Raw genomic sequence first — 144,179 nt, 5'->3', positions numbered from 1 at the left:
ATTTATGATGTAATTTATGCTCTTAACAGCTTTGTGGCAGCTAAAGTAATTTTTAATAAATCATTTATTGAAAAAAGCAAAATTGTTCAAAAAATTACACCTACTCAATAACTACAAAGTGAACAAATCACTATATTGATTTTTATTAGTTGCTTAGATCATAAATGACATTATAAATGAAAGAATACCAAATACATTTCTTACCCATTGAAGTGATTAGCAAATTGCCTTCGTAACTTGACATTCAAACTCTCATCACCTAAACCAACTTTTGTCCACCCTTCTGTTAACAATAACAGTCTCATTTTTTGTTTTTGTTACTTCCACTCAGGTCATTTTTGATGAATTAATAATTAATCAACGTTTATATTTTGTCATAATTTTTATGTTCAATTTAAAGTATCCTATACAATCTGTTTGCTATTTAGAATTCAATTAAAATGTGATTTTTACAGCTGGAAAGATAAATAATATACTGTATATATATACAGTAGAGCGTTGTTTATCCGAAAGTCGGTTATCCGAAACATCGGTTGTCCGAAAGAATTCCAGTTGGCAAATTTAAATTTTCGCTAGTGCTGTGGTGCTGCAATCTGTGGCTGTATCTTGGGCTACTCCAATATTTTTTTGTTGATGTGTGTGTTTTAGCTGGCAGCACTGGCACTTTTGTGTGGTGTTTTTCTGAGGACTGTGTGTCATGCTGAATCGAATGTTTTTGATACTAGATCAACTTCTAAAGTATAATTTTTTTTTGTTTTTATATTCTTCAATATATTTATTTTGTTTGTAAAAAATAAAGAAATAATTTTTAACGATACAATAGTCACGATTATTATTTTAAAAAGTTTACATTAGGTTAACATCAACAAAAATTCAACGCGAAGCGACACGCAACGGAGAAAAATTTCGACATGGGATAGGTTAATATGTTTTTTTGTACATAATCGGTTATCCGAACAACCCCAGTCCTCAATTGATTTGGATAAACGATGCTCTACTGTATATATATATATTTTAATTATATATGCTACATATACTTTTTGGTATACTTGGATGTTGGTATACCAATAAAAATTTGATTTTTTCATAATCCTTTGTATTCTTCACTTTATTGACCAACTTAAAATACTTAAAATTTAATGACCAACTTAAAATACAACATTGCCATTGGCATATACCTCCAAATAGCAGACACCTCTAAATAGTGGACAAACTTCTCAGTCCTGACAATGTTTGCTATTTGGAGGTTATACTTTAATAAATAAAAAAAAATGACAAGTATATATAAACTTTAACTTGAATAAAAACTTTTATCCAAGAAAATTTTAAATACTATTGAGATTTCAAAAAATAATCAAAATTTTATGAGTTTTATATTTTTGACATGGTTCATAAATATTTGATAATTATTATATTTTAATAATACCTCATATCCTGTATAAGACTGAGTTGAATATTCAAAATCAGAATCAGGTCCTCCTGGACAATATCTAATAAATATACATTTAAAAATAAAATCATTACTTTTAATACGTAACTTATTATTATAAATAGTAATGTAATATAAACATTCTAAATGAGTGAGTATAAATTGTTTTATTTAAAAAATTTTTAAATAATATCCATTATCACAATGATGAGTATTTATTTTTCATTTCCTTTTTAAAAAGTAGTACTTGATTTGCACAACAATATTATTATAATTATAAAAGTTAACAGGATGTTACAGGATGTATCAAAAAGAACATTAAAGTTTTAAATTTTTATAATTTCTTATTTGCTGCATAAAATAATAATCATAACTGATATGAAAGAGGAATGTACAAAGTTTTTTAACACACATCACAAGTGTTAAAAAATTAATTCTATTAGTACATCCTAAAAATTTAAAATTAAGTAAATGATGTGCGTAAAACTGAGCTACAAAAGTTAAATTACTATCACTTTTATAATTATTTTAGATTTTTTAAATGTTTTGAATAAATAACATCGATTGAAACTGAATGTTCTTTACAAATATTCTGTTAAAAAAAGCATATTGAAAGAAACCATTTAAATCAGTCAAGTGCAACCTGTAAGGTCCCAATATATGGTGGCTCTTGGACTTTGATAACAATTTCATTTTCATGTTTTCTGCTTCTGCTATTATGCAATCCTAATTAAGCTGATATTTGTGATAAAGAGCATTCACACTAAACTTGATCAGTGAAAAGATGAGAATAAACTATATATTACTAGTATGCATAACATTAGCACATGTTACTTTAGTATCTAGTGTACTAGTGGTTATAGAGTTATCAGCAGATGTAATGCCTGCAACTCTAAGAAAATACATATTGCTCACCAGAAGCCTATGAAGTTCCCTTGTGGCTCATATCCGGAAAGGGTTGCACATCACTGACTTAAATGCAAATAGTAATAGTATTTTTTTTTAAATTTTAAATAAGCTTTATTGTAACATAAATATTGATATCTATGATTAAATGTTTATTAAAATCTTATATAATTTTTATATTCAGAAATTCTTCACTCAATTTCATCTAAAATTTTTCATCAATTTAAGATGTTCATACTTCTCAAGAAAGGAAAAGATAATTGAATGTGCTGTTTTTTTTCTGTTGTTCTCTTCTCACTAACATTCATACTTAAAAAAAGCAAGTAAATTTGCTTGCAGTAATTGATTTAAAATATAGTGGTTTCAATGTACTGTACTTTAAAATGCTCATCAAAGTTATATTTTTATTCTTAAAAAAATAATGAAGAAGAAAAATACATGCGCTTAATGAATTTAAGATTATACAGAATGAAGAATATTACAAATCAATAAAAAAATTAGGAAGAGTTCCAAATATTTTTTAATATCTGATGCAAAAATATATAATAATCAATAAGCATTTCATTTTCTGCCTTCTCAATTAATACGAAGAATTGTGAGATATGAAGAAAAACTTTCTTGCACTTTTCCAACAAACCAAATGAGAATGAAGTATGTCAAAAGTAACATTTGGAAAAAGAAAAACTAAATCAGTTTAATGTCTTTTCCTTCTCTTTTCCCCTTACAAAAACTATAAACTGGTCTTTGCAAAATTTAAATATATAAATAAAATAATTACAATTCTAAATTATGTAAAATTGTTTGAAAAATTTGTGAAAAAATTTTATTATGTATATTTTAATGTTTTTGTTACATCCAATTATAAACAAACAGAAATAACTATTTAAAATATCAATCAAATATAAGAGCAAAAAATAAAATAAAATGAACTTACACACAGACATTACCAGTCATATTAATATGAGGACAGCGATGAGGTTTGCACATAACAGCAATTACAGCAATCTAAAAATCATTAATAAATTATCTTAAAGTCAAATTTTATATGCAATGTTATGTAAACAATATAATAAATTTTAATAAGCATCATAAACTTGCTTTGGGCATTATGCATTAAAATAAAAAAGTTTTTGAACAACTTGGTTTGAATTAAAATCAATTGCTTTCAAATTTTTAAATGTTATCTCAATGTGTAACATCTGAAGATGGTTCAAGTTAATGTTATATACATTTAAATTATTTAAACATATCTATACATTTATAATAATTTATAAAATTGTAATAAGAATGTTTTTTCTTTTATAAATTTAACTATTCAAATCTCACTACATTGTAATATCCAGCTATCCAATATAATGTTTTCTAATGTCTTTGTAAACAACAGGTGCATTTCCTAGTAAAGCTGCTAAAGAATGCTTTAAGCAATTTCTACTTTTGTAGGAAACACTTCTACACCTCAGCTACTCAGCATTATTGTTTGGCTCTTTGTTTACATTGTTTTGTATGAATAAGGATGTTTAGTCAGAAACAATGAATTGTCGCCGAGACTATAAAGTATAGGAGGCAGCCAATCATGAAAATTCAATCTATACTAATATTATAAAGAGGTAATGTTTGTAAGTATATAAGTAAGTAAGTTTGTATGCAGCAGGTAATCTCTGAAACTACTCATCCTATTTCAAAAATTCTTTCACCAATATTTAGAATGGAACTTCAGAGTGGACATAAGCTGTATATTATTCCGTTAAACATTCATATAAATTAAATAATATCATTTATGGTTAAGGCTTTTATGTCCAACAGATGGCACTACGAGTATGACGCCCTAAGTTTGCTTTTCTGTAAGGCATTATGCTTTTCTGTGAAAATGAACTAAAGCAGATCATCTATCTATTTATATAAATAAAAATGTAATGTTCGTTTGTTCCTACTGATTCCTTTGAAATTTTGACACAACGCTGCATTCAAATATGCACGTGTTTTTATATAATATACATGTCGAAATTCAACCCCACTGAAGGGAGATGGTTAGGATTAAGGCTTACAGTAAAGAACTCTGCTTCTATTTATACTATTTTAGATGTGGGTTTTTGCGTTTTTCATTATGTTTTAATAGGGTACATCAAGAGAATGCACACTAAGAAGAAATTTTTCGAAAAATTCGAAACGTATCTCTATCTTATAGGGGGGTCGACTGTATTAGAATTGTGTTTTAAAGGTAATAAATGTAGGTAATAAATGTAAAAACAAACTTATTTTATTTATCACTAGCTGTCTATCCACGGCTTTGCCCGCATTATATCGAATTTTCTCGTGGGAGTAAGATATTTTCTCGCAGTAAAATGTAGCCTATGTCCATCTCCAACGTGTAAGCTATCTCCGTGCCATATTTTATTAAAACCTGTTCGGCGGTTTAGACGTGAAAAGATGACAGACAGACAGAATTACCTTCAAATTTATAATATTAGTATGGATTAATATGAATTTCTGCTATAAGGGGTACGCGAGTTTGAGCTCTTTCTTGAAGTGGTACACAGGAAAAAGTAATTGGGAACCACTGATATACAAGAAGCATTTTAAAATGAATAGAGTGTTAATTTTCAATCTAACTATATAAAATTAGTTGTCCTGATTGAGTGATTGATTCATCATTGCCCAGAGCAAACTGCTGAATCCAAAGAGGTGAAATTTGGTACACAGTTAGGATACATCACAAAAACACACACTAAGAAGGAATTTTTCGAAATTACCCCCGTGGGAGAAGAGGAAAAGCATTCAGGCTTAAACTGAAGAACGGCTTCTACTGTACTATTTTAGATGTAATTTTTTATTTTCAACTACGTTTAGTCTTCGTTGAGTACTTAGATGTATTAAATTGATAACATTTCAGACGTTGTTATAAATATTTTTATATATTTCGATTTTTTAACCAAATATTTGAACCATTTTAAATTTGAATTTGTTATTGCATATTGGTTCGATTATAGAATGATTGTAAACATTCCAGAAAAGTGATCAAATTGAAAACAGTTCTTTTGAATCTCAGCAATTCTTTTATTCTCAGCAGTAGGTGTTATATAACAATTACTATAGTTGTTGAAATACCGAATATAAATGGTGTTTGCTTGAAAAATCCGCACAGGCAAAGTTGTGGGTAACAGCTAGTAGGGGACATATAGACCAAAAAAATTTGATGGTTTCAAACAATGTATGCAGTAGAATAGCATTGAAGCTACTTTTGCTTTATTATTTTTATTTTAACAATTTTAAAGCATATATTGTGAGGGAAGAGTGTGCTTAAATTTCAAATTATAGTAATTTTTCAAAGATGACATAAAATTAATTTCTGAAGGAAAACATTAATTTGTAAATGACTAAATATTAAGCATTCATCAAATCTAAAACTTATCTTAACATTAGTCAACCTCACACTTTCCTTAGCTGTGATATTGATTAATATTTAATAATTAATGTTTAATGTTGATTAATGATTAATAAACACCTTTGTCTTCAGCCTTAGGATTAATGATTAATAAACAACCTTTGTCTTCCATCAATACTTTATTAGCAACAAAATTTTTGTTGCTAATAAAGTATTGATGGAAGATGTAAGGAAGGTGTGGTTTTGATTAATGACTGAGCATTAACTTTTTCTTATTTAGAAATATAAATAAAATAGAGGAAGTATGAGAAATAAACCTACAGTGTGCTAGTAATAATAAATAATAAGTAATATAATTTAGAAAGATTTTATAAAGAAATTTTAAATTATAATAAATAATACTGGTGTAAGGATCAAGCATTTATTTATTCCACTCTCAGTATTTTAACATAATTAAATAAATTAGTTCAAAATTGAAGAATAAGTTTTGTTGCACTGATACTATTGAATGCAGAAAAATATTTTTTCTCATTTTTTTAATCTGTAAAACATGATTTTTTGTAGATGAAATTATGACTATAAAAATTCATTTAATTTCTTTATAGAATATTAATGCTTTTTATTATAGCAAAAATGCAACAACATTGATAATGCTAAATTTCCTGTTTTATGAATTAATTTTAATGTAATAATTTATAATATACAGTAAGACCCCACTTAATGCGGGGATATGTTCCTAGATGACAAAGAACTAAATGAAACAGTGTTAAACAAGGTTATTTTAACACAGAGTAAATAGGAATATGAATAACACAGAAATAGGAAATGGGAAACATGACCAAAAATAAACAGATTTTACTTTAATTTTAAAATTATTTTTATATTAATTTGCATAATGATATATGTTAACACATAAACCTATGCACACAGAAATGCAAAGTTCATTTTTTGTGATGGATGTTCTGGCTCTTCTGAAATTCTTGTTTTTTTGTGATAAAGTTGTGTAGTTTCATTTGTCGCTTTCTTTTTCTTACTTAAGCAAATGTCAGTAGCAGGAGATTGCATCCAAAACATCTCGTCTTGCTTTCGCACTCCTTTCAAAATCTGGATCATTTGCTACAATTTAATCAACAATTTTGGTTATCATTACCAAACTTTTACTAAGGAAATCTGTAGACAAATTCTTTGGATTCTTTGTTTTCACAATCACTATTTTCCAGTTTTACATGAATTCCTTGTTCTGCCAGTTCTTAAAGGTCATCATTGGTAATGCTCTCTCCAGAAACCTGTTATAACTCCTCAATATTCTGCTGGTCTATATCTCCTAGTCCTGCTATATCGATTTAAGTTGGTAATTTGGTCAACCTAATGATACAGTGATAGGCTTTTTTCATTGAGAATTCTTGGACACCTCCAGCCATAATTTCTTCTACTCTCCATTCATGCATTTATCAGTTAATTCTTGGCAAGTGAAGTTGATATTGCCTATGGCATCCTTAATGTTATATTTTTTTCGAAACTACACCAAACAAACATAGATTTAAAGGGACATACAGTGCTACAATGAATTGCCATCTTTTGCTGATTGGTTCATGTTTGGGAATAATTGTATTACAGTATTGTGCGAATTAATGTGAACACAAGTGAAAATTTGAAAAAAAAAACGTTTATTGGTTAAAGATGAATAGAATCGAAAAATGAATACAATTTAAATTGTTTTAATATGAAATATGTCCTCCCTTGGCTTTAATAACTTCTTGGACATGTTTTGGCATGGAATCAATAAGTTTTTTACAGTTTTCTGTTATTTGCTGGTCTCAAAACCATATCTGGATTACAGCCTCTATCAGTTTTGTTTTTGTTGTGCAATCTATTTTATGAAGTCTAGCTTTTACTATTAAGATCTGGTGAATTTCCTGGCCATTTAAGGCATGATATCTTTTTGTCTTTGAAATATTTAATCATGATCTTGGAAACGTGACAAGGAGCTGAGTCTTGTTGAAATACTGCTTGATTGTTGGCATCAACTTTTCTAGTTCAACTTCCAATCTTTGTTTTAACAAGTCTCTGTATTTTTGCGAGTTCATCATGCCTTCGACCAGTACAAGGGATCCGGTACCTTTATAAGAAAAGCAGCCCCAGAACATCTTTAATGGATGTTTAACTGTTTGATCAATATGAGCTGCCGTAAGTTTTTCATTGTCACTTTTTCTAACGTAACAAGATCACTGTCCTTGTACCAAAAAATGTCTGTCATCTGAAAACAACACTTTCCTCCAATCTTTGACAGTCCAGCACACACATTTTTTTGTCCAATCATATCATTTTTTCATCATAGCAGCAGTCAATAACTGTTTCTTTTGAGGTCTAACCATTTTTCTTCCACTTTCTATAAGTCGTTTTTGTACAATGGAGTCATGAACAATAACTCTAGCATGTGCTAAGTCTTGTTGAAGTTCTTGACTGGTTTTCCTAGAGTTTAATTTACTTTCTCTTATTAAAAATGCTTCATCCCTTGCTGTTGTCTTTCTTTTCCTTCCACATTTCCCTTTTCTGTTCACCTCAATCGTCCCAGTGTCCCTTTTTTGCTTCAAAATCTTGTTTACAGCTCCTAAACTCACATCACACTCCTTGGCAGTACAGTAGAGCGTCGATTTTCCGAAAGTCAATCATCCGAAAGAATTCCAGTCGGCAAATTTAAATTTTCGCCAGTGCTGTGGCGCTTCAATCTTTGGCTATGTCTTGGGATACTCAAATATTTTACGTTTTTGATACTAAATTAACATCTGAAGTATAATTTTTTATTATTTTTATATTTTTCAATATATTTATTTTGTTTGTACAAAATAAAAAAATAATTTTTAATGATACAATAGTCTTTGTTAGGCTTAACATCGACGAAAATTCAACGCAAAGCGACACGCAACGGAGAAAAATTTAGACATCGGATATGTTAAACTATTTTATCGTACGTAAATCAGTTATCCGGACAACCCCAGTTCCCAATTGATTTGGAAAATCGATGCTCTACTTTATTTCTTTGACTCATTGATGTGTGTTCACTCAAAGTAACAATCTTAGTGTGGTTTTTGGGAGTAATATCCATCTTCAAAAAAAAAAAAAAGCTAATAAAACCTCAGTTCAGCTTAACTTTACCAAAAACGCAATAATTAAAAAAAAAAAAATAACAAAATGTAACACATCTTTAGCTTGGTATGTCTTATTACTCACTGACTGTCAAATCAGTAAAACAAAATGACACAAACATGTCAACTGTGAAAAAACAGCAAAATTGTGTTAATTATGATGTGTTCACATTAATTAGCACAGTACTGTATACATGAATCAATGAAATGCTGTGATAATTTGAATCAACATAAATTTTAAGATTTTTTTAGGCTTCGAGCAGACTGTATTATATCGAATCAGCATTAATCAAGGCAGCGTTAAGTGGGGTTTTACTGTACTTAGGTTTTCTTTCTTGTTTTTCAGATTTAAATGTCATTGCTTTATTTTCATTTTATTGAAATAATGTCAATTCATTTTCTCTCTTATACTGTAATTAATAAAGTGACAACTACAAATTTTGTTAAATGAAGTAGGTTGTTTATTCTATTATTAAAAATTTCAGAGATTAGATATTCATTATATGTTTTAGAACTTTTTTAAAAATACAATTTTAAATCTATATCACAGTTTTTATCCATTGAAAATAAATAAAACCATATTACCATGGTTATACATATTGCTGTCCATTAAAATTGCTACATCAGGAAGGAAAGCAAACAGCAAAATGTTTGTTGTACACATACAGTATAATGGGAGGAAGACATGATTAAATTGACAGGTATACTTGAGGTACAAGAGTATGCAGCATGTTCTACCTTTCATGTAAATTTCATGTTTGTTGTGTGCTGCCTTCATGATATAGCAGCAATTTTAATGGCCAGCACAGCAGTGTTGGCCATTAAAATTATAAATTGTGTGTGTATATGTGTCATACAATTTTATTCAAATAAAATAATATTTATTGTTTTTTTGTTTATTTATTTATTTATATTTATTGTTTAACAATATTTAATTATTGTTTTATTTAATATTTAATTAATTAATATAATTAATAATTAATTATAAATAAATAATTAATTAATACTTAATTATTGTAACAATAGTTAATATTGTTTAATTTAATAAAATTATTGTATTATTGTATTAGAGTATGAGATTACTATTGATGAGCTGCATTGTTTGGAATAACTAGCTCTCTATCAGGCATCTTATGTCACACTAAAAAGATCTATTATAACCTTTAACAATTGAAATTTAAATCTGTATTTGCTTTATATTATTGTTATAAAGATAAATTACATTTTAGGAAATTTTATGACNAGCCTAACTGCCTACTACACTCAAATTGCTTTATATCTAATCACTAAATGAGCCTTGTTACAGCCCGAAGAATTTTGCATTACTAAAATCAGGCAGTTCATTTCGCATTAGTAAAACCAAATGTATAATATTCAATTTGATGTAGCATATGATGTACTATAGTGGAACCTGGCTTAATGAGCATAATTCGATCCAGAATCTTACTTATAATACAAAACACTTGTTAAGTGAAACAATTTTTCCCATATAAATTAATGTAAAATACAATAATGCATTCTATGCCAAAAAAAAATACTCAAATATTTTATGTATAATGTTTATTCAAAGAAAATTATACAATATACATTGTTAAGGAGTGTGAATCATCATAATCTTTTCTTCTAGCATGAATTAACCAACCTGGAATATCTCTAAATTCATACTTTTTAAATTTGAAAAAGTACAAACATAAAGATGTTCTCTCTTTCAAATGTATTCATTCTAATGCACTTGATAATTTTCTTAGCCAATAATGTTCTTATAAAAGAATGAAACATTTATGAGTAAAATTTAATTTGTGCCCAGAATTAAGCATTTTTTTCTCATCCTTCTTCAAAATAGACTCATAGCTTATTGAAGTTAATTTTCTTGAACATAATATTAAAAAACAATTTTTTTTTTGCTTCAGTTACATTATATACTTTACCTATAGTAAATATGGTATTTGAAAAATTTCTCTAACATTATTGCTTTTGGTAATCTGAGGGAAAAACTATATTTGACAATGATCTACACAATGATAATCTTTATTATTACTGTTATTAAAAATAAATTTGAATATAAACAGGCAAAAGCATCATGACTAGATAAAATTTATATTTCAATTTCAAATGTGCATAAAATACTTTATTCAAAATATATATATATATGCAGTACATGTGAAATTGCATGCAAATTCTTCTTTAAAGTTAATTTTCAATGACCTTGTAAATTAATTAAAACTAGATAGATTACATTAGACTTCAAATATCATATATGTCTAATACACTTGTTAAATATTTACTCAATGTTCAATCAGATTTAATTCTAAATTAAATTTAAAAAATATTTACTTTTTTATAATTATTGGGAACAGCTGCAATTATATCAACAAGACGAGGCTGAGATTCCAATCCATATTTGGAAGCAATTGAAGTTTTCAAGCTGAAATATATATTTAAATCTGATAAATAAAAATTTTAACTTATTTATCACTTACTTAAATTTTCATATTTATAAAATAATAATTGTAAATAAGTTTTATAAGTAACAGTTATAATTTAAATTCTAAATTAATTAAAAATTAATTTAGAATTTAAATTATAACTGTTACTTAACTTAATAATTTACATATTATAAATAAATTGTAATGTAAATTCCAATATCAATATTTTGATAAATCACAATATAAAAAATTTTTAGTAGACATGAATAGTTTCATTTTAAAATAAAAAAAGATGACTTGTTTGATTTATAATGCATATACTACCCATAAAGTTGTTCCAAATTTAGTAGTAAAGATGTGAACATAACCAAAAATCCAAACAAAACATTTGTTTACAGCAAAAACAGTTTAATTACAAACATTTTTGGACTTTTTAAAGATCATCTCTCTATCTATACTATGGAATCCGATATTGATGTACTATGGGATAATGCCAAAATCATAAGACTAACAAGGAACATTTACAGCTTAAAACACTTAGCATTCCATAAAATTTACAAGGTCAACTTAGAGCAACGATGAATTAATTTTTGGGACACCAACACATTATCCATGGCCTGGAAATCACTACATGAACTGTAACATGATGATTAACATTCTATTTGCTTTTTAAATTTTATATCAAATAAAATGTATATACAGTAGTTTCATTATTTTATTTTATTCTATTTCATTGTAATCCCAATGTGAATTTTATGTTAAATTTGGCTTCACTTTACACTTTAAACAGTATGTGTTTTCTTTAGTCAAATCTTAAATTTTGTAATTGCATTATAATACTCATTTTATTTTTGTAGCATCTGATGAAGATCTTTCAATCTAGATCAAAAACATTTTTGTAATTAATTTATTTTATTGGAATTAAGAAAGAGAATTTCTTTTTGTCACCTGTTTCTCTAGTTTTTTGGATTTTGTGTTATAAACACATATGTTAACCTGATTTGAATTGCTAGATTATTCAGATGGGATATGGATAAGCTAACTGATAAAGCACTGCATGGCAAGTAGGGTTTCAGATTTGAGTCTTGCTTTTGACTGATCTTTTCTTCCAAGATATTTTAAATTTAAATTTATTTCTAATTATTAAATATGTCATAAGATGGCAGCCTAACTGCCTACTACACTCAAATTGCTTTATATCTAATCACTAAATGAGCCTTGTTACAGCCCGAAGAATTTTGCATTACTAAAATCAGGCAGTTCATTTCGCATTAGTAAAACCAAATGTATAATATTCAATTTGATGTAGCATATGATGTACTATAGTGGAACCTGGCTTAATGAGCATAATTCGATCCAGAATCTTACTTATAATACAAAACACTTGTTAAGTGAAACAATTTTTCCCATATAAATTAATGTAAAATACAATAATGCATTCTATGCCAAAAAAAAATACTCAAATATTTTATGTATAATGTTTATTCAAAGAAAATTATACAATATACATTGTTAAGGAGCGTGAATCATCATAATCTTTTCTTCTAGCATGAATTAACCAACCTGGAATGCGAATTCAATTTGCAGGGAAAAAAAAAATTGAAATTTAATTTGGAATTGGTCATTAAATTTAATATGAGATAACAGCACAACTGCCTACCTCTAGTCAAATTATTTAATTTCTAATATTTAATTATAGCCTTTACATATCCCAAGAATTTGGTATATCGTTTGGTGTGTTTATTATATAATGGGCTATGATTGTCGATGTTTATATGTAATATGTCTGAACACAAGTTTGGAAAAATGTGTGACCACAAGCGACACTAAGATGCTAGCAGAACGAGTGCTAAACACAGACTGATGTAACATGCACTCAATCTGGGACTTCCCCTCTTCTCGTCACTTGTTAAGTGANATTTATTATTATTATAAATTATAACATCCTTTTTATTTTAAAATTTTTTGCAGTTCTAGAAATTAAACTTTCAAGTTTTCAAATTCCTTTTATTGTTTAACAAACAATAAAAGACATTTTTGAAAAAAACAAACATTTTTTGTTTGTTTTTTTCAAAATTTACATTTACTATTTACACAAATTTTTATTTACATATAACATATTGTTGAAATTATGTTCTTTAAGAATATATTTAAAATAATTTATGATGATTCAATGTTAAAAGAAGAAAAAAAAAAGTACTTATATATAGCTTACCTATTTAAATTAATATCTCTCTTTTCTCTGTGTGCTTTAATTAATTCATGTATAATATCTGCCACAGTCATTACCATTAATTCTTCTTTTGTATGATTTTTGTATCCTAAATATAATATAATAAATACACATTACATATTTGATATATTTTATATTAGAAAATAAAAGAAATTTATAAATAAAACTTAGTAAAACCATTTATTTGCATATTCATTTAGATATAAATCTAAATAAGTAAAAACCTAAATAAATACACATTCTATATAGGTAAGGAGTAACTTCTCTAGATGTGGACTGCAATAAACTTTGCATGTTTCCAGTAGACTGCATGCATTTTTTCTTATGCAGATGCAAAATTTAAACCTGATAAGTATCAACATACTCCATAACCACCAGTTCACTAGGTTCTAAAATAATATTACTAATGATATGCAAATTAGTAATATGTAGTCATGATGGCCGAATTTCAGCTCATGAGCAGCATACATTTCTTCTAAACCCTTACTGCAGCTCCCATCTACTTAAACAATTTTTTTTTATATATACTCAGTATGTAGTATGTACTATATATATATCTATTATATGTAATATTTGTTTGGAAAAATGTGTGATCACAAGCGACACTAAGATGCTAGCAGAACGAGTGCTAAACACAGACTGATGTAACATGCACTCAATCTGGGACTTCCCCTCTTCTCGTCACTTGTTAAGTGAGTCATTTTTTTAAAACAATTTCTTTGCTTGTTAGGCAAATTATTCATTATGAGAGGCACTCATTAAGCAAGGTTCCACTGTATATATAAAATAAAATTGTGAGGTTTCACTACATCTAATGTTTTCAAGACAAAACAGAGCTTTCAACTATTTTTTTTTTGTGATACACCTTTATAAAGAGCAACTTGTGAATACAGAAGAAAGAAAGTGACAATGCTCATATACTTATACAAATTATTAGTTTATTTTAATTGAAAAACATTACTACAGATATTATAGATGATAGAGAAAGCTTAATTCCTTTCTATCATTTTGTAAAATCATATAGTATGACAATCCATGCATATCTATCATTGTGTATGGATATATCAACTTCTTGTTTCTTATCTAATTCCTTTTTCTCAATACTAGAGAAATAGAACTATCCATAATGTTTCTGTTTGTCTGTCTGTCTTATTTAGACACAAATAGTCCATTTTCATACTAACCACCAAAATGTTTTATCCAACTTCAATAATTTTACTTAAACTTTTTTTTGTATTCCTTGAACCACCAGAAATTTTTTGACTCCTTTCCCCTTTTTATAATTAGTGTCATAGTCAATAACAGAAAGTTCTGATTTGTCTTTATACCAATTAGATTTTTGTTTTTCTTTACTTTTGAGAGAAAGAAAAAAGCAGTATGAATGCTGTTATTTCTTAGAAATATCTTTCTTTTGGAGACAGATGTTCCCGATCAACTGAATGATAAAAATTATACAGTACTTTATTCTTCAGTACAGTTCAATAATTAATAATTTATGTTCAGAATGTCTAACATACACTTTTTTCCATATTGTTATGCATTTATTTTATCTATAGTTGCTCTAAATGTAATCATCATTTTATCAGCTTCACATAAAATTTTCAGATTTTTAGATAAAATAAAATTGCATTGTTAATTTTTAATATCATCTCAATCTGTTAAGCAATAAATAGATAAATAAATGATTTCCAAAAGAAATTTTATGAATTCCAATGAGAAACATTTAAAAAGTAATTCAAAATAATAACAATAATTTATCATTGAGTATAAATATTCAGTATGTCAAACTAAATGTGGCATCGAAAATAAAAGTTTATTATTTTCCTGTTTTAAATTTTTTGGCATAGTGATATAATCATTTTATAGTTATTTCTTGTTTTAACGAAGTTGTAAATTGGATTAATCTATACAGTAACATAATACAGGTATCTCTTGCTTGATGTGGGATTTGATTAATGCATGAAATTAATTACGACAATTCCTTTATACAGATAGAAGAAATTTTAATTAACGTGGCTTTAACAGGCACCTTTACTTAACATAAATATGTTTTTATTAACAAATAAGGTGTTGGTGAATTTGTTATTTTCTTGCTGAGGGTGATTCTGATATAGATCTGTAGTGTAAATTTTTATTTACATATAATTATTATAGCTGTAAAATATATGTTACTGCTAATATGATATTGTATTCTTTGTATAGAAGCTTATTTTAAAACTTTACTTCACATTTTGTTTGCATAAAATCAAATCGAAATGTCTGTAGATAAAATGCATATCAGGCATATTGTGTACTTTTAAGTTTCATAAAGGATGTAACATTATACAAACAATAAAAGGTACTCATAGTGTGTATGGAGAAGATGATCCTAAATGTTGGGCATGTCAAATCTGGTTTTGAAAGTTTTGTTCAGAAAATTTTAAACTGAATTACTAAGGATAGAAAACATAAGGCCACCCAAAAGCTGTTAATGAAAAGAAATTTCAGGAAAAAATTGATAAAAATTGATGAATAACTCGTGAACTTGCAACAAATCTTAGTAGATCATCAGCATGACAATTGTGTTCTGCATGCATTAAGTGAATAAAAGAAAACTGGATTGAGTATAATTTTGTTTGACAAAGATAGGTAGCTCTAAAGTTTCATTTTATTTTTAAATTAGATTACTCATTTTATCATAGAATATTTTATTTATGGATGGCAAATAAACTATATTTTGTTACTCATGTAAAAGAATTGACCATGTAAAAAGAGGGATAGGTGTATATAATTCTATGCATAAAGTAACATTTATTTGAATATGAAAATGTCACTTTATATTATCTTTGAATCAGAGTTACCAGTAATACTGTATTATCAAAAATTCCTTCTAGAGTAATTTGAGACTCATTGTTACTTTTATACCAGTAGCAACTGTTCCATATTAAAAAATATTAAAGGGTAGTTTCTACCAGTGTAAAAGCAAAAACCATTCAATATATCATATTTTTACAAAATGTCAAGCAGTAACATCTATTTATATTTCAAATGGTCTTCAAAATATCCTTAAATTAACTTCAAAAAGTAATTTTCAGAACAAATTTGAACATTATATACAAGAATTTTTCTGTTTGGTTATGAACTGGTAATGGTTTATTTGGTGAGTGGTATATAATTAAGTACCCAGTTTTTTGAAATATATCAAATTTGAACAAATTACAACAATTAAAATTATAAGTTTTATACAGATATCTAAGTTAATCACACATTAAATTGTGTCATAAGATAAAATAATGATCATGTAAATATATGATATAATTATTTTATAAAACCATTAATTTTCTGTACTATTCGATAGCATCTTTTGCAACAGGATCCACTCCTTTATACATAATAAAGATTGATTAATTTTTGAATTAGTCTCAGTTTTTTAGATAAAGGCTATTAATTAAATTTATAGCATAGATTAAATTGATAACTAAAACATTTTTTCATTTCAACAATTAGAATTCTCTATAAGAATCTCAAACCACAATGTTTTTGATAATAAGCCAAATAATTGCTGTAATGAATCTAGCTACTTTACTGCTGCTATTAATAATTAAAGTTGGTGCCTTAAGTAACCATGGATGTTTATATCTAAAATTAAGTATTTTTAGAGTGAAGGATTAGACAGAGGTCTGGGTAGCATTGCTGGCAACACATCTGCACGGTAAACAGGAGTTGCAGCTTTGAGTCCTGATTTGGGCTGATTCTTTTCTTCTGGTATACTCTAAATTATTTGTTAAATATTAATTAAATTATAATTATTAAATTTAATAAAAGATGGCACCTAATGTGTACATATAGTACCAAATTACAAATTTAGTTATTAATATCTTAGTAACAGTAAAGTACCCCAATTCCTTACTGCAATCATTTGGCTGATAAGAATTCTCTTTAATTAATTTGAATTCAAAAGTAATAAAGCAAACTATTGCAAAAACCAAAAGTATATTTCAAAAAATGCATCTTTAATGATAAAAATAATATAGATACAAGTTCATACAGAAATTTTACATTTATCAGCATTTAAGATTTTTAAACAAAAAATATTTATATATTAAATCAAAACTAAACAAATCCAAATATTTCATTTTTTGAATAACTAAAAATATACACAAATCTCAGATATTACAAATACTAGGTATGTTATAAGAACTGAGTCACTTAATTAAAACAATCTACTATAAAAATAACTTGTGTTTCACAACAGAAACTAATTTTGAACCTTCTTATTTACATTAGTTTTTCTGTAGCATTAATTTTTCAGTTTGGAAACTTTTTTACTCATTTAGACTAAAATATTTATATTCTAAATAATGACAACAAACTTACCTTTCATTTCCTATATAATTTTATACTAAGCTTAATAAATATATTAAATATAATCCATATCTTAAATCAATTTTCTTATGACATTATAATTAATATAAAAGAAAGTTAAAGTATACCTAGGTAACCCCAATGGTGGCACTTTGGTTAGGTTCGGTTAGATTAACTATACTTTTAGTAGACGTTTCCTTTTTTTTATTATTATTTTGTTCAAGAACTACCATGAATCAATAACTAGTGACGTTAGGCAGTCAGCAGCCTGCCGGTGGCTCCCCTTCGGGTGGAGTCTGTCGGGAGCACGAACAGTCAGAAGCGCCACCATTGGGGTTACCTAGGTACACTTTGACCTAAAAGCAATAAAATAAAAGAGAAACAGATGTAAACAGACAGTTATAAAACTTTTTGCAACTGGTTTAGATTAACCTAATTAAGTTCTAAAAAACATTATTATTTTAAAGAAATTAAAATTATAGTAAACCCCACTAATTCAGTGATGGCTAGCCAAGTTAACAGGTTGTTTCTCCAATGATATGGAAAATGAGATGATGAATATACAGTAGAATAATTTATTATGATCAGCTCTATACAGAAGTTTTACTGAGCTGAAATTATACTGCTGAATTTATTATTACAGGAAATGAGCTAAAAAATTTCATGACAGTAAAATATACAGCAATGTACAGTACAGTCTTTAATAACTTACTGACTACAGTAATATAATGTAAAGTGTTGTAAAGACTTCCGATCAAAACACTCATTATAATTTCCTACTGTCAACAAATTGTAAATTACTGTAAGAACTTAAGAAATTTTAAATTACTGCTTTGTGAAAACTGTCTGATCTATTGAGGTATGATTATATTGCTATTTTTCCAACACATTTAAAACAGTGTGGAAAAATTTCAATTTGTTGAAGAAATTGACATTTTAAATTTATTTAAAAGATAAGGGGCTTTAATTTCCAAAATTTACTTATCCGCATTGATTGGTTTATAATTTATACCGCCATTTTTAGTAAAGTTATTAAAGTAGAGATATAAAAGTATATCAAAGTCTACATATACTGTATGAGGTGATGTAACAGATATGATAAAAAATATATATTTCTTTGTATCACCTTTAGAGAAAGTCAGAATTAATATTTTTTTCAAAATAAAATAAATGACACAGATTAGTTTAATAAAGTTTGACACATTTTCATTAGTGAAATGTGAATTTGTATTCGAATTTTTCCTTATGGAAATCGCAATCGAATAAAAAAATATATATTTCTTTGGCATAAATTTCTAAAATTTAACGGATAAATGATATTCACTTTTACATATTAAAAGATGGATATATGATAATTTTTCAAAATATTGTATATACATTTCTCAGACAACGCAGAATAACTGAGCTAGATTGTTAATGCAACAATGTGTCGAAAATAATGACTATAGTACATTTAAATCTGAATAATACGAAATAAAGGTTATGATAAATTTTGATAATTACATCTACTTGTATTTTATAACAAATATATTCATATTTATATTATTGAAATCAAATATATAAGTTTTAAAGTAAATTGTAGTTATTTAGCGAATTATATTTTTAGTGTTCATTCTGATCTTAATTTCTTAAAATTAAAAAAAGTTATTTTATTTATTGGTATTTTAATAATTTTAGCTATGAATATTAATTTCACGGTAAATTAGACGGCGTTAAATTAGTTGAAAATGTATTTAGAAAGTAGTATTTCATTACATAAAATTGCATTTTTATAACTATTTTTGGGAACTTATGAGACAAAATATATAAAATTGATAACATTTTGCTGGAAAAATATACATAAATTTATCGTTGATAGACATAAAGTTATAACTATGTTTAAAGAGTTATGTTGTGTATCCTGTAATCTACAGATCAGAACAAATTTTTTTTTTCAGATTTATTAAATTTTTAATACTTTAGTTGAAAAATATATATATTATTGTGCTACGAATAATAAATGATTCTTCATTCAATAGCATTCATAAGTTTGGCTTAGTATTAAATTGAATGATTTCCTGAAATTTTAAATTTATTTGTAAATTATTAATTATAAAATAGCTTTTAAGATTTCAAGATTCTATTTCCTTAATTAAATATGTTGTCGTTTATAAACCAGATTCTATTTGATCCTCACGTTAAAATACTGTTCAATTACATATAAAAATATATGTATATTCAACATTCAAACAATCCGTTATGTCATGTATGTGATGTGTATGAAATCGCAAATATTAATAAATTATCAGCAAAAAATAATTTAGGAAAAAAATTGAAAAATTAAATCAGATTACTATTTTATTGTATTTCACCATTTAAAATAATCTAAAACATTATTTCATTTCGACTGGTTCGATATTTAAAAAACAAAAATTCTTTTATTTCAATCAACAATACACGACTTAACCAGTTTACTTTTTATATTGATAATTTCAATCTGATTGTTCTATCGTTTCTTAAAACAAACAGCATAATTTTATTGTAAAAAAGGGCTGGCAGAAATTACAATTTAATAAAATAAAATTTCATTACAAATACTAGTCGTATCTTGCTTGCTTGCCATGTCCAATCACCTGGAACAACCATTCTTCACTGCAGAGATGACCTTTCTTTGTAGGCTACAGCTCTATGTAAAATAGTCTAAAATGTCCACAGGTGACAATTCCAACACAATTAAAAATATAACATTTTCTTGTAAAAAAGGGCTGGCAGAAATTACAATTTAATAAAATAAAATTTCATTACAAATACTAGTCGTATCTTGCTTGCTTGCCATGTCCAATCACCTGGAACAACCATTCTTCACTGCAGAGATGACCTTTCTTTGTAGGCTACAGCTCTATGTAAAATAGTCTAAAATGTCCACAGGTGACAATTCCAACACAATTAAAAATATAACATTTTCTTGTAAAAAAGGGCTGGCAGAAATTACAATTTAATAAAATAAAATTTCATTACAAATACTAGTCGTATCTTGCTTGCTTGCCATGTCCAATCACCTGGAACAACCATTCTTCACTGCAGAGATGACCTTTCTTTGTAGGCTACAGCTCTATGTAAAATAGTCTAAAATGTCCACAGGTGACAATTCCAACACAATTAAAAATATAACATTTTCTTGTAAAAAAGGGCTGGCAGAAATTACAATTTAATAAAATAAAATTTCATTACAAATACTAGTCGTATCTTGCTTGCTTGCCATGTCCAATCACCTGGAACAACCATTCTTCACTGCAGAGATGACCTTTCTTTGTAGGCTACAGCTCTATGTAAAATAGTCTAAAATGTCCACAGGTGACAATTCCAACACAATTAAAAATATAACATTTTCTTGTAAAAAAGGGCTGGCAGAAATTACAATTTAATAAAATAAAATTTCATTACAAATACTAGTCGTATCTTGCTTGCTTGCCATGTCCAATCACCTGGAACAACCATTCTTCACTGCAGAGATGACCTTTCTTTGTAGGCTACAGCTCTATGTAAAATAGTCTAAAATGTCCACAGGTGACAATTCCAACACAATTAAAAATATAACATTTTCTTGTAAAAAAGGGCTGGCAGAAATTACAATTTAATAAAATAAAATTTCATTACAAATACTAGTCGTATCTTGCTTGCTTGCCATGTCCAATCACCTGGAACAACCATTCTTCACTGCAGAGATGACCTTTCTTTGTAGGCTACAGCTCTATGTAAAATAGTCTAAAATGTCCACAGGTGACAATTCCAACACAATTAAAAATATAACATTTTCTTGTAAAAAAGGGCTGGCAGAAATTACAATTTAATAAAATAAAATTTCATTACAAATACTAGTCGTATCTTGCTTGCTTGCCATGTCCAATCACCTGGAACAACCATTCTTCACTGCAGAGATGACCTTTCTTTGTAGGCTACAGCTCTATGTAAAATAGTCTAAAATGTCCACAGGTGACAATTCCAACACAATTAAAAATATAACATTTTCTTGTAAAAAAGGGCTGGCAGAAATTACAATTTAATAAAATAAAATTTCATTACAAATACTAGTCGTATCTTGCTTGCTTGCCATGTCCAATCACCTGGAACAACCATTCTTCACTGCAGAGATGACCTTTCTTTGTAGGCTACAGCTCTATGTAAAATAGTCTAAAATGTCCACAGGTGACAATTCCAACACAATTAAAAATATAACATTTTCTTGTAAAAAAGGGCTGGCAGAAATTACAATTTAATAAAATAAAATTTCATTACAAATACTAGTCGTATCTTGCTTGCTTGCCATGTCCAATCACCTGGAACAACCATTCTTCACTGCAGAGATGACCTTTNAATATTAATATATATTAATATAATTTGTCCATTATATGAAAATTATTGTCATTACTTACAATTATAATTTAATGAAATTAAATAAAATTAGTAATACTTAAATGGACTAAAAGCAATGCTAAATATAAATACTTTTTGTATACTTAATTTAAAAATGGCAGATAGTATATTTACAATATATATAAAATACAGAAGATACAAAAACATCTTTTTCGGAAAGGGCAGAAATGAAGAATTTTTGTATCTTCTGTATTTTATATATATATTGTAATATACTGTCTGCCATTTTTAGATTAAGTATACAATTTTTACAAGTTTTTTGTGGCTTATCATCAGTAAACATTTTAAACTGTTTTGCATATTGTAGCAGTCATAGCCTACAATGAAACGTCTTTGCTAAGGAAGACTGTATGTTAGGTATTGAAAAGAGCAAAAATGAAGACATTTTCTATCTTCTATATTTTATATATCTTATAAATATTTTTTATTAATGAAATGTTTTCAACTTGCTAAGAATTATTAGCATTTCAAACATTGGAAAAAAAATACAAGAATATTTTTTAGAACATTTTTGAACCATTGATACATATTAAGCATATATGCACAACACACATGGATGACATAACAAAGAGTGAAAATACAAATAAAATAAAAATAAATTTAGTATAAAACTTTTATCAGATTATTAACAATTTTAATGGCATTTATTATATGAAGCATGAGAATCCAAGCAGAGTTTAGTGAAACTGCTTTGCTTCTATTAACACACAGGTATTTAGAGATAATTAAAATGTAAATTTACTGTAATTTTCTAATTTTAGAACTATTGTTACATTCTTTTATGAGTGATGAAGTATCCCAGAATATCTCTACTTCTTTATCACACACAGCCAATTTGTAATTGAAGTTGCTTATGCAGCATTTGTATGTTGTTTATTCTAGTATAAGATGCTCATGAATGTAGTATATCCAGATACGTCACCACTGCCCTGCTTTATTCGCAAAGAAAAAGAGTTTTAAAGTTCCAAACATGATGAAGCATACTTGATATTTGCATTTAGACCAAGGATGGCAACCTTTTTGAATCCATGTGCCATTTAGTGAGCATAATTATCTTTAAAAATATTTGTGTGCGCAAAAGTTTTAGACTTCGAATAACAATATTTAAAGAAATGAAATGGAAATGCTTTAATTAGAATAAATGTAGATGATGATTGAAAAAAGGATGATCAGATGATAAACCAAATGGATGATTGAAAACTTGGGTGATAAACTGAAATCATATAACAAGTTACATGCCAGAAGATTTCTCCCACATGCCATAGGTTAGCCACCCCTGCTTTAGACTGCAGTCGACCACCCTATAACACAGTAGATACATTCCTGTTTTTATGAATCCAGCTTCTAGGAGTCCAGCCAATCACAGCCCAGCACATATGCAGTTTACGGACTACGGCTGTTTGAAAGGTTTCTTCCATAAAATTAATCCGATTCTAGACTAATTCGACTCAACATTTCCAAAATATGTATAATTTTTTGGGAATAATCCATATAAACTATGCTATAAACAAAAAATTGTAGGATTACTTACCAAGTGTGCACTGTTCAACTATGCCATTGCTTAAGCTTGTTTTCGTCGTGGAAATTGTCATCGAATGGTGCTTGCATGCTTCCCAATAAATTATTTTTTTTTGTGAAAAATTTGCTGAACTTTAGAGACATCATTAATATAAATATAATTTTTATGGGCGTTAAATAATAAATGGTTTTTGGTAGGTCCGTGCTCGTTTAAACTCAACAGTTTGTGCAATCCTATCACAACACGAGTTGGTGATGATGTTTTACTGAATTATAGGAGTTTTTTTAGCATGTTTGTATGAATACTGTCGCAATTTTTTCACCGTGATATAGGAATCTGAACTATAGGAACCCGTGTTATAGGGGGAGTCAACTGTATATTTTTCAATTTCTTGAATGATGTGAGGATTTTTAATCTCATTACTCTTTTGTTATGATTATTTATCCTTCCTTATACAAAAAATATTGCTTTATCATTAAATCTTCATTTCCAAAGATAACTTTCATCAACTCCAAACTTTCAACAAAGTGTCTTGGGCAACAGTGAGGTTTATTGTCCAGCTATAAATCAAATACTATAAATCTGCAGTTTATAGGAATGCAAACAATGATGATTACGAACCACCCTCTAACAGTTATTTGTGGCATACCTAACTGCAAAGACGCTTGTCCAGTTGATTTTTAAGAGCTAAGAAAATGCTTCCTGGATTCAATCATCTTGAATTAATCAGTCTTACTACTACTTTTTCTTTTTTTTTTTTGTTATTAAAAACATTACTGGTTGCTTTAATCAATGTCAGATAACATTATCTGAAGGTAAATCCCAATTCTACTTAATTACAAGTTAGTAAACAGGCTCATCTGCTGTAAGTATTAAGAAGGAAATATTTTGGGGAATCAGTTACATTATAACCAAATAATAAGTTCAATCATAAGTTTTAATTATTTTAATTGACATTTCTTTTTACTTTGTGAAGGGGCTTGCTCCCCAGAGGACAAAGCAGAGAGCTAACAAACATGCTTTTTTATGGAAATATGCTTTTTTTTTACTCATTCCATTCTGTGGATACTGAGAGGGCCGGTGTGAAAATAAGGTGAGTTATAATGGTTCATTGAAATTTGAAATATTGAAGAGGAACATTGTGCTTGAAAATACACAGGGTGTATCACTTTTTCTGATTCACATTTTATTCAGTATTATGTTTTTTTATTATGTTATTATTATGTTTATTATGTTTATTAAATAGTTTTAAAAACAAGATGTTAGTTGCTGCTATTTTTCCAAGCCTAAGTGAAGTATCCACACCATGCTGTTGGAGATATTTGGTCAATGAAGATGAAGTAAAATTAATTGTTTCTTCTATTTATTATATTTTAAGATTATCTCCCAGAATTTTCTACTCATACAGTGCTTACCAACCCTTTAGAAACGGGTAACCCTTATATCTATATAACTGCAATATAAGTAATTAAGATAAGAAATTTAATTTAAATTTTAAATATGAATCAAAATTTAATATTTACCCTTAGTTTAAAACACTATATAAAAATTGTCGTTTTATCAATATCTTTATAATATTGTAATAGAAACTTACCTTTATTATTTTTCCTTTTGTTTTTCCCCATGTTTTTCTATTTTAAATGAAATAAATAAGATTTATAAATGTAATATACATAAATTATATAAAACTGTCTTTAACACGTGTTTCCACACCATATCATAAGTCACTTGTTTCTAGTGTTACTTTCGCATTTCAAATTCGACAACAACGAAATTCAATTTATATAACTTTTAACTATTTTTTTAATTTAATGCAATAAAAACTATTTTAAAACATTTAAAAACTGTGATAAATTATTTAAATTAAATTTTTTTTATTTAATTCGAAACTACGGTAAGGAATAACATATATACGACATTATGTGACGTCAATAGAAGATGGTTTTGTGAAAGGGACTGGGTGATAGAGTTGTACGAATGATGTATTGTCTTCAGTGGTTAATTCCGTTGTTATTGATTCCAAAACCGATAAATCCAGCTCTTCTTCAAAATCATGTTATGTTTATGGTACTGTATTTAACCGGTTTCTTTTTGGAACGAAAGCCTTGTACGATCTGTAGCTTTGTGTTTCTGGCAGCTCTCTTCCTCATTTGCTATAACAACTATGGCAATTGCATCTTTTCCTTCTTCACCGACTGCGATTCCGTCAGGTGTGGACAAAAATGATTTCTTCGATTAATAATACGGATTCTGTGATAATAATAAACTGGCTTCCAACTATGGATATGTTTTATTCCGTAAGAATTTAAGAAGATGGAGTCAAATCTTTGAACAAAAAATTAAAAAAAAAAAAAAGTTTTCATTGCTAAGAATATCCAACATCCCTGTTTAAGTATGGTACATTTTAAAATTCATTTATTTTTGTTTTTTTAATGTGCAATATGAATCTTTGATGATATTGTATAATATATTAAGAATAAATAGATGATGATAATCCATTTCATGCAATGTTTTGAAAAATTGCTTTTTAACTTTACTATTTAATTCAATTTATTATATTAATTAGAATGAAATGATTGATATTTTAAAATAAAAATAATCAGTTTTCTAAAATCAATATATTTTTAGCATATTGCTTTGTATATTATATATACAGTATAATATTGTGATTGTTCTGTTTGAACTTTTGTAAGTACACTACATATGTTCCTAAGTATTGTAATTATTACAGATAAAATAATTTCAGATATTTTACTATCTGAAATTAATGTACAAAGATTTAAGTGAATTTAAATAATATTTGATGAGATAGGATTGTTTATGTATTACTCTATTTGAATAATTCATATTTTGTGTTAATTCCTTTAAATTATTTGAATATTGGTAATTTCATTAATCAAAAAGCTTAGTTTCAATAAGTATAATTTAAGTATTTCTTAAAATTAAATGTAAAAAAATGTTTATAAGTATGTAATTTATACATATCAAAAGGATTTATATCGAATTGTAAAATATGAAAATGGAAAATTCAATTAAAGTAAGAATATAACAGAATATTTCAGAAATATATTATTATAAAAACGTTGTAAACAACAAAACATGTAAAAAAAAAATGGTTGCCAATTTTACATAATTTTTTTATGACAAATAATATTATTGTAAATAACTTGTCATTAATGAAACAGTTTGATCATTTGAAAGACAATTCTAAAGGGTATGTAACACTGAAGACAAAATTTTGTATGATTCAATAACAAAAACGATTATCAATGTTAATTTAATGGTTATGTTAAATTCAAAATATTTATCAAAGTTGAATGAATATAAATTTATCTGAATTTGAATTTTATATATTCTATGGTTTTGGGAAAATATTGAAATTAAAAATATTTGTTTTAACAAATATGTTTGGCCATTTTCAATTTAATTCTATTAAAATATGTTTATATATTTTAATTTTAAAATTGACTTATTCTAATAGTGTCTATTATAAGATTTTTGATACAGCTGAAGAAATTTGAATTTTTATTGTACAAATATTCCATTCAAAGTACATTTTTATTGCATTAATTTTTGAATTATTAAAAATATATATATTTAAATAAAATATTAAATAAGCTATTCCATAGTTTATTAGTAAGCAAGTTAAAGCAAATACAGGTGTGTTAATATTGTTTCAAGCACAAATGTTTCCTTACAAAAGAGTTTTATTTTTAAAAGGCTTTGATGTAAGTCAATAAAATTTTTAAATATGAAGTACACATGGCTGAGTTATAAGTCTGTCAACATTTCTAAGCATGGTATTTGAAATTCATTCAGATTATAGTAAAATCTCTTAAAACAGCAATATAAAGTAATATAAAATGAAAACTACTGTACAGAATACCAGGTGACTAATTAAAATATTCCAATTCATGCCTGTATAGAAGATATTTAGAAATTCAAATGCAACTAAATCTGGTATGATTTCTAGGGAGAATTCTTTTCTTTCTAAGGGGAGCTGCTGGTTGAGACTTGGCAACGATGTTTTTATGAGGTGCAATCAAAAAGTTCCAAGATAACCTGCATGCAGCGAGAGAGTCACGTGTTCTTGATTCAGTATACAAAGTGGAAATATGCTATGTTGGTTGGAGATTGTGTTACTATAGATTTCCATCGACTTTCTAGTACACCTTTGAGATCTCATCGTGGATCTAAAACTGGAGCAGAGAGCTAACATCAAATTTTGTATGAAATTGGAGAAATAAGTAATATAGACTCTTGAAATGCTTCGGGAAGTCTACGGCAATGAATAACGTGTTTCTAGTGGCACGTGCGCTTCAAAAGGGGCGAACGTCACTAGAGGACGAGGAAAAGTCAGGCCAACCCTCCACAATCCCGGAACTGTTGAGAACATTCGATGTCGTGCAGGAGGATAGTCAGATAACCATTAAGAACATTGTTGCTAAGGTCAATGTGTTGCGTGGAACAGTTCAGGCAAACTTGACGCTGAATTTAACATGCGTCACATTGCAGCAAAGTTTGTGCCCACGCTTGGTTCTTAATCCCCAAGAAAAAGGCGCAGTGTGTTCAAGTCTGTGGGGATTCAGCAAACGTCGGCAAACTTGTGATGATCCCTGTGACTTTTTCCAAAAGAGGAAATTCAAGTTGAAGGGTCACTGTGTCAAAATGGTGTCGTTTCAACTTAAATTTCAGAAAAGACATCCAGCGCGTATCGCAGTTGGTGCCTGGCACCCTTCAAGATTGGTGCTTCCAGAGAGGAAATCCCGTTTGAGCATTTCTTTTTTAGCAGAAACGCTAGAATCGGTGCAACGATGAGACTATTTTGAAGGTGATGACTGTCAAAGTTAAATAAAGTATGTTGTTTTCTTTTTACACTTCCAGTCTCGAAACTTTTTTATCGCACCTCATACTTCACATTTTGTTTGAATAAAATCAACTTGAAATGTCTTTAGATAAAAAGCATATCAGGCATATTATGCTTTATGAGTTTCGGAAAGGATTCAACACCATACAAATATATATATATATATATATGTGTATATATATAATGTACGGGAAAAATGCTCCTAAACTTTTAACCTGCCAAATGTGGTTTAAAAAATTTACTTAAATGGCACTTTAGCACTTTATTTCAAAAAAACATGCAATTTTTGTGATTTTTTAAGATTTTTCAATTTTTGGTCGTTTCTCTATTTTTTGTCCAGTATTATTTCTCTACTACTGATGTGTTTAATAATTGTAAACATAAAAATACAAATACGGTTTAAATATATACAATATAAGTATAAATAATAATAAATACTCGCATGTAATTAAAGCTATGAACTTCTAATCGGCAATATTTTTATCGCAAGGATATAGCAAAACGTTTTGACTTGAAATTAACCTAAAATTGAGTAGTCTAGAGTAGGGGTGGCAAACAAGTCGATCGCGAAGCCAATTTTGGTCGATCGCTCACGATGTCTTGACTTAATGTGTTACACTTGTAACCGAACGCAACGCGTGATAACGCGCAAACGCAACTGTAGTGATATCGGACCTCCGCGTCCTCCCTCAGATGCGGTATTGTTGGTCCATGTGCAATCGGGGAATAAGAAATGTAGACAAAGGGTCGTAAAACCGAAAAGCACAAAGGCAGGAAGAGGGACAGAGAGAGGAGGGGTGAAGTGGTGGTCCCGAAAGTGACAACATTGAGTTTCAATTTTTCTTCTGTTTAAAATATAAGTACCTTTTCTTCATGTTTTAAATTAAATTGTGGCTTTTCTTACCTATCTAAACATAGTATGTATTTCACACCTCCCCCGCCACTTAAACTTTTTTTTTAAACTCTTTCCGCCCTGTGGGCACTAAGAGGGCCTCTTTTTGCAAGTCCATTATGAGTTCGGCCAGGCCCACAATGGGGCTGCCGGGTGGTGAGGGACGGGGCCCGACATATCCGAACAGACCACCCCGAAAAATTCCTGGGGATTTTTCGACCCGTTCGGATTCGAACCCGGGTCCCCCAGAGCGGTAGGCTGCCACCTTGACCGCTCGGCCGTCCGGCCGCTCGCCACTTAGACTGTGCCTACAACAAATCGATCGCGACACATTTTTAAGATAAAAAGTAGATGTTATACACACAAAAGTTGGCCACCCCTGGTCCAGAGCAATTATCTAAAATATAAAAAAACTGGATCTTAACAGTCAACCTGATCAATCCCAAAAAAGCCGACATTCAGATCTCGAAATACTCTCACCGAAGTACTGTAGACTGCCAGAACCAGTCATTGATCATAATGGCCAAAAAGATTTAAAAAAGAATTTCCAGTGCTCGGTTTTTTTGAGCCCAAACTTTTTAACGATCTGAGAAAGATCACATTTTTGCCCCAGGATCACTATCAAAAATTTTACAGGCTTGGGCAAGGAGTCAATTCCAACGACACAGAGGAACTTTCTGCCTGCAAGCAAAGGCCCCAAGTTTCAACATGCTTCTTAAGCTGTTATTCTTATCGACGAGAAGCAGACTAATCTTACAGACTCCCAAAGAAAATTACATAGACCAAACCGAGAAAGGTCGATTTCCTCCACAGAAAATATCAAATTTGATCTGATAAATTAGAAGAGATACAGGCGTTCGTATCAGAAATGATGGCCACTTTAGTTTTGCATCAACTACGTCCTCAGCTCTCTTACAACTCTAGGACGCTTAGGTTTAATACCAATGGAAAAGAGCGTGCTCAAAGCCGAGGCAAAATTGTGCCTACAAATGATGCCTCCTACTTTGGAATTCGCGTGTATGTTTCTGTTAGTTTGAACACACCGCAGCACTAACATGAGAAAACCCCACCGAGACACTGCAGCAAAGATCACTAAGTTCTGCAAACACATTGGAGGAGAAAATATAACCCCGCTTTGTTCACATTCTTGTCATTCCAGTACCTACTCGTGATTGGTCATTCGACCGAGTAATTGGTTTCTTAGCGGTTTGCATTTGCGTATTAAAGAATACCGGTTCAATGTTCAAATGCAAACTTCTATTCGAATGTCACTACCACCAGAATGACATGAAAGTTCCTGGAGGCACCACGAGGAGGTAAGGCCCGAAGGAATTTAGTTTCTGTCCCATTTAGTTCAAAAAAACGTAACGAACATCAACGGCAGCCAACGAACAATTACATGAACCTATCGATACCCGAATATTGTATTTTTATATTGTTCATTGTTATGATTTCATTCACTATTTTATTTTTAATATAACGGTGTCGGTGATTGATGTTTCATTAATGCTTCATCGATAATTTTAATACTATAGTCCCTAATTATTTTGAGCAGTGTATTTTTTATTCATTCATGTTTATTCTTTTTAATTAAATTTTATGTTGTACAGTCGTTTGTAACGGCTCGGATATGAGACGTTTAACCTGGAAACGAATCCGGATAGATTTAAAAACTTCAGGAATTTTTTCAGTATGTCTGTATCGGATATGTCGGGCCTAGACCTTCACTATCCGTCAGCCCTATTGTGGGCCTGGCTATTCAGCCAGGCCCACAACAGGACTGCCGGAATTTACGAAGAGCTTGATAAAAGGCCCTTTTATCAAGCCCTTCAGCTCCCAGAGGGTGGAACGGACAAACGAATAAAAAATAAATAATAAAAGCAATAGTGTTTCTATTAATTTCTCAGGCGTATATAGTCTTCCTGACGTATAATTTTGTAATATTTTCGTCGTAAAGAACACAGAAAATACTCTCTGGAGAATTAATAGTGTCATTTTAATCAAGTCCAATAAGCTGCAGATTTATGTAAATATCTTGTAAATGACGCAAAACTGGATTTCTGATTCTCTTAAATTTCTTTATTGAATAACGGCGATGAAAATAGTTATGAATTGATTGATGCTTTTATATATACATCATTAATAATAGCAAATTTTACACGAAAATAATAAATGCTTACATAATGATAATTTAGTACGAGTTATATTAGTGCGAATTTTGAATATTGTTTGAGCAATAGATGGCGCTTCAATAAAGTTAAATCGTCTGCTATGAGGGAGAGGAGGGAATTTCGTATTCGAATGATGTAATTGTTTACAATGTAGTAGGTATTTTTTAAAATTATATTCATTTAATGAAATCGAAAAGAACTGTAAATCAGAGATTTATAAATTAACATTCGAATTATAAATATTTGGTAAAGTGTCAGCGTTAAGTAAATGAAATTACATTATATATACAGTAAAAGCAAATGATGTATTGCATTTACATAAATGAAGAATGCGAAGAAATCGTTCCATTTAGTTTTTAAAAGAAGTTAGAACTATTCATAATAATTGAGGAAAAAATTTTTTTCCTCAATTATTATGAATAGTCCTGTTAACCTTTTAAAAAAAAGCATTTNACCATTTTTTAAAAAATTTCTTCTCTGTATGTATTTTTTTCCCGAACGGGAATCTTACTCTATATACTTGATTATTTCAGATACCAGGTTGAATATTTAATCTCACTTCTTCACGCTTCAGACATAGACTGTCTTATTTAAATTCTACTATACTTTGAAGACTATAAAAAAACAACACCATTAGTGTACTCAACATGTAGGTATTAACAATATACAGGATTTTTTCTCTTACATACTCAGTCACAGTAGAGTTCTTGAGGTGTCACAAAGGATTATGATGGACATGTGGTAAAGTTCTTCTTTTTCTTTATGTTCTTTATAATTATTCTGTCCTTATCTTCTTTGTATCTTATTCGTTAGTGTTGGAATATTAATACCATTTTATGTACAATTAGTATTAAGGTTTCTTTCTATTAATAGAAAGAAACCTTAATATTGTTGTGTTGATTACTGTGCTACATTGCAGTTTTTAAACAGATATAAAGATACAACACGGTTTTGGAATATGGAAGATATTTTTTTGTTAGTTGCTATGCAGAACATGTTGAAATTGCATACTAGTAACATGGATACAGTATTTCCAAGTCATCTTAGCCAGTTGTAATACAATTTTTGAAAGCTGAAAGATGTCAATTGATGGACATTTACCATCGTGTACCTCTGAGTCAACAGTTTTTCATTGGTGTTGTCAGTTTACACAGAACTGATGTTCTCTTCCAATATGTAAGTTGACACAATGGAGGATGTTCCAGTATTAAGGATCTTCCTCATCCCAATCAACAGTGAAAAGCTATCACCAATAACAGTGTGCATGCTGTCAACATACTGATACAGGTGAATAGATATATCAGCATAATAGAGCTTGCTTTACTATACAATTGAATATCAGCACAGAAATGATGCACTCTGTGATCCATTAGCAACTGGGATACCATGTGGGTTCCCAAGTGCATTTTTCTGCACAAAAGGTGGATCAGATAACACTATCTCTATAGAATCTACAGAGGTATGAATGGAATGGTGAGCAATTCCTGTCATGTTTTCACAGGTTGTGAAACTTGTGCCACCAATTTATTTGTGAAGGTCACCAAGTCAGTTTAGAGTGGAAACATGAGATCACTCCTACCAAAGAAGTTCTGAACTGTACCATCTGCTAGAAAAGATATGCTTTTTTTTTAAATAGATGTGAGCTGTTGTTGCTGAACTGATTAGCAAAGGGAGAGACTATAAATACACAGTGTTATTATGAGACTGACAAAGTTAGAGATGGCTATAAAGTCCAAATGAATTATCATGTTAACCAAAGCCATGTGTTTGCTACATGATAATACATTCCTGCATACCACTACATTTGTTCAGCACCATAGATGGGAGATTCTTTTCTGTCCTGCATACAATCTAGATTTGTCACATCTTAAGAAGCATCTACAGAGATGGTGACTTACAAAGGATGATGATGATATACAATTGGTTGCCAACTAGTTCAAACTGCAGCCAAGCTCATTCTATGAGGCTCCATCACTTACCTTGTTTGAAGAGTGGGACAAGTGTCTAAATGTCTGAGGAGACTAAATTTTAATAAACTAACTTGTAAGTTAAAAATTACACCTTTGTCAATATTTAGCTGAGATTTTCTTGTAATATAACTCATATGTTGCACTTATAACTCGCATTGCACATAACTCACAATATGCATGGAATGCTTATTGTGAGTTATCTGCATTATGATCAAGGGATGGAAATTTATTATGAAATTCAACTTACTAAGGAGAGACAAGTGAGATAAGATTTTTATCTCTAGCAAAAATGATTGGATTTCTGGTATAAACAATCTTTACATGGGAAGAGTAAAAAGTATAGATTCAGAGTATCTTTTGGCACTCACTTGTTTATTTTGCAATGATGAATGACTTCATGAAAGTTTAAAAGCATAAAAAGTTAAAAGTATGTTTTAATGATGTTTGTTATCAAGTATTTTCCATTCTATAAAAAGGTAACTAAAAATATGGTGTTTATATAATGCAAGGAACATTGTCAACATGTAATTATGTGCTGATATATGGTATATTGGATGTAATAAAACAATGAACAAAAGAAATTTGATCTTGCAGACTTATAAACGATATTAAACCCCTGCTAACTCTCACTAATAAGGCTGAAAGTTGTTGTCTGAGTTTATGAAAATCCAACTTAGTGAGATAATTTTTCTGATGTGGAAAACAAGAAGGTGGATACACAGTGCAGTAATTTATTATGATAATCTCTATAAAGAAGTTTTACTCATCTTTAATAGGTTATATTTCTGAATTTATTATGAGAAATGTGCTCAAAGTTTCATGACAGTAATGTATAGTTTTTATATTTTATGATGACTGGATGGCCAAGTGGGCGAGGTGGCAGCCTACTGCTCAGGGGGACCCTAGATTGAATCTGGACAAGTCAGAATAGCTTAAGGAATTTTTCGGGGTGTGGTCCATCCAGATATGTCAGACTCACCCCTCACCACCCAGCTGCCCCATTGTGGGCCTGGCCAAATCCATAATGGGATTGTTAAAAAGAGGCCCTCTTAGTGTCCACAGGGTGGAAAGAGTTAAAAAAAAATGTATATCTTTTAATAAATTACTGACTACAATAATATAATGCAGGATATGATAAAGACTTCCAGATATTGAAAACATTTATTAATTATAATTCTTTTTTATTGTCAAGAAATTTTAAATTAACGTACAATTTTTCAAAAAACTTGTCTGAGTTGGAAGATTCTGAATTAGCAAAGTTTTGCTGTACTTATAGAAAGCAATAAAACAAAAAAAAGAAAAAAAAAAGAGAGAGAAACTAGATCAATAACAGCAATTTATATTTTTAGGAAAGAGCTCAAAAATACCATTAGCTAGGCAATAAATAAACATTTTTTTTAATACATTTCTGTTACTAATTAAATGTATTTTTGGGCTGTTCAAATGAAAGTGAAAGTAGTAATTTGATGCATTGGCTATTGCCAATAGCAGTGCTGCATAGTGGCTGATTCCTGCCTAGGTGCACATCAGTGTAACACATGGTTGTTTTTTACTGATACAGATATTTTTTTTCTGTTTAAAAACTGCAATGTAGCACAGTAATCAACACATGGCATAACTCATTCATTTATTCCAGCTTTTGTTGATCTGTTTAAAAACTGCAATGTAGCACAGTAATCAACACATGGCATAACTCATTCATTTATTCCAGCTTTTATTGAGACGCGTTTCTATACACGTTTCGGGCTCTGTTTTTGCCCCTCCTCAGTCAACTAAAACATATAAAAACCAATTATATACATACTATAACCCGACATATGAATTAAAACCGCAAAAATAAAAGTATATTTCTTTGGTATATACAAGTAAGACGCGACATACCATTTTTTAAAAAATTTTCTTCTCTGTATGTATTTTTTTTCCCGAACGGGAATCTTACTCTATATACTTGATTATTTCAGATACCAGGTTGAATATTTAATCTCACTTCTTCACGCTTCAGACATAGACTGTCTTATTTAAATTCTACTATACTTTGAAGACTATAAAAAAACAACACCATTAGTGTACTCAACATGTAGGTATTAACAATATACAGGATTTTTTCTCTTACATACTCAGTCACAGTAGAGTTCTTGAGGTGTCACAAAGGATTATGATGGACATGTGGTAAAGTTCTTCTTTTTCTTTATGTTCTTTATAATTATTCTGTCCTTATCTTCTTTGTATCTTATTCGTTAGTGTTGGAATATTAATACCATTTTATGTACAATTAGTATTAAGGTTTCTTTCTATTAATAGAAAGAAACCTTAATATTGTTGTGTTGATTACTGTGCTACATTGCAGTTTTTAAACAGATATAAAGATACAACACGGTTTTGGAATATGGAAGATATTTTTTTGTTAGTTGCTATGCAGAACATGTTGAAATTGCATACTAGTAACATGGATACAGTATTTCCAAGTCATCTTAGCCAGTTGTAATACAATTTTTGAAAGCTGAAAGATGTCAATTGATGGACATTTACCATCGTGTACCTCTGAGTCAACAGTTTTTCATTGGTGTTGTCAGTTTACACAGAACTGATGTTCTCTTCCAATATGTAAGTTGACACAATGGAGGATGTTCCAGTATTAAGGATCTTCCTCATCCCAATCAACAGTGAAAAGCTATCACCAATAACAGTGTGCATGCTGTCAACATACTGATACAGGTGAATAGATATATCAGCATAATAGAGCTTGCTTTACTATACAATTGAATATCAGCACAGAAATGATGCACTCTGTGATCCATTAGCAACTGGGATACCATGTGGGTTCCCAAGTGCATTTTTCTGCACAAAAGGTGGATCAGATAACACTATCTCTATAGAATCTACAGAGGTATGAATGGAATGGTGAGCAATTCCTGTCATGTTTTCACAGGTTGTGAAACTTGTGCCACCAATTTATTTGTGAAGGTCACCAAGTCAGTTTAGAGTGGAAACATGAGATCACTCCTACCAAAGAAGTTCTGAACTGTACCATCTGCTAGAAAAGATATGCTTTTTTTTTAAATAGATGTGAGCTGTTGTTGCTGAACTGATTAGCAAAGGGAGAGACTATAAATACACAGTGTTATTATGAGACTGACAAAGTTAGAGATGGCTATAAAGTCCAAATGAATTATCATGTTAACCAAAGCCATGTGTTTGCTACATGATAATACATTCCTGCATACCACTACATTTGTTCAGCACCATAGATGGGAGATTCTTTTCTGTCCTGCATACAATCTAGATTTGTCACATCTTAAGAAGCATCTACAGAGATGGTGACTTACAAAGGATGATGATGATATACAATTGGTTGCCAACTAGTTCAAACTGCAGCCAAGCTCATTCTATGAGGCTCCATCACTTACCTTGTTTGAAGAGTGGGACAAGTGTCTAAATGTCTGAGGAGACTAAATTTTAATAAACTAACTTGTAAGTTAAAAATTACACCTTTGTCAATCCAGCAAAAATTTAATATAATAAAAATGTTTTCAATCATTTTAAACAATCTTCATCAGTTACAGAAAAATAGAACAGAAAATGAATATGGTATAAATATAAAAATAAAAATTAATGGAAGATGTCCTTGCAGATTAAATATGGATAAATAAAATATCATAAGGAAAAAGTATAAATGCAATATATAATATTGCATCTCTTCGTAGACTGCATTTCATAACAAGGATACACTACTCAAAAACCTTTTAAACTTTTCGTTCATTCTTGATAAAGGTCATTAAAGATGACCGAAAACGTTTGAAATTGATGATAAATTTGGCTGCAGTTTAAAAGGTTTTTGAGTAGTGTATCCTTATATAATATTGTCTTAGTATAATTAATTATTGTAAAATGATCTCCAAGCGGTAGATGATGCATCCTCATCTCTGTGGTTTATACAATTAGTTCTCAAGTGCACCTTGTATATTTCCAATTTCTCAAGCTGTTTCACTGTGTGTCTATTCTTCATTGTTTTGATAATAGCTGCCTGATCCCAATGGACATTAACATCCTGTTGTCTTGCATATGTCACTAGTACAGTGCTGTCAAGATTCTTATTGATTGTATATCTGTGTTCATAGAACCTTTGTTTTAAATTGCACATAGTTGCACCTACATAAACAAGGTCAGAATCGAACCTCTGGTCATGTAAAGTCACCGAATAAACACCTGTCCTTGAATTCTGATCCTCCTTTGTTTTATCATTTCTTAAATGCTTGAAAATAGAGGGATTACATCGGTATACAATATGAAGATTATTAGCCTTGGCAATATTTTTCTATGTATGTTGTTTAAAAATGGAATGTAATTTAGCACCATTCTTTTTGTGTGGTCTACTCTAGGAGAATGTCATGTTGTGGTTTGGAAGGATGTAATAAGCCTCTCTATTTCCCCTCTCCGGTATCCTTGTTGCTCAGCTATCTAAAGAATTTAATGCAACTTTTTTATGGTGTCATGAATGCTCATGCAATGTGTATAAGCACGTTTAAACATTTAAAACGATTGAAAACATTTTTATTATATTAAATTTTTGCTGGATTGACAAAAGGTGTAATTTTTAACTTAATTCTTTATCCAGTATATAGTTTGCTACATGTTTAATAAACTAGTTTGTTGTTGTTCTGTTATGACAATTCCATTATGATGGAATTGTCATTTTCATTTGAACAACCCAAATATTTAAAAAGTCTCTATAGAAAATGATGCCTTCCAGGAAAGATTTGTGTACCTTACGTTAAGAAGAACTATTCTAGAGTAATCTCACTAACTATGTTATTCTATGTAATCAGTAAACTAACTGTTTTTGAAATAAATTTCTGATCTCTATTTCTGTAGAAATACTTTTCTATACAGATGTAAGAAATAATAATTGTTCTCATTTTGTATTTTTATATCTAATATTTATGTTCGTGCAAAGAGCAATTTGAAATTGTGTTCTATCTGTAGATTTCTAACATTTTATCTGAAAATTGTGGTTTTATGCTGTCAAAAGTACTCATCAATTAAACGTATTTATGTGTAATGCCAATAGATAGTTTTTAGATTTATCTTTTATTATTCTTTCTCATTGTNTATTGTTATTTATTAAGTTGTTTTTGTTAAAAAACTGCAATGTAGCACAGTAATCAACACATGGCATAACTCATTCATTTATTCCAGCTTTTGTTGAGACGCGTTTCTATACACGTTTCGGGCTCCGTTTTTGCCCCTCCTCAGTCAACATTTTTTAAAAAATTCCTTCTCTGTATGCATTTTTTCCAACGGGAATCATACTCTATATACTTGATTATTTCAGATACCAGGTTGAATATTTAATCTCACTTCTTCACGCTTCAGACATAGACTGTCTTATTTAAATTCTACTATACTTTGAAGACTATAAAAAAACAACACCATTAGTGTACTCGACATGTAGGTATTAACAATATACAGGATTTTTTCTCTTACATACTTAGTTACAGTAGAGTTCTTGAGGTGTCACAAAGGATTATGATGGACATGTGGTAAAGTTCTTCTTTTTCTTTATGTTCTTTATAATTATTCTGTCCTTATCTTCTTTGTATCTTATTCGTTAGTGTTGGAATATTAATACCATTTTATGTACAATTAGTATTAAGGTTTCTTTCTATTAATAGAAAGAAACCTTAATATTGTTGTGTTGATTACTGTGCTACATTGCAGTTTTTAAACAGATATAAAGATACAACACGGTTTTGGAATATGGAAGATATTTTTTTGTTAGTTGCTATGCAGAACATGTTGAAATTGCATACTAGTAACATGGATACAGTATTTCCAAGTCATCTTAGCCAGTTGTAATACAATTTTTGAAAGCTGAAAGATGTCAATTGATGGACATTTACCATCGTGTACCTCTGAGTCAACAGTTTTTCATTGGTGTTGTCAGTTTACACAGAACTGATGTTCTCTTCCAATATGTAAGTTGACACAATGGAGGATGTTCCAGTATTAAGGATCTTCCTCATCCCAATCAACAGTGAAAAGCTATCACCAATAACAGTGTGCATGCTGTCAACATACTGATACAGGTGAATAGATATATCAGCATAATAGAGCTTGCTTTACTATACAATTGAATATCAGCACAGAAATGATGCACTCTGTGATCCATTAGCAACTGGGATACCATGTGGGTTCCCAAGTGCATTTTTCTGCACAAAAGGTGGATCAGATAACACTATCTCTATAGAATCTACAGAGGTATGAATGGAATGGTGAGCAATTCCTGTCATGTTTTCACAGGTTGTGAAACTTGTGCCACCAATTTATTTGTGAAGGTCACCAAGTCAGTTTAGAGTGGAAACATGAGATCACTCCTACCAAAGAAGTTCTGAACTGTACCATCTGCTAGAAAAGATATGCTTTTTTTTTAAATAGATGTGAGCTGTTGTTGCTGAACTGATTAGCAAAGGGAGAGACTATAAATACACAGTGTTATTATGAGACTGACAAAGTTAGAGATGGCTATAAAGTCCAAATGAATTATCATGTTAACCAAAGCCATGTGTTTGCTACATGATAATACATTCCTGCATACCACTACATTTGTTCAGCACCATAGATGGGAGATTCTTTTCTGTCCTGCATACAATCTAGATTTGTCACATCTTAAGAAGCATCTACAGAGATGGTGACTTACAAAGGATGATGATGATATACAATTGGTTGCCAACTAGTTCAAACTGCAGCCAAGCTCATTCTATGAGGCTCCATCACTTACCTTGTTTGAAGAGTGGGACAAGTGTCTAAATGTCTGAGGAGACTAAATTTTAATAAACTAACTTGTAAGTTAAAAATTACACCTTTGTCAATCCAGCAAAAATTTAATATAATAAAAATGTTTTCAATCATTTTAAACAATCTTCATCAGTTACAGAAAAATAGAACAGAAAATGAATATGGTATAAATATAAAAATAAAAATTAATGGAAGATGTCCTTGCAGATTAAATATGGATAAATAAAATATCATAAGGAAAAAGTATAAATGCAATATATAATATTGCATCTCTTCGTAGACTGCATTTCATAACAAGGATACACTACTCAAAAACCTTTTAAACTTTTCGTTCATTCTTGATAAAGGTCATTAAAGATGACCGAAAACGTTTGAAATTGATGATAAATTTGGCTGCAGTTTAAAAGGTTTTTGAGTAGTGTATCCTTATATAATATTGTCTTAGTATAATTAATTATTGTAAAATGATCTCCAAGCGGTAGATGATGCATCCTCATCTCTGTGGTTTATACAATTAGTTCTCAAGTGCACCTTGTATATTTCCAATTTCTCAAGCTGTTTCACTGTGTGTCTATTCTTCATTGTTTTGATAATAGCTGCCTGATCCCAATGGACATTAACATCCTGTTGTCTTGCATATGTCACTAGTACAGTGCTGTCAAGATTCTTATTGATTGTATATCTGTGTTCATAGAACCTTTGTTTTAAATTGCACATAGTTGCACCTACATAAACAAGGTCAGAATCGAACCTCTGGTCATGTAAAGTCACCGAATAAACACCTGTCCTTGAATTCTGATCCTCCTTTGTTTTATCATTTCTTAAATGCTTGAAAATAGAGGGATTACATCGGTATACAATATGAAGATTATTAGCCTTGGCAATATTTTTCTATGTATGTTGTTTAAAAATGGAATGTAATTTAGCACCATTCTTTTTGTGTGGTCTACTCTAGGAGAATGTCATGTTGTGGTTTGGAAGGATGTAATAAGCCTCTCTATTTCCCCTCTCCGGTATCCTTGTTGCTCAGCTATCTAAAGAATTTAATGCAACTTTTTTATGGTGTCATGAATGCTCATGCAATGTGTATAAGCACGTTTAAACATTTAAAACGATTGAAAACATTTTTATTATATTAAATTTTTGCTGGATTGACAAAAGGTGTAATTTTTAACTTAATTCTTTATCCAGTATATAGTTTGCTACATGTTTAATAAACTAGTTTGTTGTTGTTCTGTTATGACAATTCCATTATGATGGAATTGTCATTTTCATTTGAACAACCCAAATATTTAAAAAGTCTCTATAGAAAATGATGCCTTCCAGGAAAGATTTGTGTACCTTACGTTAAGAAGAACTATTCTAGAGTAATCTCACTAACTATGTTATTCTATGTAATCAGTAAACTAACTGTTTTTGAAATAAATTTCTGATCTCTATTTCTGTAGAAATACTTTTCTATACAGATGTAAGAAATAATAATTGTTCTCATTTTGTATTTTTATATCTAATATTTATGTTCGTGCAAAGAGCAATTTGAAATTGTGTTCTATCTGTAGATTTCTAACATTTTATCTGAAAATTGTGGTTTTATGCTGTCAAAAGTACTCATCAATTAAACGTATTTATGTGTAATGCCAATAGATAGTTTTTAGATTTATCTTTTATTATTCTTTCTCATTGATTGAGTTGGAGAGAATGATAGAAATATGTTTCTCTTAAAACACTGATTATGAAAAAACTTAAGCTTTTTTTCCTGCTTCTCAAGGAGTGATGGGGAGGGTTTAAATCCTGTGAGCTTAAATTCTATATGTTTGGTACAAATGCAAATGTTTGTATTGTAAAAACATCTTTTTGTATGGGTTTAGCATTATTTTTGGACTTTTAGTTCTTTCTGCTTATGAGGATGAATTACAATCTTAAAAGAGAACTGATAATTTGATAAGAATTTATCTCTGCTAGAAACAATGTTCATAACATATTAAACAGTAATGTTCTCCAGAATTTTAGGGTATCATTTATATTATTTTGGAAAGAATTTGATGAAAATATATTATATATTCACAAATATACTGTAAATAAAAAAGCCAAAGAAACAGCTGCAAAAAATTTAATGGATAAAGATTGAGTATTGGAAGCATGTAATATTTGCAGACAAAAGCAAATTTAACATTTTTTGCTCCAATGGTTAACTACGGTATGGAAGAGGCCAAACTGTGAACTGAATAAAGAAAACTGTTAAAACTGATTTAAATATTGTATTGACCACTAGAAGACATCTTGTAACCCCTCTATATTTAGTCCCTGTTTTGTTAAATAAAATCCTCTTTTGCTGTTTGGGTTCCAGTGTGGATGTTTATTGTTTCCTTTGTTTAACTAGGCTCTGCTACACTTTCATCAAAAACCTGGTGCTAACAGTGAAACATGGAGGAGGAAGTGTTATTGGGTTTGTATGGTTTTACCTGGAGTTGGAAGACTTGTATTCATTGATGGAAAATATGAATGGAGGATTTTTAAATAGTTTAAAACAAGATCTAAAGTCTCCTGCAGAAAAACTAGATTTCTTGAATGCCTTCCATTTTTATCAGGATAATGGTCCAAAATACAACTCTTATAAAGTTTGACAGTGACTACTATACAATTGCCCAAAAGTGATTGAGACACCAACACACTTTTCTTACTTAAATGTAATTGAACATTTATGGAATGAATTAGATAAAAAGGTTCAGAAACATAATATTAATAATGAAAAAGAACTGAAAAGTGCTTTCAAATATGAATGGTCAAAAATTGGGGTTGTGAAAGTATGGTTTTCTTCTTTAAGGAAGACACATGAAACCAAAGTTCAAAAAAAAAAAGAAAACTTTAATTAATGCTAGAATCTTAAGTACAGGCTGTTTAGGATGCCAGTGCAAATTTCATGTCCCGACAATTGGAAACAATCAGATTCGTGAACAATGTTACACAAACAAAATCCCAAATTATAGTATGCGACATAAAGAACCATTAATAAAAATCATCTCATGCTAATCTAAAACTGTCTTAAACACTATTAACAAATAAGACTTAAAACTAATATTAAACTAAGGTAAGAGAATAGGGGACAGGTAAGGGAAAGTTAGAAATCAGAAAGGGGTACCCAATGCTAGTCTGTGAGTTCTTCTAAGATCGTTTTTCTTTGCAATGTCCTTAGTGAGGGTCTTACGAAAAGTAGGATGGATCTCCCTTTTTTCCTTTGAGTCACACGACTGTCGATGGTTAAGATACAATAATTCACTCTTTATTTTCTTGAGTCTATCACAGATATTTCTTTGTTCGTCTCTGAGATTTTCTCTTTGTCTCACGTACACTGTCAAAACACACCTGAAGCTCCACTCACTTCCTTCCTCACTTGAGTCTGAATTACTTCTTCCCCTACCTCACTCTTTGTGCCCTCAGGGGTTGCGCACCTTTCCCTTTGTTTTTGGGTGTTTTCGATAGCCAATAAGGAAAGGAATTTCGGGGAGACACTCCATAGAGGGTATACAATAGAACAAAGAAAAGGAAAAAGGGGAAAGAAAAAGAACGTGGAAAGAAAAATAAAACTAATTAAAAATAAAACATAAACTATATACAAATACATGGCGTTCAGCCACAAGGTAAACATCACAAAAAAAAAAAAACTAGTAACATCAATGCCAAACAAATTGAAAACCATGATGAAAAGAAAAGTCAACTGAATGAGTTATTGAAATATTAATATTAAATATTTTACATGTTTATATTTATTTAAATATTTACTGCTGTGTATAACAAATTTTTAATTTGAAATAAAAATTATCAATCCAATGAATTTTGTTATCTGGATTTTGTTTCTTCACTATTTTCTAAATTGAAATCTTTAACTGAAATAAATTATATATTTCTTATTCTTACTAACTGAATAATAAACAGATTTTTATAAATACACAGTCCAGTCACATTAATGTGACCACCCTTACTGTCGACATCAATGTGAAATAACTAATCACAGGTGGCAGGTAGCAACAATTTGCAGTGGAGGGTATATGAAGGGTATCTGAGGTAAGCAAAACACATTGCAATTGTTGGCGTAATGGATGTACGACGCGATTTGTCCAATGTCCAAAAGGGCATAATCAGCAGCTTCCAGGCTAAGGGTGGAAGCATTTCCGAAACAGATTTTGTATTTTTTTTGCACGCAAACAGTTTACAAAATTATGAAACGTAATTTTGTAAACTGTTCGCGTGCAGCCGTGGTAAAAGTATACTGTGCATGGCAAAATGGCTCTATCCAAAATCAGTGACGTGGCAAATTGGTGCACCATGGGCCATAGACGACAGAGGTGAACGACAGCTGCAGAGATGTGTTCGGGCAAATAGACATGCAACTGTTGACTGACCACCCAGATGAACCAAGGAGCTACCAAAAGTGTCTCCTCAATGACAGTTCAGTGAATGTTGCTGTGTTTGGTCCTCTGCAGCAGACATCTGGTTAAAGCACCCTATGCTGACTCCTGTTTATTGGCAACAAAGGCTGGAATTTGGACGCCAGTATGCAACTGGATGTCCACTGAGTGGCAACAGGTGGCTTTTTCCGATGAATCACGTTTTATGCTCCATCGGACAGATGGACGTTAGCATATACTGCTGAGGCATCTGAAAGCAAACACCCTGCAACAATTGCCGCAAGGGTCCAAGCTGGAGGAGGGAGCATTATGGTCTGGGGAATGTTTTTGTGGCATTCTCCAGGTGCATTCGTCATTGTGGAAGGCACGATGGATCAACAGAAGTACACATCTTCCTTGTGGACCATTCTGGCTTTGACAGGTGGTCATATTAATGTGACTGGACTGTGTATATTCATAAATTAAAAGTTATTATTATATTTCTTCATTACATTCATCTGTCTGATGACTTTTGTAAGTCACTGTACATGGATTTATATTTTTGTAGATGGTATATGATTAGATTAATTCATTTCTAGTGTCATTGAATCTGAATTTTGTCAGAAAATTGTGCTGCTTTAGCTTCTGACTTTCTGAACACAGAGAACTAGTGAAAGCTACTCATTATGGTGAAGACATTGATTTATATGCATTTTCTTAAGAAATGTATTTAATACAGTATAATAAATTTATTAATTTTTTAAACTTTATTCTTTTATGAATTAATAATGTGAAAATGATAAACTTGAGGTTTTTTTTAACTTGAGGTTTATGAATAATTTTTAATTTATAACTTTATATTAATATATAAATAGTTAATATTAATTTTTATGAATTTCATAGAGACCATGATTTATTTATGTTTTTTTTTTTTTAAAGAAAATATTACTTGAAAATGGAAGAAGGGAAATTTAATTATTTAATTGACAATATTGAGAATTCCAATGTTCACGCTATTATCCTTGAATACATCTTACAAATGAAAAATGTTTCACCAACAGAGATTTCTTATTTTACTAATAAGATAAGTATAAATTTAATTGATATTTTTTATTTGCATATATAAGGATGGGTCAATAAATAACCAGCTAAAAGCAACAACATGAATTGTTTTGCCAGCTGATTATTTATTGATCAATCCTTGTAATGTTTATAATTATTTGCTGTTTGTGTAATGTTTTAATCTGAAATTTTCAATTTTTTTTATTCAATGTGTAGTGTTGAAAATATTTTACTTTTACTGTGTGATAAAATATGAAAAATACATAAAACTTATATTCATTTAATACTTATGATATGGTTGTTGTGATTTCAATTAATAAAAATAATTTTAACTTAATAGTAATTATTAATAAGGATTAATTTTTCCTTTACATATGTGATATTTTAAATCAGATTCATAATTCTGAAACATTTGACCTAAATTATGTAAATGGAATATTGGAAATTTTATGGGTAAGTTTTAATAACATTTTAAATTACATAATCAAAATTTGTAAAATTCTATTAATTATAAATTTATTTTCATTAATAAACTATTTTTAACAAATTTTTTATTTTTATTTTATTATAGTTGTCATATTCAAAATAATTATTTATTACTGTTGTTACTTTTTTACTTTTAAACATTAAAATATTTAAATTATTATATTTAAAAATATATAATTTCATTTTTTACAGACTCTTGCTAGTAAAGACGTAATTGGTAAGTTGTGACATAAACATTATTATTATTTTTTTCAATAAATATATTTTATGAATAATATATCTAGTCCGTTGAGTTTGAAATTGAATTTGAGTTTGATAATTTTTATCTAATCATACTTTATTGAAATTATAATAAATGTGTAATTTAAAATTTTAATCAACCAAAATTTATTTATTCAAATTTCTTAAACATACACAATGGTACAGAACATGACAAGTGCAGTGGTGATATTCGAAATATTTAACAAAGGGTTCGCTAACAGAAAAGTTTTCCTTAACAATTTTTTTTCGCTCAAATTTGCACAAAAAATGACCTTAAGATATCCATATAAATAAAAAAGATGCGTTCTCAAAATTAAGTCAGTTAAAATTTAACATTGTTTATGCCAGAACTATATTTTTTTTATAAATAATAAAAAAGTGTGTTCAAAATGGTTTATTTTGTACATATTTTAATCTTTTTCATTCAAAATATTTTATAAACATAAAAATTGGCATTTTTTTTAATCAGAAAAAGTCATAGGGAAAGCAGTTAAACAAGAAAAACTTTTCTAAATCATTTATTTTATCGTTAGGTATTATTATAATAATAGACAGATGTCATCGTCTCTCGAAATACAATATCTTTCTTATTTCGCTGTTGATAGCTCGACACGTGCTCCGCAGCCATCTTGTATTTTCTCGCGCACGTGGGATTGTGGGATCTCTCTTATGACTGGATCTAGTTTCTAGAACTCTCGAGTCGATCGTGATTGAACCTCGTTTTAGTCGAGATTGAAATGGTCAATGGTGGTTACACTAGGCGAACAGGGTATAAGGCTCTAGTTTAGTAGTGTTACAGAGTATAATACGTATATTTTAATATATTTTTTAAAAGAAACAAAATCACTGAGAAATGTTACGTGTGTTTAACAACGGGTTCGGAAAACTTTGAAAATGTTAACAACGGGTTCGGCCGAACCTGTGCGAACCCACTGAATATCACCACTGGACAAGTGTGATGTAGATTCAGTCTGCGCCACAAACTTCTGTCACACTGCAATTTCTGCACTATCAACACGTTTGTGCTTCTCTGTCACAAGTGTTGATATCTCTGAAGAGAGACTAGAAAGTCTGAAAGTATTAGGAATTTTAAGGAAAATTTTTTATCTTGATCTCCAAAAGAAGCAGAGATTTATGTGTTGCCATACTGCTTGTTACTTTTCTTCTTGTTAGGGTTTCATGAATATAAAATTTCATAGACTGCTTCATTTACACTTGAAATCATCCAAGATTTTTTTAATTACACGGTCATTCTTAATATTGTATTCTTTCATTTTTTTCATTAAATTTCAACTTCATACAACATATTTCTTCTTCAGAGCCATTTATATTATCATTGTCCTGCATATTTTTTTCTGCAACAAATGTAGTTCTTATATCTATTTCCAAATTACTGTAAATACAAACACAATATGCACACACAAAATGAGATGTAATTATTTAAATTCTACTAAATGTTAACTCAAAAAAGCAACTGCGACTGTTACATACATGTAAGCAAACCTGGAAAAACCATGTTTTCAAGGGGTGTTTGAAGACATGATCAATCATATGAACACAAAAAGAGGAAAGAGACATTATGCTAGCTTTGCAGAGAAGTCACTTTACAAATAAGCCTAGAATTGATCAGGCTTATTGAACAAACTGAAGTTCACTTTCTTAATTGTCTAAACCTCTGCAAAATGCCTAAGAAATGTCAGGCTGAACAGTGGCGTACCGTAGTGGGGGCAGCAGGGGGCGGCCCGCCCCGGGCGACACTTTTTAGGGGGCGGCAAAATTTCACAATAAATAATAATAATATCTTGTAAAAATTTGAACCATCCTAATCTACATTTGCGTCACGCCTACGATAGTGCTATCGTCCGGACAGTCTGGGAATCGGCTCGCCATCCGGGTGAAGTACAGTAGAACCTCGATTATCCGCCCTAATTGGGGACTGGGGTTGGTCGGATAATTGAAAAGTCGGATAACCGAAAAGTATGAAAAAATCCATTATTAGTGTTGTATATTATTATATCCCATGTAATTAGTATATTAGTAAATTAGTATATCGCTATTAACCTATTTTGCGTTGAATTTTCATCGATGTTAAGCCTAACAAAAATTTTTTAAAATAATAATCGTCGCTATTATATCGTTAAAAATTAGAAAATTAAGCTTCGTTTAAATACTGGCTCCCTTTCATGGTCGAATGAGTGTTGCCAGCTAAAACACGTAAAAATAATATTAAAGTAGCCAAGATATAGCCAAATATTGTAGCGCCACATCACTAGCGGACATTTGAAATTTGCCGACTAGGACGGTCGGTTAACCGAGGGGTCGGTTGATCGGGGGCGGATAATCGAGGTTCTACTGTAGTAATTTTTTCATTGGAGGAAATTCTGCATAGCCTGTTGACTTTTTTTTTTTTTTTTTGTAAGATTCATTCGCATTCATATACACCACTAATATCCATTAGAGCTATTTTAAACAGGTTGCTGCAATAGCACGAAATTTTTCATTGCTTGTGACAAAACTGAATTTTAGTCTTTTAAATTGAAATACCTAAATAAGGGGGAAGAGAAATTTTCCTCTGCCCCGGGCGGCTGACACCCACGGTATGCCACTGAGGCTGAATAGCAAATAGAAGATGATTTTTCAATTTGCCATGCTCAATGTAAAATGACTGCATTCTTTACAATGAGCTGGATTTTCCAATTTGCCTATGACACATATATTTTAAAATTATATCCTTTTTTGTAAGAATTATATTTAGTTTATTATTTAACTAAATATTTTTCTAATAGATGGTTTTATGTGTAAAGCCAGCAAATTGATAGTAGATGGAAATTAATTGATTTATAGAAATCTAATTGATATTTTGGGGTGGGATGTCAGACATTATGTAAATTAGAAGTATGTGAATGTAACTGTCAAATTTTGTAGAAATTGGTAAAATGGCCTAAGAGTGTATAGCAAACAAACATACATCCAGTGGTGATATTCGAAATATTTAACAAAGGGTTCGCTAACAGAAAATTTTTCCTTAACAATTTTTTTTCGCTCAAATGGTGCATTAGCAACATTAGCGCAAAAACTGACCTTAAGATATTCATATAAATAAAAAAGATGCGTTCGCAAAATTAAGTCAGTTAAAATTTAACGTTGTTTATGCCAGAACTATATTTTTTTTTTATAAATAATAAAAATGAGTGTTCAAAATGGTTTATTTTGTACATATTTTAATATTTTTCATTCAAAATATTTTATAAACATAAAAATTGGCTTTTTTTAATCAGAAAAAGTCATAGGGAAAGCAGTTAAACAAGAAAAACTTTTCTAAATCATTTATTTTATCGTTAGGTATTATTATAAAAATAGACAGATGTCATCGTCTCACGAAATACAATATCTTTCTTACTTCGCTGTTGATAGCCCGACACGTGCTCCGCAGCCATCTTGTATTTTCTCGCGCGCGTGGGATTGTGGGATCTCTCTTATGACTGGATCTAGTTTCGAGAACTTTCTCGAGTCGATCGCGATTGAACCTCGTTTTAGTCGAGATTGAAACGGTCGATGGAGGTTGCACTAGGGCTAGGCCAGTGTTTCTCAACCTCTAACGAATCGTCGTCCCCTTCAATGTAGTATCGCTCCTTTCAATAAAACCGTTACGTAGTATCGCCACCTTCACTACAAAATTCCGATGCCGAGGGACAAGGCTAACGCCTAATTCGTACTGCATCGAATAGACTAGTGACTACTATAATGTTATTTGTTTAATTATTATACAATATAACGAATAAAATATCTAATTATTCTTAATATAATGTTTTATTATATCGCCCAGAAAATTGTTTTTGCCCCCAAAATATAAATTGTTATTAATCGCCCCATCAACATGGAAAAACGCCCACATGGGGGCGATATAGTCCCCGTTAAGAAACACTGCACTAGGCGAACAGGGTATAAGGCTCTAGTTTAGTAGTGTTACATAGTATAATACGTATATTTTAATATATTTTTTAAAAGAAACAAAATCACTGAGAAATGTTACGTGTGTTTAACAACGGGTTCGGAAAACTTTGAAAATGTTAACAACGGGTTCGGCCGAACCCGCGCGAACCCGCTGAATATCACCACTGCATACATCCTCATTTATATATAGAGAAATACATTTTCATATAAAATAGTTTTTTCTACTACATTTTTTATCTTATTTTTGTTTTTTCTTAAAACTTTATAATAGATTATTTGCATTTTCATTGTAAATTAATCATAGTTACTGAATTTTCTCCCTTGCAGATGGTCTAGCACTTTAATTTTGTCACCAAAGTCTTTTTTATTTAGATGACATACTTTTTCTTTTATTGTAAAAATCAACAAACTGAAAGTTTTTGCAAAATATAACACTGGCATTTACATTGTATTCTATTTTATCATAATGTGACACTTCCATTACAAAAAACATTGTGCTAGAAGGGTGCCAAAATTGTTGATAGACATCCATAAGGAAGAAATGCAAGGCAACCATTTTTGCTGTTTCTGGAGTGTTATCACAAAAACTGCAATGAGTTATGCGGGCACATTGGCTGATGATGAAGTATGAATTGTTCATATGAACCAGAAAACAATTCTTTACAATAATGGCATACAGGGTGTGAGACCTGAAAGGCCCCTGGGTCTAAATTAATATTTTATTATTTACGTTAAAATAATGTCATCAAATATTACTTTAATTTTTGTGAGAAAAATACTGTTTTAACGTGGGAAAAACCCAGATAACAGATGTTACTTCCTTTCACAGAAGAGAACATCCTCTGACTTTCCCTTATCTGGTTAAAATCCAGCTCAGATGGGAAATGGTTACCCCTCATTCATCCCCCCTTTCATCCGTTCTCACGAAAGAGTTACTGGCCGATGATTGGTCGGCATTCAGAAGATATAGAGGGAACTTGTCTGAATTCGGGGAGTTCAGCGACAGATCCGAAAGCATACAAACTCCACATACGTTTCCCTCCTGATGACCAACGTCCTCAGACGAGTCACATACGGAATAAGTCTGCACGTAGGAAATATACTTTTATATGTGTGCATGTATTGATCTCCCATACGAAGAAGTAACTGAACTTGCATACAGAGAAGAAGACGAACGACAACTGAAACAGGTCGTATGTTTTATAACAATTTTTGTGAGCTCTCTCTCAATCGCGACTAGGGTAGAATATAAGTATAGCTATCTACCGATGTGTATATTGGTTGTAGTAGTTCTGTCTCTCGTTTATCCACCTTTTGTATGATTTATTTTCTTGTTTATTAAATTTATTATTTCGTTTCCAACTAAAATGTCTCCTAATTGTGTGACCGAATCAGATCTCATATGCGTGTTAATCCGCGTATAATAAGATTGATTAACTGGTGTCGGGAACCTGACGAGCATCTGAACTTCGCCGTTTGGATCAATTTTGATAACACTCTCCTATTAAAGTTAGAGAACTGGTCTTACCGACTAGTGCCCGTAAAGGCTGGTATACACGGTAAGGAAATCCTTTGAGGATTAACCGTGATTTTTTTTCTATCTATCCATTTTTAAATAAAAATAATTCTTTATACATTGGGAGATATTTTAATAAGTTTTGTAAAATGCTATGTTCAATCCAGCCAGTTATATCCTAGTTTTTTTCGTCTTTTAAGCACATCCTTTGAGGATTTCCTTACCGTGTATACCAGCCTTAAGGGGCGTAGATTGAGACCTATGTCCTTGGCTACTCTCACACAGGGTCTCCAAAGCCAAAGATGATAAAGTAGATGATGATGGCTTGGAACATTGTTTGTGGATTTTTGGGACTTCAAATGCATTCTTTTTGTGAATTTGTAAACCAAGGAATGATTATAAATTTAGCATTGTATTGTCTTAAGCAGCTATGCTGATCAATTCAGAACTAATGACATGGACTACTAACTGCTGGAGTTTGATGTATGATAAATGTTTGACTTGATACTGTAATTCATATATAGCAAGCTCCCGATTATCCGGGCTAATGGTGGGGAGAGGTGGCACAGATAATCCGAACTATAATTATTTATTTCTAAAATACAAAATGTAGATTCACCTTTTTCAAATTTAAAAAAAATTAACTACTCACCACATCTATATAACAATCACATACACTGAACCAATTTACGGTGTGGTACGATTGACTAACAAGTACAAAAACAAACATTTTCGAACCCCTTCTGGGCTCTTCATCAGGTTCCTACAGTTTTAGCTCGTAAATTCGATTACTGAATGCTTTCCAAATAACTTCATTCTTGAGTTTGAATGGCTCTTTTAAACTTATACGTCACGCATGAGTGACAAGTCTGCCTGCTCGGATATAACGAGCAGCTAAAGCATGCTGTGTATCAACTCTTGCTAGGCCATCGACAAAATCATCTCCTCTTTAAAATTTATGCACGTAGTTTTGATAGAGGATTTAAAGATGTGCATCGCCTCTAACCACTTGAGATGTTCATTGGGAGGCACCCCGAGGAGAAGATTGGCCCTATTAAAGTCGGCAACTATGTCCGGGTATGTTGCGAGGGCCGTGCTGGTTCTCCCATGACGAATATCCACCCTATGCTCTTGCATTCTGATGCCTATGGATCTTTTAGTAGAGCCTATATAAATCCCTATTGAATCTATTATCTCTCAAAGGGACACTATAGATTCCTGGTCTTCTGATGGGGTTAGGAGGGTCCTTCCCATAACTTAAGATGCTAAAAATAGTGGGACACCTCCTTAAGCAATACATATTTGGCGCTTCCTGGCAATCTTGTCGTATATAGATCTTACATATGGGTTATAGGTGATGGGGATCCATTCTATGTCTTCCAGTTGGTTACCAATGTGTTAGTCTACCAGCCGTGTGCTATCTACATATATCCAGTTATAATTTTGTATCATCTTACATATAAGTTTGTGGTAACCATGTTCTGCAGGCTCGTGATAAAGAGCTAGTATAGACACTAGCTCTTTATCACGAGCCTGTATGTTAGAAGAATGTGTGAAGGCTCTTCTGATTAAGGCTTTATATGTCACTATCTTGTAGGAAACCAGATCGCATGACCCCACAGGGATGTACGATGACATAGATCCTGGTTTATGGTACACCGCAGTGCTGATGCCATCTTTTTCTAACCTAATATTTATATCTAGGAAATGGACCTTTGCGGGGTCAGATTGTTCTAATTCTAGCATCAACCCATATGGGTTATTATTATAAGCATCCACTAAGGCTGTTATATCAGGCACATTTTTCCAAAAAATAATAATGTCATCAATATATCTCCTATATACCGTGTTTCCCCGAAAATAAGACAGTGTCTTATATTAATTTTTGCTCTGAAAAATGAGCTAGGTCTTATTTTCAGGGAATGTCTTATTTTTTCCAGGAAGAAGAATTCACATTTATCATTGAACAAAAAAATTCCCAAGTCGAACTTAGACGAGAGTGACGTATATCCGGTGTGTCGAACTGTCGCCTTTTTATAGCGTCAACATCGGACTCGATGACCAATTAGTGCTTACTGAACCGTAGCACTATGCAAATATCATGTGGCGTGATTCCCGGCCGACCAATTAGCCATCACCAGCCGTAACGTTATGCAAATCTGTGATTCCCAAGGCATAGTCTTATGCAAATCATGCCGTGTGGCGTAATTGTCTGCTGACCAATCAGTGGCTGTACTTTCAAAAAGCCAACGGCCACTTTCAACCATCTGTTAATGACCGTTATGACTAAAAAAAAACTTCGCTAGATCTTACTTTCGGGGGGAGGTCTTATATTTTGCAATTCAGCAAAATCTGTGCTAGGTCTTATTTTCTGTGGATGTCTTATTTTCGGGGAAACACGGTAGTATGATATTAGGGAGGAATTTTGGGAGGACTTTGTTCTCCAACTGCCGGACTACCATCTCGCATAAGTCCCCTGAAACTGGGCTGCCCATGGGGACCTCTCTGCCTTGTGTGTAGACTTCACCATTGAACTGGAACACAGAACTATAACATATTAAATGTACCATTTCAAGTACATGGTTGTGTTGCGTGTTATCCCCGACTATACAAAACAGCATGTCCCTTAGAGCGCAGAAAGCGGGAGGGAGTTCAATTGATGGGTATAGGGACTTAAAGTCCAAAACTGTAACATACCAGTAGGATGTGATCTCTTTCAATTGTGTTAGGCGCTTTTGCTAGAGCAAGAGCGCCTACACAGAGGTTGGAGAAGGCTGTACATACCCTACTCGCTCCACAGTTGGATAACCATACAATATCGCTAGCCCTGTGGAGTTAGCAAGTTGCCACAGAACATGGTTACCGCAAACCTATATGTAAGATGATACAAAATTATAGCCGGATATATGTAGATAGCGCACGGCTGGTAGACTAACACATTGGTAACCAACCAGAAGACATAGAATGGATCCCCATCACCTATAACCCATATGTAAGATCTATATACGACAAGATTGCCAGGAAGTGCCAAATATGTATTGCTTACAGGAGGTGTTGCACTATTTTTAGCATCTTAAGTTATGGGAAGGACCCTCCTAATTCCCAGCAGAAGATCAGGAATCTATAGTGTCCATTTGAGAGATAATAGATTCAATAGGGATTTAGTATATATAGGTTTTACTAAAAGATCCATAGGCATCAGAATGCAAGAACATAGGGCGGATATTCGTCATGGGAGAACCAGCACGGCCGTCGCAACATATCCGAACATAGTTGCTGACTTTAATAGGGCCAATCTTCTCCTTGGGGTGCCTCCCAATGAACATCTCAAGTGGTTAGAGGCGATGCACATCTTTAAATCCTCTATCAAAACTACGTGCATAAATTTTAAAGAGGAGATGATTTTGTTGATGGCCTGGCAATCGACACAGCATGCTGTGATACACAGCATGCTTTAGCTGCTCGTTATATCCGAGCAGGCAGACTTGTCACTCATGCGTGACGTATAAGTTTAAAAGAACCATTCAAACTCAAGAATGAAGTTATTTGGAAAGCATTCGGTAATCGAATTTACGAGCTAAAACTGTAGGAACCTGATGAAGAGCCCAGAAGGGGTTCGAAAATGTTTGTTTTTGTACTTGTTAGTCGATCGTACCACACCGTAAATTGGTTCAGTGTATGTTTTTCAAATTTTTCAATTAACATTAGTTTTTGTTTTATAGTAAGTATTTTTCTTTTGATTATTAAGCATTTTAAGGGTACTTATCTGAAAATTAAAAAAAAAAAAAAAAACGTTTTATTTTACGTAGTTTTACACTAAAAGTATTTATGGGAAAGTTATTTGAAAAAAATATTATATATAATATGTATTATACATATAATCAAATCTTAATGCAACTAAATGAAACTTTGTATAAATATACTCATTATTGTTTTCTTCTCTGAAAAGAAACATCCGACGCAAAAAAAGTGGCCTAACTAAAACCAGTCCAGCTGACTTCAGATACCCCTACCACCCGCTTCAAACATCTAAAACATCTAAATGTGAACACGTGCACACTTATAGGATGCGTAAACATGAAAGCGAGCAACTATATAAAAAATACATACACATATAATTATTTTTTGCAATTAAATTCATGCACGGATAATTGGGAGTTTACTGTATGTGCATTACTCAAACAGTTTGGAAAAAAATTATCAAGCATCCTTCATACAGTCTTGAATTTGTCCCTAATGATTACTACTTGTTTTTCTATCAGAGGTTTTTGGATGGCCAGAGTCTAGGAAGTCATCAATAGATAAGACATTATACAGGAGTGGTTAAAAGGTTTGGTGGTAAACTTCTGTGATGAAGTAATACTTGTTATTTTTCTGTTATCAAATATTATGTTATCAAACTATCCTTGACTAATTTTGATAATGTATTTGTCCTGTTATGACACCACCAAAAGGTAGTGTCATAACAGGACAAATACTTGAATTTAAGTAGTGATTATTTAGAATAGTAGTATTAATATACAGTATTTTGCAATAAGAACATTTTAAAAATTTTTTACAAAATATTTTTACACTTAACTGATTCTTACTTTTTGGACGCACTTTGTAGATATGCTGTATGTTAGACATTTTCCTAACAGACATGCTACCATGGCAAATACTACAAACTCTTACAATATTAATTTCAAGGTCCCAGCCATCTGATACTGACTTTTTGCATTTAAATTATGATTAGTCTCTGTAAAGAGTGTTATCATTTTATTTTAAAATAAAACTTAGAAATTGAATTGAATTAATATGTATTGGGCTTTATTTTTAATACTGCGTATAATTTTAAAAATCATTCAAATAGTTTAGGACTCCTATGCTTCAGGCTTCAGACTTCCCAAATTCTACAGTTAAGGCAGAAAAATTAAGACAACATTAAATACCAATGACTGCTGCCACCAATCACCTCTCTTGATCTTGACAATTGGAGAGTGAACCTGTTATTGTTTAATGTCACTTTAATTTTTATGCCCTAGGCTCTGCCATTATGCAGAGCCTGTTATATCACTGTAGAATGAAGTTTTTCAACTGCATAAGGTTTCTATTATCAAATTTCATAATTATAGAATTGTGTGATATGCAATATGTGATTTTCATAGTGTATTTTTAATTGTAAAAAAAATTTTCATTTTATTTTTTCAGAAAAAGAACCAGCAATAAAAATTTTAAAATCATTGTTGCAGTTTGTTACACTTGAAAACATTTTTATATGTTCATTAAAACAGGTAAAGAAAAATAATTCAATTATATTTTTATATTCTAACAAAAAGATATATAGTTATCATGTTGACTATTAATAGCATTTTATTTATAAGATCAAAAAATGAAATATTGTAATTTGTTAAGCCCAAATATTCTATAATAATCATATTAATTTCCAGATTATTCAGACTACAGTTTGGCTAGATATTGGTATGTTTTGGCAAAAGAAAAACTTTCTCCATTAATTCACTATTACATGACATTAATGTTATCTAATGTCCAATGTATTTATAACAGCTATGTGTAACAATAAATCATTCTGCCACATTTAGAGCATATGCTATTTATTAATGATAATTTGACACATTTTGTAAACTAAAATTTGTAATTAGTTAAAATTGTTACTTAGAATAAAGTTTTTTTCTAGGCAAAAAAATATGAGTTTTGCCTGTTTTAATCACATATCAAAATCATTATTTTGGTTTTAAACTTTTAGGCAGTTTTATGTAGGCCAGTGATTAGGTTTTCATAATAGTTTAATTTGTCCAAATACAGTATGTACTAAAAGTGTTAGGAATCAAATATGGTTTCTTTCTAAAGAAGAAGTTATAGAATTATCTTACAAATATTGAATGATGAAAAAATTATTAAATTTTCAATAAATTGTTGTTACTTGGCAATATTTGCTATATGGTAACTGGCAAGCGCACCGCACGGCAAGCGGAGGTTGCGGGTTCAAGCCCCGTCCCGGGTCAGTTCTTTTATTCCAGAATGTTCTAAATTTATTTATTTAATTATTATTTATTTAATTATTAATTTAATTAAGAGATGGCGCCTAACGCCTACCTCTAATTGTCAAATTACTTAGTTCCAATCATTTAAAATAGCCATATTATAGCCCGATAATTAGGCGATCGTTTGGTGTTGTTATATTTTAATTATTTTTTTAAACTTTTCAACCATTATCACTGGTATCTGAAAATGCATGCTCAACTCTGACACAGCTTTTATTTATTTATTTATTTTGTTTGAAATGAAGCTATAAATCTGAGATGATTTTATATCAGATGACAGTAATTTTATTAGGGATTTGCATAAACTAGGGGTAGGCAATCTATGGCATGCAAGATGATTTTCAGTGGCACTCTGAATAGAAATGTAGTAAAAATTATATATTAATTATTAATTACACATTTAAATGGAAGTCATAGTTCATCAAAGGCTGTGATACATTAAAAACGAATCTATTGTTTGTATATTTCTATTACAGTGCATGAGTTTACGCTCCGTGCCACCATCTATGTGTTATGCAAGCGCTTCACATGTAAGAACATAATTCAATTAACAAATTAACTTCAAAATTTTAAATCTAATTTTGATAACATATATAATAAACTTGATAGAATTAAGTCGGCACTTGGAATAACACTACAACTTATGTTCAGCATAACACTGCTGAAAGGTTGCCAACCCCTGGCATAAATTGTACATCAAGGTAAGTTGTTAACTGTGTTTAAAAATCCATATAAAATGACAAAAGCACTAGTTTTATTAATCTCAACACCAAATCATGATTCCTCTAAGACTTTAATTTATTTTCCTGTTTAGGTTAAAACATTCATTCATTTTTGTATAAAATTTGGTGTAGAAGAAAAATTTTTCTTCAACCAAATTTTATATAAAAAATAACCAATTCCATTTGAAAATTTTAAATTATCATTCATTCATTTTGTTTCTCTGGTACATACTTGTTCTCTGATTAGACTTAACACATTTACAGAAAAAAATCCATGCTTCTTTTGCAATCAATATTAACATCAACACAACAAAAATATATCAGTGTTGCAGTTGTGTTGTGGAATTGAGGATTTTGAAGGATTGTCCATCATTTTAATAATAATTGCAATTTTAAATGGGGAATATAATTTATTAAAAAGCTCTTGATAAAAAATGAGATAATGTCACTGCTAGGGTATCTTGCACTCACAACAAGTCCTATTTTTTGCACCTTTTAAGAATTAATGCAAATATACAGTTAGTTTTTATTTTTTTTGATTGTCATTAAAACTCTTTTTTTGAATTGAGTTTAGATGGTATGAATATCTGACAACATTGGTATATACTATTCTGTATAGGTTAGTTTATTCCTTACCAGATGAAAAAACTCACTACCAAAGTGACTTTGTACATGTTTGATTGTGCAATACAATACTATAAATTCATATAAATGTATAATGCAAATGCACTTGGACCATTGGAGGTTGCAATTTTATTTTTTTTAATGTAATGTTTATTCCATTTTTTATCATTTAATACAAATCAGGAACTTAATTAGGAATGTCTTTTGGTGCCCTCTTCATGATGGCAGAGTTGCTCTGGTCTGATATAGACATCCATGAAAAATTCCTGGGGTTGCTAGCCTGGATTTAATCCTGAATCTATCAGAGCAGCAGGTTGATACCATAACCATCTAAGCCATCTGGTTGGTTAGATTTCCTTTGTTGTTAAGTAACTAAAAAATTAAGTACATTTAACTGACATTAAAAATAGTTTTAATAAATTTTTATTACAATAATCACACTTATCCAAACATTTTATTGCTAAGAAAATTAAAATATCATCATAAAAATGCTCTTTAATTAACGTTGTTTTTTGTTGACTTATTCTTTCTCCCAAAAAAGTGTATTGGCATGAACTCCAAACTACATTTTTATGTTGTTTTACGAATAAAATTTTACATACTAATCCAAACTCAAGCCATAATTAATTGGACTATTAATATGCTATAATTAATCATTAGAAACTAAGTAATTTGGTACTAGAGGTAGATGTTTGATGCCATCTCTTATCTAAATTAATAACTATAATCTATATATATAACCCATTGAACTGTCCGTCTGTCCCGTAACCGTTTGATAACGGACACTAGAGGCGCCCCTATCGTGTGTCATATTTAAAACATTCAAATTAAATTAACAATTTTAATTATTATTTAAATGAACAATATAAATTATTATTATTCATTTGGCCAATAAATTATTATTTGGTCAATATAACAATATAAATAATTCATTATATTTGTAATAGGAATTTATTATTGTCACGGAATGCCTGTAATGTTCACTAGGAGGCGAATAACGAAAAACCGGATAGATTTGAACCGCTACGATAAAACGATAAGGTTTGAAATAGTTAAGCTAATTTTTTAATATAATAATAGAAACCTTTCATGGCACGACTACAGTGGCTAGCCACTGTAGGCACGACCAAAGAAATACGCCACTGTGGAGGAACGTAAAGCTGCCGCTGCTTTAAACATGCCTCATAGGAATTTGTAATACTGCTAAAACGCCCACTAGGGAGCGTCCCGGGCTACTAGTATTAAAATGTGGCATGCAGCGTACAGTATGTCCGCCATGTTCCTTCCGTTTCGGATTTTTGCGAATGACGTTGTAATGCAAAGATTTTTGTTTCTGCAAACTTTTTCGATTTTCAGAGTCAAAAATCCAATTTTTATATTTATTAAGGTTTCAGTTTTTAAATAAAATCAAAATTTTAGGCTAGATTGTTTACAAATAAAACAAATTTCTTTAAATTTAAATTTCGTTTTGATACAATTTCGTAACAATTTTGAAATGCTNGTAAACGTATATATATACACACACGAGTTATATGATCACAGAACTAACCCCATATAAATAAAACTTTTTTTACATATATATATATATACACATCTGGAATAAAAGTGTAAGTTGGCTGAGAGTCATGGAGGGCCATGAGCTCTAAAATTGCCTTCAATTGGTGCTTTGAGTAATCGGTATGGTTATATTTAAATTAATTAGTTAATAAATAGCTCTGAAAGTGAAGGCCAGACACACTCCTGGTAGGTGCTGGGTAGCTTACCTGCAATGCATCTGCAAGGTAAGCAAGAGTTGTGGATTTTAGATCTGCTCCAGGCTGACTTTTTTTTCTTATAAAATAGTCTAAATTAAAATTGAAAATCAATGAATTAATTATTAAATTTAACATAAGATGGCAGCTTAATCACATATTTCTCTCCAAATTGCTTTGTATCAATTATTAATTAGCATTAATATAGCCCAAAAAATAATCTGGCAGGTTGTTTGATAATTCATATCTTTCTCATTAGTTAATATTCTTTTACACAAAATAAATAGTTACAAATAACTTTACTTGTCATTTAAAATTATTTCTGTCAACTGGCATAAATTCATATCATTTGATGTTATTTTACCATGGCAAGTGATTTCAAGTGATATTTTTATTTATTATCTTATTCTCTCTACTTAAAAAAAATGTTGTTTTTGCAGGCTTTTCAAAAGAACAAATAAAGGCATAAAAGATGTAAAACTTTAGCATTGGTTTATTTGATTTAGATATTGATTTGAAGATATTTATTTTCTGCAATAATAAACTTTAAATTATCACACTAATTTTTATATGCACTATAAAATATAAAATTTATTTTTATAGGCACTTATTATAGTTAATCAATTGCTAAGATCAAAGAATACTTTAACTATGTTCCGAAAAGATATTTTCAAAAGTAAAAGTGTACTGTAAGTAATGTATTTTAATTCTATTATTACAACAATTAATCTTATACAGTACATTCTTTTATTTTTCATAAAATTTATGTAGATTATTATAATTTTTGTTTTGTAAAAAATAGTCATTGTGAGACAGTTATAAGAAAAATGTGTAATTTAAAAGCAATTCATAATCTTTGGAATTTCCCTTACTACCATTGGATTATTGAAATTATAGTGAAATTATATTGAATGTTCAGTAGCAGCTTGTGATAAGCATTGCAAAACTGCAACATCCCAAAATAAAAGTAAAATCATAAGATAATTTTTTGATTTTATTACATTGTAATTATATAAATTATTATACACAATTAAAATTAACTTTTTTATCAAAACCAATACTGATCAAACTAGTATATGAAATAAAAATAATTTTATTAAAGTGATTGTGTGCTGTGTGCTCTTACAATAGTACTGTTAAACAGTGCAATGTCATTTCCCACTCAGAAAAGTTTTACTTGTTTGGCTACCATGTCTTATGAAATAATGAAATGCTTGATGACACTGCTATTAAAATATTCTAATATTAGATTTTTAACTTATTGAAATTTATAATGTTTATATTGTAATACAGGTCAAACAAGGATTGTGCTCAAAATGAAATTTTGACTGAGTGTGAGGGGCTAGCCGGGGATACGGAGTAGTTTTTACTCATGTACCACTTAATCGGCGTCTAGTTATTAAACTAGTCCTCTGTTTGTCTAGAAGAATGGCTTTTCTATCTCAAGAAATCGAGGGTGGAGGGCTTTAACTAATAAGTTCATTTACAGTTTGAATGTTAATTTAAAGTGGAATCAGATGATTGCGTAATCACCCTTTTCCTTCCATCAGGATTCCCGACACCAGTTAATCAGTTTTATTGTACGTGGATTAACACGCGTTATCCACATACAATAAAACATTAACTGATATTAACACACGTGAGTAAGAGGAGCGAAGGAAATTTAAAGACAATATTAACCAAACTATTTTTATATAACAAATCAAAACATTTAATGAATCAAAATATAGAAATATACAAAAGAATGAATCTAACCTAATCCTAAATCTTAACCCTAGATTATTTTTAAACCTAACGTGTGAGAGAGAGTTCACATCGATCTAACTTATATTACCTTCCACAGGTCTTTCATATATTCTCTGTATCTATATGAGGGTCTTCTTCCTTTCTTGATATTTCTCTTCTTATATATTCTATGGACAGTTCCTTTAAATCTTCTCTTTTAACAAGCTTGTATACTTCGAATGTAGTACTATGTTTTATGACTTCCTTTCGGATTCTTATAACAGCCTTGTATGATGATACCTTTTGTATGACGATGTCTTATTTTGTATGGCAAACCTCCCTTCGATGGACTGCCTTTATCGTATGTCATAAAAATAAAAAATATACTTACTACATTTATTTACATGTAATAATAAAAATACATATAAACACAGTCTTGCATTTTTATTAGTCATGTTTTTTCTGTTTGTGGAGGTTAAAGAATCTGTCTAATGTCAATTGCTTTTCTCTCTTCAGGATTTTTCAGAAGTAATTAATAGCATTGTAATTGTAGAGATCTCTAAGTCTATTAACCTCAACCTGGTTTGGATGCCATTCTAAGACCATTATCTGACATCCTCTCACTTCTTCAAAAGATGTTTAATAGCAGATATTGGCATTAATCCTCTTTTTCAGAAGAAAACATATCTCGCCAAGTTTCTTGGCGTTCTTCTGTCGTCAGATCATTTTCAGGTTTCATTATGAGTTCTTCAATGTTCTTTATTTCTCAGATGTGATTATTGTTACTCCTTTTAGCTGCTTGAGTCTTCTTGATTATACAGTATTTTTCTTAGATAAGATTGAACTGTGGCCTACTGTAGACCTGTTTGAGCCATACTGCCCAGCAACATCAGATATCTTCTGCCCACTCTCTACCTTTGCTATTATACTTTTACCTTTCAAAAAAAATAAAAATTGACGCAAAACTTAACAAGTGCCCGCCTGACAGTCTTGCAAATACTATAAAAGAATTGTTTGTCAGAAAAATAGAAGAAGGCTGGAATTATAAGAGAGAGTTTCAAAGTTCAGAGGAATACTATCCAATCAGTATATACCGGGTTGAATGTCAATTTCAATGTCTCCCGTGCTCTGAAAAGTTTCGAATTGTTGCCTAAAGACAAGGAATACCAATTGGTCTTTCATATTTTACATCGTTTCTTCTTGTGTTTGCTCTGTGAAGTGTTTGTTGTCCAAACATAAAAATCTTTTGTGAAAGTGTTCATTAACTGATTTGTTCATTAACCAAACTGTTCATTAACCGACCACCTGTTGGAATCAACGATCACGATGTTTTGTAATGTTCTTCTGACATAATAAAAGGTTGGTGGTGCTGTTGACCCCTTGGGGAAGGTGGCCTCATTTCACTCTCCCCTTTCTAGCACTGACCTTCTGTGAGTAAAGACTGTTTGTAATCTTTGTGCACTCTTTGTTCCTTTGTTACACAATCAGTTATGCTAATCCAATTGCCTTTTTACTAATCTCTCCAACAAGCAACACCTAGTCTAACAGGTTATGGGCCCAGTTATGGCAACAACTAATTAAGCATAAGGAGAACAAGAAAGAAAAGGTAAATTCAAGAAACTTATGTAAGAAGAATATATGGCAAGAACACACGAGATTTCACAATGGTGGATAAAAGTTACGTTGCCATCACTAAATTGAACAACAACAACAACTATTACATTTGGAAATATAAGATGGAATTGCTGTTGATAAAAGACGAATTATGGGACATAATACAAAAGGAAATACCCTCGGATCCTGACTCATCTTGGTTAATAAAGGATGGAAAGGCATGCGCCATAATAGGCCTCCTGATGGAAGACAATCAACTGCCATTAGTAAGAAAGGAAACTACAGCTAAAGCAACTTGGGAAGCCATAAGGAAACACCACATTAAGTCTACACTATCAAATAAAGTTTATCTATTGAAGAAAATTTGCAATTTAAAACTAGAAGAAAACGGCGACATGGAGATACACTTGGCCAACATGGAGGAATTGATTGATTGTCTTGTGGCACTGGGAGAAACTCTAGCTGAGAAATTAAAAATAGCATTATTACTTAGTAGCTTGCCAGACAGCTATAACACTTTAATAACAGCACTAGAGACTTGTCCAGAAAGAAGATTTAATTCAGGAGTTAGTATGTAATAAATTACTTGAGGAACACTTAAGAAGAAAGACCTCATCAAATGAAGAATATGAAGTGGATAAAGCATTTAAAGTGGGAGCACACCCAGTAACTCAGAAAAGGAATTTGCTGAAAAGTTATTATTTTTGCAAAAAACAGGGACATGTAAAGAAAGAATGTAGGAAATATGCAACATGGAAAGAATGTGGGGCCCTGGAAATAGCCCCTCCCCCTAAAAAAAAGGAAAGATATGTAAAAATTTGTTATGTTAAATCGTCAGGAAAGCAATTTATAAGTGTCGAATCGGCGACACCCGACTTTGACGTCGACGTTCATCAAAAGTTGACGGAAAAACCAAATTTTAGATGTAAAAAGAAGAAAATTTAAAATATTAAAAGTTAAGACGCAGTTTAGAAAGCAAAACAAAACTAGATAAAAAAAAAAATGTCTAGATGAGCGAAGGTGTCATAGTCAACAATTAAAAGTGATCAGATTCGAAAAGATGGTGTCGAATGAACCATCTCCAGCCGACCTTTTCCACGAACTTAACGAAGCTCCATTTACACCTGGAGACAGGTGGATGACCAATTGGAAAACGGTGATGTAAGATCTATCCAATTGACAAGGAGCCGATCGCAAAAACCTTATAAAAACGCAAAATTCAAGGACAACAAGACTTTCCACTAACAGTAGGACTTCCACTAAGACTTCTACTAAGACTTTTCCACCTAGACTACCTGTTGTGTTCGTTTGTCGACAGCTGTCGTGCTTCCTTTCATTTTTTGTGTGCTTTCACTTCAGATCTTGAACTTTCACTCGACGCAGTCACGGGGCCCCTCCAGCGTAGGACCAGATCGACACCAAAAACAACTTACGAAGACAACCCGAAGTTCTGAACTTAAGGACCTTTGCCAACAAAAATTATGTAAGCATTATCGTCCGGAATAAACGGTTTACCTTTGTAAACACTTGTCTTTGCTGCCTTTAAAAACCTCCACCCACATACGCTAAGACCTTAGACCATCCCGACGGTAGGGGAAAAAATCTCTCCCCCCAATCGGCGTTTTTACAAGAAAAACATCCAAATCAGATCAACAAAATTTATGCGGAAAGTGATGAACAACATGCAGAAACGGAAGCCTACGTATGTTTTAAGACAGGAACACAAAATAAGATTCATCAATGGTACGTAGACTTGGGAGCTTTGTCGCATATGTGTTGCGAGAAGCATTTATTCACAACCATTAATAGTAAACATAGAGAGAGTGATACTAGCCAATGGTCAAGCTCTATACACTGAAGGTAAAGGCAATGTAATGATAACCTGCATGGATGAAAATAATGAATGACATCAAATATATACGAAAGACGTGCTATATGTCCACACCTTAAAGGAAATTTAATCTCAGTCAGAAGACTAACGTGATTAGAGTTTGCCATAAAATTTGAAGGAAACATTTGCTCTATCCAGAAAAATGGAGTAACAGCAGCAACAGCAAACACATGTTTGTTTGAGCTCAATAAATCTTATAAAGCGCTTACAATAGTTAATGATACGAAGGAATGCATCCATTTATGGCATAGAAGATTAGGGCAACATGACACAAACTCCATAATTTTGATGCAGAATAAGCAATTGGCTACAGGAATAAATATTCAGAAATGTCGCATATTCAAACCTTATGAATATTGCATCGAGGCCAAGATGACTACTAAGAGTTTTCCAAAGAAATCGGAAATTAAAACCTATCAATTACTTGAATTAATACACACTGACGTATGCAGATCAATGCAAGCAGCAATGCCAAGAGGCAACAAATACATTTTAACCATGATAGATGATTACAGTAGGTACACCGAAATATATCTTCTTAAACATAAAAGTGAAGTACTTGATAAAATAAAGGAATATGTTAAATATGTACAAACAAAATTTGGAAGAACTCCTCAACGAATCAGATCGGACAGAGGAGGTGAATTTTCAAGTATCAACTTAAAGACGTTCTTTAAAAATGAACGTATTCTATGGGAAACTACAGCACCTTATTCCCCGCAACAAAATGGAGTAGCAGAAAGGAAAAATAGATATCTGACAGAAATGACAAAATTCATGTTAATTGATGCTGGATTACAAAACAAATACTGGGGAGAAGTTGTGAATAATGCAAATTACCTACAGAATAGATTAATTACTAAAGTGAGTGAAACAACTCCATATGAAAAATGGCATGGAAAGAAGCCAAACCTCTCGCATGTAAGAATTTTCAAATGCTCAGCCTATGTTGTTAAACCTAAAGATTGGAAGAAACTAGAACCTAAAGCCACAAAACTAATTTTTGTAGGATATGAGAGAGCATCAAAAGCTTATCGATTAGTTGACACAAAAACTGATAACAATAAGCAGAAATATTCACTTTCTGGAAACTGTCAAGCACAGAGACTCCGAAATTGATATACACGATGATAATGAAAATTCGAAACAAGTTACAATAGTTAATAATACAAATTTAAAAGAAGAATGCAAAACGAAAACAAGGGGACAAGAAATGGAAAAAACTGGCATATATTTAAGGAGATCGGAAAGAACTACTAAGGGAGTATCAACTATAAGGTTAATTGAAACAATAAATTTATCAGTGCCTGATGATAGAGTAGAACTGAGAGAATATAGCGAGGCAATCGCAGGCAAACATTTCAAAGAATGGAGCGAAGCCATGGATAAGGAAATAGCAGCCATGAGAAATAATGGCACATGGAAAATTACGAAATTACCTCCAGGTAAAACTGCAGTAGGAAGCAGATGGGTATACACAGTGGTGATATTCAGCGGGTTCACACAGGTTCAGCCGAACCCGTTGTTAACATTTTCAAAGTTTTCCGAACCCATTGTTAAACACACGTAACATTTCTCAGTGGTTTTGTTTCTTTTAAAAAATATATTAAAATATACGTATTATACAGTACTCTGTAACACTGCTAGAGCCTTATGCCCCATTCGCCTTGGTGCAACTTCCATCGACCGTTTCAATCTTGACTGAAACGAGGTTCAATCGCGATCGACTCAAGAGAGTTCTTGAAACTAGGTCCAGTCATACGAAAGATCCCACAATCCCATGCACGCGAGAAAATACAAGATGGCTGCGGAACACGTGTCCGACTATCGACAAAAAAATAAAAAAGATATTGTATTTTGAGAGACGATGACATCTATCTATTATTATAATAATACCTAATGATAAAATAAATCATTTAGAAAAGTTTTTTCTTGAGAAAAAGCCAATTTTTATGTTTATAAAATATTTTGAATGAAAAATATTAAAATATGTACAAAATAAACCATTTTGAACACTTTTTTTTATTATTTATCAAAAAAATATAGTTCTGGCATAAACAATGCTAAATTTTAACTGACTTAATTTTGCGAACGCATCTTTTTTATTTATATGGGTATCTTAAGGTCAGTTTTTGCGCTAATGTTGCTAATGCACCATTTGAGCGAAAAAAATTGTTAAGGAAAAATTTTCTGTTAGCGAACCCTTTGTTAAATATTTCGAATATCACCACTGGGTATACACGATTAAGAGAGATGAAGACAATAAAGTTAATTGTTTTAAGGCTTGTTTAGTCGCTTAAGGGTTTGGCTTTGACTACGATGATGTATATGCCCCCATAATCAAAACTGCCACCCTTCGAACACTCCTAACTATAGCCAGAATTAAGAACATGAAAGTTAAGCATTATGACATCGAAACCACTTACTTAAATGGAGACTCATCACACTAGGTATACATGAAACAACCTGAAGGATGCGAAGAAGGATTGCCAGACATGGTTTGCAAATTATTGAAAAATATATATGGCTTGAAACAAGGAGCAAATGAATGGAATAAAAAATTCAATGAAACACTGCTATCTAAAGGATTTAGAAGAAGTGTAGCCGATCCCTGTCTTTATACCAGAGACCATAAAAGATGCTTGTATTTAGCAATTCATGTAGGTGATGTAATAGCAATGGCCACAGAGGAACATAAGTTAACCGAATTTGAGATTGAAATGAAAGAAATGCTTAAAATCAAGAATTTAGGTGACTTAAAATATTATCTGGGAATACAATTTGAAAGAGATGAGAATGGAATATTTTCACTTCACCAAGAAAGATATATCAAAAATAAATTGCAGGAATTTAACTTAGCCGATTCAAGACCGTCTAATATTCCTATGGATACAGGATACTTAAGAAATGAAATGCCTGATACGTTCAAAAATGTATACAGAAGTGCTATTGGATCTTTATTATATCTAGCGACTAACTCTCATCCAGATATTGCGATAAGTACATCGATATTAGCGAGAAAAATAACAAAACCTTCAGAAAGTGATTGGGTAGAAGTAAAAAGAATCTTTTGTTATCTGAATTTGACAAAAAAGAAGAAACTTAAATTAGGAAGTATTGATGAAGAATTAGAACTTAAATGTTCTGTAGACGCCAACTGGGGAGGCGATCGTATAGACCTCAAATCAAACACGGGATATTTGCTCTTGCTAAAAGGAAGTCCTATCCATTGGGTTAGTAAAAAGCAACAGTGTGTAGCACTTTCGTCCACCAAAGCAGAGTATGTAGCCTTGGCAGAAGCTACTCAAGAAACTGTATGGATGAAACAACTTCTAGAAGAAATAAATCTACCAATTACAACCCCTATCAAAATATTTGAGGACAATCAAAGTTGTACTCAACTTTTAGAATTAGGAAAAGCACAACAGCGGACAAAACATATAGACACAAAATACCATTTTGTACGTGATTTAAAGAATTTGGAAAAATTACTGTAATCTATTGTTCGAGTGAACGGATGACAGCCAACTTGTTAACAAAGCTGCTAGATGCAAATAAGATTAAGAAATAAGAAATTAGGTCCGCGCTATTGGATTGTATTAACGATCAATCATTGAGGGGGTGTGTTAGAATCAACGATTGCGATGTTTTGTAATGTTCTTCTGACGTAATAAAAGGTTGATGGTGCTGTTGACCCCTTGGGGAAGGTGACCTCATTTCACTCTCCCCTTTCTAGCGCTGACCTTCCGTGAGTAAAGACTGTGCATAATCTTTGTGCACTTTTTTGTTCCTTTGTTACGCAACTGGTTATGCTAATCCAACTGTTTTTTTACTAATCTCTCCGACAAGCAACACCTAGTCTAACATCACCCACTCTATAAAGATAATTAATAATATGCCCAATTTCAGTTAGTATTTTTATCTATAAATCCTAAAATTGATGATTGCTTTATTTTTCAATAATGTTGATACTGTCAAAGATGACAAATCAAACTTTCTACACACTTCAACATTTTTAGCAGCACATTCTAACTCTCAAATAATTTCTAATCTATACTAATATTATAAAGAGGTAATGTTTGTATGTATGTAAGTTTGTTTGCAGCAGGTAATCTCCGAAACTACTCATCTGATTTCAAAAATTCTTTCACCAATATTTAGAATGGAACCTCAGGGTGGACATAGGCTGTATATTATTCCGTTAAACATTCATATAAATTAAAATATATAATCTAGGTTAAGGCTTTTATGTCCAACAGATGGCGCTACGAGTACAACGCCCTAAGTTTGCTTTTCTGCAAGGCATTACACTTTTCTGTGAAAATGAACTAAAGCAGATCATCTTCTATCTATTTATAGAAATAAAAATGTAATGTTTGTTTGTTCCTACTGATTCCTTTGAAATTTTGACACAACGCTGCATTCGAATACGCACGTGTTTTTATATAATATACGTGTCGAAATTCAACCCCACTGAAGGGAGATGGTTAGGATTAAGGCTTATGATAAAGAACTCTGCTTCTATTTATACTATTTTAGATGCGGGTTTTTGCGTTTTTGATTGCGTTTTAATAGGGTACGTCAAGAGAATGTATACTAAGAAGAAATTTTTCGAAAAATTCCCCCCCACGGGGGAAGTGTTATACATTTATAATAGATACATTTTGAGCCACAACAACACGTGGCAGGGTCTGCTAGTTTCTCATAAACTGAGAAACATTTTCTTTTTTTCACAGACATCTTTCTCATATAAGGATTCAATTTCTAACTAGAGTATATGGTAATTTTACAATTGTAGTGATGATTAGGTAAATTGGCAGAGTAAGATGGAAGCTAGTCAAGAAAGAGGGGATGGTCTCCAAAAAGAAAGTTAAGTGATAAATAGGCTTGTAATTCTTGCAGGCCGTGAAACTAATTATCCAGTGGTTATAAAACTAAGTAACCCTTTCAGTTTTATCACTTCCAAGAATTTAGTATTGCATTTTTCACTACTTTAACAATTAAGAATGTTTGTGCTTGTATATATATTGAAAATTTGCTCAGTATATCTGTAAAGTACCTTTGTCATAACAATGAGAAAATATATGGAAATACATGTAAATTAAAATTGTAAAATAAGACTCACATCAACCATTAACCAGTGTGAATTATGATTAACACTTGAGTAACGAATGTTTTCATAACCCCATCTGGGTTCTTCTTCAAGCTTTTTTCAATTCAAAAAAAGCTGGATCTTAAAATTCAAACATAAAATCGAATGGTAAGAGAAGATTTCAAATAATGAGACCTTATGTACATGTGTTTCCCATGACATGTTTAACAGTCTCATGATGGAGTCAACCTTTCTTTAGAGACTACTCATCTTCCTCAATGTGTAAAACGTTAAAATCATTCCTCTGGTACAATCAATTAAAAAATATACATTTGATAAAAAAAAGTTGCTGGGTTTAAACTTAAAAATTTTCAATAGAGAAAATACATGTAAATAATTATAATGAAATTTTTACTGTCTGTTGGCATTAAATAAGCTTTTAATCTAAAATTAAGAATAACAGGAACTTTTGACAAATTCAAAATTGTATTCTTTAGGTAATGAACAATAGAAAATGAATATGTCACTGAAAACATTCTAATAGAATGATTAATAGCTATTATGTATTAGCTGTTTTTTAAGCATTATAACACGTCAATGTTTTGAAGTAGGTATAAAATACATTTTAGAAGCATATAAAAATTAAACTATTAAGAAAAAGTAAAAAACATAAAGAACACACATCATATAGATTGTCCATAGGTTGCTATAACACCAGATAATAAACAATAAAACATATACAAATCAACATCACAGAAAATATAAAGAAACAGAAATCTAAATATATAAGAAAATTAACATGTTAAAGCATCATATAGACTGATCCAAAGTTCTCCAAGGTCAAGAGATGGTTTATTACAAGCTTTGTGTGTTGTTGTACACAAAGATTCCCATAAGTAAAGGATTCTATTGTCTAAACATGGTTTTATTAGTTTAAGGTTGGCCCATAATGGTAATTATTTTATAAGACATTTTTGGCAAGATCAATAGTAGCTCTACAATTATTGATATCATTTTTGTGTTCCTGAAGACTGTTTTCTAACTTTCTGGATGTTGCCCCTATGTAAAAGATTTTTGCTCCTGTTTGAGCTTGTAAAGGAATCAAGTATACCCCTGATTTTTCTAATAATGACCAGCAATCTCTATCATTGCATAACATTCTGCGCAGGGACGGTTGTGGTTTAATTGGTAATGTTATGGCATGCTTTTTGAAGGTATGCGCTATATGTAATGTAATAGAACCCAAATATGGAATAGCTGGTTGTGCAAATTCTACTTTTGATATTTTATTTTTTACATTGGAGTATAAAGCCATAGGTGGAAATAGAGATCTGCGGACAAGATTGTTAACACATTTAATTGTCTAGCTAATATGTCATAGCTATTAATCATTCTATTAGAACATTATAACATATTCATATTCTATTGTTCTTTACCTGAAGAAGACAATTTTGAATTTGTCAAAAGTGCTTGTTAATTTTAGATTAAAAGCTTATTTAATGCCAACAGACAGTAAAAATTTTATTATTATTATAAGATATATAAGAATTTACTTTTATTTTTCATCAATATCTAATACATATAAAATGTTTTCAAAGTAGACTAGTAGCCTCTAAAGGAAAGTTAACTTCACCTTGAGACTGTTAATTCTTGATATGCATGAAAGGAACAGTTTGAAGACACATTTTTTATGTATTGTTTCTATTGGGAATTTTTAAGCTTAAACTTATTTGTCCCAGCAACCTTTTTTTTAAATCAAATGTATATTTTTTTAATTGGAATAAAATTTGTTTGAGTAACAGTTTTCAAAATTTTTGCTATAAAGAAAAATTGTTTTATAAGTATGCATAGTATTAGTAATCACAAAATGTATGTTATTTTGACTTTTCAGTTGGCTAAAGAGTTGTTATAAAATTTTTCCTATTGTATCTCTAATATTTTGAACTGTTATTGCTATCTCATCAGTTCTGTGATATATTTACAATATAGAAATACACTTTTATTTAAATTGAACAGTGAATATTCATAAGTACTGAATTTGGGAAATTGAAAAATTATATGCATTTTAGGAAAACACTTCAGTTTCTGAAGGATTAATAAGATATACATTTACTACAAAATTTTTTAAGAAAATATTTATTATTTTCAAGTTCCAGTAAGCATGTTATGTTTCACAAATATTATGAATGCTTTTTTAATAATTTGATCAGTTTTCTTATTTCTGTTTCTTTAGCAATGTAAATTTATAATATTGCAATGTTTATATATGATAATGGTGCATAATATACTACATAATTCCTTTTTATATACAAGATTTACCAAAATCACTTTATCAAGAAAAATGTTTTCTCTTGAATTAATTCTATGATACAATTGTTTTTTATTTTTGGCAACTTAATTTAATTGTTATTCAATGCTTATTAATTATTTCATAGAGTTTTGGAGCAGATTTTTATATAAAACTTGCATCTATTAAATATTAGATCAGAATTGTATAAAACAATTAATACCTATTGAATAAAAATTGGATGTCATAAATAAATAAATATTAATATGCTTTCTTGGGAATTTTTATTTTCAATAAACTGATTTTTGGAACACAGTATTTATTAAGACTGAATCATATTTATTTAAGAATAATTAAGATTTAAATTTTTGCTGGATGATAAAATTTTCTTTAAAAATTAAGATGTATTCGCTTCCAAAAATTCTTGGGTTCACCCAAGAATTTTTGGAAGTGACTACGTCTTAATTTTTAAATAAAAAAGAAATTAATTAAGATTATTTTTTAAAAATAAATTTTAAATTTAATACAATACATAATAAAAAAATTGTATAAAATCTTTTAATTATAAAATATATCATTGAAACATTAAACTATACATAAATTTTTTTTTTATACAGCCATTATTTGTGCAATAAACTACCATATTTTGGAGGTAAGTTATTTTTAATGTNTTCACGGTGATTACGTCAAAAAGTAACCATGTTTGTACCTAACTTTTGGTAATAAATTCATTTTGTTATTTACATTTGTCATTGTTTTATGGACCATCAGAGGTTGAAAAAGAAACAGCCTTTGTGTGATTGTGTGTGTATATATAATTTGAAACAATAGTACAGTAGAGTGTTGTTTATCCGAATCAATTGGGGACTCGGGTTGTTCGGATAACTTATTTTTCAGATAACCGATTATGTACAAAAAAATATATTAATCTATCCCGTGTTGAAATTTTTCTCCATTGCTTGTCGCTTTGCGTTAAATTTTCATCGATGTTAAGCCTAATGTAAACTTTTTAAAATAATAATCTTGGCTATTGTATTGTTTAAAATTATTTTTTTATTTTTTACAAACAAAATAAATATATTGAAAAATATAAAAACAAAAATACTTTAGAAGTTGATCTAGTATCAAAAACATTCGATTCAGCATGACACAGTCCTCAGAAAAACACCACACAAAAGTGCCAGTGCTGCCAGCTAAAACACACACATCAACAAGAAAAATATTGGAATAGCCCAAGATATAGCCAAAGATTGCAGCGCCACAGCACTAGTGAAAATTTAAATTTGCCAACTGGAATTCTTTCGGATAACTGACATTTCGGATAACCGACACTCTATTGTACTTAAATATTTTATTACGCCATTTTGAAAACAACAGAATAATTATTCACAAACAATGAGGTACTTTTCTATAAAATCTACATGCAAAAACCACCACTGTACAATCACAACAGAATGGCATATTAACAGGAAAAAGAACATAGACTATTGGTCTGCTCTTCAGTCCATTTCAGACACACACAAAAACAAAGCATGCTGGATCAAAAAGGAACAAGAAAATATGCATGAGACTTCAATCATGTCTTGCATTGAAATAAACATACATGGCATATAACAATACAAGGAACACAGTTGGAAGACACCTGTACAAAATATTACATTGATGCACCAGGAACTAGCCAAATATTTTACACACACAATCAACAATCCATAAGACATGGCAAAATTTCTTACACAGGACATCATATCCATGAAATCCAAACACAACAAGACCAAAGATCCTACACAATACAGACAAATCACATGTCTTCCTACACTCTACAAAATACTCACTTCATGCATTCCATCATTTATTGAAATATCAGATTACATGATATTTCAATAAATAATGTTCCTGACCTTGAAGCTGTAAGGTAGTCTACTGGAATTTTTCTGGATTAAAGAGACATATACATAAGAATGAATAGATAGCTACGAAATCATAGAAAATTAACACAATATTCTCACTGAATAACAATAAGGCTATCATAGAAACCACCTGGGATGCAAAGAATGTTTACTCATAGTCTGTTATTCTATGGCAAGAACGCAAGACAGAAACCTATACATAGCATATATAGAGTATAGAAAAGCATTTAGCAGCATCCCAAATTCATAGTTATGTAACACACTATAAAATGCAATGTAGTACTGGAAAACAACACTACACCTCAGACAAAATAAATGAAATATATTATATATAAAATATATATATTAAAGAGACATATACATAAGAAGTTTAGCAAAGCATTTTTAAAGAAGATAAATTAAGTCTACTCTGGTTCTGCAACTTTAACTTTTTGAGCTCTGAAAATTTCTCTTTTCTATGTCCCTGGAAACGAAATTGTTTTCACCAATCAGGCTACAAGGGGAAATTGTATAGCAAAACCAGTCAAACAAATTTCCCTTCAGCCAACTTTGTCTTAAATGGATTAAAGCAATTTTGGCTGATCTCATATTTAGAGTTAAACCCACTGTTCAATAGGTAAAACAATACACAATATAAATACATCAAACAATAAAACAATGCAACCTCAAGTACATGAATAGCATAAAACTCTACACATTAACATAAGCATAACTAAATCACTTATTAAAAAAATTTAATTATTAAAAAGTTAATTGATTACTGTACGAATGGAGTTTGGCATAGTTTGGACAAATGCAAAACACTTCATATAGAAAAAGGATCTAGAAGAAGGATGATTATGCACTTGAAGTGAAGACAACAATGAATCCATCTATGTGGACAGAGTGTACAAATATTTAGAATTTTAATAAGTCAAACTCACAGAACATTCACAAATAAATCAGAGACTACCAATGGAATACAACAACAAATTAAACCTAATACAAACAAACACAGTTGAATGCAAAACATATATTTAAAGCAATAAACACATACATGGTCTCAGTACTCACAGATTTATTTGGAGTTATACATTGAACCCACAGAACTAAGCAATTCTAAAAAGAAACATGAATAATGCTAACAAAATAACAAATACTATTTTAAATTCTCCACAGAAAGATTGAATTTTTTCATATGGAGAGGATGTTGCACCGTACAGATTATGATCTAACACAGATACCATTAGGCAGCCTTGGGCTTGGAAGGACTTTACAATAGACATTCTATGATGTTAAGATCATGTGGACAAAACTGCATCAAAATGCTGGCTGATTTACACTTGTAGGAAATGCCATAACATGCACAAAACTATGCAAATGGCATAAATCTAAACAAATTATCTATAAAAGTTGTAATTACTGCTCGTATTCTGTATACAACTTTTATTTTCCTGACTGTTATTTATTATAAGAGGGAAAGTATGGTGATCTGTCAAAAAAATGACCCCCCCAAGATTTTTTTTTTGTACTCTGGACACCTTGAAACATTGAGAAATGCAAAAATATTCAGGGGTAATTTATGTTTGTATATATGGGTGTTAGTGTGATGCATGATTTTGTTCATCCTGTTTCAAGCTTAATAACTCCTGTGCTTTTGTCGAAAATTTCTGAAAATTTACATGGAGATTTGTTTATTAGAGGGATTGATGCTATTGAATTTTGGTGATTAAAGGTTGAGGGGATGGAGAGATAAAGGGATCATGTGTGATACCTTGAGTAAGGGCAGACTTAATGACGATTTTACTCGTTATTAGCATTTACAATTTTTTATAAAACCCATCCCTGCTCTCAAAATTAAGTTTTTTGCCATTTTATGATAGTTAAAAATATAAAAAGTTTTCAATAAAATATAACAACATATGGCACCACCAAATGTTGCTAGAAAAGTTAAGCAACTCATTGCTGGATTTTTTTAGTATTAGCAAAGATATTTATATTATAATAATTTTTAAAAATTTAATTTCTTTTTGTTTGTTTAGATTTTGAAGCACAAGCTGTTATCTTGGAATGTATATTTAGATGTACTGATGCATCTAACAGAAATAATTGGGCAAAAGAATGGTTTCCGAATAAAAGCATATATTCTGTATTTATGTCATTTAATTTACTGCAGTTTGAAGTGGTATGTTAATAATATAAAGTTTATAATTAAATGATTTTTTAAAATATATTTAAAATATACTTAAAATAGTTAGATAGTGAGTATCAACAATGGAATCAATGATTTTATTTTATAAGGGGCATTACCCATGATTGTCTTTGGTGACCTAATCCTGACAAAATGTTGAAGTTGGATGCCAAAAGCAGGGAACACTCATATTTGTGTTATAACTTATAATAATTTTAAAAATAATTTTAGTTATACAATAGACTCTTGATAACTTGAAGTGGAAGAAATAAAGCTTTGAAATCGTAAAATTTTGAATTCTGATAATTCAAAGTTCTTACAATTCTTACAAATTCCTTCAAAACTTCTTTGGCTTATAGAAACACAGAATGCACTGAGAGTATGGGAGTTAAAGTTTGAATATACCAATACAATTTTTTTTATGAAACCATATTAATTTAAAGAATAGATTGTTCAGCTTATAGTATTATTTAAGATATATTGAACTGCATAAGTAGTTACATCTCAGAAATTTCATTATTACAGTAGACCCCCCTATAACACAGTAGATACATTCCGTGTTATATGAATTCCGTGTTGTGCGAGTCACTTAGATTTTACAAATACATGAGCTGTTCACAGCCTGGCACTTGTGCAGTTTAGGGGGTATGGCTGTTTGAAAGGTTTTCTTCCATAAAATTAATCGGTTCTAGGCTAATTTGACTTGAACATTTCCAAAACATGTATAATTTTTTGGGAATAATCCATATAAACTACGCTATAAACAAAAAATTGTAGGAATACTTAATGAGTGTGCACTGTTTGAAGACGTCATTGCTTAAGCTTGTTTTTGTCATGGAGCGGCTCATTGGATGGCGGTCACGTGTTTCCTGATAAGTTATTTTTTTTTGCAAAAAATTCACTGAATTTTGGAGATATCATTAATAGAAATATAATTTTTATGGCTGTTGAATAATAATTGTTTTTTAGTAGGTCCACTGCACGTTTAAACTCAACAGTTTGTGCAATGTCCGCTGTTGGTCCAGATTTGACCAATCCTGTCGAGACACAAGTCGGCTGTGACAATCTGTCTTATTCTTTTACCATGTTATACAAGCCTCTTTTAGCGTGTTATACGAACACAATCACAATTTTTTCACCGTGTTATATGAATCCGTCTTATATGAACCTGTGTTATAGGGGTTGTGTGTTATAAAAAATAATATATTTTATATAAGGATGAAATACGAGTTTACAATTAACGTCTAAAGATTAAACAGCAAATGATTCATTTAGTGAATTAAACTTACAAAATTAATATTTCAACTGATAATTCAGAAATGTATATTTATCTTTTATTATCTAACTTCAAAGCTATAATTATTAAATAGATAGATTCTGATATATCTATATTCGTTTTCAAAAACAGAAGTAACAACAATTGTATTAAGTTATTTTTTTATTCTACAGTACATATATTTTCTGTTACTGTAATCACTAAAGCCATATAAAATTAATTTTTAGCAAACTCTTCAAGATTGAAAATAAAGATGTTTTTACTCATAAATTTTAAAAGTATTATTCTATCTGAAAATACTCTAAAAATTTAATTAAATCTTATGAATAAAATGGAAATTTTGTTTGTTGCACTTTCAGTCCATTGTATCTGTGTGCAGATGTGTGTTTGGATTCACAATGCCATTGAATTTTGTCTTTTTTCCTCTTCAATGTTTCTTCAAAAAATGTTTTTTTATTTATATACTTCTCTATGAACAAATTCCATCATATTTTATGGAAAAATTTACAAAAGTATACAGATTTCTTTGAAATAACCATAAAAGTTCATTTTAGCAAACAATTATGGGTTTGCTAAAATGAACTTTTTATGTAATGTCATTATGTAATGTCATTATCTACAGATTAATCTGCCATTGAAAACATTCATTTAACTTCACATTTAGTTATTTCTATTTTGTGAATAGTAAGTTAATAAGATAATTGTTAAGAACATGTGATCTAAATAATGAAGTGAAACTTGCTAATTAAATGGTAACAAACTAGTGATATTTGTTACCATTTAATTAGTGTCCTTCATCCAAATACTGGTAATTTGCTTTATCTTTTGCAACATAAACCTAACGATATATGAATATTTAAAAAATTATTTAGAAGTATTTAATTAAAAAATCTTATTTATATTAATTATTATTAATTATCAGTCTAATAGCAAAAGGGAAAAGCCCTGTTGCTCTGGGGCAGTTACATAATTCAAATAACATTCAATATACCTATATTAAATTACTGATTTTGACCTTAATTGATTTCTAACAGATTCTTTGACTTTTACAACAAAAACATCTTATTTATATTAATTCCCATCTATTTTCAATGTTTCTTTGAAATATGATTATTGTCTTTTAAAATATATTAGTTTAAGTTGTTTTGTTACAGAATTAAAAATTACTTTCATCATTTAAGAGAAATTTTTAATATTTTTGTAAAATATGTCAAAACAAGTGTATATAAAGATATTGCAAAATAAATTTTACTTTATGTAAAAGAAGCAATTATTCAATAATTGCTTCTTCTGTTATATATATAATCACTGATAAAACTGTGTGTAGTTTTCAGATATGTTTTGATGTTTCACATTTGTTATTTAGTAATTTTCTTATGATGTATCAATGTTGTTTAATTTTTTTCCCTGGTATTTTCCAAATAAGGCAAATGTAGGCTCTCTGAATTACCTTTTCTGGTCCTTTTTTACGGAATTACTAATGGAACTATTTGGTATGATCCTTATTACTTTTTGTTTGGGCAAACATTAAAATTAAAATCATGTTAAAACTTTATTGAACCATTTTGGATAATTTGATTAACAGTTCAAATATTTTTGTATAGAATTTAAAAATTATTTGACCTCTAAATTTAATGTATTTTTATTAATGACTACACATAAGCAAAATAATGAAATTTTAAAATTTACATTCACCTATTAATAATTTTAAAATTAATGTTAATTTTATATTTAATTAACAATTTTTATTTTTAGGATTGTAGAAAATTTCTTTTACTACTTAATGAAAATCAGGGTGATAATAGAAGGCAAGTAAATTTAAAATATAACAAATTAAATTTTTTTACAAATGCAAATTAATTTTAAACTTAAATTTAATTTAATTTAAATACTGCATACATAAATCAATTTTCAGGAAGAGGGGTAACATATTTGATAACGTTGATTAGTAAATTAAACTTATGTCAAACAGTCTCAACTGAATCATTGTTAGAAAATAATTCATGAATTTTATCAGTCAGTTCCTTACAAATAACACTACTAATACTTGTTGATAAACGAAGATGAGCCAAATTCTTACCATCAAACAAATAATGATTCAGGGTTGCGCTACCCTGCATACAATAAACACAAATAACTGATGAACTTAAGTCTACATACAGTTTTTCCATACTAAATGATACTTGTTTAGTCAAATCGGAGCAATTGGTTTCTTTACAATAAATGTCAGATGTTAATGATATTTATATATATAGACACTAACAGTTATCTAGTATTTCTGGGTACCATTTATGGTATTTGGCCTTGAGTATCCTATCTCTTTCTTCTCTAAAAAAAAGATTATCAAATTCACATAGGATAGTGTTTGTTAAAATTTTATAACATCTGGGGATAAGTCAGTCAGAGAAGGTGAAAAACCTATTCTGTTAAGCACTCTCTTCAGTTTAGAATACAGTAATACCCCGAACTTACGTGATAGGTGGGACCGAGCGATAACCGCGTAAGTTGGGGTATAATTTCGCATATAAATACATACAAATAATTTTTAATTGGGGCCAGAGACTAAAGAAAACAATAATTTAGAAAAAAATGTTTAATAAAATCTTAGATAATACATATGTATAACAAATTAGGCCTATATTATTTTACAATTTTTCACATTTACTTGATTATCACGTAGAACATAATTTTAACATTGTTTCCATCTCAGGGATAATACCGTGACGTTTACGAGTGATGCTTGAATTTAAAGATTGAGCATTTTTTACAGCTTTGAGAATTTTTTCATTGCCTTTTATAATTGTTCTGACCGTTGATTCTGAAAGATCAAACTCCTTGCCAATTCACAAATTTTCATTTTTGTATCAAAATCTTTAATAATGTTAACTTTACATTCCAAAGATAAAGTTTTTCTTTTTTTGTTTGATGCAGAAGAATCAGTTCTATTTCATTTGGATGACATAGTAGAGGCTCTCAAGTCTCTGTAGATATAACAAACAGAAATAAATAACACAAAATAAATTGTAGCTATGCGTCGATTCCGCATGACACATCCGAACATGTAAGCTGAACAATAGTGTGGGGGGGAGTGAGTGATCAAGAGTTGCATGGTGCTCAAACAAAAAACGAATCAATGAGATTTGAAAATCGTGTAACTCCGGGTTTGCGTAAGTCGTGGTAGTGTAAGTCGAGGTATTACTGTACCAACAATTTTTTTAATAGTCTGTTTGATGACAGTTTCTTCAAAGTGGAATTTGCTACATATTCCATAGAGGATGCATCAGAAATAATAATTTTCAAAAAGGTAAGGGTTAATTTAACAAAATATTTTTGGGGAAAATCTAGGTGCAATTCCGATCTAATTGTGTATGATGGGGTCAACCTCTTGAGGCCAAAAAGACCATGGAAGAACATCAACTCACTAGCTAGAGTTGATGTCCTGAAAACAAAAAGGCTCCCAAAAGGGTAGACAATAAGACTAACTAGAAGTAAATAAGGAAGCTGCTAGTTTCTACAAAGGACCATGTGGCTATTCTTCATCCTTCCCAGAATATCAATTACTGTATTTATTTTTAAAGTAAGCTTTAACCTTTACATAAGAAATGTAATCTGTAAATGGACCCGTAGTGGATAATCAAATTCCCAAACAAGTATCTTTGTTAACAATGCTTATCTCTTTTTTATCTAAGAAAAACTTATTTGCTTTTCTCAGCCTACTATCTTGCCTGTCGATGATATATATATATATATATATATATAGAGAGAGAGAGAGGTGGTCTTACCCACGGATAAAGCCAAAGATAAATGGAGGAATAAAGGTAAAGGAGAGGAAGGAGGGCAGGGGAAGGACAGGTGAAAAGAAAAGGGTGGGAGAGATCTCAAGATGCCAGGCTGGAAACAGTTTACAACCAAAAGGAGTGTGCCTAACGTTACTTAAAGAGTAGCCAATGCACTGTGCTGACAGAATAAACATGGACATAGTAATACAATAACAAAGTACAGACACTGCATGTACATACATAAAATAGAACAAGATTGCAAAATACCCTGAAAGTATGAGCAGAAATAATTGTAATTTCCCAAAAAGAAAACCAGAGTAAATCCTGAACAAGTACAAAACAATTTTAAACCCGAGAGGAGCTGCTATAAAGGAAACCGACAAAACACAATGGCTAAATGACACAGAATCCAATACTGATACACGTGGAATCAAAGAAAGTCAATGCCCACACAAGGGTGGCTACATTAGCTGAGTATTTTAATTTTGAGGATAAAGTTCTTGAAGGCCATGAAAATGTTTTTGTTGCTGATTAACAAGTCCGGAGTACATGGCCAGATGATGATCTCCTTACACACCACGTTGATGAGATGTTTTCTTTCCTGGAGGTAATTAGGGCAGTAGAAAATGATGTGGTAACTATCTTCTTTCTCCCTGAGTGGGCAGTAGCAGTACCCCTCACCTTTCTTCAAGAACCATGTAAGGTAGGTCTTAAGGTTTCCATATCCTGTCGTTATTTGAGTCAGTTTGTAAGACGGAGTGAAGTATGTGTACTTTTTCCTGTCAGCCAGAACTGGAAGGAATCAGTGAATGACCCTTCTTGTTGAACTGTTACTCCACTTATGCTGCCATTTGTTGAGCGTGAGGGCCCTCAGTTGCTTGACTAACCAGCTAAGGGAGACCTTCGTATAGGTATAACTATGTAGGTTAACTGTGGCTTTCTTAGCTAGCAGGTCTGCTCGATCATTCCCCCAAATCTCGAGTGCCCTTTGACCCAGAATAAGGTGATATTGAAGATATTCTGGAGTGAATTTAGAGAATCAATAGTTTTTTTAACAATAGGGAGATTTACATTAGAGTTCTTTATCTGTAACAGTGCAACCTTACTATCACTAAAGATATTTAGATGCCTCTTCTTGGGCTTGCCAAATTCCTTCCTGATACATTGGAGGGCCCTGAGGATGGCCAGGGACTCAGCCTGTTTAACTGTACAATGATTGTCCAACCTGAAATAATTCTGGTAGTGGAAGTCATTATCATTACTGCAGATGACAAAGGACCCACCAATGCCATTGTCTGACTCTGACCATCCATATAAATAATTCCCCAAGGTAGTGGTTATTGAGAATGACATTATAACTGCAGGTTGTAGCTGAGTGGTGTGGATTGCTATTAATATCCCTGTCAAACCCTTTCTTAATTTAAGGATAAAATTGGTAATATTGCTGATGCCATCACCTTCACCAAGGCATTTGATATTCCTTTTGGTTCTCCATAGAGATGTATTTGCCCAGAAGCCTTTTAAGGTTGTGAATTAGAAACTTTTCCTCAATATGCAGGTCAATCAGAATGAGATCCACAATGGCAAGGAGTCCATTTGTGGGGGCAGTTTTATAGGCCCTGGCAATGTGGATTGCCGAAAGCCTCTGCAAAGAAAGCAGCTTCCTCCAGATATGGACTTTCTTTATGCAATAGCCCCAGACCTCACAGCCATAGGTTGCAATTTGCTGGGTGATTGCCTTATAGGTGATCCTCCTTGCCCTATAACTGAGCCCCCATTTATTCCTGCAAATAGTAGCCAGAGCATACGTGATCCTTGTTGTTTTTTTATAGATATGGTAGATATGTTCTTTCCAGAGAAGCTTATGGTTTAATAGAACCCCAGATACCTGATCACACTCACATTCTCAATCCTTTGCCCATTTATTTTGATGGATGGGCCCATGCTAAGAGGGTTACTTTTGGGGAGGCAATACACTGACATTTTTTGTAATTAATTTTGAGCTTGACTTTCTCACTCCGCTCATGGACCAGCATCAGAAGGTGGTTCATATCTGTTTGCAACTTCCCTTGATTTGATTGGGACATTAAAATGATGGTATTGTTCGCATACCCTTGGGTCATGGTGTTGTTAGGCTGATATTCTTGTATACTCAGGAGGCTATTATACAAAATATTCCAAAGAAAAGGCCCGGACTTTGAGCCCTGAGGGCATCCCCTATTAATGCTCCTATGGTAGTATATTTTACTGTTATTTGAGATTGTCACACTCCTATCCTCCAGGTAGCTGTTAATGATCTTGTACAAATTACCTGGGCAACCAGACTTTTGAAGCTGATGCAGAATTTCTTTCTTGTGCAGACTTCAGAAAGGCCTCTTTGAAGTCTATGGCCACCATCAAAGTGTGCTTCTTTTTTACTTTTTGCTTTATTGATATAATCAACGAGGTTATCCAGTGCACTCACCATGCTCCTCACCTTACTAAAGTCAAATTGGAGCAGATGGATGAAGTTGATCTGGTCCAAATGAAAATTAATCCTTCCAATGATCAGAGTCTAAGACCTTGCCAAAGAAGGAAAGAAGCGAGATGGAGCGGTAGTCCAAGGGGGAGTTTGGGGTCTTCCTTGGGTCCTTTGGGATCAGCTTAACTGAGGCCCTTTTCCATATTTCTGGAAAGTAGCCTATCTCCAAGCACTTGTTGAAAATCACTTGGAAAGTGGTGGGAAGGGCCTCAAAAGCCTCCTGTGCCATCCTCCAGGTGATATTATCGTGTGAGATAAGTTGGGGGTACACTCTGTAGAATTAGTACCACTTAATCGGCACAAAATTGCAAGATTTGATCTCTAAGTCTTTTTATAGGAGGGCTTTTTTATAATGTTAAAAGAAGGATCTAAGGGATGAATTCTAGATCTCGTCAGGATCCTTGACACCAGTTAATTAGTTATTTTACATGCAGATTAACATGCGTTATCCCTAACTTGTGAGTAAGAGGAGTGAAGGAAATTTAAGTACAAATGAGTATGAATAACTAATATTAACCAAACCATTTTTATAGTGATAAACAAAACATTTAATAAATCAAAATATAAAAATATACAAAAGAATAAACCTAAACTACTCTACTAACTTAACCTAATCTTATTCTAAACCTGATGCGTGAGAGAGAGTTAACATCAATCTATCTCTGATCATATTACCTTCACCAGGTCTTTCGAATATTTCTCTGTATGAGGGTCTTCTTAAATTCTGGGTATTCTTCTTCTAACAGTTTCTTTGGAAAGTCCTTTAATTAACTTCTCTTTTAACAATCTTGTCGTATATTTCGTTTATTGCTATATATTTATAACTTTCAATTAACTGATTCATATAACGGACTTGTATGACGTACACTTTGTGTGATGACTGCCTTTATCTCATAATGAGCTCTTTTCGTGTGGCAACCTCTTTTCAACGGACTGCCTTGAATGGCGGGAAAACGTCCCTTTTATTTGCTCTCTAGTAATGTGTACAAAACTCATGTGACTCATAATGAGTCGGCCTGGGAAAGGAAATAAACTTCCTTTCAAAAACAGAAGTTTCATCTGTTTTTTGTAAAATTTGTTTAAGTTTAAAAATATTATTTTCTCTTAAATTTTATAATTCTTCTTCTCTACTTTGTTAATTTTCGAAATGACCCTCTTCTGAAGTCCTACAATNGGAAATAAACTTCCTTTCAAAAACAGAAGTTTCATCTGTTTTTTGTAAAATTTGTTTAAGTTTAAAAATATTATTTTCTCTTAAATTTTATAATTCTTCTTCTCTACTTTGTTAATTTTCGAAATGACCCTCTTCTGAAGTCCTACAATTGGGACTAGGAGCTTTATTCCTCTTGATTTTTAAAAATTCATTCTGAATTTCCCTAGCAGAAAAAGGCCTATCATCATGGCCAGCCAGATAGGCCGTAATATCCTTCCTAATATCCATATGTGAGTTATTGTCCAGACTAGGATCATCCTGCAGGAAGAGCTCATCCATGATATACTTGTAGGATTCACCAATGGAGTTGGTGTATGTCCCATCATCCTTGGCCATCGTGGGAGGATGTTACTCACCTTACACTTGCCTCTAGCAATATAAAAAGGGATGGACCAAGGGTTATCCTCACACTGCTTGGTCCAGAACTCCTTCCAGGAGTTAGTGTGGTTGTTATTAATAGAGGCTTTATATTGCTTGAATTTCTCTAAATATTCCAGGCGTTGTTGTTCTTTCCTTATTGGATCAGTTTCCTTCAGAAATTTCCTCTTGTACTTCCTTACTGTCCTCCTCATATTGTCCAAATCCTTATTCCACCAAGGGGTGTTCTGCCTAACCATTTTAACACTAGTAGACCCAAAGTACACCTTGTAGATTAGCTCTGTAAGCTGTTGCACAGTTTCTTCAACCTCTTCCTAACTCCTGATGTTAATGACTGAGTCTTGCAGCCACATGCTAGTAAGTAAACCCCTGAAGATATCCCAGTTTGTCTGATTACAAATTTTTTTTCTGAGCCTGTATTTGACATTGATCAATCTCAGTTAGAATATAATTGTGGTCGCTAGCTGATATTTTGTCCATGGTGCCACAGTCTACCCTACAATGTAGCAGCTGTGGGTTCCCCAAACAGACGTTCACCCAGTTCTCCCCCAGTCTGTAGAGAAGGTTGGCAGTGTGCTGCTGTTAAAGGATTTCAGATGGTACTCCACTATTAACTCACACAGATATCATCCCCTTGGGTTCTCCACTGGGCTGTGCCAAAAATGGGACTTTGCGTTAGTCCCCAGTGATAAGAAGTTGATGGGACTTTAAATCCTCAATCGTATGGCTAAGCAGCCCAAGGGGTTGCTTGAGATCTTTGCTTGGGGAGCAATAGAAAGAAATGATGTAAATGCTATGATTTTGCATATCGATCTTGATCATGGTGAAATACTCATTAGTGCTGTTGAATGAGCTGGCAATAACTTTCTTATTGTATACAATCAGCCTGGTTTTTGCTCTAATATTGGTAGAGGGGACAGTAAAAGTCCTGTCCAGACCTAACATGGCAGTTTTGCTGTTACAAAGATATGGCTTCTGAAAGGAGAGCACATCAATATCATGTTCCTTCACCATCTGTAGGGCTTTGGAAGATGCTGCCTGTGACCTCTGTAAGTTGATCTGTAATATCCTGATCCTATCCTTCATTTGGTTTCCCATATTTCCAGGATTAATGTGCGTAGAGTTGCGAGTATCCATTGTAGGGACAAGACAGATACCTGAAGGAGCCTAATGGTATTTAGTGTTAGCAATGATCTGGGCCTTATACCACTTCAGACATGGGCAGTTGGCTACAAACGAGTTGTGGTTCGTATCCATTCTACGAACTACAACTCGTTAACTGGAACTACCTTATTATATTTGGTGCAGTTTGAGCACTTTGGGTCATTGTGACGATTCTGGCATTTTTTAAACCTGTGTTTACGCCTGTAATGACTGCATTTTTGTTTTTGATCGCACCTACTAGAAATATGGCCGAAGCCGCAGCAATTGAAACGTGTTACAGGGATGTGGTCATCTACCTGTATTGTGTTCCAACCTATGGAAACTCTACCTGCCTCTATTAGGCTAAGTCTTACCCATGGGGACACTGACAGTACTGCGTGCTGAATTTCATCCCTATGTCAAGGGGTGATAAAGTACTGGAAAGAGTTTTCTTTTAAAAAGTTTTCCTTAGAGTAAGTGTCACATATGTTCGAATTTTGCAGGTATAAGTGCTCCATTAATTCGGCCTCAGTTAAATCTCTTGGGAGATTTAGTAAAATTACACTTGGAAATCTCTTTTTCCTTTCCTTTGTGACAATTCTATTTGCAAGATGAGTATTTTCTTGAATTGCTTTCTTTAGAACCTCTATGTCTCTATTAGATTTCACACCTATAGATATGTCTCCACTTGAAAGCGGTCTAATATTTCCTACATTTTAGGCCTAGTTCCTTGAGGGAAATATTCTCTTGAAGAATCGTCATTAATTCCTCAGCCACTGGCTTTGTCTGGTCCTGCTCTACCACCAAAGAGATAATCAAACTGTGGGCTCCATCCTGTGTCCCTTCTGTCCACCCACTCCACCCGAGTTAGCGTTGATTAGCCTTGTGTCTTTACTTGCATGCCTCAAGTTTTTCTTTACTATATCTGCATAGAGAGGAGAAGATGGCTGTACCATTACATTTACTTGTTTCTGCCGTAATTCTAGAATGACGCCAAAAAGCTGATTAGCCATGGTGTGCATCTGTACTGCCGCATCATGAGCCATAGCCCTTTCATTCACTTTGATTGCTATATTGCTACTGGAAGGAATACATGTAAGAATAGTCTCTAAACACGAGTTAATGGTAGATATTAGCTCCTCTTCAACGAAGTCCATAATTATCCCCTTCCTGTCTGAACTTATACAGTAGAACCTCGAAAACTCGACCTAATGTGGACCGAAGGGTGGCCGAGTTTGTGAAAATGCCGAGTTATCGGGAATGGGGTTAAAAAAAATAAGTACGAGTATTTCCTCAGAAAATACTGTACTGTACTTGTACAGTATTTACTTGTACAGAATATAACAGAGAATAAACTGCCCAAATACCCTTAAACAAAGGAAAAGTACGTCCTTTATGAAGGCATAGAGCCACTACATGAAAATGAAAATTAATGAATACACTGTGTACAGTAATTTACCTGATAAGACAGACCTCAGAAAAATACTTTATGAGAGCTTTTATACTTTTATAAAGCTGTCTATAATGAAAATTAATTAACTAAGGATTTTTTCGCCCTGCCAAGGTGTGGACCAGTTATCCGGAGTGCTAAGTTATCGAGGGACGAGTTTTCGAGGTTCTACTGTAATATATATTTTCTTTGGGGCTACACAGGACACACTCGTCTTGGCTGGCTTTTCCACGTATTGACAGATTCCTTTGTATTGAATTGGTATATAGATTATTATGTACTGAGATTTGAAATATTTTATTAATTCAAATTGGCATGTTATTTCAAATAGGTTTTTCATAATTTATACTTCTCATGGAGTCATCAAATTTCAGTTTAAATCAATCATAATTTAAAGTATTTTGATTTTTAGAATATGTATGTATTCTTAAGAATCAAAACATTTAAAAATTTTTTAGGAATAGAAAATGAAATGTTTTCAAACTTTGATAAAAATATATTTTAATTTATAGCTTCTTATATATTTTCTTTCTTTCATAATTTGATATCATCTGATGATTATTAGTTCAATATCATAATTAGAAATAAAGATTTTGTTTATTCTTAGTTATTATTCAATATCATTCTTATTTTTATATTAGAATAATAGAATGAGATTTTATTTATAATTAAATTTTTCTTTTATTTTATATTTATACTGAATTTAAATTTCAAAATTATTTGTACAGGGTTTATTCTGTCATTGCTAATTCAATTATTCTTGGTAACATAGAGGTGAGTAGTATATCTTTAATATTAAATGAGAATAATTAGTGATAAATTGGAATTTATTTATTTAATTAGAAGAAATGCAATTATAAAGATTAAATTAAAAATTTCATTAACACAAAAATCACTCTTCCAAAAGATAGTTTTAATGGCCAAAAAGAACTTTCTTCAAAAATTACATCTGTGATTGCTTTTTTTTATATCATAAAAATGCTTGAAGATTTAACTGTGTATTATACTTAGTTTACCTAACAATTATCCTGAATGTATTTTGGATTATTTCAGCATTTATTGAAAAAGAGGCTGTGCAAGCTAGAGACTAAAGTTTGCAGGAAATTTTTTGAGGACCACCTTTAGTATATGAACATGTTACTAATATACAATAATATCCATCACAACTGTGATGGAACTAACAACTTAGGGATTGTTAAGTGATGTTATGTAGGAAGATTTTATTTAAATAATAATAATAATCAGGAAAATTAAAACAAACAAACAAACACTCACTCACTTACTCCACACAATGTGAACAATACAATATGCACATACAGAAATACATTGACACTCTCAAACAAAAACTAGCTCTAAGTTGCAAAGACTGAAATAATACAAATGCTGTAAAAACAACAAAATGAATTATTTACAAGCAATGAGGTACTTTTATACAGAATCTACATGCCAAAACACTGCACATTCATAGCATAGTGGCACACCAACAGAAAAATAACATAGAGACTATTGGTCTGCTATTCAGTCCAATTCAGTCACACACACAAACCAAGTACCAGATCAAAAAGGAACAAGAAAATATGCATGAGACTCCAATTATGCCTTGTATATAAACATATATGACATCCAAAATGTAGTACAAAGAACACACAGTTGGAAGACACTTGGTACAGACAACATTCACAATTTCTGGTACAAAAATTTACATCTCCAACTAGGAACTAGACAAACATTTCGCGCACACAATCAACAATCCACAAGACATGCCAAAATTTCTTACACAGAGCATTACAAACATGAAACCAAGAAATGACAATTATCAAAGATTACACAATACAGATAAATCACATGCCTTCCTACACTACAAAATACTTACTTCATGCATTGCAAACAAAATATAACAACATTCATTCAAATTCAAAAATAGAAACATTCAAAATTTAACAAGGCATGTGTACGTTGTAAGCCACTTCTATGAATAAATAAACCATGTTAATTGTAAAAGCATGTGTATTCAATGTCTTCACCACCATGCTGAACAACACAACATTCCCACTAAACAATACAGTAATAAGGCTATCATAGAAACAACATGGGATGCAAAGAACAATTACACCTAACTTTTTTTTACACAATTTTAAAAATTTAATAAAATAAAATAAAAAATCATCATTAATGTGAGCAAATGAAACAAAAGGACAACAGAGTTGACAAAAAGTAATTTATTAGTTGAAGTAAGGTTTTCAAGTACTTCATCATTCATTCAGTTCATTTTTATGTATCATTAGACCATAACATTTTTGTCACACTGAAGTGCATAGGTCATGTTGTTTTGAAGTTCCAGACAGGTCTGAACTGTCAACAAATTTGAGAAATTTTTATTTTGTTTTAGAAAAAGAAATGTTAGACACAGAATTCTGTTTGTCACTTGTCATTGCATTTTAACATATAAAATGCAATGACAAGTTGTAAATCGTAGAAAGAATGCAGTTCCAAGATTGACCATCTCTGGTTGGGAGATCAAATTCAGCTCTGAGTTTGACCTCTCTCCTGATCCAAGTTAGGGTTCTGTTATGCTTAACAATGAAGGAGCGACCATTTGGAAAGCGTAGATGGGAAAAATCAACCAATCGGAATGGTCAATTGAGGATGGAGATTGATATAATCCCTGGTCTTCAAGGACATGAAGCATTTGGTATCAAATCCCTTGGATAGTCAAGACACCAAGTGTCAACTCAGACAGAGTGTCGGAGAGACAGTCTCTCCCTCATTTTGCAATTAGTAAATCACGTTTCACCTTACGCAGACAACAAAACCATCTTTGCTTTGCTCTTTCCTTTATGTTGTGATTGTTCATTGTGAGAGACATATACAAATCCGCAAACAAAAAGTTACAAAAAGAAAGATACGAAATTCAATTATTATCACACAGTATTCTTTATTCTCTCCGAATGAACCAGTTCGAGAGAATGGTTTTTTCCCCCTTTTTTCAGAATCCCAACTTTACAAACTTTATGCCTTTCTTCTATACACAAAGAAAAAAAGGAACAGACTTGTTCTCCACTATTGCCAGGATCACATGACAATTATCAAAATAACAAAAAAAAAAGACTAATTATATAACTAACTTACATCTAACTTATGTCTATCTTATAACTAATGAAAAATAAGAGTATAGGACAGATGGATACGGAAACAAAATGTAGGGAGAATGGGAATACCCAGGATTTCTTTTGGTATGTATATATGCTTTTGGATTATGGTGCCAACTTGATATCTTTCACACTAGAGTCTACACGGCTACTTCTCAATATCGAAAAATTCTCATTTTTTCTTGGATTATTTGTTGTCCTTACAATTTTTTTTTTTTTTTTTTTTCAAAATTGTCTCTTTTCTTTTCTTCCTCTTTCTTGCTGCTCCTTAACCTTAACTTCAGGTCACAGCACTCGCTTTTTCCTTCTGCTTTTTTCGGGATCTTTACTCAGAGTGACTCTTTTTCTGTCCGTTTTGCCCCAGGGCCCTACTTCCTCGTTTGTTCTTATTTACGTGGAAAAGATAATCCTACCCAAGGGCAAAAGGGTTAGATAAGAAGGTTATAGAAGGAACAAAGAAACAGGAAGGAAGGCTAGGATTAATTCAGAATAAAATATACAAGATATACAATATCATGGCTGACGGCCACAATGTATTACACATCCAGTGCTTGACCAGTCTCTCATCCACTTTTATCAACCTGATGAATATCTCTTCNATAGCTGTTTATACAGATGAAAACATTAATTCATATTAAAAGTTTTTAACTACTCAAAGGTTGCTTCTGTAACCAGGAATTTTGAATTCAAATAAGATATAATACCAATTAAATATTTTAGTTCAATAGACATAGACATACATTTATTTTTAAAAGATATCACTCTTTGCTTTTTCTTTCTATACAATATCATGGCTGACGGCCACAATGTATTACACATCCAGTGCTTGACCAGTCTCTCATCTACTTTTATCAACCTGATGAACATCTCTTCATACCTGCCTCGGGGCTACAGTCAATGCCACAACACCATTCGAGAGAAACCAAGACTCGCAATACCGTATTGTCGATGTATTCTCATCCCAGAAGGAACTCTCGTGTAGATAAACTGTGTTCGAAAACTACTTCAAGAAATGTTGTAAGCCACTTCTATGAATAAATAAACTGTGTTAATTGTAAAGACGTGTATTCAATTTCATCATCACCACCACCCACATGCAAATTGACCCTAGACCATTCCTGATGTGGAATTAACAAATTCCCCCTCTTAGTCAGCTTGCTCACACTATTAGGTTTAAAAGAACAAAAAAAGGTAAATATGATATTTTACAAAAGTAGAATAAATAAATAAAATGTATCAACCTTATTATGCTTTGCACTTATTTTTGAAAGTTATTACAAACGTTTTCAGTCCATATCTAGGACCTTCTTTTGGAAGAGTTCTGGAAAAAATTTCTTTCTTATGTTAGTGTTCCATTTGGCTCTGATGTATTAGAATTTTGAATGTTTCTATTTTTGAATTCAAATTCAAAAATAGAAACATTCATAACAACACTTTTTCATGTGTGTTGTTTTATATTTAAAAAATTTACACAATTCTTTTTGATAAAATTTAAAAACATACTTTAAGGTAATATTTTAAATCTTGATTGCTTGTTGTTCTCTATTATATGTATTTTCTTAGCACAATGTTGCCGTTGAGAACATATCACACAGGAACACTTTCAGAGGAAAAAGGTTGTTTTATTGGTGTGAACGGATATGCATTTCAGGCTTAATGCCCCTCTTCAGTCCTATTATTACATATTTATTGGTAAATTGATAACAGGTTTACAAATTTACAGAATGCATTGAAAAAATTAGGATATGCGTACAATGGTTTATATTATAAAACTTAATTACCTGAGATAGTGACAGTTAAACCAACACGACTGTTAAGAAGATATACACGTAGTTGAAAAAGGAAAAAGGAGCTAAAAGTTCTTTTGGCTCCACACTTCTGTAAATTTGTAAACCTGTAATCAATTTACTGATAAATATGTAATAATAGGACTGAAGAGGGGCATTAAGCCCGAAATGTATATCCATTCACACCAATAAAACAATCTTTTTCTTCTGAAAGTGTTCCTGTGTGATATGTTCTCAACGGCAACATTGTGCTAAGAATATACGTAATATTTTAAGTTTTATATTTTTATTTTTCAATTTTTGGATTAAATTAATCCAATATTTTTAGTAGTAGTATATTTAAGATATCAGTGTGTGAATTATTTAGTGTAAGTATTAATTGAGTACAATTGATGTTGATCACTTCATTTGAAATTAAATTATTAGTTGATAGATAATATGGATTATTTGATCTGAGAGTTAGTTACTTATTATTTCAGGTTAAGAAACCTCGTAGTTCAGAACTATGGGTAGATTTTAATATGGATAGTAAATGTTTATCATTTTATTGTGCAGAGCTATCTGAGGAACAGGTAAGTAAATACATAGTTGCATTCTTTGTCTTCTAAATAAAATTCTTATTCCAAGTAGAAGATATTTACATTTATAAGAGGGAATATAACTAAATATTAATTTATTTATTATGCTTAGTTATTCTAGACTAATAAGCAAAATAATCATAAAGAAATAACATTGATTTTCAATAGAAAAATTTATTTAAACTACAAAAAAGGTTAAGTATATAATTTTTAACCCTATTTTGTGATTTTAAAATTATAATATTTTTAATGTTTTATTTATTGTATTGCATATTTCAAGGCAAAAAAAATATATAAAAACTAAAATGAATGATTACATTTTAGTTTTTATGTATTTAAAAAGTAAATAAATTTACAAGAAGAAAGCTTATTTATTTTCTATTTATAAAATGCATTATAAGGATACTTTGTAAAATAAATAAAATTTGAAATATGTGTATATTGGGAAATTTTGTTTGAACATATTGTATTATTAATGATTTTAAGTTAGTAAACAGATTTATTTATGTTTTGATTGAGTAATTATTGATTAAATTAGAAAAATACAAACTAATTATATAATTATACTTTATTTATTTATTCAGAAAAAATATTTATATACTGTATTTACTTGAATATAAGACAATCTCACATATAGGACAAGGTGTGACTTTAAAGATCAAAATAAAGAAAATTAGATTTATTAATACAATTCTAATTTCATCTCGTTTAATAACAAATAAAATATGAAGTGCACATAAATGCACACATTGTCCCGCAAAAATCTTGTAAAATCGGCAACATAATTTGTTCATGTAAAACTGGACGATCGGAAACCTTTTTTGCCAATTCTTAACAGTTGAATTCACTCTTTGTTGATTATACTTATGAGTTTCTTCAAATTCTGATTTCTAAATAATCATGTTTTCACATGGGAATGAATTAAAACTTATATCGGGCTCTTGTGTAATTTTGGAATTCGATTCAAAAACTTTTCTTTTCCTATGGCTATTCATCTTTACTCCTGACAATACACAAGAATGATTCAAACAACCCAGATAAAATACTTTTGTTTTTAAACACCAGAAGGTGAGAATCTGGTAAAAAATGCAAATACACAGTTTACAAAAATTATATAAAAACGAAAAGAATCTTCACTCATGCATATAGGCTGACCTAGGTTTTTGAAGTAGTGAAAAATGGATAAAAACCTCGTCTTATATGTGAGTAAATACGGTAAATCTTTCATTCATAAATAAATGCTTCTTAAGGAAATCAAACCTGTATTTTACTGAAAAAAATGTTTTCAACCCTATCTGGGCTGTCTTCAAATTTTATTAAAAGTATTATACAAACTTCTGTATATTTTACATATAATATACAAAATCTTTTATGAAGTTCATTATAGAATCCTCCTCCTAAATTGCTTTCTAAAATGCATTAAGGTAATATGTTTTAAAAGGCATATATAGAGAATATAAAGAAGATACAATATATAGAATATACATACATACATGAAAGACATTGGCTGTACACGAGGTGTTTAGCCGATGGAAAAGAGGGTAAGGGAAAGGGGGAAGAAGGAAGGAGAGGAGATACAGTAGAGAAAGGTTGGATCACTCTGAACAGTGTACACATGGCTACCGTACCTCTATGTTTGATGTTGGTGTGCCTTTTTATGCTGCAAGGTTGTGGTCCCCCAAAGGGTGTAAAAGAAAACCCGAGTGTAGTGAACACCAATAATTGAGTGCCATCATGAATAGCTAAGTGTAAAAGTTAGTGCCAAGTGGCTGTTACTAGGAAGAATTTTATATACTTTATACTAATAAAACTGAATACAAGTGCGAATCTTAATACTACTTAACAGCTAGACAGACAGTGCAAAAAAACAAACTAACACGATGACAAACTAAACGAGATGAACGAATTGACAGAAGACAAATGAGCAAGACCCCAAATTCTTATTTTATTTTTTTATTATTTTATTTATTTATTTTTTTAAACATTAACTTACTCACTAACATACCATAACCCAAAACAAACCTAAACTAAACCTAACAACCCTAATCTAATATAACCTAACTTATCGTAACCTAACCGGAAACCAAGCTGAGTCCCTAATCAAACTTACAACTAGGACTANACAGAAGACAAATGAGCAAGACCCCAAATTCTTATTTTATTTTTTTATTATTTTATTTATTTATTTTTTTAAACATTAACTTACTCACTAACTAAACTAATCTACCATAATCTAGGATGAACCTAACCTGATGTTTAAAGCTAACAAACCCTAATCTAATTTAACTTAACCTATTTAACTTAACAGTTCCTAATCTAACTTACAACTAGGACTAACTTAAACAAAACAAATTTAGACTGAAAAGAAGATGGAAAATAAGAATTAAAATACAAAGTTGAAACACAGCTATATACTGACAGTTTAAACAAAGCAAGGGAAAGGTAAAGCTAATTGCCATCCGTACCCCTGGAGTGAGTCCTCTCGAGCCGCAGTAAGGGATATGAATGGAAATAGATGATGGAATATTGTACGTGTGTGAATGAGTTGGTGTGGGTTGAAAGGCCAGTTGTACTCTTCAAGAATAGCAGCTCTCATTAAACTATCTCTAATGTGATTGTACCTATTGCAGCAAGTGAAGTGGTGTTTGGTTCTCCTGAATACCACAATCACATTGTGGATTGTTCCCCAAGGTTAAATCTATGCAAGTATTGCTTAAAGTTGCTGTGTCCTGTAAGCAGCTGAGTTAGGGTGTAGCTAGAGTAAAAGTGGTGAAGAATTGCAGTAGTGTCAACCTTGGGAACGAAAGTGTAAGTGAGCCTACCAGTAGTGTCATGGTCGTAGCTGTCTTGCCAGAGAATGAAGATTTGCTTCTTGACATGATTGTTGATGAACGAGGTAAGAATGTAACTGAAAGTACTAGTGACTGAACAGGGCCGGATTAACCCACTTTGGGGCCCTAGACATTTTCTTCTTACGGGCCCCCCTTTCTCACACTAGAAATAGAACACACAAAAAATATAAAACAATAAATAAAACAAAACTAAATAATGTGAAAAACTAAAACAAATCTTAAATTTTTATTAATAAAAAATATTTAATACACAACAATAAATTTTAGTTTTTCTAGAAAAGTTTGAACAGTTTGTTTATAAATTTAAAATATTGAAATTTGTTTTATTAAATGTCTAACAAAAGTTGTTGTAAAATAACAATATTACCTTAAAAAAATAATTGTCAACAAGACTATGTCTTGTTTATAAAATCGTACTGCTTGCTGTGTTACCAGCTTAGAGGTATGAAGGAGTACATGTCAGGAGTTGCAATTTGGCACAGAGTATTAAGTGCCCAAATCATGCGCGCATAAAAAAACCTGACTTGTAGGTACTCGGGACCGAGAACCGAGTGAAAGTAAAATACAAAATGGCGACTCTCTCTACAAACAGGCAAACCGAAGTCAGGTGGTGAGAGTACCACCCACAGTCGTTCAAGGAAATGGACTCTGACCCTAGGACTGAACACGTAGTATTTTCTTTCTTAAATAAAATTTGTAATCTAATTTTGTAAATTTGGGAGTGCTTCAAATATGACATTAAAACAGGGTTTTATGTCGTTACAAGTAGGTTTTTTAACATTGTCTAGTATAGTAAAATCGTGGGACCAGTAAAAATTTGACGTTAAAATCAGGTTAAACTGTATATTGTTTGTGTAAAATTAAAAAAAAATAATTTCGGACGATATAATAGCCATGATTATTTTTTTCAGACGAAAAATTTTCGTTAGGCATCGACAAAAATTCAACCTGGGCCGACACGCAACGGAGAGAAATTTCGAAATTGGATAGGTTAATTTCATCGAAAATGCATGGTGGACGACCTCGTGGTCGTGGCTGGCGAAGTTTCAACGATCGCGCCCAAAAGCAGTGATACCAAAAAAGATTGGAGAATGAGAAAGAGATCCGCTTTGAGCGTCAAAGTGATTCCGCTTAGTAGTGTCTCCGAGACGTAGTCGTGTCCCAAATACGGTTTTGCCGTTTTACTTGTTTAATTTAACCTTTTTGGTTAATATTTAAATAATATAATATTTTACCAGTTTTACCAGTATTATACAGTTGTCCAACAGAAAAGTAATCTATCTTATTTACAAATCTTTTCAAAATAGACAGTTTGACCGGGCCCTAGACATTTGTCTCATTTGTCTATGCGATGATCCGGCCCTGTGACTGAAGACTTTGCAGCTTGTTTGACAAGATGGTCAGCAGTCTCGTTGCCAAAACTGCTGACCGTCTTGCCAAACAAGTAGATATACCCCTGCATGACCCTGGAGCTATTGGAAATCTATTCTAATGTTGTTATTTAAGTCTCTGAGGATGTGGTGTATGAGATGGATGAGTTTTAAGTGACTATCAGACTTTGCAATCCTGTGTAAAGCTACTCTACTGTCAGAATAAATGTGATAGTGTAAGTAGTGTTTTTTGTCCTTCCTATGCCTAATGTGAATTAAGCTCATATAAATAGCTAGTTTCTGCTTATGCTATTGAGCAGTGTGTACCTAGAATAGAATATAAAGAAATAAAATATATAATTTTATTTCTTTATATTCTATTTTAGGTATAGTAAAATATAGAGAAATTATATAGAATATAGTAAAATATAAAGAAGTTTGTATAATAGTTGTAATAAAAACCTGAAGATGGGCTGAAAATATTTTTTTGTAAAATAAATGTTTTGGTTTCCATTTCAAGAAGCAGTTGTTGGCAGTTTGGTTTCCAAGAAGCAGTTGTTATTTACGAATCTAAAAGATACTGTATAAACCTTGGTACCATGATTATGATTTGTAAATGTTTCTAGTTTTAGGACAGATTAAAATGGTAATAAATTAATTATTCAATTTCAGTCCAATTCAGTCACACACACAAACCAAGTACCAGATCAAAAAGGAACAAGAAAATATGCATGAGACTCCAATTATGCCTTGTATATAAACATATATGACATCCAAAATGTAGTACAAAGAACACACAGTTGGAAGACACTTGGTACAGACAACANAAAAGTTAAAAAAAAAAAAAAAAAAACAGCAGAAATATTCAAAATCTATTTTGATTGTTTAAAGTAGATATAGGTGAACTTCATATATAATTTTTTTATATATATATACTGTAATAATTTTGATATGAAATATAATAAAATTTTAAATATTAAGTTATATATGTGTTTTTATAAATGATATATTTATAAAAATTTTTTTTTAGATAGAGGAGGAAAGTCTTTGGGAAACAATTATTTTAAATTATGAAAGTGTATCAGAATGTAGCTTAATAGGTATTTATTTAATAGCTTAATAAGTATAAGTATCTAGCTTTAATAGGTATTTTGTACAAAATAATTTTAAAATGTAATTTATTAAAAACTCAATCTAACTTATATAAAATATTTCTAGAGTATATTGTCTATAAATGATTATCACTTAATTGTAGTAAACATAAATCTGTTACTAAATTTTCTGAAGGTTAATTTACATTCTTGAAAATTTCAGTTGTTATAGAGTAGAATTTTTCTTTTTGCATTGTATATAAACACATTGTTTAGGTGAATTTTATGCTATATTTTTTAGTTTGATCTCAGTATGATACAAATTTTGAACATGTTTTGACATCATACCAAAAGGAAAATTAGTACAGTATATAGTAGAATTCATTAATAATTACTTTGACTCAATTATACTGATGATGATATTTGACTGATAATATTAAGCATGGCAAATAAGTAAGGCTGTAATTAGTGAAAATTTGGGTTTTATTGACTCTGACATTAAAAAGACATGTTTAAGATAGTTTTATTTTAAGATTTATTATTATGCAGTGTTGTTTGAATGTATTTTATACAGCATATGTACCAATGTTTAGTGCTATGCTGCAACAAAGTTAAGGCATAACTACAGAAAATAAATTTTTTACATGCTTTTTGTGTATGTATCTGTGTTTAACAATTTCCTGATTGTGACGTGTGTTTAATATATAGAGTAGATGTATATGCTGTTGTGAAACCCTAATGTTTTGAGACATTTGTATAATATATGACATTTGTGCAAAATACCTGATATTGGAAGAGACACTGTTCAGCAGCCACTCACTCTGGGTCACATGCTGCTTTTGGATCACTCTTTGCTTTTTCTTTCCATAAACCTTATTGGCTTGGGTGGCTCTTCTGGAAGTTTATACTCCCACCAGCATTGCTCTATACTTCATTGAAATTACTGAACCCAAAGAATAAACAACATATTTAAGAATTTAACAACAGAGGACCTGTTTAAGTGATTTGGGCTTTTTGTCATGAAATTCTGTTTTTGAGGATAAAAAAGAAAACTATGAAATACCAAAGATTCATAACAATCAAAATTTGTATTAAAAAAATTCAATCTTAGAATTGAGACAGAGATCAACATTTAGATTATGGAATCTTATCATCTGTTTATCTTGTTTATCTTTTTTTTTTAATCCAAATTAACTCTGGGTTAGTTAAAATTAATTTATAATTTTAACTAATTTGAACTCGTTGTCATTTGAACTGCCTCAAGTCTCTCTTTGGGAAAACATTATACATTCATTTTACAGATATAATATTCTGAACTCAAAATTAAACATTCTGATGTCATTTGTAAGAATATGAGTGTGTAAATTTCAGCTAATTTGATATATTAGACTTGCAATTGAATTGTAATAAATCATGATTAGATGTAAAAAATGAGTTCTCTTATGATGATTTAATGTGTTTCACTTTTTTCATCTGTACAAATATGATAGATGATATCAATGATTCCAAAACTCCTTAAATCAAGTAAAGAAAAATCTATTGATGGAACAAACATTTTTGACTGTGTCTAAAGGTCATTGTCATGTTTCTAAAGATAAAACCAAAAATCAGAACCAAATTTAAGATGTTTTGGACTTATTAATACTAAATACATCCAGTTTTAAAGTAATTCTTGTATTATAGATATTTATAAGGATGAAAAATGTAAAAAAAAATGAATGCATTAATAAGAATATTTCACCTGTTTAAGAACCTTCTTAATGAACATTTCAATTTAAATTAATTCTTCATCATTTATTATATACATTTATTTTTATTCTTAATTAATCAAAATAACATATTTCTACAATAAACAAGCAATTAATTACTGTGATATTGTCACAATGCTGGGCTGAAATTTTTAATCATATTTTAATTTAAATAAGCATAACTTTTGATTCTGAATCTGAAACTGTGATTACTTTTTCTGTATGATGATGATATTTTCCACACAACTTTTCATGTGGTATCACAGAGAATATACCACATTAATATTGTACACCTTAGAAGGTTGAGTGTTATATTATTGATCTTTGTTTATTGTAAGAATCAGTTCTATACCAAATTTATTGCTCTGTATAGTAAGGCAGAAATTTTGAATTAAAATCACATAACTTCTGGTTCATACTAGAAGTTCATATATAGTTAATTGGGGTCTCTGGATTCTAAGCTTTCTATATCTGATCTTTTCTATTTTCATCTAACTCCATTCTCAAGATTAACAAAGGATGGATGATGTGAACAGTTGAAATGTATAGATATGTAATATACCATGTGATCAAAACTAAGTCTGAAAAATGGTGTTACACAAAATTAGGATTCTATCAAATACCAGGCAAGGACTTTGGTCACAGTGGTTTAATTCCCATGACTTAACAGAAAAAAAATCAAATACGACATGTATGTAAGCAAAAACATCCACGATAATATTTATTAAGTTGAGCTATAATATATAAACAAGAACAATGAACAGGAAGTTAGTAAAAATAAATATTATTTTAAATATTCAAAACAAGTCAAATCAATTATGTACAAGAGAAAAACAGAAATCAATAAAAAAAAATTTTTTTTTCCAATCGGGACATACAATTAATTAAAATCTCTACCAGTATGAACTAAATTCAAAAACAAAGAATACACTTCTCTTACAAGTTAAACCAGTGTTTCCCAACGTGGGGCCTACGCCCCACAAGGGGGCAATTCAATTGTTAAGGGGGGCAATTTGAAAATGAGTTGTGGACTTTTTTTTTTTTTTTTTAGGCATCAGAATTTTTCATTGAGCTATTCGGACTTGAGTAGCTAATATTGGAAGATTAATCGCAGGCCACATAAATTCATTAGACAGGTCGTATGTTGGCCATGCCTGGTATAGCCACTGTATATGTTAGGGGGGCATGAGAATTTTAGAAAGGCTTAGGTGGGGCATAGCACAAAAAAGGTTGGGAAACACTGAGTTAAACACTTAGCTATCACCAAAAATAGTGCCAGACAATTTGGTCAAGTAGATTGCCTTCACGTACACTCAAGGTTGCTTTTGGGAACTACATCTTACCATTGAACAGGTGTCATCATGTTTTATCTGGCTTACAAAGTGTAATGCTGCACTAGCCTGTTTATATATTTCTGAGGGTTATGGGATCAATTACATATGCAAGTGAATGTTCATTTTAATTTTGAATTTAGTTTATTTTTGGGATTTTAAGTTCGTCATTAATACATAATAAAACATCCCCAGAAAGAAAATACTAATAACTAAAAATAATGCTCAAAACACAAAATAACAATTGACTTCATCTCCTGACAGGTTTGCAATCTGAAAATTACAGTCCAATTATTATTAATTGTGATTTCTTAATTATTTTGATATTGTTTAATTACTGATTTTATAACTGCACATTCATGCATGTATTCTAGAATCTGTCTTTTAAGTTTTGTTTAAAGTTTGGCACCTGAGATAGCTGTTTATACAGATGAAAACATTAATTCATATTAAAAGTTTTTAACTACTCAAAGGTTGCTTCTGTAACCAGGAATTTTGAATTCAAATAAGATATAATACCAATTAAATATTTTAGTTCAATAGACATAGACATACATTTATTTTTAAAAGATATTAAAAGAGTTTTATTAGAATAATTTATAATTTAATTTAATTTTTCCTAATAAATATTGATCTTTTTCAGTTGGTTTACAGAATCATTGCCAGAAACTACTGATAAAGTTAAATCATTCATGTATTCAACTATTATGTACTGCAACATCACCTCATGTTCCATATTTGCCTGGATTAGATGATGATTCTGTTAGCTTGTACTTTCAAGAAAATTTGAATATCCATTCTTACATAGCTCAGATTTTTACTGAAGCATATGTGGTAAGAAAACAAAAGTATTTATACACATTACATTTTTTTTCTAATTTTATTCTTTCAAAAATAAATTTTGAAAAAATTATTATAGACTCACATCAATATGTATGAATTATATGAAAATTAAACTGTGTTCATACACCTCAAGACAGTTTAATTTTCATATACAGTAGAACCCTGATTATCCAAGGTAATATGGACTGATGCTGAAAACTTAGATAAAACAAGATGGCCACAGCAATTTTGAATTAAAATTTACTAATATAAAAAAAGTATATGGTATCATTTTGAAGCGTATTTTTATTCCTTGGTGAATTTAATTATATAAGAACAACAATTTTTACATTATCTATTGTACAGCTAATAATAAAACAATAGTTTTAAGAATATAAATGCATGTTGTTGTAGTTATATTTTAATATGAATGGTTAAATGATAAAAGGTATTGAAGTTATATGATAAAAAGTAAGAGAAATAAATACATTTTGTAATTTATGTTATTGTTTTAAACTTGTGTGAATTACAGTATAAGAAAATACTGTAATTCATAAAAGAAAGTTTAAAACAATAACATACATTACAAAATTTATTTGCCTGTACAACAAGGTAATATTTACTTACACATTTGCTTGAGATAATTATGGTTATTCTGTAATAAATATTGAAATATAAGAAGTGAAGAAAAGTTACAAAAGCTTTTGTGGCAAAGTTTTTGATCAAATTTAAGCTGAAATTTCAATAACTAGTTTTTAAAAATTAAACTATATAAATGAATACTAGTATTTGACTAATGCTTTTCAGAAAAAATTGCATTTATTATTTTTAGACATTAGCTAATATCTGTAGGTCATTCATATCCAGAGCATTTAAATTTATTGACAGTTTTTAGAACATGTTGAGATATAAACGTTAAAATAACATAGAAAAAATTTTATGAACATGAACTGTTTTATGTTTTAACAATTAGATTTGATTCAGTTCTTATATTTTTGATCCAAATGTTAATATTTTTTATTAGTGAAAAATATTATCAAATATAACTAATTAATAAACAACAACACTTTTTAAAAATTATTTTTTTCCTTAATTGAAGCATTGAATGGAGAAAAAGGTGTCTAGGTGAAAAATTAATTTTTCAGAAATTGACAAAAACTTGTAATTTATTTATTTTCAGAGGAATAAAGAAGCTGCTGTTTATTATTATTTCTATATATATATATTAACGAAAAGGTTTTCGTTTATTAAATAAACTATTTTCAGTTAGGTTCCATTTTCCATAAAGCATAAAGCTGTATCCATAAAAGCAAAGTTGCCTTTTTCTTCTATATATTTTTCTTTAATTATGAACAAGAAAGATGTCGCCTGTTTTTGTGTTATTAAAGATGTCTACTGGCTTAATTCATTATTGTGGCAATTGTTTCACTGATTTATATTATTCATATCTCTAGCTGTCTCCCAGCTTACTTAGAACTAACTATGCTTGGTTTCATTTCTCTTTAGTACTGTTACCTTATTGCATCTACACATCTCCCCAGCTTGTTTTCTTTTAAGCTCTATTCACAAAACATGTCCCCACAAATTATAATTTTCAGTTTGCTTTCTAATAGCTAGTATGTCCAGTTTACTTTTCATTGTTTAGTTTTGCAAACTTTTTATTCTTCTGAGGTTCATGCATGTTCTTTTTATGCTTCTGAGGTTCATGCATTTATATGCATGTTTGGGACAATATTATATTTTACTTTGATTTATTATATGTTTCATAATTTCATGAAACATGCTTCTCTAAGCAGGCATTTGTCTTTCATAGATTTTGGAATGTAGGAGTTCTTAATAAATTGAAGCATTTCTTTTTACAACAAGATGTAATTTGCTTAAATTTATTTTTTAGGAACCTTCTTTCTGACACAAGCAACATAAAGTTTCCCTAAGTTTTTGATGCTTTCTTTCATTATTTTTCCAAAAACTTGAATTATGACACAGCATTTTCATTTCTTTAGTTTTCCATTTGCTTCTAATTTCATTCTCACTATTAGAAGAATATATATTATTTTAATAAAAAAAAATCTTTTATATATAAAGCTGAATACAGTTTACATGGAAACCACCATGTTGAAAATTAGTGCCATTTATGAAATATGTTAATAAATTAGCAAAGAATAATGGAAAATGTGTTTGTTTTATGGGAGTCCCTTATTATATAAAACCTACGTAAGGAAATAAAAAAATGAATAAATGAATAAGAGAACTATGTAATCTTGGGTCTCTTATTCCATTTCTTTTCAGTTAAACTCAATATTGTAAATTTTAGTCAAATAATATGACTTTTAAACTTAATATGAGAGTTGATTGACAAATAAGGTCTCATACTGCAGCAATATGCAAAATGCAAAAGTAGAAATACTGATCACCATTATTTAGTAGCCACAAGAATCTATTATATCTCTAACTGCATTATTATTTAAAAAACTCCACCATACCTTTAAAATGCAGTTTATTTTAAACACTTATCAAACGTTTTCAGTCAGATTAACAGACCTTCTTCAGGATCGAACTATCAGAATTTAAATTTGCAAAATGGAAATACCAAAATGCACGTTTTATAATCTTCTCAATTGCGCATGCCCATTATTGTAATTTTAATGTCACCACTTTCCATGCCGATGCTATTTTGTTTGATTCACGAAAATTTATATTTTGCCCTTTTTCTTTGCACTTGTAATGTGCCAGGCTTCTGCATACTTTAGATGTCTTCTAATTTTCCACTTTTTCCACTAGTTCATTAAATGAAAGATTGAAGGAGCACGAAAAGAATGTAAGATTTAAACAACCAATCACGGCTTTGGCTAATTATGTGATCGCAGATCCAACAGAGATCGAAATCAAATGGAACAAAAAGTGGAAAATAGAAGACATCTAAAGTATGCAGAAGCCTGGCACATTACAAGTGCAAAGAAAAAGGGCAAAATATAAATTTTCGTGAATCAAACAAAATAGCATCGGCATGGAAAGCGGCGACATTAAAATTACAATAATGGGCATGCGCAATTGAGAAGATTATAGAACGTGCATTTTGGAATTTCCGTTTTGCAAATTTAAATTCTGATAGTTCGATCCTGAAGAAGGTCTGTTAATCTGACTGAAAACGTTTGATAAGTGTTTAAAATAGACTGCATTTCAAAGGTATGGTGGAGTTTTTTCCACAAGAATCTAATTTGTATATGAAAGGTCTGTTTTTTGTGTTGCATCATTGCATAACAGTTAAGTTTAAACATGAACTTATCTTCCTTGTTTTGTACAAAGCAGCAATCAGTGATTGAATTTTCAGTATTGGAAGGTTGTTTGCATAGGGAAAAACAACAAATTTGGTGAAATATTGTGAAATCTTGCAAACGCTTATTTATTTCAACCAAATAATTCAAGGTAACTTCAACTAATGTTACTAAGGATGAGTTGGTTTTATTATTATTATAACTCCCAAATAGGCTGACAACTGCATTTGGTTTGGTTTGCCAAAGATGAACTTCCTAGAGAATTATGAACTACATCTTTAAAATCTTTAAACTCTTAACATTTCTAATCCTGAAAAAGAATGCTTACAATTGTTTTTAGTTCAAAATGACTGTTGACTATTGATATGATTCCTAAGAAGACAACATTCACTTGAAATTGCTACAAGAACAACATTTTATCTAAGTTTGTTAAAGAATTCAAGGAATGGTGGCTAAGAACAAAAACCTCCGGAGTGATGCAACAAAACCTGTCCACACAAAATATTGAAAGCCAAGATATACTTTCAACAGGAAAAAATTACAGAAATGTTTTTCTCAATTACTATGTGACTTTTTAGATTTTTTGAAACAATCAAAATAGCTTGTTGGAAAGCCATTTTCAAGGATTAATAACATTAAGAAAGTTATAAATTTATAATGGTGGTACAAAGCTAAAAAAAAACCATATAACCAGCAGAAAAAATTGGAAAGTACAGTTGTCCCTTGATAATCAGACAGATATGGGACCAAAGGTGTGTCAGATTACCAAAAGTGTCTGGATTACCGAAAATAATTACATATTTCGCATTGTTTTGCTAGCAGTAACTTACAATATTCTCTACTCCAACTGTTCAAACAGAACTGCTCACATAAAACACACAAAATGTGTGTCATCGTGTAAAAATTGGATGGGGAGATTCACATCGCGACATGCTGTGCAAGCAGACACGTAACGGGGACGGGTACCTTGACGGGAGGTGTGTCGGACTACTGAGCATGTCAGATTAAAAAACGTCGGACTATAGAGGGACAACTGTACTATGTTTTTTGCTAGTAATTTGATTTTTTTGTAGCCTTGTATCAAGTTTACCCAGTTTACCCAGTTTTTGAGTGGTGGTTTTGAATGACATAACAACTTTGATAGTTGTTGGTTCATCAAGTTACAATGCTGCATACTTGTTCAGGGAGAATACTTTTGAATGCCAGTAAAACTTTATTAAGACATTTGAAAATTTTGACTCCATTCTCTCTCTTCCCCTCTCCCCATTCTGTGGGAACTGAGAGCTTTTATTTATGTCTGTGAAGAGTTTAGACAAGCCAACAATAGCAATGGAAAGGTGGAGAAAGATGAGGCCCAACATATCCAGGATAGACAGCCTGTGAAATATTTTGGTGAAGTGTTTACCCAGATTCAACTTCAGGTTCTCAGAGCAATAGGATGAAGCCTTAATTGCCTCAGTCATCTGACTGTTAAACCTTTGACTTTATTATGACTGCAATATAAAAATCTTTTGAACCATCTTTGCATTACTAAAACTTTCTTTGAAAAATATGCTTTGTATCTGAGGCAATTTGCAATGGTCATCATTTGCTTTTCACTAGATTATTTAATAATAAATAATAAATCAATTACTAAAGCTGTTTAAACCAATATTAGTGTAACTGGTCTTTACAAGCTAGAAGAACTACATGAACTGTAATAATAATGTGAAAATTAAAAAATAACATAAAACTATCAGAGATTATTTTGATTTTATATCATTTCATTTTTTAAGTAATATTGATGCATTAATAAAATTTTAAAGATTGATGCTTAAAATTTTAAAGTAAAATTATAGAACATAAATTATTATAATGTTTATTTTTTTAATATAAAATTAATTTTATTAATTGTTTAATTAAAATAATAGGGTGAAATAGTAAATAATTCTCAATGTGAGCTGAATTCAGCTGAAAATACATTGTTTCAAATGGAAAAGACTAAGAATGAAGAGAGTATAGGATTAGAAAGCAGAACATTACAAAAGAGCTCTGTTGTTTTGTCACCAGTCTTGCTTTTAGAAAGAATTCAAATTGAAAAAGTAAGACCAAATTTTGAAAATTTGTTTTAACTAAATATATTTTTTAATATCTATATTTAAATATAAATAAACTGGTTTGAAAAATGAGAGATTTATTCTGAAATTTCTGTTCTCAAACTAGATTAATAATAAATAATTTAGTTAATAATAATTAACTAATGTTCAAATTTCCTCTAGAGAGATTTTATTATAATGAATTTCTATACATATCAACTATAATTGAAATTCTTGTTAGTTCAAAATTCAAGGGACAAAATAACTGACTTTGAATTATTAAATTTCAAATTATCTGAGACTTATACATTTCTGTACAATATGCCAAATGCCATGTAATTGATGTACTTTATTAAGAAAACGGAATACAGCTTCAAATACAGAACACTATTTTCATTAATTAATCTAAATACAGTAGAGCGTCAATTTTTCCGAATCAATTGGTTACTGGGGTTGTCCGGATAACTGATATTTCGGATAACTGATTTATGTACGAAAAAATAGTTTAACGTATCCAATGTCAAAATTTTTCTCTGTTGCGTGTTGCTTCGCGTTGAATTTTCGTCGATGTTAAGCCTAACAAAGACTATTGTATCGTTACAAATTATTTTTTTATTTTGTACAAACAAAATAAATATATTGAAAAATAAAAAAATATTAAAAAAAATTATACTTTAGATGTTAATTTAGTATCAAAAATGCAAAATATTAGAGTAGCCCAAGACGTAGCCAAAGATTGAAGCGCCATAGCACTGGCGAAAGATTTAAATTTGCCGACTGGAATTCTTTCGGATGATTGACGTTTCGGATGATTGGCTTTCGGAAAATTGACGCTCTACTGTATATAAAATTACTTGTCCTGACTGAGTGATTGACTGAGTGAATGATTCATCATTGCCCAGAGCAAACCGCTGAACCTAAAGAGGTGAAATTTTGTACACAGTTAGGGTACATCATGAAAAACGCACACTAAGAAGGGATTTTTGGAAATTACTCCCCCCGTGGGGGAGAGGGAGATGATTAAGGCTTAACCTGAAGAATGGCTTCTACTTTACTATTTTAGATGCAATTTTTTGTTTTCAATTACATTTAGTCTTTGTTGAGTACTTAGATATATTAAATTAATAACATTGTTATAAATATTTTTATATATTTCAATTTTTTAACCAAATATTCGAACCATTTTAAATTCGAATTTGTTATTGCATATTGGTTTGATTATAGAACAATTGTAAACGTTCCAGAAAAGTGATCAAATTGAAAACAGTTCTTTTGAATCTCAGCAATTCTCATTACTCTCAGCGGTAGGTGTTATATAACAATTACTATGGTTGTTGAAATACTGAATATAAATGGGGTTTGCTTGCAAAAATCCGCACGATCGAAGTCATGGGTAACAGCTAGTAATAATATAAATAAACTGCAGATAAACAGCAAGTGTATGGTGAAAACTTTACAGGTTGCCACATAGGTTTTACAAAGCAGAATTCCTCAGAATGTAGTTCAAATTATTTTTAAAGTGGCTCAGAAAGTAGTAAGTAGTTCAAATCTAGCTGTCTAGAATCCTACAAATATCTTAATCTGCTATTTATAATCCAATACTGTAATCCGAAAATCCAGCCATATTATATGAGAAAAGAGAAAATAGAATAGTTCAGGGGTACGGTGACACCCAAAAATATGTTATTGTAAAAGCAAATCCATATTGACCAGATTAGAGTTATTCTTAGTCTAGATCAAAGTGCCTCCTTATTATAAGAGAGCAATAAATAAATGAATGAGTTAACATATGCATATCACAGTTTGTACAGAATTTTCACTTCAAATTTTAAAGTAGCCATATTTTGAAATTTCTTAACATGTAAATCTTTATATCACTGTCTGGAACAAATAGTACAGTTATGAACAAATGGGATTTCAAACTATCCAAGTAAGAATTAACAAGGATTTCCCGTATTTCTTTTATTTGTTTCAAAATTAATGAATTCAGATATGCAAGCAAGAAATATAAAATGTTATTTTATTAGAGGAAAATTATGTCTTAAACGTTTTTATCTATAGATGTAATATTTTTATCTATTGAATTTTGAAAGGAATCCTTTAGTTTTATGTACAAGCAAAATTTTGAAAGCATTAGGCTGGTGATATCATTGCCGAACTTGAATTTCAATTTATTGACTTATTGATTTGAAATTCTGGCTGCTATACATATTCAAACATATTTTTATGAACTTATTGTCATTTGAGTACTGTTTATACATATTGTATATGGATTTAAAATATGAATGAAGAATGATTATAAAAATTTTGTTTTTGTCTCTTGAAAATTAGGATTTAAACACATTAAGATGTATTTTAGAAATAATGCCATATTTCTTGCCAAAGGAGGATCTAGGAGTTTTATAGTTTTAAAATAATTACTTAAAATAAATTGTAAGTTGTAACAACATAAAAATGTAATGAAATTGAAAAGTAATGATAAAAAGATTAAAATGTAGCATCACTTCTAAAAAGTAATGAATCTCCTATTAGAGGGCAATAGGGACTGTCACCTTCACTCTAGATTCATTTGTGTTTATTTCACAATTAAATTTTTGTTAGAAATGAAAATCTCTAGAAAGTATACTCTGATAAAGACCTTTGTCTTTAAACATAAACACCAAAATATCAGCTAAATATAATTTCATAGTATTATAATAGTAAATATTAATTATGATTCACTTTTAAATAAATTCAAAAATAAAAAATATAATGATTTATGTTAATATTTTTAATTATTAATTTTTAAAAAATTATATGAATAACATACAGTGAAAATAATCAATGCTATAAAATTTTATTCAAAGCAAAATTAACCTAAAATCAAAAAGTTCAAAGTATCAGTAAAACATTTGATTTAAACTTTTTAATATCCATCCAGTCTAGTTTAAAAGTCAAATTAATTAGATTAAACTCAGCTACAATTTTGGTTTTAAAATTTAGTTTGATATTAAGTAATTTTTTGTTTTCAATAATAATTTATAATTTTATAGTATTAACTATATNTATTGAAAGCCAAGATATACTTTCAACAGGAAAAAATTACAGAAATGTTTTTCTCAATTACTATGTGACTTTTTAGATTTTTTGAAACAATCAAAATAGCTTGTTGGAAAGCCATTTTCAAGGATTAATAACATTAAGAAAGTTATAAATTTATAATGGTGGTACAAAGCTAAAAAAAAACCATATAACCAGCAGAAAAAATTGGAAAGTACAGTTGTCCCTTGATAATCAGACAGATATGGGACCAAAGGTGTGTCAGATTACCAAAAGTGTCTGGATTACCGAAAATAATTACATATTTCGCATTGTTTTGCTAGCAGTAACTTACAATATTCTCTACTCCAACTTCGAACTCTACGTTCAAACAGAACTGCTCACATAAAACACACAAAATGTGTGTCATCGTGTAAAAATTGGATGGGGAGATTCACATCGCGACATGCTTCTGTGCAAGCAGACACGTAATGGGGACGGGTACCTTGACGGGAGGTGTGTCGGACTACTGAGCATGTCAGATTAAAAAACGTCGGACTATAGAGGGACAACTGTACTATGTTTTTTGCTAGTAATTTGATTTTTTTGTAGCCTTGTATCAAGTTTACCCAGTTTACCCAGTTTTTGAGTGGTGGTTTTGAATGACATAACAACTTTGATAGTTGTTGGTTCATCAAGTTACAATGCTGCATACTTGTTCAGGGAGAATACTTTTGAATGCCAGTAAAACTTTATTAAGACATTTGAAAATTTTGACTCCATTCTCTCTCTTCCCCTCTCCCCATTCTGTGGGAACTGAGAGCTTTTATTTATGTCTGTGAAGAGTTTAGACAAGCCAACAATAGCAATGGAAAGGTGGAGAAAGATGAGGCCCAACATATCCAGGATAGACAGCCTGTGAAATATTTTGGTGAAGTGTTTACCCAGATTCAACTTCAGGTTCTCAGAGCAATAGGATGAAGCCTTAATTGCCTCAGTCATCTGACTGTTAAACCTTTGACTTTATTATGACTGCAATATAAAAATCTTTTGAACCATCTTTGCATTACTAAAACTTTCTTTGAAAAATATGCTTTGTATCTGAGGCAATTTGCAATGGTCATCATTTGCTTTTCACTAGATTATTTAATAATAAATAATAAATCAATTACTAAAGCTGTTTAAACCAATATTAGTGTAACTGGTCTTTACAAGCTAGAAGAACTACATGAACTGTAATAATAATGTGAAAATTAAAAAATAACATAAAACTATCAGAGATTATTTTGATTTTATATCATTTCATTTTTTAAGTAATATTGATGCATTAATAAAATTTTAAAGATTGATGCTTAAAATTTTAAAGTAAAATTATAGAACATAAATTATTATAATGTTTATTTTTTTAATATAAAATTAATTTTATTAATTGTTTAATTAAAATAATAGGGTGAAATAGTAAATAATTCTCAATGTGAGCTGAATTCAGCTGAAAATACATTGTTTCAAATGGAAAAGACTAAGAATGAAGAGAGTATAGGATTAGAAAGCAGAACATTACAAAAGAGCTCTGTTGTTTTGTCACCAGTCTTGCTTTTAGAAAGAATTCAAATTGAAAAAGTAAGACCAAATTTTGAAAATTTGTTTTAACTAAATATATTTTTTAATATCTATATTTAAATATAAATAAACTGGTTTGAAAAATGAGAGATTTATTCTGAAATTTCTGTTCTCAAACTAGATTAATAATAAATAATTTAGTTAATAATAATTAACTAATGTTCAAATTTCCTCTAGAGAGATTTTATTATAATGAATTTCTATACATATCAACTATAATTGAAATTCTTGTTAGTTCAAAATTCAAGGGACAAAATAACTGACTTTGAATTATTAAATTTCAAATTATCTGAGACTTATACATTTCTGTACAATATGCCAAATGCCATGTAATTGATGTACTTTATTAAGAAAACGGAATACAGCTTCAAATACAGAACACTATTTTCATTAATTAATCTAAATACAGTAGAGCGTCAATTTTTCCGAATCAATTGGTTACTGGGGTTGTCCGGATAACTGATATTTCGGATAACTGATTTATGTACGAAAAAATAGTTTAACGTATCCAATGTCAAAATTTTTCTCTGTTGCGTGTTGCTTCGCGTTGAATTTTCGTCGATGTTAAGCCTAACAAAGACTATTGTATCGTTACAAATTATTTTTTTATTTTGTACAAACAAAATAAATATATTGAAAAATAAAAAAATATTAAAAAAAATTATACTTTAGATGTTAATTTAGTATCAAAAATGCAAAATATTAGAGTAGCCCAAGACGTAGCCAAAGATTGAAGCGCCATAGCACTGGCGAAAGATTTAAATTTGCCGACTGGAATTCTTTCGGATGATTGACGTTTCGGATGATTGGCTTTCGGAAAATTGACGCTCTACTGTATATAAAATTACTTGTCCTGACTGAGTGATTGACTGAGTGAATGATTCATCATTGCCCAGAGCAAACCGCTGAACCTAAAGAGGTGAAATTTTGTACACAGTTAGGGTACATCATGAAAAACGCACACTAAGAAGGGATTTTTGGAAATTACTCCCCCCGTGGGGGAGAGGGAGATGATTAAGGCTTAACCTGAAGAATGGCTTCTACTTTACTATTTTAGATGCAATTTTTTGTTTTCAATTACATTTAGTCTTTGTTGAGTACTTAGATATATTAAATTAATAACATTGTTATAAATATTTTTATATATTTCAATTTTTTAACCAAATATTCGAACCATTTTAAATTCGAATTTGTTATTGCATATTGGTTTGATTATAGAACAATTGTAAACGTTCCAGAAAAGTGATCAAATTGAAAACAGTTCTTTTGAATCTCAGCAATTCTCATTACTCTCAGCGGTAGGTGTTATATAACAATTACTATGGTTGTTGAAATACTGAATATAAATGGGGTTTGCTTGCAAAAATCCGCACGATCGAAGTCATGGGTAACAGCTAGTAATAATATAAATAAACTGCAGATAAACAGCAAGTGTATGGTGAAAACTTTACAGGTTGCCACATAGGTTTTACAAAGCAGAATTCCTCAGAATGTAGTTCAAATTATTTTTAAAGTGGCTCAGAAAGTAGTAAGTAGTTCAAATCTAGCTGTCTAGAATCCTACAAATATCTTAATCTGCTATTTATAATCCAATACTGTAATCCGAAAATCCAGCCATATTATATGAGAAAAGAGAAAATAGAATAGTTCAGGGGTACGGTGACACCCAAAAATATGTTATTGTAAAAGCAAATCCATATTGACCAGATTAGAGTTATTCTTAGTCTAGATCAAAGTGCCTCCTTATTATAAGAGAGCAATAAATAAATGAATGAGTTAACATATGCATATCACAGTTTGTACAGAATTTTCACTTCAAATTTTAAAGTAGCCATATTTTGAAATTTCTTAACATGTAAATCTTTATATCACTGTCTGGAACAAATAGTACAGTTATGAACAAATGGGATTTCAAACTATCCAAGTAAGAATTAACAAGGATTTCCCGTATTTCTTTTATTTGTTTCAAAATTAATGAATTCAGATATGCAAGCAAGAAATATAAAATGTTATTTTATTAGAGGAAAATTATGTCTTAAACGTTTTTATCTATAGATGTAATATTTTTATCTATTGAATTTTGAAAGGAATCCTTTAGTTTTATGTACAAGCAAAATTTTGAAAGCATTAGGCTGGTGATATCATTGCCGAACTTGAATTTCAATTTATTGACTTATTGATTTGAAATTCTGGCTGCTATACATATTCAAACATATTTTTATGAACTTATTGTCATTTGAGTACTGTTTATACATATTGTATATGGATTTAAAATATGAATGAAGAATGATTATAAAAATTTTGTTTTTGTCTCTTGAAAATTAGGATTTAAACACATTAAGATGTATTTTAGAAATAATGCCATATTTCTTGCCAAAGGAGGATCTAGGAGTTTTATAGTTTTAAAATAATTACTTAAAATAAATTGTAAGTTGTAACAACATAAAAATGTAATGAAATTGAAAAGTAATGATAAAAAGATTAAAATGTAGCATCACTTCTAAAAAGTAATGAATCTCCTATTAGAGGGCAATAGGGACTGTCACCTTCACTCTAGATTCATTTGTGTTTATTTCACAATTAAATTTTTGTTAGAAATGAAAATCTCTAGAAAGTATACTCTGATAAAGACCTTTGTCTTTAAACATAAACACCAAAATATCAGCTAAATATAATTTCATAGTATTATAATAGTAAATATTAATTATGATTCACTTTTAAATAAATTCAAAAATAAAAAATATAATGATTTATGTTAATATTTTTAATTATTAATTTTTAAAAAATTATATGAATAACATACAGTGAAAATAATCAATGCTATAAAATTTTATTCAAAGCAAAATTAACCTAAAATCAAAAAGTTCAAAGTATCAGTAAAACATTTGATTTAAACTTTTTAATATCCATCCAGTCTAGTTTAAAAGTCAAATTAATTAGATTAAACTCAGCTACAATTTTGGTTTTAAAATTTAGTTTGATATTAAGTAATTTTTTGTTTTCAATAATAATTTATAATTTTATAGTATTAACTATATATTATAATTTTAATGATAAAAAAAAGAATTGAAAGCAAGATGATTGCTGTAGCAATTTTGATTTTAAATTTAAAATGTAACGATTTGAATTGAATTAATTAAATATCTACTAATATACTACTGTGGGGTATATAATAATAAGGACTTATCACACAAATAATAATAAGCACAAAAACTCGGGTATCAATGTAGTACATTTGATAAAACAAAAGGGGTGTACATTAAAAATTAATAAGTCCTTATTATTATCTACCTCACATTTGTACATATTTAATTAATTTAATTATACCAAGGGCTAAAAGCAATTCTTTGTAATAATTTCATTTGAATTGAAACAATTACAACAACAAATCTGAAAATGAACATATGCACTTGAAAGTATTAAAATAATCTTATCTTCATATTGAATTTAAATTAAAGTAGGTCATTGTAAATATTTATGAAATAAATTTTGAAGAATTGATAACATAAATTATTAGGACAATATTTTAAGAGATTGAAGCAAACAAAAACAAATAAAATTACCTTTCAGTAATAAGTTCTATTTAAAAATAAATTTATCTTTTATTAAGTAATTTAAATTTTATTTATTTAATAATAAAGAATAAGTACAGTTCCATAACCAGTAACTACAATTCCATTACTTAAAGAACAATTCTATGAAAAAATTTTTATTCAGAATAGTATTTAAATCCTTGATTTGGTAAAAATGCTATAAATGCATTATTATATAATGAAAAAAATTAAAATTATTTCAATTTATATTTAAATTCCAGAATTTCTGTTAAAGTTAATTTTTTGTTTTTGTTAAAAATTTATAATTGAAATAGTTATACATAAGAATATATAATTATATTTTTTAAATTAGTATTGATCAATAATGAAAAGTAAAGTTTATTTCAGGAACAGAATTTTCAATTTAAAAGTAATGAAAACAAAGAACTTAAAGTTGAATCATCTTTAACAAATTTCAAAAACAAAAGGAATGTGGTTAATATGAATAAAATGAAATCATCTGTAATAAAGGACATATTACCAATATCTTGTATGAATAAAGATAAAGATGAAGAGAAATCTTTATTTAAATGTCAGTCAGATGAATTAAGAACTACAAAATTAAATTCCGATTTCAAAAAAGTTATAGAAGACAATGATTTAGAAGCAGAGCAAATCAAAAATAATCAAAGTAAACAAAATTCTGAAACTTTGAAGAAAAATTCAACTAAAAGATCTGAAAGTAAGTGTTTTCACCATAATTTTTAATTCAGCAATTGAAGCATAATTAATAATAATTTTAGTTTATATAATTATAGCGTAAGTAAAAAAAATTCTTTTTGGGTTTGTTATTCTAATTTTATAATATAATCCACACCTAATCACTCGCTGAGAGATTTATTATTAAAACAACAAACATTTTCAATCCAATCAATGGATCATCATCAGGCTAAAATAGAACACTTCAAAACAGAACTTCTATTTTGAAGTGTTCCATTTTAGCCTGATGATGATCCATTGATTGGATTGAAAACGTTTGTTGTTTTAATAATAAATCTCTCAGCGAGTGATTAGGTGTGGATTATATTATTATTTTCTGCTGAGTAGGCTTTGGTTGTCTAATTTTATAAATGTAATATCCAGGGCTGTGGAGTCATGTAAAAATCTTCGGACTCTGACTTTTCCTTACCATCCGACTCCAACTCTGAATCTGACTCCAACCAGGGCCGGATTTGTTATCAAAAGAGACCCAGAAATTCCCATAAGTGGCTGGATGGCAGCCTACTGCTCTGGGGAACCTGGGTTCGAATCCGAACGGGTTGAAAAATCCCCAGGAATTTTTCGGGGGTGGTTCATTCAGATATGTCGGGCCCTGTCCCTCACCACCTGGTAGCCCCATTGTGGGCCTGGCCGAACCCATAATGGGCTTGCAAAAAGAGGCCCTCTTAGTGCCCACAGGGCAGAAAGAGTTTAAAAAAAAAAAAAGTAATATATAAATATGTATTCAATAATTTTACTTTTCCAGCTGTTATATGTGAAAGTAGCCAAGGTTACGGAGTAAGTAGTACTCAAGTAACACTTACAGGCACTAGTCGGTAAGACCAGCTCTCAGTCGTCCAAAGAACGGCCTTTCCCCGTCGTAGGGAACGAGTGTGGAGGGCTTTACGGTTATATTATAATTTAGAGCGGAAGTTGGTGATAGCGAATTCACCTTCTTCCTTCGTCAGGTTCCCGACACCAGTTTGTCAATTTATAGAGGCGCGGACAAACACGCGATAACGATCTGATTCGGAATGAATTGAGGAGACATTCTTATATAATAAACATAAGTAAAATTTAATAAATCCAAACAACGAATACAGAAAATCAATAACAACGATTATATGACAAGTTAAAGGTTACGACTAAATCTATGCTAATGCGCGATCGAGAGAGAGCTCACAAAATGATTCTAAACATACGACCTGTTAGTTGTCGTCTTCGTTTCTGTAGATATAGGACACCTTGTAGATAGGGTTCATCTTCCTTTCGTATGGGAGATTAATTCGTGCACAAAATATAAAGATATCACTTCTTCTAAGTGTAGACTCGGGACTTAGTCTATCGGACTCCGTTATGGGCGTTGGCCATCAGGAGGAAACGTATGTGGAGTCTGGACACTTTCAAATCGGTCGGAGGACTCCCCGAATTATGACTAATTTCTCCTTTTATTTCCAAACTTCGTCCAATCATCGTATAGTAACTCTTTCGTGAGAACGGATGAGAGGGGGATGAATGAGGGGTAACCATTTCCCATCGGAGCGAGATTTTTAACCAGATATGGGAAAAACAGCGGATGTTCTCCTCGATGAAAGGAAATAACATTTGTCATCTAATTTTTCCCACGTCTAAAACAATATTTTTCTCACCAAAACGAAGTATTATTTGGTGACATTATTTAAGCATATTTAATAAAAATTATTAAATGAGGCCTAGGGCCTTCCGGATCTCACATATATTTAACAGAGGAAACATGTAGTGCTCAGTCAAAAAATGACCCCTCCCAAATTTTTACAATTTTGGACTCAGGACATCTTGAAATTTCAAGTTATGCAAAAGATTCGAGGTTTTTTCTATATGTGTGGATGTTAGACTGTATATGGGGGGGGCATGATTTTGTTCACCCTGTTTGAAGCCTAATAATTTCTGTGCTCAGAGAGGTCAGAATAGGAGTTAGATGGTTTAACACAGGAGTTAGTTGTTAAGTGTCAAAGTGGTTGAACTAAATCATGTCCCCATATACATTCTAACATCTTAGACAAGGACATCTTAATGGGTTTTACTATACTATTATAAAATGGCAAAAAAAGCTTACTTTGAGGGTAGAGACGAGTTTTATTTTATTTTTTTAAATTTTGAACGCTAATAATGAGTAAAATATTCATTAAGAGATATGATACTTGACCACTTTTATGTCTTCACTCTGTCAACCTTTAATTAAGAACTAAAATTTAATAGTATTAATGCCCCTTTATATGCAAGCTACAGTGTCACATTTCGTTTCTTAAACTTTACCCATTCTGAGATATTGTTTAATATCTCAGAACAGAAAATAAAGAAATTAAACAAATTAGACACCAATGCACACACGCGTGTGAATTTTTCCCCTTTATTGACTTTTTTGAGGGGTTTGGAAGGTCTCCAAACGTATAGCTTTGCAAAAGAAACTTGGAGGGTCAAATTTGACACGATTCCAATACTTGTTCATTTTATATGCATAACAAGTTGGTAAGTAAAAAGGAGTCGGAGTCGACGGATTTTTTGATGACTCTGACTTCGGTTAAAACACCAAAACTCCATGACTCCGACTCCACAGCCCTGGTAATATCTTAACTAATGACAATACACAAATATAGATAAAATACATTTAAGCTCTGTAATCTATATATATAATCGAGACGAGTTGATAATAATAATAATCAGTGCAGAGCCCAAACGGTTAGGAGTTGGAAGCTGAAATTTGTTACACAGGGTACGTCACGAAAACGCACACTAAGAAGGGATTTTTCGAAATGCCCCCCTGGGGGGAGAGGGACAGGATTAAGCTTAACACTTTTATCAACAATAGAAGTGTTAAGTAACAATGAAAGTGTTAACAATGGAAGTGTCAACAATGGAAGTGTCAACAATGAACGTGTTACGTAACAATGGAATTGTTAAGAGAAAGCGACGTTTTAAGAGAAAGTACAGTTGGTTTTCGTTTTTCCAGGAAATTGAAGATATTTTTAGACCCATGTAAAAATTTTCTAATTAGTCTGGAAACGGGGGATCCAATTTTTGCATTCTGTGAAAACGGGTAAGGTTGACTATAACGTAATAATCTTAATCTTCGCTATCGTTACTTTTGCCCGAGCAACGCCAGGCCCACCTGCTAGTTATTTATATAACAGAAGGAATTCTCTTAGATATCTTGTATTTCTAACAACCAATCTTCTGAGATAATAAGACAAATTTTATGTCTAGTTATATTTAATTTTTATTACATTAAGTTTTGGACATTAAATTGTTAATAGTTGATAATTTTTACAATTAAAGATATTTCAAATTAAACTATATTCATAAAACTGTTACTATTTGTGACATTATACACCAATGACATTTGTTAAATACAGATACATAAAAGAAATTATTAATTAACAATAAAATAATAACACTTAACAATAAAAATTCCATAAATATTTCAGACTGCATTAAAAGAAAACTCAATCTAGAATTTTAACTTTTGTTATAAACACGTTTGTTATATTTTTCATCTATACAATTTTATTAATTTTAATAAACAACAATTAATTTCATGATTTTTATGACTAAAATTCTGATACTTAACTACTTTGTGGATAGTAACTATACTAAAAATATTTAGGAAAACAAATAGTTTATCTGTTATAAAAGATGCTTGTTTTTCACTGAAAAAAATAAAGCGCTATTATTGCTTGCTATTTATTATTATTAATAAGATTTTATACATTTCTTAAGATAAGAAAGATTTTGCATAAAAAGAAGTTATAGTGATATTACTGAAAAATATAATCTTTTCACATAGAAATAATAGACATTTAGCACCAGATAAAATTAGAAAATACAAATTTAGTTGCCAACATACAAATGTATCTAAGCCAACAGTTAATATATTAAAAGTTTTTGTTCTTAAAAAAGCTGATAGTGTCCTTGTTTCTGAAAATTTTATTACTTATTAGGATTCATACATTTTTATAATTTGCTTTTATTTTTGGTTGATTTTTAATAGTAGCCATTTTATAAATTTTATAATTATAGCTTCTAACTTATAAAATATAATTTTAAGTATTTTTTTTTCTTTAATTTGTTTATCTTCTGTAAATGCTTTTTATATCTATTTATAATGAAAGTAATTCAGATTATCTATTAATAAAAATGTTAAACTTTAAAGCATAGATTCCTGAAATCTAAGGATTGTCCTGATTTCTAACTGTTGATATAATTATCAACTCTTGTTAATTATTAGCTTAGTTTGTTCTTGATTAAAATAAATAAATTTCTTATAATGTAATGGAAGTATCAAGATGTAATAATTCATATCATTTTAAATAATCAATAAAAAAAAAAAAAAAAACATATATTAATTGCTTTTTATAATTTTAAATTTTATTAAGCATCTTCAAGAAAATTATCTTCTAAAACAAAACAGCAGAATAATCAAAATAAAAAATTGAAAGTTCCTATTATTGTCAAAATTTCTTCGTGTGATAACAGTAAGTAAAATTACAATATACAGTGAAAACTGCTTAGGCGACCACCTGCATTCGACGGGCACCTGTCAAAATGGGCAAAAATTTTTGGCACGGAATAGTTTATCCATAGAGTCTTCGTATAAGTTACCTGTATTAAACGACCACCTGTGTAACGCGACTGCGGGCATTGATTTTTGGTCCGAAACAACATACAACACCTGTAATAAGCGACCACTTTTGCGAATGTATCTGGCCTAAACTATTGTAAGAACCCATCTCAACAATGTTTCTATTTCCTAATATAATGAGTTAGTCTAAACTCTCGTTTGAACCCATCCAGGGCACTTCTCCCACCCTTGAAATTAGGTGCAGGTGTTAATAAATTAGTCTAGCAACAAAGGAAATTCATTTCAGTTTGCTGGAAAATGTCCGAAATGCAAAGTGCTGTCGTTAGAAGATCATATTAAAGTTATCGCAACAGCAATTAGCGGCGAAGTTTAACTGTGGGAAAACAAAATTTATTTTACTGTAAACCTACAGTATTTTCCTTGGGGGTGTAAAATATTGTACACGATACAATTAATCGGCTGATCTCATCGTTTGATAAAATCTATTTTTATTTATTTATTTTGAAGCTCATATACAGTACACGTGCGATAAATAGTTTCTGTATCAACCTACCTTATTTCCACGATATTTTTAGAAAAATAATATCCAAGTAATTTTCGCAGGCAAAATATTCAAAAAACAATAAACGCATTAATGCAAAAATCAGTTTTACTTCCTTTTTCGATTCCGCGATTGTAATGAAATCGTATAATGAGAAAAAAAATAAAATCGTTTTATTATTAATTAATAATTTTTCTTATTGTACTTAATTAATTAAGAAAATATTAAATATTAAAAAATACAGTATTTTTAAAGTTAAAGTAAGATTAAACTAACGAAAACCAAAAGCAAAGTGATGGAGAGATAGGACGCGCTTGTATATCGATAACATAATACACGTAACTGAGGAGCGAACCAAAACAACCAAGTCGAATTAAGTCGGAAAAAAAGAAAGTGTGCATTATAATCGAGAAAATGCGACTACTGTATTAATCTTTAAAATATTGGTGTTAAATTTGTCTTATAATATCATGACGACTCCTGTAAATCGGGTTATCCAATAAGAATAAAATACAATACCAATATAGCCCTATCGTTGAAAAACTTCGCTTATTTTTGCTCGCCTCGAATTTTGCTAAGTAGAAATGGCTAAAAAGTGCGCAAAATACGTACGGAAATACGGTATTACAGCACCACCTGTATTGGATGACCACCTGTCTAAAAGACCACTTTTTGAAGGAATTGTGGGTGGTCACCATAGACAGGTTTTACTGTATATATTTATAGTTATGTATAAAACTGTGCAAAGTGTATGCTCTTAGTTTTCTTAATCTTCCCTTGATGTATTTTTAAATCTGTCTATTTTATCAAAGTAATATTAGTGTGATAAATAAACAAAATGAAATCCACATTAAAACTCCACTAATTCATCAGGAGTTGAAACTGAAGGTGTAATGTATTAAAGAAATAGATGGACTAGTGAATATATCAATGGAGGATTAAGAACACACACTTTGTACAGTTTTACATAGGTATGTAATTATGGTATTTAAGTACAATTATTATAACAAAAAATATAACAGTCAATATTGTTTAACATTCCTGATGGAATGTTAAACAATGTATATATTCATGACGTACAGGGTTTGTCCAATAAGTATTGGGACTGAAGTCATAAAATGACATTTATTGAAGATATATGTACAGTGAGCTAATAATCTTCGAAATATAACCCTCCTGCATTATTACATCACTGCAAAAATTTTTTCCAGTCTTCATACGCTTTCTTGAGAGCAGCAACCACAAGGCTGTTCAGGCACTCTGTCGAAGCCACTTGGACCACCTCAATCATCCAAAAATGATATCCTTTCAGGCTCCTTTGATACAAAAGAACAAAAATAAGTCAGAGAGAGCCACATTTGGACTCTAGGATGCCAACCACCCTACAGGTAGCATTGACATGTTGTGTTTGGCCAGTGTTTCCTTCACAATTAGCAATATGTGACTGGGCACATTGTCGTGATAGAGCATTCAGTTTTTGGATGCAGTGGACCCTAATCCTGAAAAGTTCTTGCACTTTGGCCACATTTTCATTGGTTCAGGTTGCTATTGGATATCCAGTGCGTTGTTCATTTTCAATGTCTGCCGGCCATGTTTGAATTTTTTATGCCAGTCAAAAACATGCATTCTGGACATGGCTTTGTCCTTGTAAGCCTCATCATATCCAAAGTCTCAGTAGTGGACTTGTTCAATTAAGTGCAAAATTTGATGACAAAACACTGCTCGAAGGTTCTCTGCATCTTGACTTTCGATACGAGCACTAAACACACTTTCACTTCAGGCACGATCTACACACTCCAAAGGCTCAGAGACAACTGAGTTGGGTCTCGTAGCGTTTGACATCCCCCACCACCAAACCCGCCCATAGAAACTGTCCTCCACCTCTTCCCATTAACAGGAAAAAAAATCAATCCAGATACTTACTGGACAAACACTGTATTTAAATTTTAAAAATCTTAAAACTTTTTGCAAGATTTTCTCATAACTTTAAATTTTAAGACTTGCTATATGATAGACTTTATTCCTGGCAATACAATCACTTTATATACAAGACACACGAGATCAATATTGCCATCTTTTTTCCATGCCTTATTGCAACTCTGGAAATTGTTTTCATCAAGTTGTTGTACAACATTGGTTACAGGATTTTAGATGTTCTCAATGATGACTTCTATCGTTTGTTGATGTAGAACAATGGTTCCCAATTAGTGGTACGCGTACCCCTAGGGGTATGCGGAATTGCATGAAGGGGTATGCGCGGCAATCTAAAATCGGTCGATTTAAAATTTAAATGCATGAGATAAAGCAATAAAAAAAAATAATGGGTGGACCATCAAAAATTTGGCAATTTACAATATGATGTGGAATACAGAAATTCGTTTATTTATAACTAAAAATATACTCGAAATTTCATTTTAAAAAAATGCATTTGTGACAATACCTAAATTCTTACGCAAGAAACAAAAATTGGACAATTAAAATTATCATATCAGTGAAGTGGCAATAAAATATTTACTACCATTTTGCACAACATACCTCTGCGAGAGCAGATTTTTGGCCATGACAAACATGAAAATTAAACATCGTCAGCGACTTCAACTCAAAGATAACGTGAGACTGAAGCTGACCAAAAAGCAACCAGATTTTACAAAGTTGTGCAAAGAAAATTATGCACATTTGTCACATTAAAATTAAATAACCTTATGTTATTTTCATTATTATTAGAATTTTATTTTAAAGGTAATAAATGTAAAAAAAACTTATTCTATTTATCACTAGCTGTCTACTCACAGCTTTGCCTGCATTATATCGAATTTTCTTGTGGGAGTAAGATATTTTTTCGCAGTAAAATGTATCCTATGTCCATCTCCAACATGTAAGCTATTTCTGTGCCAAATCTTATTAAAACCTGTTTAGTGGTTTAGATGTGAAAAGGTAGCAGACAGACAGAATTAACTTCAAATTTATAATAATATACTAATATTATAAATTTGAAGTTAATTCTGTCTGTCTGATTAATATGNTCTCGTGGGAGTAAGATATTTTCTCGTGGTAAAATGTAGCCTATGTCCATCTCCAACATGTAAGCTATCTCTGTGCCAAATTTTATTAAAACCTGTTTAGTGGTTTAGATGTGAAAAGGTAGCAGACAGACAGAATTAACTTCAAATTTATAATAATATACTAATATTATAAATTTGAAGTTAATTCTGTCTGTCTGATTAATATGAATTTCTGCTATAAGGGGTACACGAGTTTGAGCTCTTTCTTGAAGTGGTACGCAGGAAAAACTAAGTGGAAACCACTGATGTAGAAGAATGACAGTCCATACATGTTGAACATTATTACCCAAAATCAAAGTTGAAGGATGTTTTGATCTTGATTAATCCTCCTCCAATTCTTGCCCTTTTAAAAATATTTTATGCCAGTTAACACATGACAACTTCATCATCATATATAGTTTTAATGCATCATCAATTTCATGTAAAATTTCATTGAATATCATTGTTCAATACTTTTCTCCATTCTTCTGTAACCACCACTAAAAACTTACTAAATCTTTAATAATACAAATTATATTGACAAAAGATTGTTAAAACTTGTACCAAATATTCAGGAAGGATTACACAATTGACTGTTGTATAAACAAATGTTACAATGTTGCCATAATGCACAAAATAAATTTAGCCTCATTACTTTTTAGTTAGATCTTGTATAGGCATGGACAACTTATGACATTTTGAATTTTCACATATTATCATGTTCTTAAATATATTTTTCATAAATAATTTACAAAAAATCCACATGTCCATTGAATAAAAGTTGTAAGATTATAAGTGATAAGTTTGAGGATTAGTTAACCCTAGTATCACATCTCTTTAACAAGTTTGTAAACGTCTAATGTAAACTGTCAACAATAACAAGTTTTATTGAGTTTAAATATCTAGGGTTCCCCAAATATTTAAAACTGATAAAAAATTATAAGCTCAAAAGTTCTTACTAAAGTTAAATAAATACATTATTTTTCTTTAAATTTTTCATTTACAATTTTAAATGAATAAAAATTATATAATTTATTGTTTATATTAAAACACTATAAATAACCTGACTTTACAAGGGGAAGCCAAAGTTTCCAGAATTATAATCCTGCACTGTACTGGCACGAGATAGGGAAATGCAGTCCTAATCACCTTCAAACTTGGCCCCTCCGGCACAGATGCACTTGTTCCTTCGATCCTGCCACAGTTGAAAGCAGATGTGAAATGCTTCCTTTTGAATCTTCTGGAGTTGGGCTGTTGTATTCCTCCCTGCTTGCAAAAAATGTCTCTTTGATGCCCATTTTGAGAGTAGGGACCAGCCAAAAATCACTGGAAGCAAGATCTAGAGAGTAAGGTGACTGGATGATGACAGGAATGCTTTTGTTGGTGAGGAATTGTTGCACAACAAGCAAAGTATGATACAGTGCATTGTCATGATGGAGAAACCACTTCCTCCATACTGCATCATGCAACCTCTTCAAAACTTCCATGTAGAAATGACCAATAACATTTTGTTCAGGAGGTATGAACTCATGATGCACTAAACCCTCCATGTCAAAGAATGCAATGAGCATCACTTTTTGCTTGGATCTGACAAGGCATGATTTCTTTGGATGGGGAGATGATTGTGTGTACCACTCTGATGACTGCATCTTCTCATTTGGGTTGTAGGTGAACACCCATGACTCATCATTAGTGATGATCTGTGTCAGAAACTTTGGGTCTTGAGTGCTTTTCTCAAACATCTCTGCAGCGACCAGCATGCGACATTCTGTATGATCAGAGTTCAGCAGCCTTGGGACAAATTTTGCACTGACACAGCTCATCTTCAAATCCTCAGAAAGAATTGCATGAATGGATTTGTGAGAGATACCAACTTCTTGCTCCAACTCAGCAATGGTTATTCTTCGATCATTTTTAATCAGTTCTCACACTTTTTCAATATTTTCTTTACTTCTGGATGTTGAGGGTCTCTTGCTGCGTTCATCATCCTCCAACATCTGTCTGTTTTTAAACTGGCCAAACCAGTCATAAACTGTGGATTTCTTTAGTGCCTTATCACTGTAAACTTGCTGCAGGGAAGACAGTGTCACTACAGCAGTTTTCTCCAATTTGCACATGAACTTGATGTTTGCATACTGCTCAAACTATGACATTGCACCAAATGATAAGCAGCCATGCCCAACAAAGATGCTACAGTAACGACTGTGCAAATCTAAACTTGTACGAGCATTATCACACTGCAAATAGACATGCTGAGCTTCCCACCACAGCAATGCATAACCTTATCTTATACAGTATTGCATATTCTAACTAGGTAAATTCCAGGAACTTTTTGACTGCCCCTCATATGTAGAATTTACACAAAATATGATATTTTTATTGATTTTTGTTTGATATGACACAAAAAAATAATGTTAGTTGTCACTTCATAACAAAGGTTACCATACCAGTATTATGCCATCACAAATTAACATTATCATTTATATTGACATTAGCATTTTATTTATTTTAGATGTTTTTGAGAAAGTTGAGCTTTGAGTAATATATATTTGTGTTCTTTTCTGATTTTAAAAATTTTTATTCAATTTTATTAAAGATACAAACCAAATTCAGCAAAATCTTGTTCCAGTGGATGATGATGATTTTTATGATGATGATGAAGAGAATGATTATGATGATGATAAAACTGTAAGGTAAGATTTTTTTGCAAATAATATTTCAGTTTAAATTAATAGAATAAAGTAATTTTTTATACCAAAACTTAATATCTTGATCGTATACGAGGTCTGTTCAAAAAGTATCGGACTTTTATTTTTTCTGTGTAAATCAATGATGCACGGGAGGCCTCTTTCGGTGGAGTTGTGGAGGAGACAGTCATGCACAGCCCTGAATTTTTTCCCACCTGCAGGAAGCGTCAGTTGTTGGCAGTCGGCCTATGAGTGAGGACATGTAGCGAGCTCTCGTCGGATTCCACTAAGTTGGAAAATGATGGAACAACATGAGCAGTGATATTACATCAAATTTTGCCAAAAACCTTGGCAATACCCGAGCGTAAACCATTTGCAAGATTCAGCAGGCTTTCGGGGACGATCCTCGAGGCCAAAAAAAGCGCGGCAGGCCCGCAGCAATATCAAGGTCATGTTGACAGTTTTTTAGACTCTTGTGGGATGGTGTATCATAAGTACACACCATGAGGCCAAACCATTGCAAAGGAATACTACCAGGAGGTCCTTCGTTGTCTTTCCGATGTTGTGCGACACAAACGACCGGATCTGTGGTCGATCAAAACTTGGCAGTTCCATCGTGATAACGCATCCACCCATTCTGCGCATCTGATTCGGGCTTTCGTCGCCAAACACAACACTGCTGTGGTTCGCCATGCTCTGTATTCTTCCCACATGGCTCCGTGTGACTTTTGGCTATTTCCCAAGCTGAAAATGCCGCTAAAAGGAACCCGATTTTAGTCAAGAGAAGACATCGTGCGGAATGCGACGGACCGGCTGATGGCCATTCCAAAAGATGCGTTCTAGCAGTGTTTCCAGCAATGGCAGGAATGCTGGGAGAAGTGTATACACTACCAAGGAGACTACTTTGAAGGGGATTAGGGTTTTGTACCTCAAAATCAATAAATGTATTTTTGCCGACCAAAGGTCTGATACTTTTTGAACAGACCTCGTATTGTGAGAACCGAGGGGGTTAGTTGTCCCCACTTACCGGCGGCTCTGTCAGAGGATGGCTTTATAAGAGGCAAAATAAAATGAGTGGGGAGGTTAATGGGTAAGTTGACAGGTTCTTAAATAAATACACAAGAATAACACATTTAATAAACAACTATAAAATTTTACATATCAAAGGCAATGGTGAAGAGCTACAAAAATTCTATTCTACGTCGTGACAATGATTTGTCTTTCATATGGAAAATTTAATCTCTATTCTCTAAGTTAAATTAGGAAATGAGAGAGAGACCTCTAGGAGAGAGACTTCTCAGAGAGAGAATATACAAATAGATATCTAAAAAAAAATACCTCTAAGTTCCCAATTCGTAATATGGGTCATTGGCAAAATCGTTCCTGGATCGTCATGGCAGTTATGGCGAGGTAGCGACAGATGGGGTGGCAGGATGTGGCAGTCGATGTCTGCCCTGGAGGTGTCCGCCTTGTGGACTGCGTCCAAGCCCTCTTTATACTATTTTTGAGGGGGTGAGAACTATGACATCATTAATGATTTATACGCACGCCTGTTCGTGTGTTGATGTCTGGATCTAGCTAGTACAGACCACTGGCACAGAGAAGTTTGTTTAATTTATTGATATCAGTGTCTAGAAGATATGATTTTATAATATAAATTTCTATAGATTTGACGGCTCTCATCCATAAATTAACACTCAGCTGACAATAATTTCTGTAAACTGATCAACAATCTAGATATTGTTTATATTAAACATCGCATTTGACTACGAACGAGGCGATTTATTGCTGTAACCACGTGTCACGTGCAACCAAAGAGGGGATAGGAAACATCTCTTATTCCCGTCTTGTTGATATTAACATCTATAGAATTATCGTTAAACAAATGGAGGAGATTTCTTTTATTGATATACTAACAATTTTTTTCAATGAGATCGTCTCGGTCATCGACTGCAGAAGGCCCCCTTTTTCCCTTTTCACCTAATCACAAGGTTTATTAGAGGGATGATACTGTTCTAAAACTAAAGGGTTTTGACCTTCACAATATGACAAAATTGATATTTTTCTACAAGATACATGATACATCATAAGAAAGGTGTCTATAGTATTTCTCATACTCCAGTCGTTTTTATTTTGTTTATATTAAATCTGTTTTTAACAAAGTATTATTTTAAAAATATAATATAGACATAATACCAATAGCATTATTTTAAAAGTTTGAAACTTGCTAACATTTCCAACCCAGTTAATGGATCATATTTAGATATACTAAAACAGAGCAAGAGTATCATGACACAAATGGTTGAATAGATAAATGAAAACAATTGAGAGGATGGGATTATAACAAAATTGATATTTTTCTACAAGATGGGTTTATTTCTACAGTGGTGGGCCCATAGATTATGTATATTGAGGTTGGAATGCTGCACTGGTACTTCTTTTAGAGTCAAAATACATCCCAGAACTACATTAATACAACATAAATACATTGTAAATATAGACAGATAAATCAGCAAGTTGAAATATCCATTATAAAAAAAACCAAAAATTTTTTCCAGATATGTTGACAAATTTTACATACAGGTTTACCCTGCAAATCTCTTCTCAGTTAATGATATCCTAGTAAAATGTTTTTTGGTTTTAATGCCCAACCTTATATTGAAAGATGCATACATACTGTAAACATTTTTCTGGCTATTTGTAAAAAAAATTTATATTTACATCAATATAACATTTTAAACAAAATATGTGGAATAAGTCTTGAATTACATTTTAAACACAACTGGTAGGAGGTCAGAACAATAAGAAAACTGTACTATGTATCAACAAAGGAAGTATACATCTCAGATGTTGCAAGTACTAGATGAGGTAGCATAGCATTTTATATCAACACCTTCTGTAAGAGAGAACTTAAATGAGTTTTTGTGACACTTAAGTGCATGCCTTTGTGTGAGATGCTGATGGAGGGGGAGAGAATTAGCTGACTCTCCAGTCACAGTGGAGGAGTGATGTGGGATAGTATGTAAGAGTGTGGGCACTGAAACAAGTCTCTCTTAAAAGTTTAACCGATTTATTATAAACATGCAAAAAAGGAGCTTACAACAATTTTCTGATATTGCTTCAAAAAATGTCTAGGTCTGAATGTTTATAGGATTTTCTCTCAATGAATCTTTTAGCAAGATAGATGCCTGGGACAGCATTGACTTTGAGTGATGAGTCCAGAGTTATCCAGGTGACGTTGAGAAAGTCTTTTGTCTAGAAACAAAAGCACAAATAAAAGATCAGTACTTAAGTGGTGTTTAAGCAGTTATGAAAGATGATCAACTGGGAGAAAATGCAGGTGAATGATTGGTGGGGAAAAGCTCAATGTCCTTGATTCCTGCAGTTTATGTAGGATTTTTAGTGGATTAGTAGGATTATGATTGGTTTTGATTGTTTTTCCTTGCTTGCCAATTGGCCATTACTCTGTTTTCAGGTGTAACAAGACTCAGATTAAAGTGCTTTGTTGCATCCCAAAAAGAAAGGTCAATTGTCCAAGTACAATTGATATCTCATCTTGACTCCATCTAAGAATTATTGATTGAATCTTAGCCTTTTTCCTCATATTTTAAGCCATTGTGTTTTGATATTAAGATAACCAAGAATTTTAATATTTTGTTACAAAGTTCTCCCTTCCATTAATTTAAAGTTATTTATCAAAAGCTTATTCTATTTTCCCATTTCGTCATATTTATAACTGCTCGTGTCAGGATTCACTTTCCAAAGTGGACACCTGTAAGTTCTCATCATCTGCCCTAGTCTCTTGCTGATTTTATGCCAAAATTAAGCTTAAAATTATAAATTAATCAAATGATAATGCCAGATTCATTAGGCAATAACTTGGCTAATTAATTATATAGATGTGGAGTAATTTGGACTAAAGTTAGGTAATTAATTTGCCATCAGCTCTTTAGTCCAAATTGCTTTATGTCTGTATATATAATTACTCAAGTTACAGTCCAGTAAATTCAGCATAATTATTTGAATTATCTTATATCAAGTGTGACCAGAGGGTCGGCACCAAGACCGATGATGCCTATATCAGGACTGACACCTCTGTGACCTTTTAAGGCAGACACAGAAGCTTTGTTGGTGATAGTTTTGGTTTTTCGTGAGTAGTTGTGTTTGTAGGTGGTTTGATTTGGGAAAGGTCGGATGTCTAAGAGACAATGCGTGGAAAGAAGTGCACACTACAACTTAATTATAAAGAAATAATACCCATTATTTATATAAACTATTTACACATATACATAGGATAACAGAGTCCTGTTATAGCTTTTTTATAAAATGGATAAAGCTTACCTAGCGTAACATACTGGATAAGGCTGATATAACAGAATTGATTAGGCCTAATACTAAGTTAACGGGTTCCTAGCCAAGAGAGAGAGAGCTTACATTATTACACATGATGCTAAATATCTTGATTGGTCCTTGATTGAAGTCTTGAGGTTGCAAAATGTCCTGATGACAGCATGGAGAAGTTTCAGCTAGGTTGGATAGAGTCAAGCTTCTTGATGGTAAGTTCACTGTCAAATGGTCATTGCTAAGGCATCTACGGTGAATGGCAGTGCAGTCGAAGGGATTGGCGATGGAGCACTCACATGAAAAGGAGGAGGTTGGTGAACTCTTGTTGTCAGTTCTGATGTTCGTCTTTTATTTTAGGGGTCCTCCCCACTTCAATATTCTTTTTAGGCAATGTAAAGTTTTTTTTTTTTTTTTGACCAATAGATGGATTTCAGATGAACGTTCCAGGTGACACATACATTTGGAAGATGTGTCACCTTGGGAAAGGAAGTAGATCTGGGGCACATCCTTCCATTTTTTATTAAGTGTTGGGAAAATTTTTCTTTATATAATATATGAAAGTTAAGCATTATTCTTAATTTGATATATTGCTACAACCCTTTATTTGCTTGCTACAATTTACTTGCTACAACACTTTATTTTATACATTCGTTTGGTAATAACTTCTTACAATCATATTCTTTTAATTTTTTAGTATGTTTTTGCTGTTTTGGACCCAATCTGGGACTTATATTTGTGACTTATCAGTCAATGAAGTTTTCAATTTTTCTGATATCAAGCAAAGGATGTCTGTATTTAAGTCTATATAACAAGAGGCACAAAATTTTATTTTCAAGCACACAGTACAGTAGAGTAAAACAATGAAATTCAGTGCAAAAAATTATATTGTTTAGATGTGTTGTTACTGATGTGGAATTGTTTCTCTGTTATAATAAAATTTATATGATGACAAACAAGAGTTAACATCAGTATCACTGATCCTGTTTGAGAATTTCTTCAGCAAATTGACAACCTAATACAGTAGGATCTCATTTTAACAGATTGTGGAACAATGGAATTCTTGGAATAACTGATTTTTTTCCCATATTCTACCAAATCAATATAATTTTACTTCCTTTTATTAGATCCATAACTTGAAATAACAGACTTTTTTCTAGCCACATCTATTGTAACTTTACATATTTTTAATGTTTAGTTAATTTTTTGGGTGTTTTCAAGAATTTGTAGAGTTTGATGATGCACTTGTTACATCTGGAATATGTACATTTGAAGAATTGTACAGAGTCAGCAGGCTGATATGATTGAGGAGAATCCATTTAGTGAATTTCTGACACTGTCCAAGTGTAGTGTTGAAATTTAGCAAGGTTATTGAATCTTTCCAAGTTGTGAAGACCTTCCTGACAAGTTTCATCATAAACAAATAGGCTGTACATGACATTTTTAATATTTAGCAGTTGTTGTATTTAAAAGGCAGAAAAGCAGCAGTGGACAAAGATGTCATTGCAGATCTTCATGTTTGTCTGAAGATTTAGACAGATTAGATGATCACGTATCTGGGCATCCAATGCCTACCCATCAAACATGTGTGCCCTCATGTATTCACTGTTCTCAATAAATTATCACATCAAAGGCCCAGATGGCAGGAAATTTGGCAAAATGGCTATTCTGCTTCTCTCAATCTGAATATGTGACCTTTCTCAAATTTTGTCAGCTGTGTATAAAGTTTTTGGCTGCATTGTACAGGCATGCCTGATATTTGGAAACCTCCAAACAACAGGTACACTGCAATTTTAAGACTGCATGCCAGGAAATGTCATCAGACTGTCATTTACATACCTGATAAGACAATATAGCTGTATGTCAACTTTTTGCAGTATTTCTGGATATGTAACTTCTTTTGCCACAGATTATATTTTTGAAGTCTATGATTCTAGTTTGTTTATTAAGCATATTTAATTAGAGAGAGCATTATCTATGGCTGACCATTTTTCTTTTTGTCTAATTTCAGTGAAGAGAATAGCAAAAATTCACCATCTAGTACTAGCAAATTGAATGTAAGTTGTTTAAATAATCCCTATATTAAAATGAAATTGCTTTATTTTATACTCTCTTGAAAATAATACTATTTTGCATATAGAGTAAAGGCCCTATAATTTTAAATATCATTATAATTTATTTTATCCATCTTGTTTTCTTTTTTGCTTCAGGTTAGCTGTTTGAGTTTCTAGTGTAGTTTACCTTGTAACATAGGAAGCATGAGAAAATTAAATTGCAGGCAGTTTTATTGTTCTTTATTTTCTAGTATCTAATTTGTTTTCAGAGGATGAATCTGTTATACACAAATCAATGCAATAAATATAATACAAATCAGATGTATAGTACAATATGTTCTTTTATTTGTTTCTTGATTGTATGATGACAGGTCCAATTGGTTAATTGTTCTGGATGGGGCGAGTTACTTTCATTTATATATTACATATTATTATTCATTGATAGATGTTTAGTGCATTTTATCTCTGAATAGAATTGTACTATAACAATGACTGGGTGAATCTCCCTTCTTCTTACCAATCATTAATGTTGCAGATATTTGCTGTTCCCAGAGGCAGATCCAGACAATAATCCTAGGGGGACAATTCCATCTTAAAACATAGTCAAGAGAAATTGAATTAACTAGTTGATTATAGTATCAAAATTGAAAAAACTTAAAAGAAGCAGCAATACATACATTTCCTCCCTTATTTTTTAGACACATTTGAAGCATTTAAACACTCATTAGTCAGTTCAGAGCCAATCATAAAAACACTTGTAACACTAGTGACACTTTGTGTGTTTTAATGCTTATTAATTAAATGCACTCTTGCTCATCATAAGTTTGTTTCTTAATGAATATTCTATTAAATCCTCCATTGCTATTTACAGTACAAAAAAATTAAATTAGGAAAATGTTTACTATTGATATCATGTACATGTATAAAAAATGCTGAAAGTCTTAGTACAAAATCCAGTTGTCATATGATAAATGTAATTTAGAAAGATCTAATTAATTTTATTAGAAAATCTCTATTCTTCGATGATAATAATAATTAATAATATAATGATGATGCTANAAAATAAATTTTCTGGAAAGTTAATGTACTGTATTTTATTTTTTAATGAATTTATTAATATTATATATAAAATAAAGTACAAGGGTTGATCAAAAACTATATGACTGGAGTTTCATTTGTTGTAGAGAAATGAGAAGTGTGTAGTAATTCCAATACATACAGTTGGCAACTGTGCAGAGTTTCATCTGCCACCTACAGCACTAGTTGTAGTTAAACACAAATGGCAACTCATTTGGAAAACTGGTCTCGTGAAGAAATCTGCTCAGTTATTTGATTTCTGTGGGTGAAACATGTAACCCCGGCTGAAATTCACTGGCAACTGGTAGAGGTTTACAGAGAGACTGAATGTCTCGTCAGCATGTTGCAGAATGGTGTCGGAAGTTTGCGGCTGGTAGAGAAAATGTCACCAACGAGGATCACAGTGGCCGACCCAGCACAGCATCAACAGATGTCAACACAGCAGTGTAGAGAAGCTGATTCAGGACAACAAGAAGATCACATTACGGCATATGACAGTAGAATTGGGAATGTCATTCGGAAGCCTTCATCACATTGTTCATGATATTCTGCAGTACCAGAAAGTTTGTGCCTGGTGGGTTCCACGAAATCTGTCCAACCAACACAAGGAGAAGTGCATGGGGGGAAGTCTGCAACTTTTGCTACGGTTCTCCACAAAAGGAAACAGTTTTTTCACTGCGTTGTCATGGGTGACGAAACATGGATCCACCACTACACCCCAGCAGTAAGCGGTTGTCAATGGAGTGGAAACAAACCTCCTCTCCAAAGACAAAGAAGTTTAAGGTGACAGCATCTGCCAGCAAGGTGATGGCCACAGTGTTCTGGGACAGCACGGGTGTCATACTCATAGAGTTTTTGGAAAGAGGGAACATAGTGACCTGCTGACCTATACTGTGAGACCTTGACACAATTGCGCAAAGCAATCAGGAGGAAATGGCCAGGACTCCTCACCAATGGTGTCATCTTTCTTCGTGACAATGCATCACCTCATACAGCCCAGAAGACCACCATGCTGTTGAAGCAGTTTCACTGGGACATCATCAACCACCCTTCCCTACAGCCTGGACCTCGCTCCAAGTGACTTTCATCTGTTTCCTCACTTGAAGGAGAACCTAGCAGGATGACGATTCGTTTCCTGGGGGAAGTGAATTGCCATTCGAATTCAATGGGGAAGTGAAACACTTCGCAACAACTTGGCTGAACATGCAAGGACAGGATTTTTACCAGGAGGGAATTTTCAAACTCATCACACGATGTGATAAGTGCCTAAACCAATATGGAGACTGTCGAAAAATAACCTAATGTAGTAGTATTAGTTGGCTGTATTGGTTGTATGAAATAAAATGTACACTTTTCACTGCAGGCTTTGTAACCTTAGTTTTTGATCATCCCTTGTATATTAATATCTATTCATGTAATAACAGAAGTTATTGAAGTAAATTAGTAAACAAATGTGTAGGGTTAGAACATTATAGAATAACTTAATTGGGTTTTTTTTGGTATAATAATAATAACAGAATAACAAAATTTCTTAAGTTATTATACATGTTATGAGAATTTTATTTTTAAAACGTGATTTAAAATTATAGACTAAATAATAATATGACGATGAATCTGGCAGAAGATAGTTGATGTCCTTGGACAAGATTTTTCTATAGCATAGAAATGCTATAGAAAATAAAGCTTTAAAATAAAGATTTAAAAATGAGTACACAGATAAAACTTTTAAATTATTAATTTTGTATTGTATAAATTGAAATTTTTACAAGCTTAATTAGTAAATTTAACAATGGTTCACATTCATCTGTTCACAATTAGTTTCAGTTGCTGCTAGTCATAGATAAACTAGTTTTTTTTCCTGGAAATGGTTAATTTCAATTTTTTTTTTATTATGGCAAGTAAAATGAAAATGAACTAATGTGATTTATTCATAAACTGTTACCTGTAACTAAATGATCACCAGCATTGAGGCATTAGTTCAATTTCATGTTTGTAGAAGTCATTTGGTTTCTGCTTCAAGAAATCTGTGACCACTTCCTGCACATCTGCATGAGTCAGAACTACAACTTTTTCAGGTGTTTATTCAATAACTCACCAAATCCATAAAAATTGCAGTGAAAGATCTGGATTGTAGGATAAAAACTTACAATAACTGTTCATGGCAATCAAGAATAAATGCAAAACTTGTTGTCAGATAGTTTGATCCTCTTGCATGACAACATGAGACTGCACACTGCTAATGCAACTTGTGACAAGCTTGAGAACTTCAAAAGGAAAATTCTGTAGCACACACTCTACAGTCTAGATCTTTCACAATGTAACTTTCTTGTGTTCAGTGAAACACCTGAAGGGTGTAGTTTTGCCTTGAATATAGAGGTGCTAGAAGAAGACAGACTTTCTGAAGTAGAGACCAAAGAATTTCTATGAGAATGGAATTACCTGACTCATTATCCAATGGAATTAATGCCTCAACGTTATAGATCATTATTTTTAATTTACAATTTGTGAATAAAACACATTGACTCATTTTCATTTGACTTGCTGTATTAAAAAAAATTTGAAATTAACCATTTCCAGAAAAAGAAATTGGTTGAACTATGACTAACAGCAACTGAAACTAATATTTGTGAACAAGATGAATGTGGACCACCTTATTTCTGTGAGATGCTGGGGGTTAGAGAATAATGCTCTAAACCCTTTTCCTGACATCAGGACAGTAAGTCCCACTTAAGTTTCATTGGATGGCTTTAAAGGGTTAAAATTTAGTAGGAGAGCATTTTCTAACACTGAGTAGGGAGATGCAATGAGTCCATTGATAGGGTCTGTTCTTTGAGGAAGTCCATATGGGATCAAGTGAACAAATAAACAACAATTTAATGAACTAAATTAAAGCATACAATAACCAAAGATACTGGGTTATATACAGGCATATGTAACATAACATCTGGTACTATGACTAAGGATTAACATATATCAATTATACAAAATTTAGTTTGTTCCTGAACTATCTACTTAAGTCTAGGTTGACCGAGAGAGAGTTTACAATTCTACATACACTACCTTGTGAAGATTATTCATTGTTTCCTGATCCAGTTTAATCGAACATCAGTGAAACACACTGGATCGGTAGTCAGTAGGGAAATATCCAAGGGAACAAGGAAACAATCTGGACCAGCTGTCGGCAATTGGTGGTCCATGGATCATTGATGGTTCGTGAGAAAATTTGGGTGGTCCATGGAGAAATTTGGACATTGATCAACTGAAGCTTATGTAATGTATTATGAAAGAAATGCAAAATGCTTAGTTGCTTTTATCACTCATTGAGGGTTTTTTATTCGAATCTAAAACCAAATACAAAGCGATTGTTATCAATAAATAATGAACAATAAACAATATTGTGAGTGCAATTGTTGTCCTTTGTGGAAAAGCACTAAGAGTCCATAAACTTATTTCAAACAAGCAGCAATGAACTTTAGGCTTCCATTAATTTGTTATAATTAAACGAGTGAATTTCATGTTAGTATAGTAAAATTAAACTTTCATGATGATAATTCTACAGATTTTATCATCGTTTAAAAAATTCATGATAGTGGTCTGCAGGATTCAAAATTGTGAGTTTAGTTGTCCAAAAGGTCAGAAAGGTTGCAGACTGCTGATCTGGAAGATACATCACAGTGTCACTATTCACAATGTAAAAGACACTTCTTGGTGAATGATTGCACCGAAGATCAGTGTTCGGCCGTTATATCCTCATCCAGTGTATGAATTAGATCAGGTGACTTTGTTTTCTAGTGATGACACTCCAAATGTGTTATCATTAGAAAACATAGGGCCAGTTAGGGTGTTGGGAATTTGACTTATCAGATCCACATTGAAAAATTGTTTTGACGTTCTCACATGTCAACAATCGGATATTGATAAATATTGTAAATTGTCAAAAAAAAATTTTTCCAATGTTGTACTTAATTACTCAACTCCCAAATCTCACATTTCTAAATTAACTAATTAAATAAAAGTCTGTAAATATTTCAATTTTTACAATATAAGATTAATAAATCTAAATTTTCATGTGTTCTCATTTTAGATATCTAATGTAAGTTACTTACAAAATGTTGGCTAAACATCAAATATATTTTAATACAGTTTTATATAAATTTAATAAAAACAGGTAAATTTTATCCTTATTCATTGAGATTTTCATAAATAGAAATAGACAGAACAAACAAAATAACAATAAATATGAACAATTTTGACAAATGTTACTTTCTACTGTATCATAACTGTTTTATATTAATGTAGCTAGCAATACTATAAAATATTTGAATACTTCATGAATCGTTTACAAATATATGAATTTAGCTTTTATATGAAACAGAATTGAAAACTTTTAATTTGAACTTTATATAACAGTAGGATATAAATAGAAATAGACTAAAAATTTGATTAAGATTATTGAATGATCATTATCATATAAATATAAATGACATTAAGTTTTAATTATTTTAGATTTTGTTGGTTTTTTTTGGATACCTTTATTGCATTATTATTTTCAAAATAATAATAATATAAATTTTAGTATTTTAATTTATTACTTTTTAAAATATTTTAGTTTATGACTTGTTTAATTTTATTTGCTAGTGATAGTAAAAGAAACATATATAAAGTTGCTACTGAAACTGATACCAGTAGTGATGTTAGCTGGATGAAAAAGAAAAAGAGTAATTTTCAAACACCAAAGAAAACATACAGTAAAAAGTATGTGTAAAATTTTCACATTATTTTTTTATTGATCCAATAGAATATTTAGTATTATTTTCCTCTAAAAAATTGTAATAAAATTAGTTTATTTCAGATCAGTGTGTAAACATTAATTTTTATATTTGATTGATTAAATAACAGTTAAAATACTCCATATAGCACTCATCAAATAAACAATCACCAGTTCATAACCAAATAGAAAAAATTCTTGCTATGAACATTTTCATCTATATGTAATAGACATCCTCAGGTATTGACGATATCAAACTAACGGGTAGTAGAATAGAATGTTTTTAAAAGTTCTGTTTAACTACTTAATTCAAATACATTGCGTTAAAATTGAAAATATTTGAAACATATCCAAAAAAATAATCAATTGATTTCACGTAGATCATGACATAAATATCCTCCGTAATTTAAAATATCTTTGATGCGCGTTTCACTCATTGGGATCTAGTTCAAAAATGGCATGCCATGCTGTGGAAAGCGTGTCAGTTTCCTTGAAATTAATACCAACCCCTTTTTTAATTGCCCGATAGATCTCCAGCGATTTGAGGTACTTGAGTTGTGCCTTATCAGATACTCTGTGTAGCAATTTAGCATATTGTAGTTCCACGTAAATGTCCTCATTATCCGCATATGTTGCTAATGCCGTTGTGGTCAGCTTTTTTCTTATTGAGTATTCATGTTCTTTCATCCTCCTGGCGAGACCTCTTGCCATTGCTCCAATGTATGCTTGAATGCCATTGCTCTTGCCAATGCTCCAATTGCTCTTCAAGATGACCAGGTTAACCATGCATTAACATATATTGGAGCAACGTCTTAACAGTAGTCTTCGTTAGGCTTAACATCGACAAAAATTCAATGCGAAGTGACATGCAACGGAGAAAAATATCAAGATGGGATAAATTAATATATTTTTTCATACATAATCAGTTATCTGAAACATTGATCTTCCGAACAACCCCAGTCCCCAATTGATTCGGATAATCGACGCTCTACTGTATTTTCAATTTTAACGCAACATATTCGAATTACATAGTTAAACAGAACTTTTAAAAACATTCTATTCTACTAGCCGTTAGTTCGATATCGTCAATACCTGAGGATGTCTATTACATATAGATGAAAACGTTCGTAGCAAGAATTTTTTCGATTTGGTTATGAACTGGTGATTGTTTATTTGGTGAGTGCTATATAATTAAGTAGGCCTACCCAGTTTTTTTAAATATATCTCTTCCATTTGAATATAATTTGTGAAATTTGTTTGATTAAATTTATTTTCTTGTATTATTTATCAAATACTGTTTTCTGATAAATTTGTGTGTTATGAAGCCTCTGCTATATAGTTTTTCAGAAAATCTATCACAATTAGAACAAGTTTTTACTTTATCTTTACATATAATTGAACTATAAATTATATATGAAATAGATACATCTGATGAAAAATTTTGGGGAAAAAAGGTCATTAATTAGTTATACAGTATATTAGAACATCAAATGCAACAAAATACATATCTTACCATATGTACATAAAACTCTATACGTCCACACAAGATAGCTAAATCATTAAAAGTTAGAAGTTATACATATTCACTCCATTGACATTCAAATGTAATTTGGCCTGAACAAATACGGAATGCTTCACATAAAAAAAGGAATCCTGAAAAAAGATGATTCTGTACTTAAAAATGAGGGCATCATTGAATCCATGGATGAAGGTGAAATTTACAGATATTTAGGATTTCAACAGATCTAACTTACAGAACATACACAAATAAAACAAAACTAACAAAAGAATACAATTAGTAGATTAAACTTGATACTAACAACAGAACTGAATGCAAAACACACATTTAAAGCACATTTGTTATATATAATTTATGCATTGCAGTAAATCTAATATTACACGTGTTATGTATTATAATTGTTATATATATTGTATAATGTAACTTTGTATGCAATAAGTCTAGAAACACAATGTAATATTTCTTTAATAATTTTATTTTATAGTTTAATAAATTAATTAAAAAATTAATATTATAGGAAAAAATTGAGGAAAAAACATATTGTGCCAACAACAAGCAGTTCAGAAAGAGAGAGTATCAAACAGCCTAGGACTAAGAAGAGAACTAAAAAGGTAATGTAAGAAAGTAAATAAAATTTTATAATATAAATATCAATTAAAATAACCTTTACAGATATGTTAATTTCTAACCAATAAGTTTATTAATGATTTAAATAAATTCAATATTACATATGAATATATTTTTATCAGTCTATACACTTAAACTTATAGATCACACAGTA

The 144,179-nt window shown here is 30.9% G+C and overlaps 3 protein-coding genes across 5 annotated transcripts in view; 2 read left to right on the top strand and 1 right to left on the bottom strand.

Moving 5' to 3' along the window:
* LOC111626958 (probable elongator complex protein 3) overlaps positions 1 to 25,769 on the bottom strand; it is a 54,650-nt gene extending 28,881 nt beyond the window's left edge. Inside the window, exons 1-5 of the mRNA XM_023370500.1 lie at positions 25,393 to 25,769; positions 13,505 to 13,610; positions 11,192 to 11,288; positions 3,270 to 3,340; positions 1,427 to 1,490 (exon numbers count right to left, since the gene is read on the bottom strand). Of these exons, the coding sequence (XP_023226268.1) occupies positions 1,427 to 1,490; positions 3,270 to 3,340; positions 11,192 to 11,288; positions 13,505 to 13,610; positions 25,393 to 25,423 (369 nt within the window). The 5' untranslated portion in view covers positions 25,424 to 25,769. The remainder of the gene's footprint in view (positions 1 to 1,426; positions 1,491 to 3,269; positions 3,341 to 11,191; positions 11,289 to 13,504; positions 13,611 to 25,392) is intronic.
* Positions 25,770 to 56,606: 30,837 nt separating this feature from the next.
* Positions 56,607 to 119,592, top strand: LOC111626957 (synaptonemal complex protein 2-like). Its single transcript, XM_023370499.1, has 13 exons — positions 56,607 to 57,430; positions 61,902 to 61,987; positions 74,525 to 74,559; positions 77,836 to 77,978; positions 81,016 to 81,068; positions 90,473 to 90,518; positions 95,160 to 95,252; positions 100,511 to 100,580; positions 104,294 to 104,484; positions 109,658 to 109,828; positions 114,290 to 114,460; positions 118,525 to 118,684; positions 119,519 to 119,592. The coding sequence occupies exons 2-13, from the start codon at positions 61,950 to 61,952 to the stop codon at positions 119,590 to 119,592; spliced, it is 1,245 nt and encodes a 414-aa protein (XP_023226267.1). The 5' UTR covers positions 56,607 to 57,430; positions 61,902 to 61,949.
* Positions 119,593 to 129,615: 10,023 nt separating this feature from the next.
* The window catches only part of LOC111626950 (probable serine/threonine-protein kinase ndrD), a 24,532-nt gene continuing 9,968 nt past the window's right edge, over positions 129,616 to 144,179 (top strand). For 2 of the 3 annotated variants that reach the window (XM_023370489.1, XM_023370488.1), the window contains exons 1-4: positions 139,720 to 140,627; positions 141,196 to 141,279; positions 141,750 to 141,866; positions 143,916 to 144,009. In XM_023370489.1, coding sequence (XP_023226257.1) covers positions 141,221 to 141,279; positions 141,750 to 141,866; positions 143,916 to 144,009 — 270 coding nt within the window. In that variant the 5' untranslated portion in view covers positions 139,720 to 140,627; positions 141,196 to 141,220. Of the gene's footprint in view, positions 129,646 to 135,991; positions 136,038 to 139,719; positions 140,628 to 141,195; positions 141,280 to 141,749; positions 141,867 to 143,915; positions 144,010 to 144,179 lie in introns of those variants that run through there. The other variant, XM_023370490.1, reaches the window with a different exon arrangement.

Source organism: Centruroides sculpturatus, unplaced genomic scaffold, assembly GCF_000671375.1.
Source record: "Centruroides sculpturatus isolate CEXI.00-Female unplaced genomic scaffold, Cexi_2.0 scaffold531, whole genome shotgun sequence".
NCBI lineage: Eukaryota > Metazoa > Arthropoda > Arachnida > Scorpiones > Buthidae > Centruroides > Centruroides sculpturatus.
The sequence above is the reverse complement of the archived record's forward strand: the minus strand, read 5'-3'. Positions and strand labels throughout refer to the sequence as shown.

Bases quoted from the DNA above. Each gene is read 5' to 3' on its own strand.
- LOC111626957 (XM_023370499.1), top strand. From the start codon at position 61,950: ATGTTCCGAAAAGATATTTTCAAAAGTAAAAGTGTACT. The intron at 90,519-95,159 runs GTGAGTAGTATA...TTATTATTTCAG, and splicing joins TTATTCTTGGTAACATAGAG to GTTAAGAAACCTCGTAGTTC. The intron at 104,485-109,657 runs GTAAGAAAACAA...TTAAAATAATAG, and splicing joins TTTTTACTGAAGCATATGTG to GGTGAAATAGTAAATAATTC.